This window comes from Tenrec ecaudatus, chromosome 4 (assembly GCF_050624435.1).
Source record: "Tenrec ecaudatus isolate mTenEca1 chromosome 4, mTenEca1.hap1, whole genome shotgun sequence".
In the NCBI taxonomy this organism is placed as follows: Eukaryota; Metazoa; Chordata; class Mammalia; order Afrosoricida; family Tenrecidae; genus Tenrec; species Tenrec ecaudatus.
The window spans coordinates 5,388,594-5,504,271 of NC_134533.1; the positions used below are offsets into that span (position 1 = coordinate 5,388,594).

The 115,678-nt window shown below is 53.5% G+C and overlaps 1 protein-coding gene across 7 annotated transcripts; it reads right to left on the reverse strand.

Moving 5' to 3' along the window:
- Window positions 1-11,987: 11,987 nt before the first annotated feature.
- On the reverse strand, window positions 11,988-107,341 carry PPP6R3 (protein phosphatase 6 regulatory subunit 3). Of its 7 annotated transcripts, XM_075545248.1 has the most exons (26): window positions 107,231-107,341; window positions 87,242-87,375; window positions 68,768-68,908; window positions 64,273-64,378; window positions 54,465-54,697; window positions 50,175-50,361; window positions 47,241-47,378; window positions 45,459-45,524; window positions 44,300-44,412; window positions 41,240-41,353; window positions 39,176-39,305; window positions 37,208-37,360; window positions 34,641-34,790; window positions 34,103-34,167; window positions 33,403-33,518; window positions 32,432-32,517; window positions 27,920-28,006; window positions 25,365-25,462; window positions 23,579-23,633; window positions 22,819-22,949; window positions 21,318-21,439; window positions 19,450-19,603; window positions 18,615-18,721; window positions 17,758-17,908; window positions 15,507-15,626; window positions 11,988-13,424 (listed from the first exon to the last, which is right to left on the reverse strand). In XM_075545248.1, exons 5-26 carry the CDS (start codon window positions 54,689-54,691, stop codon window positions 13,373-13,375), a joined length of 2,622 nt encoding a protein of 873 aa, XP_075401363.1. In that variant the 5' UTR covers window positions 54,692-54,697; window positions 64,273-64,378; window positions 68,768-68,908; window positions 87,242-87,375; window positions 107,231-107,341; the 3' UTR covers window positions 11,988-13,372. The 7 variants fall into 7 exon arrangements, with proteins under 7 accessions (XP_075401363.1, XP_075401366.1, XP_075401365.1 ...); XM_075545251.1 differs by lacking the exon at window positions 64,273-64,378 and having other exon boundaries at window positions 25,365-25,411; XM_075545250.1 differs by lacking the exon at window positions 64,273-64,378 and having other exon boundaries at window positions 25,365-25,444.
- Between the last annotated feature and the right edge of the window lie 8,337 nt (window positions 107,342-115,678).

Genomic DNA, 115,678 nt, shown 5'->3' on the forward strand with positions numbered 1-115,678 from the left:
CAAGAGTGTCCTCCCCCCAAACACAGCCCCTGAACAATGCAGTTTCACACCGGAGAGGCTCTCTCACACTGGTCTCGAAGGCTGGGTGCCCAACCCGAGGTGTGGGCAGAGCCAGCTCCCTCCTCCTGCCCTGCTTCTGGGGGCCCAGGCATTCCTGGGCTGTGGCCCCATCGTGCCCCCAGCTCTGCTTGCTGGGGTCACATTGGTTTCCAGAGCCAGGACCCCCGATGCTGTTCCAGGAGAGTTGGGGAAGGACCGGCAGGCTGCGGCGATTCTTGGTGACGCGGTGGTCAGATGCCGGTGTGACCTCAGGCTCCTGTGCCAGTCACAACTGCCAAGGCCATTGCTTCAAATAGGGTCTCATGCACAGGGAGAAAGACTAGGGGGGAGTGGGGACACAAGTCACCCCCAACAGGGTCTCATGTGCTGCCTGCCTGCAGTCTGTCTCGGGGTTGGTCACCTTTGGGAGGGGGCTGGGCTGGGGGCTCCCTCGCTGAAGGGGTGAGAATGGCGGGGTCTCTCCATGGGTGCAGGCTGGGTTTCAGGTGCACCCTCTAGTCTGAAACCCTGGGCTGCAGCCCTGGGGTCTGAAGGTGGTGGTGCTGGCAGGGGTAGGTGGGGCTCAGACGTCTGCTCCAGGGAAGCAGGGGCCCCAGAAACACCAGGTGGGAGCCAAGAGGAGTCGTGGTTGAGGCCCCAGCAGGAAAGAACTTGTGGCAGACGTGGGCATCGGTGTGGCCTGGGGAGCAGGCCATGGAGTGGCTCTGACCCCAGGGAGTCGGAGGGTGAGCAGCAGCCGGCGTCCTCAGGGGGAGAGTGGGGGAGGAGGGCTGGGTCCTAGCTCTGGGTCCCATCTCCTTGCCCCAGGGCCCCACCTCCTGTGTTGTTGCCAGCTCCTCCCATCTCAGGCCCCAGTCCCAGTCCCTTTCCCAGGAAGAAGGTTTAGCTCCCATCTCCTGCCAGGACCCAGTAGGTCCGACAGGTCCCAGTTCCTGTCCCAGCCTCTCCTTGGCCCCTGACCTCCCAGTGCTGGCCTCTGACCCCCTCCCCCAAGCCTTGGATCCCAGTTTCAGGCTTGGCCCCATCCCCTTTCCCAGGTGCCTCATTCCACGCCAGGCCTCCAGCACTGCAGGTGCCCCACGGGTGGGACAGTGAGTCTCTCTTGCTTAGAGCTGAGGACAGGCCCTGGCTTTCTCCTCAGGGCAGAGCCGCGGCTCCCAGGCCCGGAGCAGTAGCAGGGGGCCGGCGAAGATCCGGGGGTCCTGGTCTGCGAGCCAGGAGCCCTGCTCGTCCTGCCAGCAGCCGGGCACCAGGGAGACTGGCCAGGACACTGTTTCGAGCCTCTCTGTGTCACCTCCCTTAATGGGCTTAATGTCTTGGCTGAACGCTAATGTGGGTAATTTCACCTCCCACTCGCAGATTTCAGGGAAAATAAGGGAAAGAGAAAAGAGGAAGCCGCCGCCGCCACGGGACCAGAAGAACAATGTCCCCGGCCCCGCCAGCAGCGCAGAGAGAAGCAACACAGGAATAATGACTGTCCCTCTCGTCACCTTCATTAAAAAAAAAAAAAATTTTTTTTAAATCTGCGTGGACAGGCTCTTTGGTTCCATCTGCCTGAAATTTGTGACAATAAGCCAGGTCGTGGTTAATTTCCGGGCACCATAACCTTTTTGGAAATGCTCCCCCTGCCCCCCCCCCACCGGCGGGGCACAAGCTGCTTGCGATAATTAAAGTAATACCATCCGGGGCCCAAATTGCTCCTGCTAATAGGCTAATTGACAACAGCCAGCATTAGCCGTGATTAGTCATTCGGGCCTAATAGCATCGCCCGGCCTGTAATTTTCTAACGTAGATGGAATTTTACATCTGTCTTCCGTCGCTGTGTGCTTTCAGGATTTGGACCCTGGAGGTGGTGTTTGCAGCGGGGTCTGCCTTCTGCCCGGCTCCCTGTGCCCCCCAGGGCTTGTCGGACGGGCCTGCCTCCTCAAACCCACAGCTGTGTGGGCTCCGGTGTCGGCAGACCATTCTGGCATCTGTCAACCGAGACGGACAGAAAACGGACGAGGTCACACGCTGCGAGGGAACTGGATGCTGGGACTCAGCGGTGGGGGTCCACCCAAGCAGTGTCCTATTGGGGAAGGAGACACAAGAACCCGGGACCAGACCCCCCAAATCACCAAACCCACTTGCCAACAAGTTATGCCAAGTCTCAAACAGCCTTCTTGGACGGGGTGGACCAGCCCCTGTGAGTCCCCAAGACCACAGATCTTTACGGGAGCAGACAGCCCCATCTTTCTCCCGGAGCCACCAAAGGCGTCACGTTTTGACCACCGGCAAGCTTCTGGAAATAGGCGATTTTGAGAATGGCCATCAGAAGCCCAGCTGACTCTGGGTTGGGTCGCCCAGTGCTCCGGATCCGGGCGTCCCAGCGCCCCCTGCAGGCCAGCCGAGGTCTGACTGGAGCAGGTGAAACCACAGATTGGGCCCCTCCAAAAGGATGGTTTCAGAACGGATGCCGGTGGCCTCTCCGTGGTGGTCCCTGGAGCTGAGACTCACGGACCAGGGTCTTGAGGGGAACATGGCTTCCCATGGGTTTAGGGAGGAGGAAGCAGGGGGGACACGGGGGACGGACAGCTCAAATCCTTGGGTGGCAGTGCGGGGGGGGGTTGCCACTGAGTTTTCTCCAACGTTGGCAACTGGCCCTGCGCCCTCCTCAGTGGCTCTGAAGCCCGTGGTTGCAGCCACCGCGTGGCCCCCTCGTGTCCAGGGTCTTCCTCTTCATCGCGTTACCAGACCTGGTCTCTCCCGACAGCATGTCCAAAGTATGTGAGGCCAAGTCTAGCCATCCATGCCTCCAAGGAGCATCCTGGCTGTCCCCCCTCCGAGACACGTCTCTCTGTGCTCTGGCTCTCGTGGAAATTCTTCCCCGAGCCAGAGTTGAAGGGCGGAAGGGCATCCCGTCTCGCTGATTCATTCCACATGCCCGTGCCTGAGTTGTGCCCAGCCGTGCAGAGTGGAACGGCCCATGCGTGCCTGGGATGATCACGCCTCACAGGAACAGAAAGCCCTGTCGTTCTCCCGAGGAGCGGTTGGAGGTTTGAACCCTCGCCTTCCCGTGAGCAGCCCACCGGGACTTCTCGAGGGTAACTGAACAGCCGGGCTCGGGCCCAGCGCGCCCTCGCATCAGTGCTGTGTGCGGTTGTAAGGTCTTGGGAGGCCGGTTTGCCTTTGGGTTCTGGACTGCTGCTCTCCCGGGTGCTGACTGTGGGGCCCCGTATGTAAGATGAGCTCTCTGGCCGTGTCCAGGCCTTGCTCTGTTCATCACCGTGACCCACTTAGACAGATCCAGTGCCCAGGACAACTGGCCCCAGCCAACGTCCAAGCCAGACTAAGATTGGGCCTTCCCTGCTCTTAGCCCCTCAGCTGCCATGAACATTGGCTTCCAACCTCTCCCCGCTCTCCTTTGGCTCAAGAAGCGTCCTCAGCTGATGGGAACCCATGTGCTCTCACTCTGTCCAGCGGTCTCTGGCCGATTCGGGTGTACGTGCCAGCCCTCGCTTCTGTCACCCTTCCAACCCTGCAAGTTACAAGCTACCCAGCTCAAGGTGGCAGAAAACAGAGTTTAAAAGTGGTGGGTCGGGGGGGCTGTCTAGAGAAACAAATCCAGTGGCACTCGTGTGTATCTAAGAGCTTCCTACCAAGGACTTCTATACCAAGCAGGCGCCCCAGCTCCGTCCAGCTCAAGTCCTAACATCGGATGCCAGTCCCCAGGTCCCTCGTCCGACTCCCGCAGCTGTAAGCTGGTGACCCAGAAAAGCGAGGCGGGAAGCAGTGATCTTGCTCGCTGGTGGGTGCTGTCTCACATGGATCCAACGTTGGTGACAACCTGGCAGGGTGCTGACAGCTCTAAGAGGCAGGAAGGCACAAGGGGAGAGGGAGAGAGCCTCTTTCCGAAAGGCTTATGGCATCAGGGAGGGGTCGTCAGGCTATGACTTGATTGACAGGTTTGACCCCACCCCAGAGCCAGGGGCGTCCAGTTGACATCCTAACTACCAGAGGTGGGGGGCATCAGAGCACCTTGGGGGACAACCCCTGGAAGCAAGAGAGCTGCAGAAAGGGAGACACCAAAACCTGAGTATAAACTCTGCCCAAATCCTAGCATGACTCCACCCCATCCCCAACTCCGAACCTCACTGTTTGAAAAAATGTTTCTAAGAACGGAATCGCAGATTTGGCATGGAAAGGCTTTAAAAAGGGCAACTGGGGGGGGGGGGCTGGTTAAAAAACAAACAAACATAACATTGAAAAATATCTTCCATTTCTTTGGGGGTAACCCCCTCATATCCTCTCCATCTCTGCTTGCTCCTCTCTCCCTAATCAAGTTGCTTTTTTACCTTTTATATTTCATAGCTTTAAGGCATGTTGTTGGTTTGGACCCAAAGCAACCTGCTGCTCCACAGAACAAGGTTCTGCCCAGTCCTGCCGGGTCCTCACCATGGTCTCTGTGCCCGAGCCCACTAACGCAGCAGCTGTGTCAATCCATCTCATTCAGGGGTTTCCTCTTTCAAAATACTTAAGGTTTTTTGGATTCCCCCTCGTATTTACTAATTGGAACCACATTCTCTAGGGCAGTGGTTCTCAACCATCCTCATGCTGCGACCCTTTCATATAGTTCCTCACGTGGTGGCGACCCCCAACCATAAAACTATTTTGTTGCTACCTCACCACTGTATTTTTGCTGTTATGAATCGGACGACCCCTGTGAAAGGGTCGCTTGACCCCTAACAGGGTCGCGACCCACAAGGTGAGAACCGCTGCTCTAGGCTGGGGTTTCTGCATTCGGGAGAATTCCCACCCCACCCTTTTTCAAGCTGAACTGTGTTAAGATCGAAGGCAGGCTAATTTACAACCTTCCGTGGCACTCCTCACGCCCCCACGGCCGCCTTCCCCCGCTGGCCGACGGGGCAGAGGGCTGGAAAGCCTGGTTGGGAAGATCAGGGCTCAGTCTTGGGGGTGCATGACACAGCAACGTGAAGGAGATTGCTCTCAGAGGATCCAATAAGCAAACTCATGGCCTTTGAAGAAAATATTAAAGCTGCCAGAGTTTCATATCCCTCGGCTCCACAATCCATCCCTGCCCGGGCAGCAGCAGTCGAGAAATCCAGTGACATACTGCGGTGACACCACTGCAGGAGGCCCTCATGGCCTCGCTCGGGCCCTGGAGCAGGGCGGAGGAGTAGCGGGAAAGAGGAAGGCGCTCGGCAAGATGGGACGCCCAGTGGCTGCGACCATGGGCTCAGTGCAGGGCCGGGCGGTGTTTCCTGTTGCACACCGGGTCATTGTGGGTCAGCACCCACCACCACCGTCCACCTTCCTGCACCGCACCGCACTCTTCCACTGTGAGCCATCAAGTTTTCTCTTTTAAAGTTCTAATACATCACATGAGGGGCTTATAGCTGTATCACAATCCACCCATCCCTTGTGCCAAGCACATTTGTTGCCATCATGCTTCTCAGAACATTTTCTCTCTACTTGAGCCCTTGGTATCAGCTCATTTTTCCCCCATCCCTCCCTCGAACTGATAGCTTATAAGTTATCTTCATATCTTGCAGTCAGTCTGTGGTTTCCCTTCACTCGTGTTTCTGTTGTCCGTCACCTCGCAGAGGGTGTGTGTGTGTGTGTGTGTGTTATACACCAATGTGTGTGTGTTATACATCGATCACTGCGATCAGTTGCCCCCCCGATCCATAAAGTGTTCATTGGCTGATTTGCAGACAAAGGTCACCAGAACTTTCTTCCGAGCCGCTCTTACTCCAGAAATGTGCTGGAACCTGCTTGCTGGTAGAGCAGCGTTCGGCATCGTAGTGATAACAAGCTACCACCGCCGGCCAGTCCCGACCCATAACAACCTTACACACCACAGGACACACTGCCCGGTCCTGTGCCGTCCTCATTGCTCCCATGTGCGCGTCCATCGAAGCTGCCGTTGTCTACCCATCTTGCCGAAGGCCTTCCTCTTCTTTGTACGGTGGGGGGCGACCCATCCCTGGAGAAGGGCATGCTGCTTGGTGGACGGGCAGTGAGAGCGAGACCCTCAAGTAGTTGGATTGGCACAGCAGCTCCAGCCTAACCATTGTGATGGTGGCATGGGGCACAGTGGCATGTTCTGCTGGGTCGCAACCAACTCGACAGCACCGAGCAACCGGCACCGGCGGCCCCACCAGGCTCATTACCTGCATTCCCCGGACGGACTCAGACCGAGCACTCCGAGAGGGGTTGCGGCCTTACCTCTCCCTCCATCTAACCTCCGGCTCAGACTCAGCTCTTTCTGTCCGTTTCTTTCCACGACCGTGTTGTGAGATTTTCAAACAGATTGCCTTCCAGCTTGTTGTTACCCACCTGCCTGTTGCGTCCATAGTCCCAGGTTTCTTGGGCGGGAAGGGTGCTGTCTAGGAGCAAGCCCTTCAACTGCCGGTGCTGGAGACGCAGCCTGGATGGCGGGCACCCCGAAGCACGAACACGTGTCTTGGCAGCGGCACAGCCAGCGCGCTCCAGGGAGGTTGAGGATGAGACCTGTGTTCCACGCTTCCGTCCCTGGAGGAGGGCATCGTGCTTGGTAAAGCGGAGGGGCAGCGAGAGAGGGGCAGGTCCAGAAGGGCCATCGGCTGTCCCACAGGCTCAAACATGACAATGGTGCACATGGTTTGGGGCCAGGCAGGTTGTGCACGGCTGTCTGGCAGGGGTAACAAGCCGGTATCTCAGTCTTGGTCAGACAACTCTAGATCAGGGGTCCTCAAACTTTTTAAACAAGGGCCCAGTTCACTGTCCCTCAGACCCGTTGGAGGGCCGCACTATAGTAAAAAAACAAAACTATGAACAAATTCCTATGCACACTGCACATAACTTATTTTGAAGTAAAAAAAAAACAGGGCAAAAACACCCAGCGGGCCAGATAAATCTCCTCGGTGGGCCACATGTGGCCTGCAGGTCGTTGTTTGAGGGCGCCTGCTCTAGATGACAAATCCAATCTGCAGTAGATGGCGTCTGAATTGTGGACGAGCTGGGGACGCCTGGGCTTGTTCGGCACCTGGTCAGAGGCATGGTGCTGTGTCCCCGCCCTCAGACCCTGGAGGTGGAGTTTCTCCTGTGTACTTCCCGGTGGAACTGTGTCCCATCACGGCTGGTCCCCACCCATTGGGGACAGGAAGGGTGTTCTGGGGAGTCATCAGGCCTGGGGGCAGACTGGCCTAGCTTCCGATGGTGTGTGTGGGGGTAGGGGGTGTCTTCCAGACCCAGCCAGTGGCCTTGTCCCCTTCCCACCCGCTGAGGCTGTCCCCAGGTGCTACCGCCTGTTTGGGTCCCGGTGCTCCAGTCCTGTTCCTATCTCCGGGAGTCCAGCTCGTTCCTCTGCTTCTCGCCCCAGGGCCCATCGCTACCCACCGTTACCTAATGGGCTGTTTATCTTGTCCGCTGGCATGACAGGTCCTGGACCTGCACGTCCTGGACCAGCTGCTCTTCTGATGCGTTTTAAAAGCCCCACGAGATCCCACAGTTCCAGACACTTCCCGCGGCCGGCTGGCTGCTTTGTTTGGAATGTCTGCCCCAGGCAGCAAGGCTGCAGATCACGCTTGAAACGCGGCCCCTCCCCCAAGTCCGCTTCCATGAGGGCTTCACGGTTTCATCTAGTGGGTTGGTTTGAGCCTTCAGTTGTGGCTGGGGGAGGGCCCACTCGGTTCCATGTGACAGGTGTTTTCATTTGTGACATGCAGACCCCACCATGTCCCAACACTGCTCCCCTCCTCAGGGCCCCCCCTTTCCCTTCCAGGGCTGCTGAGCAATGCAGCCCTTTGGGTCTGATGGGGCTGGTTGTTCTACGGGCTGGGCCCCTCCCTCCCAGGCGTGATGGACTGGTCACCTTCCTGTCAAGCCACGGGAGTGAGTTCACTTGCAGACCCAGAGGGTGACTGAGGGCCAGTCCCGGAGTTTCACCTCACTGCCACAGGGGCGATTATGACTTCTTGTGAGCTACAGGACAGGGTGGGGCTGCCCCTGTGGGTCTCTGTGGGGGGAGGGCGACGATGGGAAGGAGTCCAGGAAGAAAGGTTTGGAAACAGACTGCGACAGTAATTGCACAATTCTGCTTGGCGAGACTGGACTATGGAATGACGCATTAACTCCCGATTACAAAAAATAAAGTCTTGTCTCTCTCCCAGACAGTAGGTAGTCTCACACCACTGACCAACACGTGCAAACTCAGACCCACCAGGGCCCCCAACAGATCCGTAAAGGCAGACATTTCCCCTCAAGTCCTCCATGGCCCTGGGTGCTGTGGGTCAAGGGTCAGTGATTGAACCCCCAGCAGCTCCAGGACAAGAGGCTGTGGCGGCCGGCTTCGGGAAATGATCTACACCCTCGGAACCCCTGCCTACGGCTTTTCTCTGTCCTGCAGGGTCCCCCAAGTCGGAAGCGACCTGGGAGCAGTGGGGTGATCGCTGTCTTGGTGTGTGCAGGCTCTATGCACACACAGCCTAGGGAGACACCGCCCTCCTCACGGCTGTTCCGTCTGAGCCCCTGCTGCAGCCAGAGTCCATCCCTCTCATGGAGGGCCTTCCTCTTACCCGGCACGGGGTCCCTCTCCAGGGACTGGTCTCTGCTGGCGACATGTCTAAAGCACGGGAGATGAAGTCTCGCCAAGCTACCAAGCAGCATTCTGGCTGTCCACGGTACGTTCAGTGCGCTTCCCCAGTGCCACCCTCCAAACACATCGGTTCGTTCTTATGACGCGTGGACACGCGCGGGCAGGGGTGTGGTGAAGGAAGCACCGTAGCTGGGGGGCCGGGAACACCCCGTTGTTCCTCTGGGTCCCGTCTGCCCAGCCCAGAGGTCTGCCCAGCCCAGAGATGGAGCTCCTGGCACTTCTCAGCAGCAGCTCCAGGAGAGAAGGATGGAGCTGCCCACAGGCTTAGCCCACACCACCGTGTCCGCCTGGCACCTTGTTCCAGGCAGCACCAGCAGCATACTGCCTTTAAAGAGCCATTATTGGATGTTGTCCCTTCCTGGGTGCAGGTCCCCAGGAATTCCCTCCAGTAACCGCTCTGGGTGGGTTAGAACCACCAACCTGTCAGTTAGTCCTTCACCACACCAGCAGGGGTACCTGTTAACAGTTCTCTCAGAAACCAGACTCTGCCCAGTTAATGCTCTTACTGGCCTAAGGACTGTTTCTCACTGCCACTGGGCCGACTCAAAAACTCACAGGTGACCATACAGGACAGAACCGCCCTGTGGGCTTAGAAGCAGAAAGCCTCATCTTTCTCTTCCAAAGCGGCTGTTGGTTCCCAACCACTGGCCTTGTGGTCAGCAGACCAAGGCTTGTCCACGATGCCACCAGGGCGGCTCGCTCTACCTGCTGTTTGCAGAGACCATTCTCCCATGCCCAGTGCTGCCGTGGCCTTCCCTCTCGAGGCCTTTAAGGACAGCCACCCTTCTCTTGGTCTGCGTGTCCCCTCCATCTGCTGCACATCGGGTTGTGGCCCTCCGCACATTTCAGGCAAATCTCACTGGGTTTTAGTTTCAGGCATGGCCACATCCTGGAGAAACAGGATCCAGACGGAACGTACCAACACTGTACTTTTGTTCTGGTCTCTCCCCCGGGCGGGCAGCCGCAGAAACCACCGGTCCTCTTGTCCGACTTTCTTCGTTGCCCTGGCGAGCTTACAGCAGGCCCAGGGAGACCCGATGTCCTTGAAGCCGAATAAACCACGGTGTGTGCAAGCAGAGGACTGGCTCCGCTGACGACCACAAGCCCGTGTCTGACGAGGCCCAGCCAGACTGCTCCTCAGAAGCAAGACTGGTGAGACTGTCTCTCGCTGGACAGATGCCAGTGGGCAGGGCCGGTCCCCGGAGGGCATGCTCGGTAGGGGCATCTAACAGGAGCTCTCCTTCAACGAGGACTGGCACCGTGTCTGTCCCGCGTGGGCACCGCTCAAGGGGTGCCATCTATCTGCGACCACACGGACACGACAGGGACCCATGGGAGCAGAGGGTTTCCGTTCAGGAGGGTGGGTGGGTGAGGCTCTGTCACTTGACAAAGAGCGCGTCCACGTCCCCACTGGTGTTTTTGGGGCCTGTGTTGGTATGTGGTCTCTGGACATGTTTTTTGCATCGGTTTTTAAAATCATCTCCAAAAGTTATCAGCCAAACCACCTGTGGTACGTGGTAGTTACGTGATGTGTTGTCAAGTGGCAGCTTGCTGACCTCATTTGGAGGCCCTAAGGAGAGGGGAGACACACGGGGGAGACACTGCAGCTGACAAGACACATGGAGCTATGCTAGCGCCCTGAGCTGGAGAAGCCACGTGGAGACCCTGCCAGTGCTGAGAAGTTTACGCCACTGGATACACAAGACTTCCCACCCACTGGCCCGTGATCTTCGTGCATTACATGTGTCTCGTGAGTCTGAAAAGGACTTTATAGATTGGCATTGGACATACAGACTAATAATATCAGACTTAAGGACTTGATCTGGACTGCACTGCTTTTTCAACATTCAATTGCTTTGTCATATACACGAGTGTGCCTATGAATTTGTTTCTCTAGTCCACCCGGACTCCCACAGCACCCATATTGTGGGAGTGACTGGGAAGAGAGCTGAGCACAGATCCACCATCGGAGCCCCAGGAAGCAGGGCAGTTATCCTGAGCAGCACTCAGTTGATGGTCGCTAGATGGGAGCTGGCTGGCGGCCAAGGGGTCGGCTGCCTGAGCCCTGGGTACGCAGCCCGGCTGGGGCTGCTGGGTAAGCACAGGACTTACCTGCTCTACTCAAGGTTGTGGGGTGCAAACCACCAAGCACTCTCCAGGACCTCTGACAGGGACCCTCGGAGGGTGGCAGCGTTTGCAATCAACCTGGTGGCCGAGGGATGGTTTTGGTAGTTTGTCCTCAGTGGAGAGAGACGGCTGCTTTTCCTAATGCAGTTGCAGGGCATGACTTCATTACCCAACACCTGACTCCTGAAGACCCCCCCCCCCACCCCAACCCCAGCAGCCTGGGACAAGCTGCCCCTCCCTGCCCATGAAGCACGACCCTTGATGCTCCAGGTCTGACGGCCTGAAACCACACATGCTCCGTGCCGGTGCTGCCGCCCGGGGGGCAATACCGGCCACTTGGGAGTTCGTACCCTCCGCAGGGACCTAGTTTTGTCCTGCCTTGTGTCTTTTCCACACAAGTGTATGTGACGAGTTGTGACAATGACTGTCTGGGCCTGACTGCCTTGAGCCCCCTCCCTTCTGGAGGAAAGCACACCCCGCTCCCAGCCACCACAGGGCCCTTGGCAAGCTCTAGCGTGTCCCCCACAGTGTGTGGTGTGTCGCCTGGGCCATTTCTGACTCCTGATGTTCTTACTGGTCACCCACATCCTGGCCCGTGGCTGAGCGGACATCACCACAGCCCACCGCCTTTGTGGATATGCCCCGCTGAAGTGGCAGCAAATCCTGAGTAGACGTGGGTTCTGCAGTCTTCCCGAATAAATGCTCGGGAGCACACCTGCTTGAGGCACGGGGGAGGGGAGCGTCCCCTTAAAGTCAACCTGGATGGGTCGTGTTTTAAGAAGCACCTTTCTGTCCCCCACCCAGTGACTTAGGGCTTCCTGTTCAGTGTGGCTGACACACTGTGGGAAGCCACCGCTCAGCCTGAAGGACCCCACTCCTGGCAGAGCCCAGCAGACAAAGAACCACCACGTGGCGCGCTGCCCATTCGCCAGCAGCAGACTGGGAGGACTGGGGACGCAGCCACGGTACCCCTGCGAGTCCAGGCCTGCCTGGGGTCACTTGTGGGCAGTCCAAGAGGTCCCAGTTGGGTACTGGGTACACAGTGCCTTCCAAGGGCAGCAGCCGCAGAATTCCCCCACGCCCAACCCAGGGTTGCCCCCGGGCTCCTGGGCCACGGGCTGGCCACTGAGCAGAGAGAGAGGCAGGCAGGCGGGTGGGCGGCGTCGACATGTGACTTTTTATTTCCGCACGCAGTGTGATGCTTAGGCACACTGCTCGGGACGCTGCTCTAAACACATCGTTGGCCATGTTTCAGAATACCCTTTTGGTTTTAAATACTGGTCAGGACAGACCGAGGGCTGTAAAAAGGCGCAGGTCGTTTTTGATCACAGAAACGAGAACTGAGCTGCATCTAAAGGTGCAAGAGGTGAAGTCAGTTAACCCTTTCAGCAGACGTGTGGCAACACACGGTATATTGCTTCAGCCGTTTGAGAAGGTGATTCTTTTTACACTGACATAGAAAATTATAAATTACATTGAATTAGTATCCATAATCATTACATATATGTACACAAACCAGTTCTTTAAAAAACAAAGCCACGCTGGTTTAGAATTGACGAGTGGGAACCTAGCGTGGGACACAGGCTGCCCAGGCTGCAGTGTGCACGAGCGGGGCGGGCCCTGCGCAGGCCTGTCCTGCACATGTGGGCGGCATCCGCATGCCGGGGGCAGGAGGTGGCCGACAGCCATCTGTGTGTCGCCTGCGCAGATGGCTCGGGGACTTCCGAACTCAAGGGTGATGGTCAGCAAGGTAACTTGGTGAATGGGTTAAAGCGGCATATGAACAACCCCAAACAGAACAGAACAGAAAACCAATGAGAACCCAAACCACGAGCCATCCCCACTCCAAAGACTCTAGTGTTTCACCTGCAGGAGAGTCATTTCAAACAAACAAGACTGTAACAGAGCGTACGGCTTCACAAGAATGTCAATTATCAACTAGGCTGTAGCAATAAATACTGAATCTCTACCGATAGACTTAACATTGTTGATCCGTTCAAAACAATACAGAAAACAGTTACCAAAACTGCTTATAAAAAGAACACCAGAGAGTCTGTGTTCCACATCACCTTCGTGGCGTCAGAGCAACCAAAGCAACACGCAGGCCTCTCACACCTGCAGCTCCTTTTGTCAGCCTGGAGGAGAAAGGAACCCAGCATCTTGTACAAGGTGGAAAATGTAGGAAAACTGCCTAGTACTTTGGTCACACTAACAATTGTCAAATAGTTATGTTTCAAATACAATAGATCTGTGTATTCACTTTATAAAACTATTCTTCCAGCCATTTTAACTATAGAATTACGACAATCATCCCATGGCTGGCAGGCCGTATTTCACAGGCCCCCATTATTTAGAACATACAATATAAACATACGGGGGAATCCTTGGCATCGGTCAGTGTGCAGTCTTTGTACACGTCGGGTGCTCTGTACAATGTCTCAGCGTCGAGTGGAGAGGGTGCTGGTCCTGAGCCTGCACGCCGAGTGCAGCGGTGACTGGAAGCCCCGGTGACGGTGGTCTGTGGTCCGCAGCAGCAGCAGTCACGCATCATACTGGGCCATTGACTGTGGGGTCGCCGGGTGCACTTGGCTGGTCAGTCCTGAGGGGCGAGACAGACAGGTGAGACACATGCTACTGCCAGGGGGAGGGGCAGTGGCTCAGGCTCCTGGGTGGTGGGGAGCACACGTTTGATTGTCACTTAGCTAAGCCCAGCCCATGGTTGGCACCAAATGGAACACCCCATCCATGAATTTAACGCCAGAAAACCCAGTGAGTCACACCTGAACTTTCCCTAGCAGCTGGTGGGTACTTGGCCCAGGCTGAGCTGAGGTGGGTGTTCCCCATGGGGGGATGAGACCAGCGGTCAGTCCTAGAACCGACCCCAGTGCTGCCCATTGCAGGGAACGGAGAGAGGTGCACCCACACGGCGAGTGCCAGGTAACAGAGTGGTGCCGGGACAGGGCCCACCCCATCTCTGGAGAGGCCAGAAACCAGAAAGGCTCTGGTGAGGACCTGGAGATGGGGGGTGGGGGTGGGTGGGTGGTGCTTGCCAACACCTTCTGAGCCAGCCTCCAAGACCAGCACACAAGCATAGACACCTCGCACACCATGACCTCTGCTCCCCAGAGTACCCGAGCCTGCCTGCACCACACCTATGGGCTGGTCCTCAGAAAACACCTCAGCCTCGCTCGGGGGTTCTTGGTGCCCCAAGGACAAGGATGCCCTGCTTATCCAGGACTACAGCTGGTCTGCAGTCCTCACTGACAGACGTCAGGAGGGAGCACTGATGGCCAGTCTAAGGGATGGATCCTGCCTGTGATGGGGGACAGGGGGCTGATCTTGAACCTCTCACACTGCCAGTGCCTGAGCCTGATATGACACAACACGAGGGCCTTGCTCACCAAGGCCGCTCACCACACTCTGTGTACCTACTGGGGGCTCCTGGGCTTGCTCACCAACCTTGTGCCCCTTCTTCCAGGGGCCCAGTTCCCTGCCTGCTACATAGCTGCTCCCACACTTCCCGGGGTTTCTCCCACCAGCGCCCCCCGCTCAGTGTGGGTCTGCGAGGCCGTGAGCCAGGAGTGAGCGAGCAGGTCCTCCTGCACCCAGACTCAGGCAGACGTTAAGGAGATGAGACCACTGACTGGGAATGACCAGGACCACCTAAGACTCCCTCAGGCAAGTCCTGGAATTTGTGTGTGGAGGGTTTTCCGATCAGAGTAAACTCTCCGTCCTGCAACAGGCCTGAGAGACAGAGACCAATGGCAGCCAGGTGTGTTTGACTGGTGGAGAGATGGTGCCCTCTGCTGGTCTCCCCCCCGCACACTACCAACAAATTACCTGGAGAAATGGCTGGGAAAGGAGCCCTGGTAGCTGGGGGGTGAACACCAGACAGCGCCCCACCCAGCCAGTGATCCAAACCCACTGCTGCTTCTCCGAATGAGGCTGGCTACTCCTGTGAAGATGTACTGTTTCCACCACCCCCAGTCACCGTGAGCTGGGTGACTCCAGCGGGGGTCTCTATTCTGTATTTGTGGTGTGTGTTGGGGGGTGGGGGGGGGTGTAAGCCTCTCTAACATGGCTTACAAGCCACCTGGTCCTGGGGAACAGAGCCACCATCGGGGAGATGGGACAGAATGCTTCCAGAGAGACTGGAGGCCAAGGACAACCCACGGGGCAGCAGTTCCACAGTGGCCTGCAGGGTCCACACCCTGCCAGGGAACATACAACTCCCAAGCAAGGCTGACCAGGGCCCCTTGGGCCAAGGACGCGCCTCAGTCCCAGCTGCGCTCAGGGGCCTCCTGAAGATGCCCCAGATGAGGGGCTCACCTCCCGCCTCAAGGCCCAGTGCCTGGGCCTCCCTGAGCACTCAGAGGGCCACGGGGCCCCCCAACCATCATTGTGGAAGACTCTCCTCCAGCTGAGGGGGAGGGGCCACATGCGAGAGCTGGGGGCATTGACAGGGTTTCTGGTGACAATGAGGACTGGCTGCCAATCCTGGATGAAGCCCAGTACTGTCTCAACTCAAGAACTCACCCAATAGCAGTGGTCTGAGATCCTGCCTCCTCAGGACAAGGGCTGCTGATGCCCCCCACCCCAAGGCCTGAGAATGGCCTCTGGGCACTGCTAGGTTCCTCGATGCCCCTGGGATGGAGGACCCTGGTATCCATGGGGGCGTTACCTCTGCTCCGGGCTGCTGGGGACCTGGGGGGCCGTGGTCTTGGCCTCCGCCACCTCGGGGCTCTCCTCCAACACGTATTTACAAGCAGCATCCTGAGAGGTAGGCAGTTTCCCGTCCTCACTGCAGGAGAGAGAGCGGCAGAGTCACGGGGGGGCCGGGGCGGGGCAGGACGCGGACGCATGCAGATGGCGTGGCCGTGGAGTCGGCGCCCTCGGGTGGAGCATGCTTGGGGACAAGCACGGGGACACAGAGGTGGGATGCAGGGTGTCAGGAGAGGGACGCGCACCGCACATACCGGTAGGACTTCAACACTCTGAAGCCAAGTGTGCAAAACAGAAAGAGAAATGTACAAGAGTTTCAGAACACTCCCACACTGCCGGTGGGACCCTAGCCCACGCCTGCATACCAGCAGAGCTGCAGGCTCAAGCCAACCTGTTTGAAGGAATGAGTCTTCCGTTAAAGGGGCTGAGCCCGCAGGGAGGGCGGCTCCTTGAGCCAGCCAAGGGGTGACCCTAGCCCATACAGGTATAAGCCGCACCAAAGGGAAAACTGTCTGGGAGCAGGAGCGGCAGCATGCTCATGGTGGACAGGTGAGCGCCAAGGCACTTAGCTTCCCCCTCCTCCCGCTGCACCCTGTGGCTGAGTACTGCATGGTGACCTGACGCGCCTCTCTGCCCACTGGGTTTGCTCACAAAAACCCTTGTTTGTGGACAGCTAGTTGCACGACCTCCCAGAGATTCAGTGAGGTCTGTGACGCTCGGATGAGTCCTAAGCAAGAGTCTTCTCCACTTGGCTCTTCTTCCCTGTTCATGGTCCCTGCCCCACCCTCCAGCCAAAGCAGCTACAGGGTCTGGGAAGTGCACCTGGCTTCTGCAGCTCAGACTCGGTGTGTTTCTGGTCTTGGCGGCAGCACTGGGCTGCTGGGAGGACGGCCAGGGTGCACTGATCACTCCCATGTAGCTGCTTCCAACTCTGAGCCTCCAGCCCACAGTCCCTGGCAGGCTCCTGGCCATCCTTGAGAAGGTGTCCCCTCCAAATGCCCCAGTGTCCACTGGCCACCTTCTGCAGTCTCCGGAGATGGAGAGCGGCAGCTACCGGCACTGTGCCACGCTGCTCAGTCGCTGAGTCTGCAGCCTGTTTTCTGACTCAGGCAACCTCCCTTCCCGTGGTGGTGTGCAGAATTCCTTGAACAAAGGAGTGACCGTGTTCTAATGTTCTATCTTCTCCACCTGGCCTTGCAGGGCCGGACACCCGCCCCCTCCAGGAGGTACTCCCCCGGAGGCCGCCCAGCCAGTTCTCAGCTTTGCACTTAAATTTCCGCACACTGGGTGGAAAAGCTCCTTTCTGCCCTCAGGCAGTGGAGACCATACCAGATGGGCCAGCGCTTCCTCTTCTCCAGGAGCGAGGTGCTGACCAGCCGCCTAGCTGGAGAGCAGCAGGGAGGATGTGAGCTCGGCGAGGAGCCCTAGGGCAGCACTGTGGTGAGGAGCGGGCAAGCTTGGGGCCTCTTGCCTCCAGCCCAGCACTCTGACCCACACAACATCCACCCCGAGACCTGCAGAGGTCCGGACACTGGACAGGCAAGTCTCCCTCTGAGCTCCCTAAGGAGTCTGTAACATGTTACTGCCCATGATTCCAGAGCAGGTTTCCAAGAGCTGGATGAAATTTTTTAGGGGACAGTCTTAAGTTTAAGGACGACTTTGTGCACCTGTGTTTGCACGCATCGGTCAGGTCTTCCCTCGGCAGTCTTGGCTCGCTGTCATTGTGACCACGGCTCCCGTGTCACCTCTCTGGCAGAGAGCCCGGCTGAGGCGGCCCCCCAGCGGGCCCAGCTGAGCTTCTTTCTTTACTGGTCAGCTGTCCCGCTTGGCTCCCACTGTGACCCACCTTCGGACCCACGACTTTTAGCAGTGCGCTTCTGTGGAGGCCTTCAGTCCGCCACTGCCCCAGAGAGGCACGAGAGTGACAGTGGGGGCCCACAGATCCACTTCTCACCGAGGTTTGCCTGGTCCGTCAGGCCGGTCGGTACTGGCATGCACTTCAAGCCACCCGGCTCTTTGATTCCATGCACAAGGGGCTCCCCATACATAGCTCACGGGAAACAGAATGACAGATCCCAGATTGCCCTACAAAGGGTGTGACGCTCCCAGCAGGAGCAAAGGAGAGGACGAGACAAGAGGCGAAGCAGCACCCAGCCTCTCTTGCCCCATGAAGGCTCATCTTTGGTGGAACGGCCGCCAGCCCACGTTACCTTTTGAAGACGGCCGTCTCGGTCTTGGCGTCCACCGTGAGACTGAGTGTCTCCTTCATACCGCCGTTCATCACTGTCTCGGTGATCTTGTCTGTCCTCTCGGCATCCTCCTCCCCATCAGAGCTGGCCTCCATGACCACATTGCCTGGCACTGGAAAGAGCCCGAGGCACAGGTCACGCCCCACTCCCAGGTGGAAACACACACACACACACACACACCCCACCCTAAGGCAGGCTTCAGTCCGTGTCTGAGCCCATAGCTGGGGCGCAGCAGGTGTGTCCCTGCACTCTGACTCCCAGGCTCCCTGCTCTAATGTGGCCCCCCAATTGGGACCCCTTTTTTGACGAGAGACTATGGGACCCTGGATTATGCCCTCAAGTCACTGCCTGGATGCCAGTCCCAAATCGCCCCCTTCCAGAACTGCTAAGGAACACAAGGAAATCACCCAACCCAACACCAACAAGAACAACTGGCCTCCCCCCAGGGCGCTTCATCCGTGCCCACCTTCCCAGTCCTTGTCCCTCCTGGGTCTGTGCACTGTCGGCCTGGGACAGCCGCCTGCTCTGAGGACCAGAAAGAATCCAGAACCCAACAAGCTCCCGTGGAGACCACCGGTCAGTTACTGCTGGGAACCACGTGAAGCAGACTAATGGGGGGTGGGGGGATAGGGCACGACACAACGACACCCAGGAGCTGGGTGATGACTGGGGGAGAGACCAGGAGACAGCATTGCACCTCAGCCCCAGAGCTAGGAGTCAGGGTTGGGTCGACACACTGCCTTGCGGACGGAGCAGACAGTGTGGCCAACAAAGCTTGAGTGGCACCACAGGCTGCTCCAAGCCCCCTGTACTCCTACCTTCTGGCTGCGCCGTCAGGGCTGCTGCACTGGTGGTCAGGGGGTCCAGGGGCTCGGTGCTGGTCTCCATCTCCACGGGTGAGTTGCTCCTCACCGAGTCTTTTGCACTGCGGGGAGGTCGGAGACTGGGTGTAAGCGGTTAGCAGTGGGCCTCCCTGGTCGTCACAAACCTCAGAGATGACTCCCGACTCCCGAGGGGGACAGACAGCTGGGTCACTATCTCAGCAACAAGCCCAGCCAGAGCAGATGACTGCCTCAAATAGACCAGGTGGGCTGGGAGTGACCTCAACAGAGCAGCAGGGACTTCCCAGAGGCCCCCTTGGCCCCCACGCCCAGGCAGCACAGCGCTGCAGTGGAACCAGGCCCTGCGACCACCTTCACAGCAAGTGTGGCTCCTGGCTCTCTCTCCACAGAGCCATCCCCAATGGCTCACAGCAACCCTACGGGGACAGGGTGGAACCATCCCTGTGGGTTTCCCAGACCCGTTCATTCTCTTTCCAGGACATTCCTCAGGTCCAGACTGCTACCTCTGGGTTAGCAGTGCAACTCTAACCATTGCGACACCAGGCCGCCCGACATTGCTCACAAGCACACTCCATCCCAGCTAACGACGCGGGGTGTGTGTGTGTGTGTGTGTGTGTGTGTGTATTTCGACTGCCTTTCTTGTCCAATTCCTCCACTTCCCTCATCCTGAGTTTCTAACAGTCCCACCCCTAGGAGGGATAAAGGTGACCCTTCTCCCCCTCGGGCTGGTCCATCTGCATGGTCCCCGCCTGGTCCTGCATGTCCCACCCCCGGGCCTCCCCGACTCAAGCTCCCTCCAGGGAACACTCACCTCAGCGAAGACGTGAACTCCGAGAAAGAAGCCCAGCCCGTCTCCTTCACCGGCATCGGCTCCTCTGTGCTCCACACGTCAGACCCCACCGAGTCTAAGGGGGCACCGTGGGTGGTCTCCATGGGGACGTCAAAGTTGGCTGACCAGCTGGGAGCTAGAGGGAGGAGAGCAGTCAGGTTGCACGGACGCCAAGCGGTTGTCTAGAGCAGAATACCCACCACACACAGGGTGGCGACAGCCTGTGCTCGTCCAGCTGCTGGGAGGCGGGCAAGCTGGGAGGGCAGCTGAGACTCAGGTGTGGCCCGACTTGGAGCCAGGCAGAAGTCTCCTGCAGTAGCCTGCCCCACGTAACTCCTCCGTGGGTTTCCTGGCTGCAGATTCCACGGCCACTGACAGAGGACCCGAGAGTCGTCCCGAGAGCTTCAGTTGCCTCACTGCTCATTGACGCTGTGAGCACCTGTCTGATGCCGAGGTGTGATCCACACACCGAAGGCCAGTCTCTGGTCTGCCTCAGCAAGCGCTTCAAGTCCTTGCAGCTTGCAGCACGCCAGGTGGCGCCGCTTCTTGTGCGCCCCGTCCAGCTCCTGGGGTCGTCTGCTCAGCATGCAGACTGAATAAGGGCAGTGGAAGGATATGGCCCCAACACACACCTGCCCCTATGTGGTACCATGCAGTGTGCCCTTCCTCTACTTGAACCTGCAGATTTACGTGTCCTGGAGCTTCCATTCTGTACAGTGCTATCCATCATTCATTAGGATCCACACAATTAGTCAATAGCACACAGGTGACCACCTTGCTGGTGAAGATCCACGTGACGTTAGCAACAGTCTCATCCTCCTCAGAACCCAGCCTTCCTGGCAGCTCCCTACGGATTGTCCGTGCAGCGAAACTGACAACATTGTTATCATCAGCAAAGCAAACCCACTGCCTCTGTGAGGCCACGAGCGGTCTCTTGGGAGCCTGCAGGACAGGGGGCTGCGCCCGTCTGAGAAGCAAATGGCCTCTTACGTCCCCCTCGGAGCACCGGGTGGTCACAATGCCAACGTGCCAGCTCACAGCCCAGCACTCCAGCCACTGTGCCACCAGGGTTTCATTTGGACAGAGGGCCGTGGCACAGCATTTTGCTGGGGTGGGGAGCGGGGCGAGGGCTCTAGAAGTGCACTCTTGTCCTATCTTTAAACAAAAGGTGCATTGTATGCTAAGGACAGCTGGGCACTCAGCACAGGCCACAGGAAGCTGGCTGGTCGGGACAAGCCTGGCACTTCCTGGAGGACAAGAAGCACAGCAGTCCTTGGGGAGGGCTCTTTCCTTTGTCTGTAGACCTACACAGCTCACAGCTCTGGTTGCACGCTGCGGGAACCCATGAGCATCTTCCTGGTACACGCTTGACAGGACTGGCTTTCCATTCATGAGTCTTGTGTCGTCTTTCCACACCAGCAGTCTCTCCCAGCACTGAAGCCAGTGCACTGCGCCCCCGCACGCTCACCCAGCATGTCCAGGAGGAGCAGCCCCGCTTGGGCGGCCTCACCCTGCTGGGTGGAGGAGCCCTCTTGCAGCCAGGGTGTGTCGGCCCATCCTGATGGGAGGCCATAGCTCTGTTTTGTTGCCCTCTAGTTAATTCAAGCAAAACGCCCTTCTCCCGGGATGGACCCCTCCAGGTGAACACACTACGAGGAGAAGCCTCGCCTCCCTCCTCTCTCCGGACGTCTTGCAATCATCAGGTCTGGCAGTCCAGCATCCTTCAGTCGTTCTTGATCACGGTTCAGCGTTCCCAGGCCAGAACCCAAGCCACAGCGTGTTTCAGCCCCTCTCCCTTCACGTCTCCTAGCGCCCGCGCCCAGCCCACAGCGCACCAGGAAGACCCTTACGTTCATTCAAGTCCACTTCCATCTTGTCCTCTGCGCCGGCGCTACTGGGCTCAAACAGGTCTTGCTTGGCTCCGTCCTCCTCTTCCGAATCGGTACTCTCCTCGCTGTCCGTGCTCCCCGAGCTACGAGAAGAGGGGCAGGGGGACACGTTACATGGTGCTCCCTGGCCGGCAAAAGCCGGACACCAGAACACGGCCCCTCCCCTGGCTCCCAGCTCAGCCCCACTCCTCTGCCAGCCCATCTGACTTAGGGCACCTGACCCTTAACCTTGTACAATCCAGCACGTCTCCCAAGCCCTCCTGCAGATAGCCGGTCAAGAGCCCCCCTTCCCTTCTAACCCGCCATGACACTGACAAGTCGTGAGAGCAGGCCCAGCGTCTGAGAAACACCCTTCCGCCACTGGGTTGACTTCTCCCTGCCTTGCAGCCAATTCAGACAAGCGGCGGCCCCACGAGGTAGTGCAGGGCTGCGCCCGGGCTTTCCAGGGCGATGGCCTGCAGACATGCCATTTCTTCCCAGGCGGCGGGGGCTGTTTGCATAGCCCAACTCAGCTCGCCAACCCCTTACTTCTATGCTAACTCAGGAGGCGTCCCCTGTTTATAGACACCCATAATCCCTGTCTCTCTCCTGCGATGTGTTTTAATGCCAGGGATAAATGGGGGGCTTGTGGGGCGACTGAACATCCAGGCCACACTGTATCCTCCCTAAGGAGAAGCCTGGTCATGGTGTTCCACTGATGAATTGGATAGCTAGCCTCCTGAAATGTACTTCCTGTCTATGGTCCCCAGAGCAGCTGGCTGCTCCCACAATCTGTTGGCCAGGTTTGGTATTGGGTGATGCTGATGCCCCCCCCCACCCCCTCTCTGGAGGAGACACAAAACAGCCTCTTTTCTGGAAGCTGCTGTGTACAATCAGTGGAATTTTTTCCCTGTGATGTTTGGCAGATTCATCTATGAATCTGTGTGTGTGTGAGAGAGAGAGAGAGAGAGACAGAGACAGACAGACACACGTCTATGTGGGCCATGGGCGATGAAGAAGTCTTGCAAATGCTCTATCACGTGACCCCCCTTTGTTCCTATCACCAAGGCCAGTTTCTAGCTGCTGTTCTTTCCTATTTGTTTCCAACTTTTGCCCTCCAATCATCAATGATTATCAATGCATCTAGACTTGCCTACTCCATCAATTCAGACAGAAAAGCTTGTTAAATCCCGTTCCTTCATTATTGGCTTTCAGGGTTGACGTGCAAATTTGCATAGCTGCATTAACTCTACCTTCCCTGTATGCATATAGATGTTATCCCATCACAGACGGCACCGTCTTTCAAGGACCATCTATGTTGTCAAATTCACAAGATGGCTTCACAATGTCCGTGAAAAAAAAAAAATGGAATGAAAAGAGAATGGAATTTTTCCACCAACTTTTTGAGTCCCCCGGCAGACACCCGCTCCTGGGTGCCATGCCGCAGACATCACCACCATCACCAGCAGCAGCACCCCCTCACCTGGACCGTCTCTGGGACTCCGGTGCGAACGCAATGTGCTTTTCCTCCCAGATGTCCTCCTCGTCGGAGCCCCCGTCATCAAACTGCTGTATCCGCTCCTTACAGCAGGCTTCAAACAGGGCGATATTGCCCTGTGCCGTCAGGAGAGAGACAGAGACACACGTCACATCTCCTGCCTCTTCTCCCCAGAGGGACCTATAAACTCGATTTGGATTCCATCGGGAGATGGCTGGACTTAAAAAGTTACCAAGTGTTTGTTCTGTACTATCGCTCCTCTGTGCCCACTGCTCTATTTCCTTTACGAGACAGAGTGTGCCACTGACACCTGTGCACAGCGTTGGAGAACAGTCTCTCCAGAAGCGGGACAGCACGGCCCGTGTCCTCCTGCTGTCTTCCTCTGCCCAGTAAGAGCACTGTGTTACTGTGGACTCCCCCCGCCCCTGCCCGAGGGGTCCTGCTGCCACCCGAGCAACCCCACAGTGGTCTCTCATGCTGACCCCACATCCACGCAGGCCGTCTGCAATGCTGGCCCCACACACAGCTGAGGGGGACTGGAGTCTTCTCCTCTTTGAAGGAACGTCTGCACACAGTGCAATCGCTGTGATCCTGGTGGGCCAGGGCCCAAGCACGGTTTACACTGGCTGCCGCTCACATGGTCACAGGGGCCCGGCCAGCAGGTGAGCAGTGGACAGACCAGAGAGACCTCCCTGGAGAGGCCGCTTGCCCTTCTCCAGGGGGCTAGGGCTGTCCTCATACTTACACTTTCATTTGTGTTCAGAGTGAAGTTGATGTCTGACACCCGATCAAAAGACACACTGTGAAGAGAGGGCAAGGCAGGGGTGTTGTTAGCACCAGCACACAGGGCAGCTCCCCCCACAGAGCAGTTCACGGTCACATGCAGGCGCAACCATCAAGGGCAGGAGGCGTGCTCCTGGGTCAGACTGGGAAGGGATCTGGCCACCTTTGAGACAAGATAAAGAGTCTCACATCCACAGGAGACACAGGGGAACTATGCTGAACTTTGTTCAAATGTGGCAGGAAGCTCTGGGGCAATTAACACAACGTTTTCAAGTCGACGCTGGCCCACTACCGCACTGAGACAGAGTCACTCTGAGAGTCCAAGCAGGCCGAGGAGGGAAAGCCCAGCCCTGCCCATGCAGGGCACCCCCGGGAGGGGGAGGGGCACTGTAGTGATGAGCCTACTGCAGAACCTGGCTGGAGTAGGAACCACTAGTCCTGTTACCACCTGCATCCGATGTCACACAGCTGCCACCACGGACTGGGGCTCAGCCTGCCACGGAGCATCTACTGCCAGCAAGAGCGCCTGCGCAGAAGCAGGGAGGCTGCTGGGAACATGCCCGGCCAAGAGTCAGTCCAGCTGTGTGTACACTGCTGAGATTTTCTCACGGAGCTTCAGAAAGGAAGGGCTGCTTTCAGGGGCCCTATTCCTTGTGGTCAGGAGCTGGAACCTGCCTTCCGCTCACCAATGCGGCGGCTTGCTGGCCGCCAGGGCTGGTGGTGCACCAAAGCCAACTCTGTCTTGGAGAGAAGCTGCTACTGGTGTGTGACAAAGCAGTGCTGGTGGCCTAGTAATTATGAAGAGGTACCCCCCCCCCCAAAAAAAAAACGAAATTTTTTTTTCAAAGCTATGTATTTAAATTTACTACTAAGTCCAAAACACGAGCGACGTTTTGTCTGTTCGGGAAGTTGACAACTGTCCAGAACAACGTTTGTCAACAACTGAATTTCACCTTTTGTTAAACGAGAAAACCACTCGTACTTGAGTTTCCCTATAGCACTGTCCTTGTAAGCTGTTCTCAACGTCACGAGTTTCTGCAGCATTTTTCCAGGGCAGGAAACAAAGTTTCACAGCTGCACGCTGCTCTCTTAATTGGACATCACAAAAAATGAGGTTGGAGCCAAACTTCTCTTACAAAAAAAAAGAAAAAAAATGTCACTATGATCAAAGGGAACCTTCCCAGGAGATGCCACTGGGTGCAGTAACTCAGAGCGAGTGGCTGGATGCTCACCTAGCGGGGAAAACGCATTCCACGAGAGCTCTGTCCAAAGGAGCTTTGGGCCACTTTTGGAGGAAGGGGTGTGTGTCTGTGTGTGAGTGTGTTTAGGAGTACACCCCCCTTTACATACTTGGTTGCTGATAGGCTGCTCCCGGAGAGCCCAGTGATCTCAGAAACCCAATGGGGTTTGGTCCTACAGGGGTCCCATAAGGCTGGCTTGACCCAGGGCAGAAGGCCTGGTTTGGGTTGGAGTGCTACAGAGATCCAGCTGAAGCTCAGACCTCGCTCATCACCATGGTGACCTGGGGCCCGGGCCCAGAGATGCCTTGCCTAACAAAGTCAGCCACTGAAGGAAGGAAGTCCAGTGCCCAAGTGGGGCGGCCTTCCCTGCAGAGGGTCCTCGGTGCTTCTGGGCTGGGCCCCATGAGGACAGAGGCAAACCCCAGCCTCTCCCTCCAACCCACCCAGGAAAGCTGAACCCGCAGACTCAAGGTGTCTCTGGAAAGGGACACAGAAACAGGTACTCACTTGCCAATGTCATCCTGATCCGCGAACTTCTCATCGTTGAAGCCGAACTGGTCAATAAAATTGGACGTCATTTGTTGCATCTGATAATCAGAAAAGGCCTGGCAACCCCAGGACCAGTGACAGTGACATAATGATTCTAATGACATTCTACATACTACTTGCCCATTTCTGTCCTAGAAATCATTTTACTTAGGTAGCCATAATGTTCAAAGAGTTGGGGTGTTTTTCTAAAAAGAAAAAAGTAACTTGAGATATCATTTGCCCCCCCCCAAAAAAAGCAGGGGAGTTTTAAAATGTGACCCCTCAGGTGTGCTGTGCATGACACCATAAGTGTAGGTGACACACTACGAGGGTCAATGAGATGTGACAATCTGAAATTACCTATCCCCTCCAGGCACCACCAACCTTACCCTTACAGCTAACCAGGGGGCCCGCCCCACCCCACTCCCCACCCCCCACCGTCAGCCCAGGACAGTGACCGATGCAGTCCCAGTCCTGCACACAGGGCACCAGGTAAAAATCGGACGTGGTCTTGGAGGGCAGGTGGGCAGACTGTAGCCCGGGGCCACTTTCTGAGCCCTCTGTGAGGAGAGGTGGGAGGGAAGAGGTCACTCTGGAGTCCAGGCCCCGTGCACTCTTGTCTGGGAGGCCGAAAGAGAGGCAAGAAGCTGCTGAGCGCTCAACAGAAGCACCACCACCAGGCCCAGCAAGCAAGCTCCCACATCACCCGGGGCGAAGGGAGTGCAGACCAGCCACAGTTGTGCACCAACTCTGTCCCGAGAATGAGTGGAGACCTCCCGGCAAGCCATGGGGGTCCCAGTATGTTCCTAAGGCCACTGCTACACTGAGCTAGGCGGACCCTCTGGACCTGATCCTGCACCCGGCCCCAGGCTTCACTGTGGGGCACAGCCTAGACACTACTACTGCTAACACAGGGCTGCTTGCTGCAGTGGAAGGGAATTATGGCATGGATAATCTACATTACAGATAATTATCAAATAAATATTATATTTGGCTTTGGAAGGCATCTTTTCCCTGTGTTGCAAAAAATAAAAATGCACTTTGTAGACTAAATCCTGGCTGTTCTCCAATCCAAGATAGTAGAACTCACCTCCCATCCACACTGCTCTGTGCCCTCAGAGAGGGTGAATATGTCTGGGCTCACGGGACAAGTTTAGGGAGGTGTGGACATGTCACAGAAAAAGACCGGGGCTTCATGAGAAACGGTCAGCTGCTGTGGCCTGTGGTCGGAAGGGCCTCTGAAGTCAGTCTGATCCAGAGGACAGACACTATGAAATAAGGGCAGCAGCTAGAAGCATACTGGTGGCCCTGGCTAGAGAGCAGTAGGGCTGCTTGTGACCGGATGCTTGGGCAGTCAGTCGTCTTCTCAAAGCCACTTGGTGGCAGGCAGCATAAGCCTGGGCCTGGGGCAGGAGAGTAGACTCGTCACTGAGAAGCCCCCTGGGACAATGCCCTAGAGCTCGGGCCACAGGGATTTACAAGCTGGAAGGCGGTCCCGAGGTGCAGGGCGTCACCGCGGTGGCTGCTCTCTGACCCTGCTGCAGGGACATGGCTTCCAAAGGGCAGCTGCCTCAAAAATGCATCTCCAGAGAAAGAACCCAGCGAGGTGCCAGCATGACTCAGAGCCATCTGCGAACGTGACGTCTCAGCGCCCACACCAAGAACCTGCTCAGGCCAACCTCCACCAGACAGGGACAGTGCAGTCACCAGGCTTTGTCCTGGCCCTGGGATGAGATTAGGCTTAGAGGCGGGGGGACACAAACAGCAGCTGGGGCCCAACAGGGAGGAGAGGTGTCTGTTCGCCCTGGCCACACCAGTGGACGCCGGGCCTACATGCCCAGAGTGGACAGGCCCAGCAGACACAGATGCAAACTCTCAATAGGGGCTCCTGAACCTGACGGCCAGGAGAGAGTGCCACATCATGTGATTCAGTCTCAACTTTCCCCAGCCAAGAGAGGGAGGTGAATTTGGGGGCAAGAGGCTGAGCAGAAAGGTGTGCGGGGGAGTGGGGGGGTCAGTGAACATCAAAGAACAGGATTCTAACATCATGCTAACAGGGACTGGGGGGAGGGGGTTACCTTTTACCGTAACGTGCACTTAGAGCAGTGGTTCTCAAACTTCCTAATGCCTCCACCCCTTCTCCATACAGTTTATCATGTTGTGGTAACCCCCTACCCCTGCAAAACCATAACATTACTTATGTTGCTACTTAATCACTGTCATTTTGCTACTGTTATAAATCGGGCGACCCCTATGAAAAGGTCGTTCAACCCCCAAAGGGGTTGTGACCCACAGGGTGAGAACCGCTGACTTGGACCCTCTAGTACACCCATCAGGTCACAGCTCAGCTGGTTTAAAGCCTGCCCTCCACACTAGGTCCATTCAAACCTCCTGCGAAGTGAGCTGCCTTATGGCCTCACAGGCCTGTGGCTCCCGAGAGCAGTCCCGGGTGCGGCGTAAGGCAAGGTGGACATCGGTAACTAGACCAAGCATTTGAAATACAAACAAAAAGCAAAGCTTTAGGCGTGACTCACTTGCTGTAAAGAAGAGTCCTGTGAGAAACCCGTTTCTTTAAAGTCAATTTCATCATCACTGGATGAATGAATGTGGCAGGCTGTGACCTACGTGCATAAAGACGTAAAGACTGTGACCGAGAGGTTGTGGACATGGGAATCCGCATTTTATGGAAAACAACAACAACAATGCACAGTTTTCTTCTCACTGTATGCAACAGAAAACAAAACACAATCAGTCATATGAAGGTGCACAACCCACCCAACACTCCCGGCTCATGTCCTGGCACTCGACTGCAGTTGGCTCAGCTGTCCCATAGTGCTCACTGGGGTGGGAGGGTAAAGGTCTGGGGATTCCCGTGTGAGTTCAGACTCTTCTCTCAAGTGTGGGGGTGGGGGTGGGGCATAGGTACTCAGAGGAAATGCTCCCCCATTGCACCTGTGCCAGGTCTGGGCTTTCTGATCACGACACAGGGAGCTTGGCACCTAGAGGCAACTCCCCAGCTTACCAGCAAGGTCCTGCTAAACCTGCACCTCTACTGCCCACACAAAAGGGAGGCTTTGTCAGGATGCAGCCCTGGGCCCTCCAGGCACTGACACGAGCATGGACGTCCCTGCTGGCTGATCATGATAGAGACACACATTGGCCAGGGGTGGGTGGGGTGGGGGAGGTGTTCCAATAGAAACAAGCACTTCCGGGTAAATTAATACAGAGCCAATCATAGTAATTACTACACAGCAACTCCGTGGAATTCCTGGAACCAGCTCGCAGCTTCTGATGGTTACTTGCTGTGATTTCCCAGCACGATGCTGGCCGAAAGCAGTGTTACCCAAGCTAGCACCTGGCCCTGCCTGCCTAGTGAGGGGATTCTAGCTCTGGCTCAAAGTCAAATTCAAATACAGTGGCACCTGGCCCAGAGTCATCTTGATCTCCTCTCTCTCCTCTCCCCTGGCCTTAGAGAGCTCTGAGCATCTTGAACACAGAGTTCAAATAGAGTTGATTTCCTGTAAATCCATGCTCCCTGCCCCCCAGCCCCTCCTTTTCTAATCAAGCAAGTGTGTTCAACTGCTAACTCCAGACCATAAGCGGGCAAACACCAGCTGGCATCAGGAGCGGTTTGAGGGGAGTCCTTGGGAATACCCTTTGGTCTCAGCTGCCTGCAGGTGACCAGACTGGTGGTTTTAGGAAGCTACTGACCAGCTGGCAGAAAGACACTGCACACCCATCACCACGAGTAGACCCAGAAGAGAACTCAAAGAACATATCAGGAGGTTGGCTGAGTTAAATGGGAGCACCCTCACTTGCTTGCTACTCCTGACCCCATCCAGAGAGCCAAGCTCCAATCAGTAAGGGAATGACCCTGCAGAGTAGCTGCAGTGTGCCAGACACCTCAGCCCCGCACAGGCTCCACTTAAACTCCATCATCAGAACAAGTCTCAGCGGTATGGAGAAAGCATTTCCCCAAGGAAAGACTACTATGTCCAATCTACTTCTGTAACCAGCCCCAGCCCCTACCCACCATACCCCCTCTCTCCCTCGGATTAACGCCACCTAGGTTTCCAGCTGTGCCGTCAGAACACTGTACACAGTTAAAAGCAGGTCTTCTGTGATGGTCTGGTTGTGTGCCGACTTCACTGGGTCAGAATCCCCAGTGGTGAACAACTGGGACAGGAGCATTAGGGAGGTGTGTGCAGCACCTTACTCGTATCACAGGGAAGCAGCAATTGAAGCAAAATGTCCCCGGGCTGTTCTCCTCTTACTTAAGCAGACTATGGATGTGAGTCAGTGGTCTGCCATATTGCTTGCTGACCCTGGGAGCTATCAGCAGCCTGCCCATTGCCTGCCAACCTTGGGTCCATTCACCTCTGCCTCCACCAGTCTGGTTTTCCTACTTCTGGGTTCATCTTCCCTTGTAGCTACATGGGTTAGAGAAAGTTTCCAGCTTAACATCTGGTCCCCAGACTTGAACAAAACGGGATCTACTCACTGCTACATCTGTGTGAGCCCCTTTCCTGACCTGGGCTTCCTTCTAGACACACCCACAGGAAGACAGTGCTGACTTTGCCTCCTCACAGTCCAGCCCCACAATTCACAACAAGCGACTGGAGCTAAACAACGAGTGCTCACAAGCCCTGTTCCTTCACTGCCTCACATGCTTGACCACAGGTGCCCTGGACAGCACTAGGAATGACCCCCTATTTCAGGGTCTGAATGAGTCTCCCACAGAGACCTTCCTGGACTCTCTGACCCTAAGCATTGTCTACCCCCAAATAACAGTGGCTTCTTCCTTTCCTGCTATCATGTAATGCACCAAAGGGGGTAGGGCTGTGCATGGGAAAACAAGATGACAGAGAGAGCATTTACAAACCTCTGGAAGCTCCTTTATGTGGAGTGCATATGGACACACACACACACACACACACACACACACACACACACACACACACCCCACCCCCGCCTTCCTCTCCTGTCGATGGAAGCCCCATGGAGGCAGAATGTTTGTCGATCTAGTTTAGGTCTACATTCAAAGTGTTGGGCACATAGCAGGCTTGCAGATATTTTCTAAAGCAACACCACTCTCATTTTTCCCGTTGGTAAAACAATGGAATGGAATTTGGAAACAGCTATAGGTATGACCTTCCTTCTTACAAAACTGTTGATTTTATGAACAATTTCATAGTTCATGAGCCAGGTAAGTTCCTAAGCGCCTTATCCTCTAGCAGGTGAAGCCTCCTAGTGAGCTGTAGATACGGATCCTTCCTCCTAGGTCTGGGAGTGACCTGCATGCCCACCTGGGAGAGCAGCAGCTGTACTTGACATTTCCCCCTGGACACCGAGAAAGAAGGCATCAGACTCCATTCCCTAAGCATGGCTTCCACTAGCCACCAACCCCCTCACTCAAATGTAGTCAGCACAAAGCACATTTTCTTCATGATAAACTCCCAAGTATGGGCAGCCTGTGAACCCACTGTGCACAGCCTTGGGTCTCGTGGGCTCGGAGGTACTGGACGCACACAGCTCAGCCCACAACTGGATAGGTTCCCCTCAGAGGGCCACCTAAGAGGCAAGAGCACACAGACCGACCCCAGCTCTACAGGTATTTGAGCTGGTTTCCACTGATGCATGCCTGCCTACTGAAGAGGGACAGGGTCTCCCAGAAGGAGGGGTATGCTTCTCTTCCTGGTCTCCAAACCAAGCGGGCGATGCCAAGAGATGTGGTTTGGTCTCTTAGTTGCAGGGGATGGATGCAGAGGCCTCCTTAGAAATGTGGGTAATCCCTGAATGACTGCCCAGCAGAAGAGCCTGCGGGATCAGGGAGGGCCACTGCTTTGAGGAGACAAGCCCCGCTCTGCCTGACTGACAGCAGACCTTTCCAGGTCCATCCACCAAACCTCCCTGCTCCCCTCCCCTTCCTGGAGACTGCTGCAGAGCTCTGGAATGGTGGTGGACAACACACCAGTGCCAGGCTCAGGAGGGATCGAGCCCCTCCTCATGCTGTCAGGCCACCTTACAGAGGCACACAGAAGACTGGCTCATGGCTACAGGGTGGACACCCCCCAGTGCTCCTACAGACTCCCTTTTACATGAGAAACCTGGAAAAAATGCACCCAAAGGACTCTCCGCTGCCTGCATTCCAAGGACTCCTTAAGGGCTCGTGACAGAAAGGGCTTGCCTTTACACGGAGAGAGAGGTGCTGAGCACTCGGAATGCTCAGGCTCTTGGCTACAAAGCCCAGCTTTCCCGTGAGGCCGTCCATAAGACACACATGAGCAGAACTGCCCCTTACAGTTACCACTTAGCTACTGATCCTTCCAGTTGAACCACCTTCCTGAGAGCCCACTGCCCTATCCATCGGTCAGGTGGCTGAAGAAGCTGCTGGGTGGGGGACGCAGGCCTTCAGGGACTGACCAGCAAGGCCCAGTGGACCTTCCCACTTCCCTGTGGACAAGTGAGACTGCAGGCTCCAAGGGGATGCCCTGACAAGCGCACCTCGATGTGGAGCAGAGCAGGGCACGGGGGCCTAGGCTGAGGAAAGAAGGCACCTCGCCTCATCTCTAAAGACACAATCCACACAATGGACTGTGAGAAAACAAACAGAACTACATTCCAAAGTCCAATGTAATGCAAAAGCAATTATCAATGCCATTATTCCCTGTCGGAAAGCACCCACAAGATCACTGTATGGGGTTTGTGCCCCACTAGGCATCCTCTATGCAGAGGGCAGGCTATGCTTGGTGACGGTTGGTACAGCAAAGGACACCGAGGGTCCCAGAGGCTGGTGTCTAGGTGGAGGGGTGATGAAGGAGTGGGGCACTGTGCTAAGTGGCCCTTACTCAGCCCACTGTGGGGAAGAACTGCAGGCTCCGTGAACCTACTGCCACCCCAGTCCCTTAATGAGGAGCTGACCAGACACACCGGCCTCTCCTAGCAGTCCTTGAGCCACAGTGTCAGGGAAGAATAGAAGAGTGCTCACATCTAACTGAGCACACGGGCAAAGACTGAGAACACACTCGAACCCTGGAGAAACCTACTAGATCAACGGTGTTCCTCTTGTTGGTTTCTCCTAAGGAGCTGGTGCAGAACGTCTCCCAGCGCTCCCTGACGTCGTCGGGAAGGTCTGAGAAAAAGAGGAAGCAGCATCACTTTGGTGACTCAGACCAGCAGAGCTAACAAGGACTGGGGCAGGCCTCCCTCCCTGCTCTGGAAACATGTCCGGGCAGCCCAGCTACAGCCAGCCTCCGCCTCCCCCACCCCCCACCGCTGTCGGGGCCACGCTGGGCACTTGACTGGCTTCCCCCTTGGCTGCAAGTACCCGTCTCCTCCAGCCCGCACCACAGGCTGACCTGGGGGTCCAGGGGAAATGGTCAACTATGGCCACAGAAACATGTGCCTGCCTATGGTTTGGAAGCTATCCACAAACAAGCTCGTCATCTAGCAGTTCTGGTTTATACATGCCCACACGTGACCAAGCAACTCCCACTCCAGAAAGGCTGCTTTTAAACCGGCAGTCACGGCATAGTCCTCTCCCGTAAAGACACAAAGGCCCCCAATGAGGCCCCGCTCTCCTGGGAGGAGGCCTCCAGCTAGCCAGCTGGTAGTGACTGCACACTGAAGGAGGGGACTGGCTCTCAAAGGGCCCCAAGGACAGGTGCTCTGAGAGGGAACCAGGTCTTCTAGGAAGCCTTTGGCCAGTCCCACCCAAGTCATACTGGAGCCCGGCACTAGAGGAACATCATCCATCTTCTGCGGGAAAAGCTGAACTCATCACAACTCATCACAGCCCAATGAACAGAACCAACCCTTCCAGCTCCAACTGCTCAATGGAGGGAGAGGTCCTGAGAATGAGTGTGGCCAGCCCGCCACTTATACCGGAGTCAGAAGAGCAGAACTACATGAGGCGGACAAACCCTCATAACTCCCGTGGAAGCTTTAGGTCATTTGCATAATGAAAGAAACCCCAGAGGTGGCTAGTGAGCTGACTGGGCCAGCCCCGCACACGCACCTTTGAGGAGCTGCTGCACAACCGCGCTGCTGGGGCCCTTGTCAGTGCTGTGCACAATGCAGTTGGCTATCCTGGTCAGGTGGCCCATATACCCGTGCCGCCGTCCTCCCTCTGCCCTGAAGGAGACAAGGACAAATGGTCAGGCTCCATCCCAGGTGGCGTGTCGATTTTGTGTGGTCGGTGACGGCAGGGACACAATCATTCTCAATTGGGAAACTGGATAGGTAGAGATAGAGGTGACCAGGATATTCCCAGGGAGCACCTGGGGAAAAACGCTGCCAAAAGGCCCGATTATCCTGTAGAGCCGAGCAGTGTCAGAGATTCACTGGCATCCCGGAGTGGTCACGCTGCATGACAAAGACTGCTTGGTACTGGACCTACATCAATGAATCCAACAACATGCACGTGTGCGTGCTCCCCAGGGGCAGGGCAAGATTTCAGTCGCATCCTGCCACGCCTGTTTCCTGAAGAGCGGCTGGGGCCAAGGGCCTGCCCACTGTGCCACCAGGGCCCCTTCTGGACTTGGGGTTGGGGAGTTCAAAAAGTTCACAGGAAAACAGACTGAATCGGTGCTGAGCTTCCTGAAGCCGCCTTGAGCTGTTCTCCCCCTGGATCCAAACCCACCAACCCCTTGCCACCGGTTTACAGAAGCAGCCCCAAGCCTAAGTCAGACGCAACTCAATGAAAAGCACACACTTACTGTTTCTTCTCGTTCATCTCCCATGCGTCGAGGATCCGTTCTATTAACTGACATTTCTGGAAAAGCTGAACAACAAAAGCATTCTCATTAACATGGGTCTACATGTGCAAGTGTGGAGACGTTCAGTGAACGGGAACTCTGGTGGAACAGGGTGTGGCCAGGTCAGAGAAGCGGCTCAGCCTGAGCCAGGTGGGAGGCAGCTCACTCAAGGCCTAGGACGCTGCTGGGCCCGTGTGTTCCACCCTCCAACCCAGAGTTCCCATATCCGTGGCCAGTCGCCGGCCCACAGCAAAGCCTGGCTTGATACTCCATAAAAATTAGTCTCACAGGGACAGTGTCCAACTAGAATGACAACGGAACCAAGAGACGTGACCAGCAGTACCCTGACTCCAGAGGACCACGTGCATGTCTTCTACGGGAGCAGCCACCCTTCCAGAAGCACATCCCTGACCCAGCCCTCCCCACCCACTCTGCTCTTCAGCCTCAGCTCCCACACACTAACGCTAACCCAGAGAAGGCGAGCGGTGGGCGCACATACATGTTTCAGTAACAAGTTGTCGCTGGCGGCTTCCTGCTCGGAGATGGTGCCATTCTCTGCGTTTTCAAAAGGGCTTGCGAGAATCAGTGCCACGCAGATCTCGACCTGTGTGTGTAGGAAGTTGTTCCACGTGTACTTGAAGAACATGTCCTACAGAGAGAAACAACGCATTACTAGCATCCGCTCCACACACACAGCAGCGATTCAGGAATGTCAGAACTGCAGAGGCCCCGGGGAACAGCGGGACACACAGGGAGCAGCATTTAAAAGCTCACAAACGCCATTTCATAATTTGACAACAGGAAGCTTGCTCATTCACCACGCAGGCAGGCAGGAAGGCAGGCACACAGGCAGGCAGGACCTGGGTGACCCAAGCAAAGGCTGGAAAGAGGAGCCCCTCACAGAGGGGCCATCTTTGCATGTTTGTGAAGCAACAAGCAGACAATGAGAGCAGCAACCTTCTGAGAAACCTACAGTTCCACTCTGGTTCAACCAATACTTTCTGAAGGCATCTGGGCTGGGCACAACATGGAGGAAGAGAGAAAACTGGGATCCCCACAGGCATGGCCACTCTGGCCTTCAAAACAGACAGGAGGGAGCTGGCAGGGCTGGGGGAGCAGGGGAGGAAGTGGACTGAGTGTCGTGCCCCTATGGCGATTGAGGCCAAAGATAGGCGTGAACTGCTGAATGGGAAACTGACCTATCTACTCAGTAAACCTTCACCCAACTTCATATAACAAATGTGAAAAACTAAGCAAACCCAAAACACACAGAACTGTTTGCTTAATGATGTAGACCAGCCAAGTCTCCTGGGAGCTCCAGCCCCCTTGTGAGAAATGAGTCACCCAGTTAGTCCACTTTCAGCCACCAGGGACTGAAGTGGTGATTAAGTAGCCGGGCACCAGTTGCCAGCCGGTATGACAATCACTGGAGCCCAGGCACCTGGGGTATGGACTGCGGGAGAGGGGGGGGGAGAGGAAGGGGAGGGGATCTGCTCCAGAGGAAGGAACTTTAAAGAATAAAGTAGGTGACGTTCTGGAAAGATGGTTCATCCCATAGCACTCAGCCAATGAGGAACTGGGGGCGGGGGTGCCATGAACTGCGGGCTGTCGTGCTTGGGATAGAGTGTGTGGCACACCGCCTCTGCCCGAATTGTCTTTGGGCTTGGGCACCCGATTTTGCAAAATCAACCAATAAAAGCCTCGCTGTGGCTACAGTGAGCACAGACTGGATTTCTTGAGGGTTGGGTGGTCCTGCTCCTGTGATAGCTCCCGTATGGGAGAAGGGGATCCGCCCCAGTTCTCTCTCTAGAGACCCATAGGGTATGGTTCTGAGTTACCTGCCAGTCACCAAGAGGAACCATAACCATCGTGTCTGCGATCTCCAGTGTCTCACCCCCTCAGGCACACAAGAACCAAAAGCCCACTGCCACTGAGTCAATTCTGACCCAGGGCAGACAGCTTTGTCTTTCTGCCATGCAACGGCTGATGGGTTTGAGTCTCCTAATGCTTAGCCCAGAGTGCCACCAGGGTTCACAAGGCTCGTGGTCCCCTCGACCAGGAAGCAGCCTCACAGGAGGGCAGCTCCCGAAGGCACAGTATGTACTTGGGGTCACCGGGTCAGGCCGGCAGACTCAACAGGAATCAAGTGCCTCGGGCCCTGCCAGGCTACAGGGTAGGTAAGAATCAACGAGCCACGGTGCGTACACCTGCTGCCAGAAGACTGCAGACTAGCAAGTGGGCAGCAGGTCAGGGGCAGGGGACGAGTACGCTGCCAGTCTTAGAGTTCCGTACACCAGTTGGCAGCCAGGCTAGCTGTGGTGTCCCCAGAGAGCCATGGAGATGTTAGCTGGGAATCCTTACACATTTCTCTCTCTCTCTCCACAATGGTCCCACTCTCTCTGTAACCTTCAGTGATGTCAGGGAGGCCCCTGAACCCAAAGGTGAGGAGACTTAAGGACTAAAAAGTCCCGTGACCCAAGAAAACCTGCCCAAGTGTGAACCTGGGTGGGAGAGGTCCCTAACTAGCCGTGGAGCTCACCCCTCCTGCTGCTCCTCGTGCTTCCACACCAGGGTCACAGGGAACTACACACGGTACTCCTTAAGCGGTCTGCTAGGGAGTGAGCAACACTAAGCCCTCTCCTCCCCGCCAAAAAAACACCCCTATCCAGAGGTCAGGACATCTGAGTAAACATTGGTAAGCATGCAAACTGGGCGCTACACCCAAGGGGACATTCCCAACTTAAATCAAATATGAGTTGTCGGAAGCACACTCAGGAGCAGAGACTGCCAGGAGGAAGAGGCGCTGGCTATCCCCATACCCATGTCTGTAAATCCTGCTGTCCGCAGCCCTTACTACGGACAGGGAAGGCTGCAGCAGGGTCCCACTGGCTGGTGTCATAGCTCAGGTGCAGGGTTTTCCAGCCCCCAAAGACAAATGCAGAGCCTGAAAAGCTTAAAGTGAAAAACAAAGAGGAGATATTTGACTTCCGGCAGCATCGACTTAGGACTGAGTCCAGTGAGGGGTCACTGGCACATGCTGCCAGTGTGTGTGGGTGAGGGTCTTACCAGGATGACCCCGATGCTACCCAGCTCCATCAGGTCCCCGTGGACGCCGCTGGAGCTGGTCTGCAGGAGGCTGGAGATCAGCCTAATCACGCTCAGCCGAGTGTTCCCCACAGGAGGGTCCAGCACGCCCCACGTGGTCTTCATCACACTCTTCTGTGGGAGAACAAGCTTTCCCATTAGACTCGACAAACAGGCAAGGCTGCCCCTGTGTCCACCTGCAGGGACCTGAGGCCGTTCATACCGAAGGAAGCAAGCAAGTCAAAGCCCTGTCCTCCAGGTTCTACAGGAAGTGGCACTTGCCCTCACACCCCCCCCCACCAGGGACCGCACGGGAAGCAGGCAGACACACACACGAGCCACACACCCATGGCAGAACTGCACACACGTCCTATGCTGACCAGGTGTTCAAGCAGTCCTCATCCTTGCCGAAGCTTCCATGAGAAACCCACTAGAGGTGTCTCAGGTCCACCACCTTACAATGTGCTCTGCCTCAAGCTCGCCCTGGCCCAGGTGGGGGATGACAGTGAGCTCCCCCAAAACCGAATACAAGGTGTCAGCGTGAGGGATGCTGATGGGAACAGCGACAAACATAGCTGCCCTTGCTGCTCGCCCGGCCCCACTGGTACTCTCCTCCTTGCCCTCTCCTGAGACCCCTCCACCCTCCTTAAGGCTCCGTTTCACTCCAGGGAGACAGCTCCCATGAACAGGCCTTCCAACAGCTGCGTGGAGCTGCTCTGGCAGAAAGATGATCAGCAGTGGCCAGAGCTCCTTCCGTCCGCCTTAGTCCTCAAAGTCCATGTAGACCTGCCGCATCGCCAAGGCACAGCAGGAAGGGTAGAGGTGAAAGACCACGTGAGCGAAGTAGGCAGCTTTCCCTGTCTCAGAGGTTTCTTGGCCCGTCCTTCCCCCGCCCCCCAACCTACTTCCCTCAAGTCTTCCTCACGCTCTAGTCTCCTTGTAACTTAGCTCCCTGCCCCAGAGGCACTTCCCCAGGACAGCACTGCACAGTGCCCAGAGTGGAGGCATGGCAGGCCAGGAGCCCGGCAGGAGGGGCCACCCTCTACCTAGTGTTTGCAAGAACAGATGGTACACTGAAATCAAGGGGAACATTTTTAAACGGATTGGAGTATAATTGGGGAGGGCGCGGTGGCACACATGTATACGTCCCACTTGGACTCCATGGTAAGACTGGGAATTCCAGCAGCTATGCAGGCCCCCCACCAGGTGGCAGCATGGACAACAACTGGGGCACAAGCTCCCTGGGTTATGAATCTTTTCAAGGCATTCTGTCCTCCCTCTCCCCAGAAGGGCTCAAGGAGCAGAATGTGCCCATTCCAGAGCCTGGGGAGAATGGCCTCGCACAGCAGCCAGTTGGGGAGAACCACACTACACCCCTAGAGGACCCAGAGACAGGGCAGAGAGGCAAGCGTGGAGATTGCAGCTAGGGACAGAATCCTCCTCCATCCGGGCCGTTCACCAAAGCACCGCCATCCAAAGGCCTGCGCTGCCCCAGGCTGTGAGAGGCTACAGAGCCGAGTCTCCCGAAGTGTGTCTGGTGCCACCCTTCTGCCCCACAACAAGCCATATGTCCACGGGCTGCAGGCTGTCCCTGCTCTGCAGCTCCCGAGTGCAATGCCCTCACAGGTGAGAAAGAACATGCTAGAAGAAAAAGGTCTCCACCCAAGAACTCATAAACAAAAAGAGCAAAACTGGAGCTTCCCACACAAAAACTGGTGCTTCCTCCCTGCCTCAGCAATATTTTGCTGAATTTTAATTCTATCTCATCCATGAATTCGGGGGACAGAGAAAATCACCATTACAACCGGCCCTGCTGGGCAAAATCTACAGCCATGCACACAACTGGCAGCGTGTCCTCGGGGGCCACTGCTCGGTGGGGTTGCATGCTTCCCACACCTGTCTATGTCAACTGACAAAGCTGGCTGGTCATGCTTAGGACAACAGACTTACCTTGGGGGGCTCAAGCAGAAGCTCATGGAAAGATCCCAGTCTTCCCCTGATGGCTTCTAGCACACTCTTGTTGACCAAACACGCTGAATGGCTCATGCCTGGTGGGCAGATTTCTATGTGGCCTTCGAATCTTGAAACAAAACAAGTGGCATTTACTTACTGGAAGTTGACCGCATGTCACTCAGTGTGTGTCTGGCTATCCCTTGTCGGGCACACAGGCACCCAAACAAAAACCACCTCAGCAGAGCAGAACGGAGCTGCCCTGTCGGTTTCCTAGAGCGAGAAACTTCTCCAGGAGCAGCTAACAGTCCAACACGGAGCCTATGCAACAACTCTGCGCGCACTGCCATGGAGCGGGTGCTGACTCACAGCGGCACTCCCCAGAGGACAGGCGGAACTGCCCATGGGTCGCCCAGATGAGAGCAGGAAGCCCCATCATTCTCCCGTGGAGCTCGATGGTGGTTTGAACTGCTGTTCCACCAGGGCTCCCTAAGATGAGCATCTCCGGCTCTGAGGAGGAGACGTAGGAAGAGGGTGAGATAAAAGCCAGGAGAGACTATGAAGTGTCCATCAGCCTCTGTGACTTCAACAGAGGAGGCCACACCGTCAGATGAGAAATTCTGTGTGCTTCCTTTGCCTTTGCCTATGTCTCCCAACTCCGTCTGAGACCACACTCATAGCAAGCAAAGCTCTAACTTATCAGGAAACAAGCGAAGTCACAAGAGATCCAGAACTGTACGGCACATCTTAGTAGCTGCCAACTGGGAGGTTAAGAACAAGGCCTGCCCTTCCTCCACACTTGGTTTTACTCCGTCACCCAGTTTCCCATCCAAAGCCTTCAATTCTTCTTCTACACAGAGCTGTACGCTCAACACAGTCCACCCTTTACAGGAAAGCAAGTGCATGTCCACCGAGCCTCGCAGTGGTGGCAGGTGAGAGGAACAGCTAGGTTGCAGCGGCTCTCCAGCCACCTCGGCCTGGATGCCTGGTCTTTCTCCTGCCTCCCAGGACGAGGGCACACAGGAGCGGGAATATGGACGACCCTTACCATGCTCTCGAATTTGAAGAGGAAAGCACTTCAGTCTTTCAACACGAGGAAGGATTAGGCAGAAGTGGCTGACCCATTTTTAGTTTGCTGAGTTCTAACAGAAATGAATCCAGTAGCCTCTGAAACCCAGCTGTAATCTGACTGCTGAGCTTTGCTCTCTTTCTTTCATCCACAAGGACCTCATGGGACCACTTCCGTGGCTTAATGCCATTTCACGAGGCGGTGCCATCGTCACCTACCTCGGTCACAGCACCAGAGAAACAGGCCCCAGCCACTGCCTCCACCATACCCACTAGGTTAGCATCAGAAACCGAGGTCAGAGAGGGATTCTGCCGGCAGAGCTGCTCAGGCTAGGCTACCTGCTGTGCTCGAGAGGAAAGGGACGGACGGGACTGAGCGGGAACAGAAATCCTGACCAGCAAGGCTCTGCGCGTGTTGAGAGCAGCACCCCTCTCCTGCCTCCTCTTCAGGCCCTGGTCTCCCTGATCACAGACACATGTGTGTCTTTAACTCTAGTCCTAGACATGCATGCGCTGCAGGCGGGCCTCCCTCTCTGGGCCTCGTGCTCCAGGCGCAGAGAGAGGCCTTGACTGTCAGCTCCTTGGCACCCAGCACCCCATGAAGAGGGCCTGACAGACATCACTATTTGTGCCTGTGAGACCCCCGCCAGCGACGGCCTCAACTGAAGTGCCCTTCCGGGCAGAACCAGAAAAAGACCACCGGAAGGCCTGTCGGCATCCCTGAGACCCACAGATGCAGAGTCCGGACCCTGAGCCAGCACTTGGAGGAGAGCAGCCCTCCGACCAGGAATGCCAGGAGCCAGCTTCCCTTGGCTATGAGTCAAGGGTCACGCTTCCCTCGAGTGCAGTCAGCCGGCAGACACGGGCTGGATCCCCCGCCCCTCCCTGTCTCATGCCCCGGAGCTCACGCTACAGCAACAAACACTCTCGGCTCCTGCGTGCAGCACTGGTGGAAAACCACGAAGCCAAACACAGCAGGAGGAAGAGCGGGCTTACGTGGGCCGCCGCGTCTCGAGGAGTGTCAGCAGGATCTGGATGGCGCTGACGATGGCCGGCTCGCTCTTCTCCTTGTGGAAGATGTTGGAGAGCAGCTGCTCTATGATTTCCTGCCTAGGAAACAAAGCCACAGTCAAGGCCCAAGTGCAACAGTGAGTGACACTGAGGAAAGGGGCCTGCCATGTGAGCACACACGCTGGCTGCGCAGGCATCCACACCTGCTCCTGCCTGCTTCCCTCAACAAAATGACCTGGGCTCTGCTTGCCTTTGCCAGCCTTGCTCAGCGCCAAGAACTATTTTCAGACTCAAAGGCACCTCTCACCCAGGTCGCAATAAGCATGAGACAGACTGGAAACCTTCAAAAGCCCAGTTACAGCCCTCCCAGGTTCCCCTCGTAGCTCTGATGACAACAGACAGGTAAAATGGGAACATCAACTGCTGCCAGTTAAAATGCAGCAAACCCAGCAGAGTGCCAGAAGGGAACCCAGCCATCCTCTGCTGGCTTCTCCACCAACCCGTGCCCTTCTTCGGCGCTCGGTGACTCTCAGAAGTCATGTTGTGCCTTACTTAGGACGGGACCTCCCTGAGGGTGCCTAGCCACCCTCCATTACTCTGACCACATCTTGGCACTGGGCTGACTGATGAGAACACTGGGAAAACCAGTCCAGCCAGAGGGACAAACACGGCCAAACCAAGTCCCACCAAGTGCCCAAGAAACCGGGAGCTCGAGTGCTGAGGCAAGCAACAGGCCACAGGAAAGTGGCCAGGCCCGATCACAGTCCATGAGGTCCCTTGAGAGGCCAGAGCAGAGCTTCCCCCCTCGAAGAGCATTCGAGTCAGGAACGGCGAGGCGCACAACCCTCTCCAACCCAGATGATGCTGGTCAAGGGCTGGGCATTGACACATTCCTCAGAGCCACTCAGTCACACACAGAGGTGAGGCCCTGGCTCCTTCCTGAACTAACGAGACACTTAGCGTCCTCTTCGACACTTCAGTCCCCTGTGGCCCTGGTGCCACCAGAACTCTCCACTGCGTGTCGTTTGTAGTCTCGTCAAGTGCAACCAGGCTTTCTGCTCGCGTCCGTCAAAGGTTACAGTCTGAGAAACCCACAGGGTTGGTGACTTCCCTATCCTACAGGGTCACTATGAGTTCGCATCCACCGTTAACAGTGGGTTTGGTTTGGGTGTTTTTCTTTTGGTCAAATATGAGGTCCACCTGTCCACTAGGGGGTGGCATTTGGAAGGGCGCCAGGGAAGTGGTGCTGCAGACCAAGTCGCCGCCCTCCCTGCTGAGCACCTTGGAGGTGCTGCATGGTGACATCACAGGACCCGACTCTGACTCAGTCTAACAGCCTAAGTGCCGGGCCTTCACTCCAACAGGAACATGAGCAAGGCAGAGGGTGCAGACAGCAGGCGGGCAGGACACGGTGGGGAGGTCACAGAGGCACTGAGAACTTGTACTGCCCACTCACCCAAACAATCTCGCTGCACACTCAGTAAAAGGCACCCACACATGGCTGGTCCAAAGCAATGTGCTCCAAATTTAAGGTGCCCTGGGTTCTACGCTGCATTGCTAACTACAAGGTCTAGCTGTTTGAATACACTGACTGTTCTTGGGAGAAATACAAGACTTTCTGCTCCCTTAAAGATCTACAGTCTTGAAGATCCACAGGGGCAGCTGTACTCTGCCCAACGTGGGCCACCCTGAGTCAAGATCAATTCAATGGCAGTGGGTTTGGTTCTGAGCGTAAAATTCACACTGCATTTCCAAGATTTTGTATGCCATGGGGGTGGGTGGAGGACAGGCCAGGAACCATTGTCTAGTGATCATACAATCATAAAATAAAACGGCAAGACCCATCCACGGGCTCTTCTGCTGCCTGTAGGACAGCACTGCAAAGGACCATGTGAGGCCACCAGTGGCATAGTACTCTGGCTGGACTCACTCACAGTGCAGTGATTACTGCCCCAGTGGGGCAGCTCCTCTGTGACCCAGCGGCCAGACACCCAGCAGGATGAATGCCCACAGCACTGAAGTGGCCAGGGGAAATGGCGCTCAACTCCAAAGCTAGCCATCACTCTGAACTGCCCGCTGCCGCAGTTGAACGAGCCTCACGCCCGCCAGTCTACAAACTGAGTAGAGGCTTCCCCTCTGCTTACAGCAGGCTGGCATACCCCCCACTGCTGCCCAGCCACCTCCTACCTGCCAAGGGAATCCCTCTTGCCCAAATTTCTGAAAGAACGGGCTTTCCTGGGAGCTGAGCCAGAGTGAGGAACTGCCTCGACATACAGGCTGACCGAGTGCCTGCTACCATTTCACAGTGGAGGCCGGCAGAAGCACGCCTTCTACCACGGCGGCGGCTCTGAAGGAAAGCCCCGCCCCTGCTCTCAGGCGCTCTCCTTGCTGCTGGCACCTCCAGAGATGAGAACTCAAGTCCCAGCCCACAAGCACCCAGACTCCATCACATCCCTCAGAGCAAAGGCAGCCTGGTCCCAAATGGGCAGGGCTTAGTTTTTATCGCACACAGCCTGCTTTTACACACTGCTCCCTCTCCTTAGGTTGGTACATCATTATGTAGAAAACATTGGGTGGAGGAGGGCGGAGTGGCACGGAGGTCAATAATTCCTCACATAGGTCAGCTTGTTATTTTCATTTCACAATGAAGCACCAGCAAGCCCAGGCTTCAAGTACGGTATCCTTCCAAAACCTCAGCGTCTCTCGCTCACAAACTGCCAGACAGCACCATCTCTCAGTGGTCTCCCTGCCACTGACCCCAAGAAAAGGGCAGAAGTCCCTCCCATCAGACGGCCCCAAGGTCTCCGCCAGGAGAGGGTCAGGCCACTCCCCTCAGTCCTGCAGGGCCGGCAACATTTACCTTCTGGCCCGGAAACCTCCAGGTGGCAGCACCCAAGCCTGTTTAAGACAATCAGGTTTCCACACCTCCCCACCCATTCCAGGTGACTCTCCAGGGGAGTGATCCCAGCACTCTTGCCAACCCCTCACAGTGGAGGTCCCCCAGGGGCAACAAGACCAGGACTGAGACCTCGGCCAAGCACATACTTCTCCAGAGTGGCGAGCAGGGGGTCTGGCTCCGTGCTGCTCTGAACCTGCAGCATCTGGTCTCTGCTCAGGCGAATAATCTCACAGAGGGACTGGGATGCGTTCGAGTGCCGCTACACAGGGGAAAAGGTCAGCTTTAACAATAAAACATGTTACAGGTTAAACTTATCACAGAAAGTGGAGCGTTTTACCTCGAATGAAAGAACCCAGTAATGCTGGCGATAAGCTCCAAAGAGTGAAACCCCAAGAACCCTGAGAAACGCACGCTCACGGGGCTCTCCTGTGGCCAGTGACACGGAGTGGTCCCAGTAGAGGGAGGATGCTGATATCCCAGCAAAGGTGACCACACCCCCCAGGGCTGCTGAGGCTACTGCTTGGGACCAAGAGCCTCCCATATCCACAAACCAGCCTGTATCCCCCTAACCTGCCACTGCCCACAACCCTAACTGCAGCAGGGCCAACAACCCAGCCTCCTCTTTGGTGCTCAAAGTTACCACTAGGTTTGAGCCCCCATGGCACTGTGCCACCAGGCTCCTTCTATAACCTACAGGCTGTCCCGGGGGCATCGATCTCCCTGGTGGCAGAGCCATCCTAGAGGCTCTGCCTTATCACAGGCCTTGCTAAGAAGCTTCCCCTTCAATGTGCGCTGAGCTGACCCACAGCTACCCCACCCTGTGGGGCCATCCAGCGCCTCCTCGAGCACGTGACCCCAGTGCTGAGGAGCCTCATTCCCAATCCTTCCGGCACAGGCCCCATCCTTGCCTCTCACAGGGCTCCACACGTGGACAAGTGGAAAGGCCTTACCAGCTCCACTGGACAGCTGGCCTGTACCAGGGGCTCTCTTGCCATGACCCCCACCCCAAGCTGGGCAACGGTTCCTGAGCAAGAGTGGAGCACATACCAGGAACCCTCACCAGGCAGCACAGAGATCAGCTCGGCCTCCAGGGCCCTCAGAGGCCACGTGGTGCATGTGTACCCCTGTGGTACGGACGTGCTCCTAGGTTCTGTATTAGCCTCGAAAAGGTTAGCAAATTGCCGACTTCCAGGACACAGACCCCAGCTGTCCTCCTGCCCTGCCTCTGGAAGGAGGCTCCCGATCAGGCTGGGCCAAGGACACCAGCCCCCTGGAATGCTCCAGCGTTCCATGAGCAGGACTTACGTCTTCTTCTTGCGATGGGTGGACGGTCTCCACTAGCCGCTGGATGATCTTCTCCTCGTTTAACCACTGCAAAACACGCGTGGGTAACCATAACAACAGGGCTTCTGCCCACACCACGCCCCACAAACACTGCTGTCGTCTTTTAAGTAGAGTCCAAGTCCCCCAAGGAAAACGCCGCGCCCCCCCCCCAGTGGTGCTGCAGCGACTTTAACAGTGAACAACATCCCACCCCCTCAGTAGCACGGCCACACTAAAAATCTACACACTGGCGGCTCAGTGTGGGGAAACACCCAAACTCAGCACAAACGGGCGACCGTGTGGGAAGAGAGGACTAAGAAGAGCAGAAAGAACTGATACAGCTCTGCAGGTGTACACCCTGAATTAGGAAACACTGAGAAAAGCAACGTTGCGATCGAGACAACAAGCATGTGTCACTTTCTGACTCGAGCACAGAGCTCCGGGGTCTGGGCGCTGAAAACAAGTCTCAGGGCTGTGCTGTCTCCTTGGAGTCAGTGTGCAACACTATGCCTTAAAATGATAGCATTTTCAGAAATAGTGGTCTCGGAGATTTGCAGAACTTCAAACTGAACAAAGGAAAACTGGGAAATCTGTTTTTCCAAATCAAAAATTTTTGGAATGTAAGCCAAGGGCCCCTGGTGCTGAAACTGAGGCAGCAGTGGGACTGGTTTGGAACAAGAAGCAAGAGGCCACAGAAGGTCTGCTGGCTGACTGCTGATCCCCCAGCTGACACGCCTCAGGAAACGGGCTTCACACATGGAAAGGTGGCCCTAACCCCAAAAGTTAAAGGAACTGGGGCAGAGTCAGGGCAAAGGCTCCAACCAAGAAAGCCCAACTGTAGGGTCTCCACTCTGAGTCAGGAGGACTCACCAGAGAAGAGGTCCAGCTCATCGTCCCAGCCCCGCTCCAGATTCACACAGGGACACAAGGCTGGGTCTCTGGGTCTCTACCAGATGCTGCCCAGGACTCTCAGGGATCACACTCTGAGCAGCCAAGCCCCAAAACTGAGGGCAGTAAACACCTTGCTGGACAGCAAGCAAGTCAGTCCAACAAGCCCTTCTGCCACAAGACCACTCCTGGACTCGTCCAATGTGTCTGCCTTCAAATCAGAGTGAGCCAGTCACCCTCCTCCATCACCACTTGTCACAGAGCCCTCTCCCTTTAGGGATACATCTATTCCCTTGGCAACAGGAATTCCCAAAATTTAACCTGAAAGTGACCGAAGGGAATCTCCACCCCAGCACACACTCCAGCAAGAGCCTAGTCCCTGAAATGGCTACTTCCCCCAACAACCCAAACTCCCTGGTCCTTAGGGATCAAGTATCTCCCTCTCCCCTGGTTAATGACTCGAATTCTCAGGAGAGCCTCTAGGCCTGTGTCACCCGACAAACCCCCGCCTTATGGTGCCAGCACTGCCACGCACTCCACAGTGAGCCTCTCCTCTCCTCTTCAGGCCCTTCTTAGTAAAATTGCGATTTACTAAGAAATGAAAATGCTCGAAGGTTCCTGGCTGGGTATTAAAGATGGGATGGACTGAGGACTGGCTCTGAAGGTGGGGCTGAGGGACAGAAAAGAGAGGGAGAGGGAGAGGGAGAGGGAGAGGGAGAGGGAGAGGGAGAGGGAGAGGGGAGAGGGAGAGATCCCCACCCACCTGTTCTTGCCTGCACAGCCCCAAGAACCACTGACCAGAGTCAGCTTGCCTTCCTGTCCCAAAGCTTGTGAGAACTGCCACCCTCCCTGGGAGCAAGCGCCAGGCCTACTCACATGAAGCACGTCTTGCCGGGGTTGGGGCGGCTCAATGCACGTCAGGAGCCGGAGCAGCAAGTCCATGATGGCCGATGTCCCTATGTGTTTGATGATGAGGTCAACAAAGTCACGCTTCTTCTTCAAGAAATCCACAATCTAGAGGAGAACAACCAGAAACTAAGAGAGCTGGACCACAGGGACTGCCACCTCTTCAGTGCCCCAACCCTGCCCACTCCCAGATCCCAGCAACAGCAAGCACCCTCCGAAGAGGTAGAATTGAAAACTGGCTGATGAGCTCCGTGTTCAAAAGCTCCCTTAGAATATAAGACCTCCTGATCATCACCAGCCCCACCCTCCCCATTACAGACACCACATAACGTTGCGGGAGTCAAAGCGGCAATGCTCCCAGAAAGAGCAAAAGAAAGCGCCCATTTGAAACAGCTTGTGGACGTGAAACAAGTTCACGAGATGGCCCACGGACACACAGGAGACAGCTCCAAATTCTGTATTACATTCTAGCAGTAGGGGAACACAGACTCAGAAAGTTAAGACTCGGCTCTGGTCAGCGAGGATTTCACCCGGGGGTGGGGGCAGTGAAGTGTGGTGCTGCGTCCTCAGTCAGGGCCTCTTCTCTCTGCTACTCTCCGTCCTGGCCCCCTGCTTTCTGTGGGCTCTCTCTTCTCTCTACTTAGAAGCAGCCCCAGTCCCAGGAGCAGCAGCACGGGGCAAGACACTGGAGCTAAACAGGGGCCACTCTGAGAATGACAGTGCAATGTGTATAAACCCCGACCAAGTACCCTGACCTTGCTGTCCCATGAAGAGACCTAACCACCAGGGGTGACACTGGGCTCACCGTCACAGACGGCCTCTCCAGACAACAGGGTTTATGTAGTCCTACATGTCTGGGACATGTGTTTTGTCATGATAAAATCACAAGTGGTCTCACAGGTGACCAAGAGGAGGAGGAAAAAAGTGCAAGTGACCTCAACCTGCCATGGCCACAGTGGCAGATGCATGGGACATGGAGTCCAAAGGCATATATGCCAGCTGACACTGCGGTGGGTCGGTAGGGGCAGAAGTACCTGGATGGTGGATGACCATGTCTGAGGAGCTGCTCAGCTGGCCCTGCAGCTGAACATTGCTACACTCGGGCAGGTCCTTAATGGTGAAGCCAGAAGGCACCAGTCATGGTGACAGCAATAGCCGTCTCTGAGGGAGGGGCTGGCCAGGCCTGGCTCTCGGCGAGCAGAGGGAAAAGCATGGTGGACTCTCTCAAGGTCGGCTGTCGTGACTGGGTACTATCACAGCACGCTTTCAGGAAGGTGGTCCTGGACCAGCTGAGCGGACAAAAACCCTCCTAGACAAACCCTGGATCCACTTGGCCTTGGCACAGGACAGAGCATGCCCAGGGGCCTGCAAGACCGAGGTGAACCAGCCCGTAGGGTTTCCAGGCTCCCACCTTTCTGCTGGGGCATGCCACGCAGGGACCTGGCCCATGACAAGCACAGACACAACCAGGCACTCTCAACTCTGCCACTGGCGTTCCTCAGACAAGACCCCAGGGAGTCGGTTCTGACTTGTGCACAGCAGAATGAACACTGCCCTGTGCTGGGCCACCCTCACCATCGGTGCTGTGAATGAGCCCACAGTTGTGGCCACTGTGTCGGTCTATCTCAGTGGTTCTCAACCTTCCTAACGCCTCGACCCTTTCATACAGTGCCTCATGTTGTGGTGACCCTCACCCCCATCCCCCCCGCAACCATAAAATTATTTTCATTGCTACTTCATCACTGTCATTTTGCTACTGTTATGAATTGGGTAACCCCTGTGAAGAAGTTGTTTGACCTCCAAAGGGGTCGCGACCCACAGGTTGAGAACCCCTGGTCTTATCTAGTCAAGTCTTCCTCTTTCTTCTATGTCCCTCTACAGAACATGAACTCAAAAACACACGAGCCATTGCGGAGCCGATTCTGACTCAGCAATGCTATAGAGGCCGGCCCAGAGCCCCCGGGGCTCTAGCTCTCTAAGGGGCAGCAAGCTTCATCTGCTGTCCAAGGGGAAGCTGGTGCCTTGTGGGGAACAGCCAGCCCCATGTGTAGAAAGATCCGTTCCCAGAGGCTGCTGAGGGCTCATCCCCACGCTGTTGCAGCTGTCGCAGCTGGTCACCGTGCACTTGAGCGTCTGAGGCTGGGGTGTCCCTTGGGTGCCTGATCCCCTAAGTGGATTTCGTTTCCTGCCAAGCAGACCCCTTGTCACACCAACAGCCTCTAGAGTGGTGGCTCTCCTGCGTGGACACACACTGCTTCATCAAAACCCAGAGTGCAGGCTCTACCTGAACCCTGCTGGTTCTTGATCCAGTGGGTCTGTCTGTAGGGGGAATACAAGAACCTACACGTCTGACAAATGCCCATGTGCCACTGCTGCTGGGGCAGGGACCACATTCTGGGAGCCGATGAACAAACAAGAGACACTTGGTCAATCCGAGTCCCGAGCACATGAGTTAAGACCAAAAGAGGCTCAGGGACAGGTGTGGCTACAGGAAGTGATGAACCCTTCAGCTAAGCATCTCAGTTTGGGGGCAGGACCAAAAGAGAAACCATCACCATGTGTAGAAGTTACACTCAGGGAAAGCTTCACACATGGTCCACCTTAGCACACAAGATGAGTGAGAGCAAGAAACAGTCTCTACACCAAAGAACCACAGCTGAGCGAGGGAGGGCCAGGAGCTACTGTCCCCACAGGGCTCCCCACACTTTCTGACGGATCCGAGTGTGAGGTGTGAGGGCCCAGAGCTTCCCCGCTCACGATACACATGGGAGCCTGCGGACCAATGTCCAGGCTGACAACACACCTTCTCTTAGAACCTGAACTTCAACTCAGAACCAAGCTGTAGGGCATCTGTCACCTCAGAGGATGTTGGGCCCTAACACTTACCCGGAAAACAGTGTTTACCTGCTCGGGCTTTCTGCTGATGAGAATGCTTAGCACCTTGCTGAAGAAACTGGCAAGTAGTGGGTTCAGGGGAGAATCGTTGAGGAGGAAGCTGTACAATTTCACGAGCAAGGCTTCGTCTTCCCCGAGCCGGTCATTCATCTGGGAAACATCGGAAGTGAGCAGCTCACAGGATATGTTTGGATACCTGGAAGAACAGGACAGACACATGCATCATCTGGCAGAACGACTCCCCGTATAAGCTCAACCCCTGGCAGGAAGATGCGGAGACAGACCTTGTAGAAACAGTACAATTCTCCCCATGAAGTCACCACAGGGCCTCTGGCCAGACAGAGGTGGGCTCTCTGGCGTGGCAGGAGGAGTCTGAAGCCGAGCTGCCATGACAGAACCAGAGTGTGCCTGGAGCCTCTGGTGGGCAGTCAGCCAGGGGCAGGGGGGAGAGCCAGACAGGAGCAGCGGGCAGCAACACTTCAGGGAAATGCAGGGTGCTGCTCTTAGAACACTGAACTTGCACACTGCACCTTATTAGCACCTCACGGTCAACTGGCCAGCCCAACAGCCGCCTCTACTGTTAGTTGGGCTACAAATGGTTTTGTGTGTGGGCATGAGGATGATGCTGGCAAGCCACGGGCTTCTGGGGGCTCATGTCCCGCTTGATGGCAGGACAAAGACATTCAAAGATGCACAATTACCCCAGGAGCAAAGTGATGCAGTTGGCAGAGGTACTGCTTCAGGAGTCACCTCTCCTGGTTCAAATCCCACTCCCACCCCTCTATCTCGCTTCACATAGTGTACGCCGAGGTACTTGGCACACACGGAGATGGGTGGAAACCAACTACAAGGGACCAGTCTGTATGTGCTCTCATACAGACTGCGTGCTGCAGGACCTTGGGCAGGGGTCTCAGGTCCCTCATGGACAGCACACTCAGTCCACCTCTGGGAAGAAGGCCTGGCCTATGGTCCCCGCGATGTCTACCATTAAATGCCATCAATGCTGCTTCTGCAGGCAAGGCTCTCAATGGGCCTCGCCAGGAAACTGCAGGCAAATAAAAGCGGAGTAAAGGTGACACCGGACTTGGCAGCCAGTCTGATTCTGACGGGGGAGGTCTAGGAGGGTCTGGGGGACTGGGAGGCAAGCTCGTGGGGCCTGAGCAGGAAGTAGCACCAGACTCTGAGTTCTGGGCTGGCTGGGTTCCTCTGTCCCAAACAGGAAATAAGCTTCACAAACCCGCCTCATCCCATCCCCCATTCTCAGATGCAGGGTCGTGGAACCTGCCCCCCCCCGCCCCCACGGGAACCTAAGGCAGCTGTCCTTGCTCCTAAAGCTACTGCTCGCTGTCTTCTGCATGCCAACTGTCCACCAGCCCCAGCCCACCCCACCACCACCAGCATGCCAGTGTTCTCTAGCATGTTTCTAGTGGGGAGACAATCCCTCACCCCTCAGTGCCCTCACGAGGGATGAACCCCTTGACAGAGCCATTTCTGCTATGCCAACCCAGACTCCCCGTCCCTGCTCCACAGACAGGACCCAATGGGGCCCTAAGTTGCTGGTCTTCACACCAGCACAGACCCCACCCCCTCCCAGGCCTCCTGAAATAGGCTTCCCTGGGCTCTCAGGACTCCATCCCTGCCCCCCAGGTTCTCCTCACCCTTCCAGGCAATGCCTTCTGGGCCCCTCTGTGGGAACCACGACCCCCATGAAGATCTCAGAGCTCAGTCTATAAGGCTCACCTCGACCTCCAGCGGCTCCACAGGTAGGCTCACCACCCAGTCTCAGAGCCATGCATGCCCTCTACCCTACTTTCCAGATTCCCGTGGCCACCACCTCACCATCTCCAGCGGAGGGCCATCTAACTGACCGCTGCAGCTCAAGCTCCCAGGTGCCCCTCCAGAACCTCGTCCCGCTCTAATCTTCCAAAAGCCCCCACCCTTCAAAGTCCTGGGCAAACCCTTGACCGTCATCTCTGGTCTCACTCCGTCCCTCCCCTCTTCCACCAAGAACCATCTTTGGTTCCAAGGGCATTTAAAAAAGCCCCTCCCCACCACCCACCCACAGCCTTAAAAGGAAAACAAAAACTCGCTGCCCCTGGGGGGGTTCTGAGATCCTAACTCTTTTTCATTTGTACATATGTTGCCATCATTACGTTCTAAACTTTACTTTCTATCTGAGCCCTTGATAAGCTCCTCTTTTTTCCCCCCCTTCCCTCTCCCACATTTGTGACCCCTCAATAAATTATTTCCCTATCTTACACCGACGGCTGTCTCCCTTCCCCTACAGTTTCTGTTGTTCGTCCCCCTGGGGATGGGGGTGGTTATGTGTGGAGATCATTGCTTTCGGTTCAGACAGTAACTCTTTACGAAAGCAGAAAGCACGTCTTTTAACTCTTCCAAATAAGGCCCAGGCCAGGCCATTTCTCACTAACCAGTCCCACTACCACCTTCTTCCTTTACGCTTGTTACTGCTACGTCCAAAATGACACCTAGAGGAGCAGTCAGTCCTCCGTGGGCCGCTGTCAGCATTCATGTCACCCACTGCTCAAAAACCCCCAATGGCTCCCGCTCTCACCTGAGAACAGCCCCAGTCCTGGCCAGAGCCTGTAGGCACTGCACCACCCACCCTACACTTCTGGCCCTGGCGCGGGCTGCTCTGCTGGCCAAGCTCCACTCCCAAACACACATGGAATGATGCCCCCCCCCGCCCTCCTGACACCTCGGAACAGACAGCGCCGTCCAGTGTCCCCGCCCCCACTGCCCTCCCTCCTCTACACTGCTGTGAGCTGCAGCAAGGCTCACTCCCTGGTCCAGTTCGCCCCACTGGACAGTGCCCGCGACACCAGACACTCAACAAGCATGTGCTCCAGCAATAGGTCTTACATATCAACTACATGCTGCAACAATCACCAACCCTGAACCCATCAGACCATGGCACCTTAAGGCTAAGCCCCAGGATGTCGATGGCTAATTAATGACCTCCTGGTTTAAAGTCCATGTCAATTATTTAAAGTACTAAAATATGCTGCTTGTCACTGTTTTTAAAAAGACAATTCCCTAAAGTGGTCAGGGAGAATTAAGTAAAGCCACAATGGGCTCCCCATCCATCAACTGGACATCTAACTATGGGGTTTGCATCACTCACCAGTCCTCCAGAAACGGCCGTGTCCACACTCCCTGACCTGACTACAGCCCAGCCTCACCCTAGAAAGCCTCAAGGCCCATGGGAACAGAGCCTGCTGTGCTGGCTGACCTCAGCCCCAAGCGACAGGAGCACACCATCAGTAGCACTGCCCAGGTCAGAGGCCGTGCAACCAGTGAAGCACTTCATGCCTTGTCAAGGGTGGCACAAGGCAATGCTGCTCCAACAGTTGGTGCCAGCGACTGCGGGGGCTGGGGCACTTCTCTCTAGTGCAGTGAGCCCATGGGCTAGGGTGAATCTGCCCTCTACTTCACCCGCATGGGAGGAAGCGGGATCCAGAGGCACTGGCCCTGCCTGCCCGGGGTCTTCACCATGTGCTGAGGGGATCCCGGCACAGACACTTGTTTTGTACACACTGGGCCTTCTGCTGACAAACCTTTCTCCTCCTCCTGAGTCAGAGCTGCCACTGATGCTAGTTGTCAATTTTAAAGGCTGGCAGAGAAGATGACATCCTGAAGATAAAGGTGCCAGCAACTTGAAAGCCTTGACAAGCACGACTTCCCAGCCAGCAGCATGCTGCCCCGAAATGAGGTGTCTGAAAAGTGGGGAGGATGGCAGAAAGTGCAAAGGGGACTCTCCTTGAAGAAGCCACAGCTCTTCCTGTTGGTCACTCTAAGTGCACTCAGCAAACGTCACCAGGGCTTCCTGATTCAGGTTTGGGTGGGGCATGCAGGGCAGATGAGCTGTGCTGGGAGGGGCTCACACTGGGTGTTGTCTTGAAAGCAACAGACCATCAGTCATCAAAAGGCAGGGGTTTTATTCTACTGCCACGATGCTCCTTGGCACTCCGAGGTGCACTGAAAGCCTCGCCTGCAGAAGCAGTACTGACCGAGACTGGCTTCGGGGCCTCGTGAGCATCACTGCCCTCATGCCAGTCGTCCCTGGTTATAAAAGCCCTTTGTCCTTGGGGACTGGCGCTCGCACTGGGCTGAAGTCTAGTAACTAGGCGCACGACCCCACCAAGACTGTCACTTGGCCCGTGCCAATTCCCAGGAAGAGGTCCAACGCAGGCCTGGTGCGCAGGGAAGAGCACTGGCAACCTGCCCCCACTCCACCTAAATCGCCACCCAGAGAGAAGGCGGGATGAGGGTTCCTACTTGTATCGGATCTTGTCGTCCATGTCTTGAGGTGGCTCTTCTATAATGAAGGAGACTAAATCTTCAAGACATTCTGCTTTTAACAGGAACTCTATAAGCTTGCGGTTCTGGGCTTTACATTCCTGTAAAACGTCTTCCTCATCCATTAACTCCTTCAGCGTTACATCTTCTCGTTCTAGAAGTGTGTCTATGTGGGATGATGAGTGAAGATCAAACTTCCAAAACATGCTGGTCTAGACAAGAGAGAGGGAGAGTTCATAAAATGTCAACTTCCCACGGTACTCTCATCACCCACATTTCAGTTCAGGGTTACAGTTTAAAATGACGATTCAGCCCATGAGGAAAACAGGTTTACACTGGTTCTATAAAATACTTCTTTAATAAGCAAAATCGATAGGAATTCTTTTACCTTCTCAGGAAGGGACCAAATATTTTCATTGTTAACAAAAAATGGTTTGGGGCATGAAAATACGCAGAGCTAAACTATAGGAGGATTGTGCCCTGAGAAAGTAACTTGATGGCCATACTCTGCTGGGCAAACAATGTTGGGGGAGGGAGGAGGTAGCCCCTCCTTGGCAACAAAGCACACAGAGGTGCAGGAACTGCTGTCTCTCTGAAATGCTCGGGCAGCCCACTGCAGGCTAGCACCTCACGCTTTCAGCAGGAAGTGGAAAAGGCCCTGCCAATCCTGGCACCAAATTCTTGAGTTGCTGAGAGACCACCAGGCAAAGCCCCTGACAGTCACTCCACGGGGCTGCAGAGACCTGTCCAGCACGTCTCCTTGAGCACACAGGGTGTTTTCTTCAGTGCCTGTTCCAGCCAGGAGGAAGAACCAAGGCTCGATCCCATCTGAAGGCTCTCCTGATGAAACCAGTCCAAAAGCCACTTATGACCAATGACAGGATGAGGGCAAATTACAACCCCCTCTCGTCAACAACGCTCCTCACTGCCGACTCCCCGAACAAGGGGCTGGGGATCACATGCACTGGCTCCATATCACCCCAGAATGAAAACCCACAGACTGGGGGCGGGGCGGGGCCCAAGGGCCCACCCTCTGCCTACTGATGTGCCGCCGGGCACCACCACCACCAAAAGCATGATAGGGTCTGTGTGTCTCACTGAGAAGCCTGGGCCAGGAACTCCACCTGAGCTGGAGTCCAGGAAGGGACTTCAAAGAGTTTGTGGGGAGATTCCAGGGTCTTTTCATTCAAGTTCTCCTTCAACTTTGTGAGGATCCCTCATGTATCACAGACACGGTTAAGTGGGGTTCCCTCATGAACGTGTTTCAAGAGCACTGTTAGAAACTAAGATCGGTGCAGGGGAGGTTTGGATCCTGGGAATCACACCCACTGACCCGGTAACAAATAAGGAACACACACGTGGGCCACGGCAGGCTGCTCGGGGTTCTACACGGGTACGGACACCCATGCCACACAGGTGTCGGAGCCTGGGCTTTCTTTTTTCCTGTATGCGATCACGCAGCACGAAACACAAACAGAGCTTTAAGGAAGCTAACAGAGCGTCTTAGGAACAAGTTTGGATTAGAGTATCATCAAATGCGAAGGGGGCAGAAGCTGCCCTTGTTTAAAGAACCCTGAATGCTCCAAAGGAGGTATGTGGCAGTACAGTCATGTCAGCGGAGAGCAACAGGAGGACTGAGACGTACGTAGGGGTGAAAAGTCACTCGGACAGCTCACTGTGCCTTGTGGGAGGGATTCAGTGTGACAACCTCCCTCAGACTCACGGCACCTTGTGGACCAAGACCTGTGTGTGGCACTCACTTCCAGCACAAGCTCAGTGTGAGGGCCACGAGTAAAGCATGCGGTGAGAGATCTCAGGGAGCAGCTGCTGCCCAAAGCAGGACCCCAAAACCAAATCAACCTCACTGGTGAAGACCCTCTAGGGCGGGGCAGCACTGTCCCTGTGGGTTTCTGAGACTAACTCTTGAAGGCAGTAGAGGCCCCGTGTGTGTCTCCTGTCGGCATGATTAGGCTTCTAATATCGTGTGGAAGACATGGCAGAACATGCTAGAGATGCCGCTCCCACCACATTCAGCACCACCCCTGCCCTGAGGCTCTCTTCCAAGGCGGGGAGTGGGAGAGGACCAGCGGGAACGAAAGACAGACGTGTGTAGGCTTCTAACCAACCTGCTCCTGCTTCTCATGCACCCGATGAGCTAGCGTGAGGGCAGAGATGATGTAGGCCATGGGTTCCTAACTCACTGGGCCTAGCACTCAGCACTCCACTGGCAATTAAAACCTTCTGTACTATAGCCTATCACCCAGGGTACAGTGTAGGCAGGCGGCTGCCTTTGCCGCCCGCTGTAGTGGGGGCGGGGGACGGACAGACATAATCTACCTTAGGAAACGAAAACAGCAACAAAGGGAAAAACTACTTTGGGGAAAACATTCAGTAGGGATAATAAACCTTAGAACTCTCTTCTTGGGTTTCAGATTTGTGTGCAATACAAGCCAAAAGTAACTCATATTTTATCAGGTTTTTTTTAAAGGATAAAATGATATTAAAAAGGTAGGAAATGGATGTGAGGGCTACCTGTCAACCCATGCATCGCCAGGATCAATTTGGCAGATGTCCCCTTCCACCCTCAGCGATTCACTGGTCTCTCCTGAAGCTGGCCGCTCAGCTGACAAGGATGACCTTTCTGGGTAGAAGGACCATCCTTTGGTTAAGTGCATATGAGAAGCTAAGTTCCCTTGCTAGAACCTCCAAACAAAAGGTAGGAAATGGAGGGCGGAGAAGTGGACTTCCCTCCCTCCCAATGTGATGAAGGCTCGGCCTGGCTCAGCAGCCCTCCTCAAAGGACAGCCTGAAAAGGTAATATCCACACAGCCCATCTCAAAGGAGGCCGGCTGGGGGACAAAAGGCCTCCATGCACCTTCTTTGAACAAAGGGGCCGACTAAACACTTCTCGGAGCACACAGACTCAAGAACCTTGCCCTGTGCCCCCGCAGGCGCACTAAGGGTAGGGCTGTGAGGCCAGCCGACATCTTCTAGTGGTTTCTCCAGCTGAGTAGGAAACTGGACTCGCTACAAATCCAGCTTGGGCCCATTTAAATTAGCCTCGTTTGAAGTAACAAGCTTTTAAAAATTTTTGTGTCCTCCTCTCTAATGGAAAAGTACAGCGGGAAGTCCTTTCTCTCCCAAGAAAGAAATCACAGAAGAGTCTGCGATCAAGCAAAAAGCACTTCCTGTCAGCCGACTAGGAACCGGATGCAGTCACCCCTATCAGTAGTCAGGCACACCGTCAACGCTCCCAAACTTCGCCATGTCTTACGTCTGAACCCAGTACAAAACAACTTCCCAAGTTCCAGCCTCAGAGCGTCTACTCTCCAGCCCCGAAGCCGCTGTCACACCAGAAGCCTCCACCCAGGGCCACCTTCCAGAACTGTGGCCCACAGGCAGCCCCAAGAGCAGCTGCCTATATTTAAAGAGGTTTTTTCTAACAGTCTCATCCTTGAGAACAGAAACTGAAGGTGACTAGGTATCCTGTCATCTAAAATGCTGGCTGGAGGGGAAAGAGCTGATCCCAAGGGCTCAATGCAAAGTTAACTGTCTAGAAAAGAACAAGCCCCGACTAAACTGATTAAATTTTAAAAGACCAATGCTTGCTGTCCCTGCTAAAGGAGACAGAGGGTCCCCACTGCTGCGTCCCTTTCCACCTCCTCCCTGCCACACAGGCAGCCAACTGGCTGGGGACAGTCTGGGCGGCGCTAAGCAGCACACAGCTAGCTGCCCTTCCAACCCACTCCCACCCCACCTCTTTGGCCACTCAGCTAGACCACGATTCTAAACTCTGGCTGGGAGGAAAGAGGGCCATGTGACAATGTTGCCCCGATGGAACATGGACCCTAAAGGCCTTCATGCTTATCCGCGGCACTGCACAGACGCTGTAGGAAAAGGCTCTGGGTGCTGGAAAGCCCCAGTCACCGCTGGAAGAAAGTCATCCACAGCTCCAGCCCTGGGCATGTGACAGTGAGCATGACATCATTCTTCAGTGCCACCGCATGGAGCCATCGTGCATATGCCCGATGTCCTCTACTGCCCCAGAAAAACACAAAAAGGACTTCTTTAGCAACAATTAGTTATAAAAAACCCAAAGCCTTTCACTTTCCACTATCCTGAATTAAGAATCCCATTTTGAAAAACCGTAACGTCTGAAGCAGAGATTCCTAGAGTGAACTTTCTTTCTAGGAGGTAGGCGCAAATATAAACGGAACTACAGCCGACCTCAACAGTGCGCAGTGCAAACAGACACCGCACCAGCCATGTCAAAGGGTGGCACGTGACCAAGGACTAAATGGGACTGAAGGAACACCAACCAAAATGTTTCCACAAGTTGAGGAGCTGGGAGCACCCACTTGTCGAAGCCAGGAAATCTGGTGAACCAAGTGGAAGAGATCCTTATTTGTGCCCATTCCACAGCAAGGGGGATTTCCACAGAATGTGGGAATTATAAAACCATACCATTCATATCATACGCAAATCAAATGTTGTTGTGAATCACTTAACAATATTGTAGCAGGACACTGACAGGGACCTTGTCAGAAATACGAACTGGATTCAGAAGAGGACGGATGTCAAACAGGCACTGACTGAAAGCAGAGAATAGCAGAGATGTTCACTTGGGTTTTATTGACTCTGTGGGTCATCACAAACAATGGATTACATGGAGGAGAATGAGGATTCCAGAACATTCACTGTGATCGTACAAAACCTATACATGGACCAAGAAGCAGTTGTGCAAACACAACAAGGAAGTACTGCCTGGTTTAAAGCCAGGGAAAGTGTGTGTCAGGGCGGTACCCTTTCACTATACTTCTACAATAGCTGTATGCTGAGAAACTAGTACGAGAATTGGACGAGATGAAAAAGAACGTGGCATCAGGACTGGAGGAAGATTTATTAACAACCTGCTCTATATATGCAGAGTAACACACCTGTTTGCTGAAGGTGAGGAGGACTTGAAGCACTTGCAGATGAAGTTCAAGGATTGCCGCTTCTGGTGTGGATGACAACTCGACATAAAGAAAACCGAGATGGGGGAGGAGGGGAAAATAAAGATTTTTTTGAAGTATATATATATATATAAAAAAGAAAACCAAGAGCCTTACGACTGGGCCAACAGACAACATCCTGATCAATGAAGACTGACGTCAAGGACCTTATCTTGCTTGAACCCACAATCAATGTTCATGGAAGCAACAGCCAAGAGATCCAGCACTGCATTGCAATCTGTGGCACATGCCTCTTTAAGGCAGAAACAAAGCTCTTACTCCGAGGGCTCAGTGCACCTGACCAGAGCCACAGGGTTTTCAATCTCCTCCTGTCGGTGAGAAAGTCGGGCCCTGGTAAGAAAGATTAGGGAAGAATGGATGCATCTCAACTGCAGTGTTGGAGAAGAACACTGACAGTACCACAGGTTGCCGCCACCCACCCAAATCTATATTTTGGGGGTTCAACCACCAGAATACTCCTTAGCAGTGAAGAGACATCCTCGTGCATACTTTAGACATGGTATCAGGAATGATCAGTCTTTGGAAGAAAGAGATGGTAAAGTTGAAGGTCAGTGAAAAGAGGAAGACCATCAAGGAGCCCTAACAGAATGATTGTGAGCGTGGCACAGTGCTTCTTCCACACACGCGGGGTTGCAGTGAGGCAGAGGCAACTCAACAGCACTGACAACAACTCCCACGGCGGCCTGGAAACCAGCAGTATGGGTTTTACCTTTTGGCCAAACAGCCATCTGGTTAGACACAAAAGGCACTGTTAAATGAGTCACCAAGCAGCAGGATCTGAAAGAACAATGTTCCATCGCTCGGGGCCCTAAAGTGACACTCAGGGGAAAAGGAGAAAGACGGAAAGGACAGAACTTCAACATACACAGGCTGTAAATCTATCCCCCAGGCTGGTCTGAGTAGATGTCCTTGTAGTGAGTTAACAAACCAAAACATGGGCTTTTAAATCAGAGACCAAACCATCTTTCTCCTGGCCCCAGAGCTAGGTAACCAAAATGCAAACCACTCCCACATGACACAAGGTTTTCTCCAAGAGGGTGAAGAGCAGGTGAGTCGGCGATGCCCTCACCTTCACCACTAGTGGAGACACAGGCCGAAGGAGGCCAACACTGCCCATCCAGAGATGAGCAGCGAGCACTGAGACTGCTGGTGCCAACCTCACCCACTTTAAAGTCCACAACCTTCTATTCACATAGAGCTGCTTGAATTCAGCAACTTTCCACCCAGGTGGGTAAATTCTACTCTGCACAACCCCAAGGGGTTACACTGCATGGACTCAGAGGCAGGGTGAGAATGGGAGGTGCTTGAACAACCTCAAGAGGGAAGAAGTGGAGCATGTGTGAGCCTCTGGGGTGGTCCCTTGTGACTGTGCAGACACAATCCTATTCCCACAGTTCGTACCTGGCTCACCCCCTGGGCTTCTCCACAGGCAGACCCAGGGGTACATCAGGTATCCTCCAGATCTGTACGCTATGTGTGCACAGGCAGCTTGGACGTGCCTTAGGACTCAGGGGATGGTGCAGATTACACACAGGAGAGACTTCCAAACGGCAAGGTATGGTACAGACAGACACATCCCATTACCTTTCCAAGCTGTGCTTTGAAGACAGTGAGCATGTGCAGTGACAAAAGCACACAAACAATCACACACTGGCCAAGTCAAATTCGTGCCCAAGTCTCCCTGCAGCTGCTGGGCAGGCTGGGAACTAGCCAGCTGTGGGCAGCTGACCTCCCCAGCCCTGCTCTAGGGACTGGAAGCTGGGTGCTGTCTGACAAGACCCAGGTGGGGAGCTTGTGGCTGGAGAAGGGTGTGGGTGGCTGCTTCCTTGGCCAGCTCCAAAGGGCACAGGAGAAAGGAACTATAAATAGAGAATGCAGAGTCACTCTGCAGGGGGATGACCCCGCAGTGCCGGGAGCCACTCTCTCCTAGCAGTACAGCTCGATGAGGGGTTGGGGAGGTGTCAGAGGCAGAAGGCCCCGGAAGAGGAGCCTGGGCTTTGAGTAACTGCTTTGGTATTAGCTTTGCTAACTGCTTCTTTCTTCGAAGTTGTCAGAAGCAATCGTTCACTAAGCTCTTTATACATCTCTCCCTTGGTTAATGCGTGATGCTGTCTTCACTATTTCCACTTCTCTGGGACAGAAAGAAGCCAGGCCTGCCTCACCTGCACACTATCAAACCATGTTGTCAGAGCATGACACCCTGGTGGGACCCTAGACAGGTAACAAAACTGAAAGGAACCAGTGAAAGGAACCAGCAGGCAAGAGGAACAGGACTGTTGGCAGCACTACATAAATAGGAAGGGGGGCTGCACCACTGTTTACGGGGGTTGGGAGAGGGGATGTAGTTTTCCCAAGTCAAGGCCAAGTGAAAGCAAGCCATGCCCAATCAGACTCAAGCACCTGACTGATGAGGTCACACTGGCTCTCAGACGTATTACAGACAAAGGCTCCCATGTACTGAGAAGTAGGGGGACTGAACCCACACCAAGGAAGAGAAGCCCAGCTGTCTGCTTGCGTGGCGCTCACAGCCAGGAAAGCCCTCCAGACAGAGGCTCTGGTTGCCACTCTGCTCAGTGGGTGTGGGGCTCAGATTTCATTCCTGACAGCCTGTCCAAATCCAGCAGAAACGGCAAGGCAGGCACAATTCCTTCAGAAAGTCTAAAGGAGGATCCACCCCTCTGAGCACACGCTGAAAACACTCAAAAGCTACACCTTCAATCGTCTCCGCTTCCCCCTGTGGAGCTTTCCAGTTAGGAGTGAAGGGCTTAAACACTGAGCCGATAGGCTTCCTAAGTCCTAAGGTTCTTGGAAGAAAACCGTGTTGGGGGGTGGGTCTTCAGGAACCAACCCTCTAGGAAAGGTTAATATCTAAAACACATAGACAGCATCCACCAGCACCTGTGAAATAACCCCATCAATTGGGGCTATGAATGGACACTGCACCAGGGAACTCAGGAGACATGGCCAGGTTCTGGACCAGGAAAGGCAAGATATGAACTGCAGACACTGAAAGAAGAGGGAGTGTGGACTCTGGGGGCCAGAAAAACTCCTTAAAAGCACAGGGTTCTACCCCATCTGCCTAGCCCACCATGCCAACGATCTAGTGAAAAAAGTTGTAACTGCCAACTATCCAGAGACTGCCCCACAGATGCTGGGCTGGACCCATCTAAGACATACCACACCCACACCCAACTTCAAAGACAGTTCACTTTCGTGTCCCCATTTTACAGGTGGGAAAGTGAGGCTTCAGGGAGGTCTGATGAGCTAATGAACAAACTTTGGAAACTGGAAACCAAGTCCAGGTGTGTCTGGGTCGAGTTTGCCCATCTTCTGGGAGACCTGTGGGGCAGCCCAAGACCAAGGGGCTCTCAGGAATCTTCTGCCTTTGTACCGGGGCAGTTGTTTTACAGTTGAGTCAGTGGGCTGCTCGGTCTGAAGCGTGCACATGAGGAGCCCAGCTGTGCGGGCAGCAGCCCCACCAGTGCTGACTCACCAGGGCACACACACAGCTGCTGATGTCACAGACAGGCAGCATTCAAACTGAGCCTGCCACCAAGACCACACAGAGAAATGTATTATGTGTGAATAAATGGAACGTTCTTTTGAATAAACACTGAAACACATGTTGGGGGAAAACCGGCCCTAAGAAACCTAAAGCGAAGATAAAGCAAAAAAGTCCCAAAATTGGAGTTGATTAGAAGGTCAATAAAATCTCCCACCACACTACAGCACAAAGTCACCTCAGGATGCGGAAGCCACAGACCTGCCTGGAAAAGGACGGGCGATGTTAACCTGCACCTCGCACCACCCAGACTGCCAAGCACACTGAACCCATAAGAGATGGCCAGGGTGGCGGGGGGAGTAGTGACCTCTGTGACCAGGGAAGCCTTGGAGGTAAACAAGGACGTAGAGCTGCCAGCAGGGAATCCCTGCCATCAGGAGAAGTAGACCGTGCTGAGGCTTAGTGCTGGGCTCAGGCACAAGGCCAAGTGAGATCTATCAGGGCCACAGTAGAAGTTTCCACCTGGAAAAGCAAGTTACACTAAGTCATCACGCTGCTGTTACTCTCTCATAAAGGGGCAGCACGTGAACCTCACCCAGAAACCCTGTGGCCACCTGGTCAATGGAAATACCCCCCACACTGCACTGCTCTGGAAAGACCAGGGAATCACACTGAAGGAGAGAAGAGAAATAAGGGCCAGAAGAATGTCAATGCACTGGTGAGAAGGGAAGATTGGTCACAAGCCCAACCCCTAACGGCACGAGTCCCACAAACCCAACAAGAAACAAAACAACCCAACTAGGCCTCCCAGAACTGAAAGTTGGCCCTGATGCCCAGCAGAGGGAAATGCTGCGCGGCCCGTGGCATTGCCAACACCTTTCATACAGCCCCACCGATGCTCAACCCTCGCCAGCGACACCGCCTTGAGTAGGTGCAAGCTTAGCATTGAGGTGTTCCTCCTTTTCTGTCCCCCGCCCCACTGTACCCCCTTATGCACCTGCCGTCACCTGAGTGTAAAAACCCAGGCGTGTGAGGTCCACAGAGCACAGCACGCCCACCTTCCCTAGAGAGAGGACACCTTCCTTCAAAGTGGAGACCAGAGTGCAATCACTTTTCTTGGCAGCGATTCTAGAAAGCAGCGTGTTCGTTCGTTCGGTCACTGAGGCTGAAAGACTTGTTCACACCCGCTCTCTCACACGGAGATGAGCATCACCCACACAGGGGTGACCTGACCGAGTCACGTGAAGAACCTGGGGGGTAGCACAGTCACCTCTAAGGCTCGCAGCCACTGCAGGTCCACGGATGGCAACGTGCGTCCAAGCAGAGGATGCTGCCAGGCTGCCCGATGTATCTATCCAACCACACTGGGAAGAACTCTGCAAGGCAGTCAAATATGTGGAGAAAAATTAATAGAAAGACGCCAAAAAAAGGCAATTATTAATTCTTGGAAAGTTAAAATGATCTACAAGCAGTTTAAATGGCTGCGCTGACGCCTGACAGCACAACCTTTCCCTAGGCGCTGCCTGTAGCTAGAGTGGGAGGTGGGAGGGAGGACGGAAATACTGCGTGTGCACGACCTACCCCCGCATCGCCACACCATCGTCTGGAACTATGGCAGCCAGTGAGGAAGCAGTGAAGACGGTGGAGGTAGCAGGGATGGGGAGGGAAAAGACAGATGATAACCCTGAGATGCCTTGTGACTTTTGTCTCTGTCCCCAACAGGATGGCCAAGTAGAAAACTGTGAAAGAGAACATGCGGCGGCTCGTAGTACACACTCAGGATGCTATGAGCGATCAGTAAGCAGCCCGCCAAGTCACAGAACCAGATGCTGCCGGTGGCCGCAAACTCTGAAATGTATTCCGTGCCCGTGTGCGCGTGCAGGCACGCAATGCATCCAACCAACCAAACCACCTCACAACAAAAACCCTCACAGGGCTGTTCCGTGTTCCAATGAAGAATAGCCCTGTCTCCCTGCCACCTGGGAATCACCAGCTTGAGGCTGGGGGGATGGGGTGGAGCAGGGGCACCACGGGGGGCAGACAGGGCATTACTGAGACAGGGGTGGCACTGGCAGAAAAATCTCAGAATCCACTCACACTAAACAGGTGGACATCCTGAAGTAAGGTGTAAACATTTCAAAAGAAATGAGAAAAAAAGCAACGTTGTCTTTTTTTCAAAGACAATGACAGGCAGCCTCCCCAGTTAGAGCCTCTGACTCACCAACCACCCCTACATGACCCTGTCTTCTTGTGGAAACATCTGAGCGAGCCCTTCCTGCCAGAAGGAGCCCCAATAAAGGCCACATAAGCAGTGGCTCTGTGCATTAGCATATGGTTCACCCCCCGCTGACCCATGGGAGGAAGATGAAGCTTTCTGCTTCTACAGAGATTTATAGCCGCAGACACCCTCAGGAGCAGCCCAATTCGGCCCTAAAGGGTTCCTGTGAGTTTTGAATCAATTCAAGGGCAGTGGATTGGGTGTTTATTTCGACTGGCAACAAAGTCATCAAAATCACTTTGACTTGTTGCACACGTGTAGCTTTTAAATCACTAAACAGATCTTTTCTTGCACCAAAGTCAGACTAATTAAGAGTTGTGTGTATGGGTTCCAACTTAGTACACACTCAGATCCACTGACAGACGTCCTCAGGCCTCACCCACACCGAGGAACTGAGCTCAGCAGAGCAGCCTAGGAATGTAGCTCACAGGTCAGGAGACCACAGCCCACAAGCAAGGTTGGTCTGCTGCCTACTCCTCCCAGCCCACAGCCAAGAGTGGTTTTGAAAAGGTTGACTGGGTGGGTGGGTGTGTGAGGAGTAAAAAGAACACAATCCGATGGCCCCAGAAAGAGTCTGTGAGGTTCAAATTCGAGTGTCCACACAAATTTCAACAGAACGCCTATGGGAGCGAGCGTGCCTATACTACCTGGTCTGGCTGGTCCCGCCCCGCCGCAGGGCGAGGGGCTGTAACTGCTCTGCGGGCTGGCGGGGAGCTACAAGCACAGCTCGAATGCCTGGGTACCACCCGTCAGACAGCGGCACGGTTTCACCATCTCTGCACGCACACCCATCACATCACAGCCCAGACAGATCTGCCCCACCCGACACTGCTTTCAGGGCGCGGAGGGTGAGTGGTCTGTGAGGCAGTCAGACGGCAAAGAGCCACACTTGCTATGCAATGTCACAGCGCCTGAACTGCAGGAGCCGCCCGGGACCGGGCAACCTGACCAAGCAAAGCACTCCTCCCAACCGCCACTCACCAAAGCACGGAGTGCTTCCCCATGTGAAGACTCGGCTGTACCTCTAGTTAGCTGCTGGGGGCCATCAAAGCAGGCGTGACTGCCACTCATAGAGAAGGAGCTGCGGAAAACTAGCCTGTGGAACAACTGCGAGCCTCGTTTTCATAGAGCACGAATGCTGAAGGTGCTCGAGGCTGCCAAAAAGGGCAGAAGCTGGCTGCCTAGGCTTGGGCGGGTCTCTGAGGGCAGCACTGCCGCCCCCTGTGGTCTAGCTGGGGTGGGGCTCAGGTGCTGTCCTCACCAGCCTCTGAAACATCTGCAAAAATTAAACTGACACCGGGTAGAACATCTGCAAAGTTGAGAGACCACTAATTCAGCCCAAGCCCAAATGGAACTGGCTCTGATGCTCAACCAGCAAAAGGGACAGGCCAATGGGAGCCCCCACTACAGTGATACCATGTCGACAACAGACCTGATTCAAATCCCACACCATCTCAGTCGTTTTATACACTTCCTACTGCCAAGCGTTAACATTAGGGAGTGCACTCTCCGCTCCCCTGCCAATCTGCTGCAGCAGTCTCTGAACTCAAACCACGGTTAATCAGCATCTCTCAGGCCTCCTGGAATTTCAGAACCTCCTAACTGTGCTATCGGAGGCGATGAGTGTGCAATGTCCGGACAAGCTGAAAGGCAAACTCAGAGACGTGGAAGAGAATCCTCCATCACTGTGCCCGCATGGCTAGTTAAAGCCGCATGCTTCTGGATAGGAGCGGCGCCTAGCCAGGGCTGAAAGCACTCTCCCGCCAGGCGAGGATCCAGAGCCGGACGTGCAGGAGGGCTGTACTCGAGGGTGATGAGAAGAGAGCTCACACTCTGAGCCCCACACACCCGGGGAAAATGCCATTTTCCTCATTACAGACCTGCAGGACAAAAAAGTTCATCTCAACTGTTATTATTCGGCAATTCATCAATTAAAAAAAATCTATGAAAAGCATTTGTTACTTAAGTCCCTTAACAGTATCCTCTATCTACTTATGTATTTTGGTCTCTTGCCCACAATACCTAAAATATCGACCATCTGGGTCTGTGCAGGTCCAGTGTGGGGTGCCCGAGTCTAAGGCACAATCTGCCAGGAAGTGGGCGCCCCTCTGAGCACCTGTCCCAAGCAGCTGCAGGAAATCTAGGATTCCTGGGGATGACGGACTACTTGTGGACACAGCCGAGGGGACAGGTTGGGGCTGGCATGCCACTGCCGCCTGGTGTCCTGGTCGGTAGCACAGGAGTCTGTTTGAGGAAAGCAGGCGAGGCAGTGCACCTATATAGTGTGGGGCAGCTGACGGACCACACTGAGGGGAAACAGGAACTAGTCTAAGGTAGTCAAAGCTTGCGGTCTGGCCCCTGCAGATAAAACAAAAACAAGATGGAACTCAACAGAGAGGGGGAAAGCCTGAACCATCACTCTGAGAAACGTTCACTATGTGACACAGTAGGTTCAGCTGCTAACCACAAGGTCGGCAGTTCAAAGCTACTAGCTACTCTCAGGAAGACAGACGTGGCTGCCTGCTCCTGTTAAGATGTACTCTCTCAGAAACCCTATATAAGGTCTCTACAAGACAAAAATCCACTCAAAGGCAGCAGGTTGGTTTGTTTGGTTGGCTGTTATTTATGCAACAACTCTAGGCATATCAAGGAGATGCCAAAAGTCCTAGTCCAAGCGCTTCCAGTGTAGTTCCCAGAGCACAGCCACTGCCAGAGTCGATGTGCCACCAGGGCTCTTGCACAATGCGGCCAGAGAGGGAAAGTCCTAAGGTCATCTAACTTCTAAGCACTCACAGAGGAGCTGGAATCATCCAGAAACTCAGAACCAAATCCACTACCATCAAGTCGATCCTGACTCACAACATAAAACATGGTAGGACGCCTGTGGGCTTCTAAGGCCATTCCTCTTTACAGCAGTAGAAAATTTCCTCTTTCTCTCCAGGAGTGGCTGGTAGTTTCAAACTGCTGTGTGGTTGGCAGCCCGTGTGTAGCCGCTACATCAAAGCAGCCAAAAGAGCTGAGCCCTGGCAGGAATCCAATCAGCCGCAGAGGAACAGGAGTTCACCCAGGAGAGTAGTGTGGAGCAAGAGTGGAAGGACCAGAGGGCTGTGTTAGAACCGGAATGTCAGAGGAGGAAAACAATACAAGCAGGACCAAAGGGTCTGCAATGCAACCAGCAGGGCAAGGTGATGGCCTGGCCTGGCTCACCATGAAATCCAGTTAAGCAGGTGTGCATGTCCCCACCAAGGCCTTGCAGGTCCACCTCCTCCTCAGTGCCAATTGAGCCGAAAGCGAACTATAAGTCAGCCTCTCGTCCTCAATAAAAAGTTCCAGTCCACAGTCCCAGAGCAATAGCAATTAGGACTTAAAAGCAGCAGGTGGCTGGCTAGGCAACACAAACAAAACTAGCCCTCCTCTCCCTCTCTGAGCTTCAGGGCCTGGCCCCACAGGTGGCTCTGCTCCCCTGGGTGAGGCGTCCCATACCTACCTTGCAAACCAAAGGTTAAAAATTAAAAGAAATGTCTTCTGTGTGGCTCCTTGCCCATCACAGGTTATCCAAGCAGCAGCTGTCTCCCAAGTTACTGCATGAGCAGAGTAACAGGAAGGGCGCCGGGTGGGGACAGGTCTCCTGTAGGGAAAACAGATACCATCAGACGTCAGAGCCTGCTCTGCCTGCTGGAGGGGGGTGGGGAGTGGGGGTAGGCTCATTCAAATGGTGCACTAGAGCACTGAGGATTTGTCTACAGAGTAACAGACATTTTTTTATCCCTCTGCTAAATGACAACCCAGAAATAACATACAACACCATCACAGTACCATCAGTGAGGGGAAACAAACACACGCTTTTGTCCTGTGAGGACAGCAATGCCCTTTTTATCCGACAGAGGGCCAGCTTCGAAGGGCCCAAGCTTCAGAACACCAAACATAATTGAAAAGGGCTTTCCTACACACATCCCCAAGTAACCCAAGGGGATACTTTCAAACACACATAGCTCTGCCCAGGATTCGTGCAAGAACGTTAAGGCCACTGAAGACTTAGCTGCAGCCTAGGTGGTCTCCCACGTTAAACTGTGGTGCGCGCAGAGGGGAGAAGCTGTCTTCCCAGGCCCTCCCCTGCTCACTTGGTTCGACAGCAAAGTCTCACTCTGCCAACAGGGTGTGGCCCAGAGTCAGAAATCACCTCTGTGGCTGCCTCCTTGGCACCCACACTGGGCACTCAATGCACTGCTTCCACAGTGCTCATACCACTTTGTGACCCAACTCTCCACCTTCCCTCTGAGAAAAGAATAGAGCCACAATGCTAACTGCCTGTAAAACACACCAAATGAGTCACCCACAAAAATAGCAATCCCGGGTGGAAAGGAAGAGAAGGTTATTTCCTTCTGAAAACAGCGTTTTACCACCTCCGCGTTTTTGGAACCTACAGATGAAAACGAAGTTGCTTAAACCACCACACCAGTTCCAGATAGCAGCAGTCACTGCCCTCACAGGAAGAGAGCGACTTCAGCCTGGCTGTGCCCTGTGTCTCAGGTGTGCCAGACACAGACAGACAGACACACACACACACACACACACACACTCTCTCTCTCTTTCCTCCTCCCCCACCCCTCCCTCTGCCATTGAGCCTGCAATGTTCCCAGTCCCCGTGTTGGTCCCATACCACCTCTGCAGTGTGTCTCTCTCCCAGAACACAGGTGCGCTGGGAAACCCCAGCTCTCACATCTGGCATCGGGTGTGTAGGTAAGGCATGGGAAGTAAGCTCAGACACAACCCGTTTTTCTGTTTTTAAAGGGGCTTTCTGTCACTGCTCAGCCTGGGTCTACATTGTGGACACTGAGGAGGACAACTTCCCCGTATGGGACCAGGAGAGAGGTGGCAAGCATAGGAGGAGGGTCAGCAGCAAAGATACCTAAGAAAATGCCAATCAAGGTCCAGCTTCATTCATACCCAGTCAACCCCGAGACAAGGTATCCTGGCCACCCATCTATATGAGAGGACCTCTGTGCTCGTGAGGGCCCTCTGTGGCTGACTTCTCGCTGTGGGGCTTCTCTGCTGAGGCACCTGTGAGTGAGCTCCAGTCCCCATTGTCTAGCTTGAAGCCACCCACCCCTGGGAATGGGGACTCCACTAGGGCAACTTAAACCAATCTCCTGGTCCAGTGCCACTCCTTGTGTGGCCACCCAGACCCAGTGTGGCATATCCTCTGCTGGGTGCTCTTCCAGACGGTGCCAGGGACCCCTCGTTTCTGCTTCTGAGATGGCTTTCTCACACACTGGGAATGGCAACTCGACTGAAAAGCCCACAGCCCCAGTTCCACCAAGCCACTTCCAGTCGGCTGCTTCCTCTCCGAAGCCTCACGGCCAAAACCCTGCTTTCCAGTCGTTTCAATCTTGTGGATGGCATGGGAAACCTCCCTGCCCGCTCTTTCCACATGGCGTGCACAGCCAGTAAATGAGGGCCCTGCAACGTCCTTTTGCCCACACACCTTAGTGTGTGTGTGTTTGCTACAAGAGCATCCGTGCCCACATGGGCCATCAGGCTGGGCCCTCCTGATGGCACACAGTCCACGATTCCCGGGCAAGACAGAGAGCTCTGGCCTCACATCTCTGGGGCTGCGAATCCAAACAGGTGAAAACGAGCAGGAAGGCTGGAAGCTAAGGTAGAGAAGCATCCAATACCCAAGTAACCAGGGATCAGATGGAGGAGGAATCAAAAAGAATCCTCCCCAAATTCCTGAAGTGAGCTTCCGGCTGAGGCCCTGCCAGTCGCCAGCTGGGGGATAACAGGCACCCAGAGCCTCGATGTGGGCCTCAAGGACCATGGATGAAGAGCCTGCCCGTTCGCAGAAGAGAAGCCCCATCCTGTACAAAGGTGCAGAAACCAGGCAGGCTTCAGATCTCTCCAGTGTAAACTAGAAAGCAGAAAGCTAAGCAACCTCTGCCTAAAAGGGCACAGACGACGAGCTGCGCCCTGCCTCCCACAGGGACGTCAACGAGCAGTGCTGGCAAGGGCTGCTGGCTCACAAGGGCACAGGTTACCCCAAACCAAATATGCTCACACAGGCCTCGGCGAGCAGCCAGCGGAGGCCTGCAGGAAAGTTCTCTTCGTCTCATTAAGATGTCTGCTGGGCCAGTTCCATTCAGGACAGGGAGGTCAGGTCGGGAACTCCAAAGAGGTGACCCAAATAGATTTTCTCAAAGGCCAAAGGATGATCACCAGGGTCTTCTTTGGAAGAAGATGGAAAACTCCAAGGTTAAAAAACTAGCCAGCAAGTTGCACCAAGGGATTATTTTTCCATCTTAACCACCCGCCTGTTCCTTCTCTGAGGGGAACAGTGACAGTCCTGAGAGCATTTCACTCGTGTGGCAGTCACCCAATCTGGGGTCAATCTGAGAATTCAGAGTGTAGGGGTAGTCTAGCCTGCCCATCCGGAAACAGTCAATGAGACCTCTGTGTGGGCATGGCTTTCTCCTGAGAATTCTGGGAAATCTGGTTTTTCCTCCTTGGAGGCGGCAATCTCCGTACTCCCTGGGAGACATTGCAGCTGACAAGACACATGGAACTACGCTAGTATCCTGAGCTGGAGAAGCCACATGGACCTGTCTTGATGCACTCAGCCCTCTTAAGCTGGAGAAGCCACGCTGAGACCCCTGCCAGCACAGAGATGCTTACAACGCCACTGGATCCAAAGATTTTCTACCCACTGGCCTATGATCATCCTGCATTCAGTGTCATTGCATGTGTTTTGGGAGTCTGAAGAGGACTTTATAGATTGGTATCGGACATATGGGCTAATAACGGACTTATGGGCTTGAGCTGGACTGGGTTGGGATGCTTTAATGTACAATTACCCTTATATAAAACTCTCTCATACACATGTGTCTATGAATTTGTTTCTCTAGTCTACCCAGACTCATAGAACTAGACCATTGTACTCACCCTCCCCTCCGCCCGCTCTTGCCCCTTCAGACCTCCTTTTATTCACCAAACTCCATAGCATGGAAAAGAAACAACTCAGTGCCAAGCTGCCGTCTGGTGTGGTGCAAATCCAAGACTGCGGAATCCTTCAGGGAAGGGGCCGAGATGGAAACAGTACCTGCAGAAACGTGGAGACCCGAGTGGAGGAGATGTGAGAAACAACAGCATCGTGTCTGGAGAACTCGGCTGAGGGCAGGTGCCTGGGATCTTGTTGCAGTGCTCTCTGACCTGCCCTCAGAGGCAGGAGTCTCACGATGCACCCTCTGCACCCTTCTCCCAGAAAGCAGCTAGACTGTGTGTCACTACGACAGGGGAGAGCAGCAAGAAGGACAAGAACACCTGGGGTCCAAGGAAAGGGCACACGGCAGCCCAGCCAAGAGCCAGGCATCAATTCAAAAGGGTGGGACTGAGGAGACACCTGGATGGGGGCAGTCTGGAAAGGTTGAGGGTGAATTAGTGATCAGCATATGCATTAATTACCCTCCCCAACCCACTCCCCCCAAAATAAAGAAGCCGTTCCATGAATGCCAAAGTTGCGCTGGACACCTGCTTGCACTTTCCCACTAGTCAGCTGGACTGTGATGAAAGCACTAGAAAGTGATGAAACAGAAGTGCCGTCACTCTCCCCTGGACAGAGAGGAAGTACAGTCAGTGGAGAAGAGACAGAGCAGGAAGTCACAGTGGCAACTAAGAGGGCATTTAAAAATCAACAATAACATCAGGAGTATCAAAAGTATGCTGCTGGTAACTAGGGCTTTTGAGTCAGAATGGCCCTTTCTTTGGCTAAACAATAAAGGACTGGCACAAATTAACCTGACCTGTCTTCTTGCTTTAGTGACTTTTTGGTTTCCTCTGAGGTCCAGCACAGGGGGAAGCCCAGCAGGAAGTGGGTGGGTGTGGGGGAAGAAGAGCTGGAAGGAAGAAGGGAAGAAAGAAAGGCAAGGGAAGCACAGTCCCTGCACATGTGCAGCCAGGGAAGCCTGAGAGGAGGCTGGCCCAGGGAGCGCAGCGTAGGAAAGGAAATCCCGGCTCCTGATTCTACACAGGACCCAAAATGGAAGAGGAAGCGCCCCAACCAACGACAGGCACCCACCAGGCAGGAGCTAACTAAGCCAGAAAGCCGTGGTTGGTGGACAGTCACACACACACACACACACACACACACACACACACACACACACACACAGACACACACACGCTGGTGGGGAGGGCAGGGAGACACAGAAAGGCGTCACCGTGGGCAGACTGCTGGAGGATGCCGAGAGCTGAGAGAGAGAAACTTCCACAATAGTCAGAACTAAACCATACTTTTATGGAAATAACAGACATGATAGTCATGGGAAGTCTTAATAGTTGATATCACTTGATTATTCTCTCAGAAGAAATGGGGGGACAAGATATTCTTTTATTTCTGTTTTCAATAGCCATATGGCTTAACCACATCACACAAGGCCACTCCTCTTTTCAATACAAGGGGGGGCTTCGAAAGTCGGGGGAGCTTTTCATTCCAGGTTTCCAGACACCCCCACCCCTCCCCATGTTGCATACTACTGGGCGATTAGGGCAATGAAGAAAATGGGAGGGCGGCACAGGAGGCACTATGAGGACCAGTCTGACTTGCAAGGGCAAAGCTGGGGGAATTCCTAATTAAACCACCTCTAGCCGTCACGGTGGCCGGCTGAGCACTCTGTGCAATTCCCCACTCACTCCAGTCTCCTCAACTGCAGGAAAGCCCTTTCTTTCTCCAGTCTCATCACACAAAGCCACCTAAAATGCTCTTTGGCGCACTCCCCGCCCCAGCATTTCACCCTCATGTCTAGCGTACTGCAAATACGTGAATAAAGTCATCCAGCAAAAGAATGCACCTGCACTGGTCACGGGGAAGAGCCACCCAGATTAAGCAATGTGGGCACCTCTACCAGCTAATTTCAGAAACCCGTCACTTCAGAACAAGTCAAGGTGAGAATACCATGGTTTACAAGCCCCTCATCAAAAAGCACTCTATCAGGAACAACAACAAAACCCCCAAACTTCTTAAACACAGAGAAACCAGGCAAATGGGTGGAATCAGGAGGGTGAGTATGGAGCGCTCAGAGCAGGCAGGGCCACCTGCAGGGGTGACATCAGCGTCTGGCTATGCACCCCTGCAGACCTGCCAGTCAGTGCAGTCATGCGTGAAGTGGCCTGCTCGAAAGCAGAGTCCAGCCATAAATTGGCAAACGGGCATCCAAGGGGCAGCCCAGGACCACCTCTGCCTGTCATGACAGCAGAACACACAAGACCCCCCTGTGGCAGCTACCAAGCTACACTGGGCAGCTCAGTTGACATTCACAATCAGGTGGACTTCCTAGAAGATAGAACTTGTCAAATTCACAGCGGAATGGCAAGACAGACCCCTGAGCTTCTGGGTAACCTCAGTGACTGGAGACTGGACAACCAAGCCAAATGACCCTGGGTCACTGCAAACTCAAGGTCAAGGGAAGCGTTGGCTGGGTAGCTAAGAGGTGGCAAATCAATATCATGGAGGTTCTTGACAAGTGCCCTAAGAAAGGGACCAATAAACAAGAACCCCAAACCCTAAGTCCTGTATCACAGCCCAACTTCCCTCTAGAGCAGCGGTTCTCAACCTGTGGGTTGCAACCCCTTTGGGGGTCGAGCGACCTTTTCACAGGGGTTGCCCGATTCATAACAAGAGCAAAATTAAAGCTATGAAGTAACAACAAAAATTTTATGGTTGGAGGGTCACAACATGAAGAACTGTATTAAAGGGCTGAGGCATGAGGAAGGTTGAGAACCACTGAACTAGAGTGTGCATGAACCTTGCTGTTTCTGGTTGGCAGCTCTAACTATAGGCAACACCTCAGTGAACCCATCAATAAGCTGTTCGTGCAAGAGTGCCCAGGGGCCAAGCCAGTGTAAATGCTCTAAAAACACACTCGCCCCACCTGGGCCCGGAGAGCTCTGAGGGGGTACCCAGTGTGGCCAGGCAGGCCCTGGAACCAAACCGCTTCTCTGTCACTGCCCTCAAGAGTCAGCCAGGGCAGACAGTGTGTCCCGGGACACCCAGGGACTGCGCACAGAATGGGTGCTTGTGATCTGTGAGCTCCAGTGAATAAACTCACACCTCTAGGCCTCTGTCTCCCTCCGGAGGAAAGACTGATGGAGCCAACCAAGACACCCAGCCTACCGCCAACTGAGCTGATACCAACTCTCATACCAACACTACACAGGGCTCCCAAGGCTGTCAATCTTTACGAGAAGACAGCCTCGTCCTTCGCCCTCAGAGCTGCTGGTATGTTTGAACGACTAACCCAGCTGTTAGCAAGCAGTCTAAGTTTCCCGGGGTGTCGATGACACCTCGCCTCACAAGACATGGGACTAGGAACAGAGAATTCGCACTCAGCTGGGTCAGCCTCAGGCTTTCTCTGGGCAAGTCACTCCGTGTCTGTTCTTCTCGAGACTGCTCTGAGGACTCTGAAACGCATCTCCTTAGAGCAGCAGTTCTCCACCCTCCTCATGCCACCACCCTTCCATACAGCTCCTCATGCCATGGTGACACCCCCCCCCAACCATAACATCATTTTCATTGCTACTTCATCACTGTAATTTTGCCACTATTATGAATCGGGTAACCCCTGTGAAAGGACCGTTCGACCCCTAAAGGGGTCGAGACCCACAGGTTGAGAACCGCTGCCTTAGAGTCAGGCAAGCTACTGAGAGCAATGAAGATGAAGATGAGACGCAGTGATACCCACCGCCATGCACGCCACAAGCCCACCGCCACGTTGAGGCACCCCCCACACCGGACCTGCTCTGTCATCTACAGAAGGCCAGGAGGGCCAGGTTATCCTGACGGTGAAGCCCACTGCATCCCAACTTCTCCACTGTCACCGCCTAAGGACACACCCTCAGATAAACCTCAAGGATCCTGTGGCTGTTTTTAGGTGCAGAAAGGTAAACCAGTTTGAATTCATAAAGGGGGCTTGAAGCGTGCACGCACACACACGCACTCTCTCACACACACACACACACACACACACACACACGTGGCAGGGCAGGGCCCATTGGAAGCAGGGACTACAGGTGAAGACCAGGGAGAAGTAAAGGCAGAGTGAGGCATGAACAACGCTCTTCAAGGCACCAGTGTCCGGCGGCCAATCACAGGCCCACAGATGTGATCCTCGGTCATTCCATCTTCCCAGAGAGCAGGGGAGACATAAACCTGAACCCAGCCCCCCGGGAACCTAACCAGGCCATCCGCCACAATGCCCACTCCACTTCCAGGTGTCCTACCACTCCTCCCCCACAGGCAAAGGTCAAGACATAAGCAGAGGTGCTGCACCTCAGAAGCAACCCTGCTCACCTTGGAGGGCGCCTGCTTCTGGGTCAGCCTCCCCTTTCTGCCCACTGCAAGCACCTCTCCTGGCCCTCTGTCTGACAGCCTCCCGCTCCAGCCACTCCACAGGCACTAGCCCTTCAGCCTCCAGTGACCTCCAGATGCCCATCCTCATGAAGGTTGTCCCATCTGCTGTCCCTCCACTTCTGTACGCGGTCAGAGCCAGGCTCAGGCTGGCTACGTCTGCGGGGATGTGAACTCACGTTTGCTTTTCCAGTCACTGACACCAAGTAAGAGGAGAATGAAAGTCCGGCTGACCGAATGAATCCCTGGGCAGCGGCGGCGCCAGAATACCTCTGGTATCACAGTGTTAGCCCCGCTGTCAACCCCCCAGAGCTACCTCAGCCTCAGACAGAGCACCAAGCCAGAAAATGCCCCCGAGTGGCTCACAGCTCACCTCGATACTGCCACACGCACGGGGCCCCTCGGCTCTGTCCACTGGCCAGCACTGCTTCCCTCCACACGTTGTGGAAGACAGCCTGAAATCAGGCCCACTTCCAGTCCCATCTACCCCAATTCTACCCACACCACCTTCCCAAACCCAGAAACCCACCGCACCAACCACTAGCTCCCATGCCCACAAGCTGGCCAGCTCTCTGGGGCTGAGAAGTGGTGACCGCCATATCTGCTGCAGCCTTCTGAAGACATCCAGCCAGAAACCACAGCCCGCCGAGCTGACAGCCTGTGTCTGGCTGTCTGCTCCCCTTAAAGATTAGCAAACCCCCAGGCGCTCCGACTCCGTCCCATGGAAGGTCTCCGAGCCCTGACCTCCTCTCAAGAGGCCACCTCTATCTTAATCTGCTTCCAGAACTAGGGGAGAGGCGTGGACACGAAGGATCAAGGACTTGGGGCTCAGGAGGAGCACTATCTCATGCCAACACGGGGATCTTTACCTAGCTTAAGGTGTCCAAGCAGCTGAAAGTGTGAAATGTGAAATAATGAGATAAGTCAACAAGTGAGGAAATGGTCATGTGCGCTGAAAGACTCAAACCCTACAACCATACTGTTCTACCTACACAAGTGAGGGCAGAGGCCAAGGGTCCATGTGGCTGAGGTCAAAGATCAGAGGTACCTGGGGGCATAATTGAAGAGGCTGCAGACAAAAGAAGTGTATCCTTAACATTTCTGATCCTGACTGGTAACCTGTTCACTTCCCTAGTAAGTCCCACAATCATGAGAATAAAGTAGCCTCAAATTCCTTGTCCCTCCTCCTCCCAAAGGGTGGAGATCAGTCCCCTGCCCTTGAATATATGCTGGGACTTTAGTGACTCTCTTCTATCAAGTGGCGCATGCCACATGGATGCAGCATGACTTCTGAGGCTTCTTCTCTTGACTCTCTCTCCCTGGGGGACACCTCAGCAGCTCTGGCAACGCCTCAAACAAGAACTGAGGCCTCCCGCCAGCATCCAGGACTAACTTGCCTGGCAAGTGAACGAGCCACCTTGGAGAAGGCATCTCCACTCCAGTCAAGCTTTCAGAGGGCACACCCAAGCCAGAAGCACCCAGCTGTGCCACTCCCAAATTCCTGGCCCAGGGAAAGGTGAGATAACAAATGTTGGCTGTTATTTTAAGCCACCCCGTTCTCGGACCAACAGCCCCCTATGACACAGTTTTATGCCAAGCTGGCAACCAGGACTACAGTTCAAACCCCCCCAGACACTCTGTAGGGAACCCCCCACGGTCAGCTTTGGTGAACAGGAAAGCCCACTGCCGTGAAGCGGATTCCAACCCATGGAGGCCTGAGAGGGCAGGGCAGAGTGCCCTGTGGATAGCTAGTGGCCCAAAGTGTAACCCACCACACCACCAGGGATCCCTGGAGTAACAGGATAGCTAAGAAACCCCAGGCAATGCTATTCTAACACGAGCCCAAGATGGACTTGGTAACACCTGACAATAAGAGGGTGTTATGCAGCAAAAGTTCCATTTGTAAGGAAAACAAGTAAGGCAATAAGAAATGAACAAAAGACTTGTACACACTCCAAGAAAGAGGGGAATTCAAAATGACCGAGCAAAGACAAGTGCATGGACTAAAGCCACCATATCATCACTCCCCGCTGCCAGTGTTGCCAAATGGAAATGGAAACATGCAATACTGAAGAGTACCTGGAACTGCCTCCACAGCCGGTAGAAGACCCCAAATACACCCATACCACAATGACCTAGCAAGGGTGGCATGGTGAGTCAGGTGTTAAGTTGTGAACCCCAGGGTCAGTGGCTTGAACCTATCTGACACAATGAGAGAAAGATGAAGCAGACTGCTCTGAAACAGAGTTACAGCCACTGCTGAGTCAGAACGGACTCACTGGCAGTGAGTGAGTGAGTGAGTGAGTGAGTGAGTGAGTGAGTGAGTGAGTGAATCAGACTGACATATTCCAATCCACTCACATGTTCATCTGTGTCCACCGTGCAGCTCAGCTATCCCCACACCATGTGGAACTGAGCCTGCCCAATCAAGCTACACCCTGGCTGCATCTCACCAGAAACGCCAGGACGATGCCGTCACAAACAAGGACACTAATGTACGGCTCTATGCGCACAACACTGTACAACACGGGTGTAAAAAAGCTACTCTCTCGTCTTCTTTTCAGCAACTTTTTGTTCCCCATTTCTTTCTTTGTTTCCCCCCATCAACTTTTGGAAGGGTCCTTCAAATATAAAGGATAAAAGCTGGGCAAACTGATTTGTGCTGCTCAAAGTCTGGGCTCTGGGTGTTGGTGGGGACGAGGGGGCACTGAGGGTTGTGGCTGGTGGCAGACACGGGAGGGGTAATCCAGGTGGGTTTCAGTTTGTAAAAATTCACTTCAGTGTTCACTTTGTGTTTCTCTGTATTGCAAACACATTGAAATACAACAGTACTACAGGAGAAATTGGGTGGGGGGGAGACACCTGGGACAGGATTGGCCTCAGATAGGTATGTGGTCCTGTGTCTGGGTAATGAGGGCTCAATAAACAATTCTTCCTCATGTTGTGCATGTTTAAAACGTCCCTGATCAATCAAAATCAAAAGGAACACTGGCTAAAACTTCTGTCAAAGCATCAAAAACTCACTACCATCAATTCCATGCCAACTCAGAGCAGCCCTACAGGACAGAGTTAGAACTGCCCCTGAGTTTCCAAGATTAACCCTTCGTGGGAGTAACAAGCCTGTCTTTCCACACGGAACAACTAGTGATCTCCAGCTTTAGACCTTACAGTTACAGCAGTCCAAACCGCCACTAGGGCTCCTCCTGTGGTCATTTCTCTGGCCACATAGAGGTATCGGAAAGCCTTCAAGTTTTCCACACCCTTGGACCCATGACTCTCCTGCTATGAGGGTATCCTGGGACCAGGGGTTTAAGACAGGTGACTAGGGACGGGGGAAGGGAGCATTAGGACTGATTGTGATGATGTACAATGGGGTACCCTCCCAAAACCGGAATTGCGCTGAGTGGAGCAGAGCTTTCATAGGACGCATTTTTTTCCTGCTAGGTGAACATCGAGCAACTTGCTCTGACACCCAGTGGCGTCACCTGGGAAGGTTCTTCTGGTCACAGTGCATTTTTCCCTAAAAGCGGTTTTGCTCAAACCTCGTTTTTCATGATAACCAATTTAAGAGAACAGCATGTGGCTGTGAAATTTTATCTCCAGCTGGGGGAAATGCTGCAGAAACTGTTGTGATGTTAACACTGCTTACAAGGTAGTGCTCTGGGAAAAACTCAAGCTTTTCTCACTTCAAAGAGGGTAAAATGTCGACTGATGACAAACCTCCTTCTGGACGTTCACCAACTTCCAAACGGATGAAAATGTTGACTACTAGCGCATTTGAAGTTAGTTCCACCAGGTCAGACTGTTAATCAAGCTTTCTATTTAGAGGTTCTGAAAAGACTGCATAACATTCGACAAAAAAGGTCTGATTTGTGGCAGAGGGGGACTGGTTTGCCACCACAATGCACCTGCTCTCGCAGTCATCTCAGTGCAACAATTTGGGGCAAAAAACAGCATGCCTCTCTTGCCCCCACGCGACTTACTCACCTGACTTCTTTTTGTTTCCATGGAAGCAGAGGGACATAAAAGGGCAGCGATTTGATGACTTAGAAAAGGTGAGGAACAAAAGGAGGGAGGTGCTATCAGCCATCCAAACAGATGAGTTTGAAAGACGTTTCCAAGAATGGAATCGCAGATTTGACAAATGTATTAAGTGTCATAGAGAGTACTGCTTCTTGGTCTTTTGCCTAAGATCAAGTGAAGTATAATGGAGAGTACTTTGAAGGTGATAAAGTTGTTTTGTGAAAGAAAATTAAATACAGAACTTTGAAGAAAAAGAAAATGTCTAGCTGTTTCTGGGTACACCCTCCTATATACAACTCCTATTTAGAGCAATTTAACGATGAAGTATAGGGTATATAAAGTGTATCAAGAAAACTACTTTCAAAAAAGAAACCAAACTTGACCTAACTATGTAATATAATATGGGTGAACGAGGAAGGGTTTTTGCTTAGGGGGCTGAGTGTATGTTAATGGTGGTGGAACGTTTGGAGAGGGGCATCAATGAAGGTCATGTAACACAAAGAGAACAACCAGACGCACTGAATTATACATGCTGAATTGGGGCTGGGGGGAGGGGGTGACTGTGAGAATGCCCAACAGGACAGGACAAAGGGGAAACAAGCACCTATGGGTAAGAGCTAGAGGGTCTTGTGGGAACATCACAGAGCAGCACCCAGGAAGTTAGTCCACCAGCACACAGCCTCAGGCCACCCAACTGGACCTGTGCCACCATTCCTTCTCCATCCAGTGAAGCAGCCATGAGAAATAAAGTGGCCAACAAGCTCAGAAAACCACCGAGACGAAGCCCTTCCTGCCTCCGAGAAAGCAGAGCTTCCCCAGGCCCACCTCCGAGCACAGCTCTGTGGCCTGAGTTCCAGTGAGTGTTTGAGTGTTGGTAGGTGTGCTGGTGGTGGCGAGGAAAGGGGCTCAGACAAGGAGGGTGGGACAGCTGAGGATGGAGCGTTGGTGTCACGGATTGCTCATGTAGGAAATGGTCAACTGGTGTTCATGCTGCAGTGTTTACAGTCACAACAAAATGAATCCAGTTTTCATTTCTATTTTGTGCTTTAAGGGACGCCATCAAGAAAGCGAAGAGCGCACACAGACTGAGAGAAAACACGTAAATCACCTATCTGATAGAGAATACAGAAAAATTCCTATAACTCAGTAATAAAAGGCATAAATAACCCAACTTAAAAATGGCCAAAGAGCCAAACAGACATGTTTCACATATATAGACTGCCAAGAAACACATGAAAAAGCAAAAACAAAAAAACAAAAAAACCCCAGAAAACTCAGTGATCAGCTATCAGGGAATGCAAGTCAAAGCACAATGAAAGGCCATTTCACACCAACAAGGAGAGGAGGACACCCACACGGAGGAGGGCAGCCATGGGGATAGCCCCTCGCCCCACCGCTGGTGAGAAGAACAATGGTGTAGCCAAGTGACAGCTAGTCAGGTGTCAAACCCCAGAGCTAACCAGTGACCTCATGTGTTAGTCTGGGTACTTCAGAGAACAAATCCACAGAAACTCATGTAAAAGAGTTTTATATAAAGGGTAAGTGCACACCAAGAAAACCCAGTGCTGCCCAAGTCCACAAGTCCAACATTAACCCAAATGTCTGACACCAATCCACAAAGTCCTCCTCCATCTCACAAAACACATGCAATGATGGCAATTACAGGAGGAAAGCCGTGAGTGTGTAAGCATCTCAGCACTGGCAGGGGTCTCCACACAGGTGCTCCAGCACCCAGGGCTGCATCAGGGTAAGTTCATGTGGCTTCTCCTCAGGGATGTCTTGTAGGAAGTGAGCCTTGCCAGCTGAAGCAGGGAACTGGCTCAGGCAGTTGCACCCTAGTCTGACCATCAGAAAGCAAAATACCCAAGAACTAGAAAGGTGAGACTCACTGAGCCATTTATCCCTCCACCCTTCAATTAACCCCACATGTTTATCGGCCAGGTTGGCACTATTAACTACCTCAGCTAGCAACACCACCCCAGAACTGACCCAAGACCAGAAATCCCATGTCTACAGGCAGGCACATAGGCACAGGATGCCCAACTGCGGAGACCACCTAAGTGTCCCTAACATGATGAACAGTTAACCAGCGACACGAAAGGAGGAGGATATACTTGGGTGAGGCAGACCAAGACCCTCCACTGATGGGCAACGCCTGGAACAGGAAGCTGAAACAGAGAGGGGAGACCAGCAGTTTCCTGAGGCTGGGCGTTCAGGAGGAAATGGAGACGTTTCTTTCCGGGTGATGACGTTGTTCTAAAAGTGACTGTTGGAGTGGCTGCACAACTCTGTAAGTACATTACAAACTGAAATCCTACAAATCTAAAAGGGTGAATTGTATGGTGCAAGAAGTTGTTGCTAACAGACCACACGGTCGTCTACATTTACAGAGCAGGTGCTGAGCAGAAGCAACTTTGGCAAAAGGAATCACAAACCTTTTCCACTGGCAACTCACACAAATTCTCTAAATCAGAGCTGTAAGGACGGTGCCTGAGTGACACAGGTCACTGGAGGTGTGAGGCTGGTGCATCTACACCGCTCGTCGTCAGCATTCATTTCAGACACATGTGGGGGAGATCTCATTTTGCCAAAGACATGATTCAAAGACATGAAGTACCTCTCTCATCCTACACGGCAGTAACCTTGTCTGGTGTCCTCCCCGCTCAGACCGGGGGTGGGGTGGGGTGGGGGTAGAAGGAAGCAAGAAGACAGAGAAGCAATGGCCCACAGTACAAGAATTAAAACAAAACAGGAAGTCTTTTCAAAAAATAGAAGGGGATAAATGTCATTCACCAGAGGGTAATTTTACAATGCCCAATAAGAAACCAAAGAAATGAACATGTAAGCTGAGAGATCTGAGTAGAACATTTATTTAAGAAGAAACCAAAACAGAAACCAATGCCTGAGAAGCACAAAGCACAGCTCCTTTTTAAAACGTGACCGGGAAGGTTCTGGAGACCCGGAAACATTTATCTACTGCTGATGGCCTGGAACGTGTGCCAGGTCTTTAAAGGCGCCCTGGTGGCATAGTAGTGAGCTGTAATCTGCAGCAGTTCAATACCATCAGCTGCTCCGCAGGAACAACACAGGGCTTGCTGCTTCCAGAAAGTACTACAGTGTTGGACACTAACGGGGACCATTCTACCCTGTCCTACAGGGCTGGTAAAAGCACGCATCAACTCATTGGCAGTGAGCTGGTTGGGGTTGGTAGCGTACTACAATGCACATTGGGTTGCTAGCCACAAGATCAGAAGTTCAAGCACACAGCTGAAAAACATGAGGCTGCCTGCTCCCGTAGAGCCCACCTGGCTTTGTAGGTTTTACACACTGGTCTGCTAACCAACACAAGGAAAGAGGCAGGTTTGGAGTCTCAGAAGCCCACAGGAGCAGTTCTCTACGTCCTATCAGACTGGTACAGGCCAAAAATGTCTTAATGGTAGTTGAGCCTGGTCCCCTCACGTGGAGACTTACAGCCTCAGAAACCCAAAGGAGCAGTCAGAATGGACTCAATGGGAACTAGATGGCTCTTTTTAAAGAGCACCCAGTGACACCTGGGGGGCCGGGCATGCCACCTGCCACCTGTTTGACCCCATCGGATCAAGTTTCCTACATCTGACAGTCTACCACGTATCCATCACTTGTGTTCCGTGGGAAATATGGGCATTTCCATTTTCCCTCTACCAGGTTCCAGCCTCCCACAGGTTCTGTACAGCACAACAGCCAAGTCCTTAGTGGTGCAAATGGGACTGTCCCGTGTCCAGTCACATGGTCCAACCGAGTCGGAGGCCAAGGTCAGGCATGAACTGTTTTTACCAGTCCTGACACCAGCAGACCCTCGCAAAGCAGTTTCTACTTTGAGATTGCTTCCATAATTCCTTGCAATGGCTACACAGAATTCACCACTACAGTGCTTATTAGGGAAGTAATAGATTACAATTCTTCAGTTAGGACTACTCTTGGCCCTGCTCACAGGCAAAGCCCTCTCTGGCTCTCAGTCTGGCCTCTGGCCTTACAGAGCTCAAGATCACAGAGCCAGTCCAGTCCTTTGCACCAGACAGTCTCCTGTCCTCCATATATGTAAACTGCAACACCCACTGCTCCTTCCTGCCAGTCTCCTGGTTCTGCCATTTCTCAACCACTGATTCTCACCCCCTCCTCCTGGCTCCAGTGTTACAGCTTCTTTGGTCTCAGAGGGTGGTCTAGGTCCAAAGAATGTGCTCCCCTCCCATCTCATGTCTTCATGGGAGTGTCCCCTCCTCCTGTGCTCACTTTGTTCCTCTGGCAGGTCACCTTTAATCTCTTCTGGGAAGATATGGGTAGAAGAGGTGGTGATAACAGTGGTGACTGGGTATGACTGGAAGTTCAAGTCCACCCAGACGTAATATGAGTTTTCCTATGACCACTCATTCAATCCTCGTAACCGCTCTATCGTCTGCTGGGAGCTATGGAAGCAGAACCTGCCAGAGAAGGAAAGCCCTGGTCTATACACTAGTGGGGAGCAGTGGGGAAAATGCTGAGACTGCGCCCCACCAAAGCCAAAATTCGTGTGAGGCTGAGACAAGGAAAACATGTCACCCCTGCCACACAGGGTTCACTGTAAAGAGAAAGAGAGAGGGGGGAGGGAGGTATAGGGGGTGTGTGTGTGTGTGTGTGTGTGTGTGTGTGTGTGTGTGTGTGTGTAGTTCAAAGGTCAGACACAGGCCTTTTGCACAGATCACACATACACATTATGTGTTTTTAGCAACGTGGCAGCCTTGGCAGTAACTGGTTCTCAAGCCTACAGACATCAGGGCAGCAGGCGCTGACTGGGGCTGAACAAGAGTGGGTGGGACTGCTCCACTGCAAGAGAGCTGGGACGCGAGGGCACAGCAGGGCTGCAGCCGGGCCTGGCACCATTCCCGTCACGGAAGGAGAGCCCGCCGCCCAGGGGAGAGAGCAGAGACTGGAAGGGCTGCTGGGATGGAGTAAAACTGAAAGGGAAAGGCCAAGCCGAGGAGGGGACAAAATTCCTGGAACTTGTCAACTCACTCGGGCCCCTCCCTAGGCTGGTAGCCGGCAGTGTTGTACATCTCTGTACTCGTGTGCAGCTATTCCACAGTATCTGCTAAGCAACTGCTTGTTGACACGGCTTAAAAGTAATTTCAATCAATCATTTAATCAATAAAAGCCATTTTGGATCTCATCTGAGAGGAAGATACACAGAAAGATTTCCAAGAAAAGGCTACTTCCCTTTGCTCCAGTTGTACATTCTGTGCAGGGAAAAAAAAAAAAGGGTGGGGTGGGGTAGGGGGTGCTAAAAGACAAAACAAATCCAGCCCCAGCTTATAACATGGCAGTAATCTCACCTACTTCTGCCCTAAAAACTCTATTTTATTGAGGGCTGAGTGCAGGTTTACCGAGGGGGCCAGTTTTCTACTTAACAACCCATGCACCTCCTCCTTAATGTCCCTAACTGCAGCCCCACAAGGGAAGGTCACCCATCCTGGGCTGGGTCTCCACTCCACCTCCTTCCCGAGCCCTTCTGAACTCTGGTCTGGAACAAGCGCTGTCCTCCCAGTCCCCAAGGGGGGTTTGAACTACAGAAAGGGTTCCTGAAAGCAGAGTCTGTAAGCACTGCATTTCCAAAGACTTCTAAGAAACAAGGCTGTTTATTTTAAATCAACAGTGAGCTTAATGGTTTGTGATAACAAAATAAGAGGCGAAAAAAGATGAAGAAAAACAAGCCCATGCAGGAAAAGGACTAAATAAAACACCACAGGCAATGAGCGAAGGCGGGTGGGGAGAGGCCTTCGGACCAGCCAAAGAGCCAGCTGAGGACACGGTCGACTCGTTTCTCTTCTACCACACCGCACATATGCAACACCATGTATTTCTCTCCCACACATGCGCGAACTCACGCGCCCCCAAACACCCAGGGAAAACCCACAAGGGAAAGGTGACCGACCAGGAGGGGATTTGCATCTGATCTAAGTTTAGTTTTCTGCTAAAAACGTAATCACATGCAACTTTTTAAAGAAATCTACTAAAAAAGCAACGACTTTCTGTGAAACCAGAAAATGGTCACAGATTGAGAAAGGGAAGACCTCCCTCCTGCCGAGATGTCACCTCAGCGCGCGGGCAGAGAGCTCAGAGCAGACCATTCAATGTGAACTCAGCGGCCAGGCCTCAGCTGTTGCTCTCCTGTAACCTCTCAGGACTTCAGTACTGGAACACCTGCAGAATCGCCAGAAATCCACAACACCTAGGCCACCTCTTCTGCACAGGAAGGAGGTTGGCTGTGACAACTATCATCTTAGGAGTGCAAAATCATGGTCAAAGGTCAGATAGCTAGACAGTGACCCCACCAAGGCTCCATTCTGGACCAACTTACTGAACCTTAGTCCTATGGCTCTACGGCCCCCACCCTCCACGGCTTCTCCAACATCTGAAGAAAAAGACCCCCACACCAAGAGTTAGAAATAAGCTGTTAAGAACTGAGCAGAAAGCCCACAAGACAGTGAATCTCAGCAAAGGAAGCAGGGAGGCCTCCGGGGCACCTACCCAGCTTGGGGAGAGAACAGAGCTGCTGACGGTCGTCCCGGGCAGTGTGGCGGCACCTGTTGCAAGGACTGGGAAGCTGGGCTTGGCTGGACAGCTCAGGACGGTGCTCGAGTGGTCCAAGTGCCTACTGGTTTCTGGGAAGAGACACAACACAAACATACAGGAACATTATTTTAATCCACCGGTGCTTTCCTCTACCCCTGACCCCCTTTGTCTTACCCTCCTTGTCTCATCACCCTGGAAGATGATCATTGCTGTTGCAAGTTTGATGACAACAGCCTGGCCTCACAGGAAATTGCTGGGATTTCTGGTCATGTGAATCCTGCTTCCAGGAGGAGCAATGCTAGCCTGAGTCAAGGATGGGGGGAGCAAGGTACAGAGGCCTGTGCCAGCAGGTGGGTCTCAAGCCCGCTACCCTGTGTCACAGAAGGAGTCCTTGGCACCCTTCTCTCCACGAGACCTCCTTTCCACCCAGCAGTGGCAGGAGGAGCAGCCCCGCTTCGCCTGTGGGAGGCTCCGGGTGAGAAGGGAAGGGTCTGCCCTCTCCCCAGAGCAGACGTGGCTCACACCACTTGACCCACAGCTCCTTTTCAGACGGTTCCAAGTGTGCTGTACTTGCCCAGAGGGCCGTGGCAGGTGTGCATCAGTTTCCTAGCCATCCACTGACTACTCCACTTTAAAGTGCAGGGGGAGGTGCTAATGCACCTTTTTTAAAAAAATAAAGTTTCTCTAGAGAACCTTGCCTAACACACCCTTCATATGATGGCAGGATTGATGAGGAAACGGACTGAATGGCAAGAACATGGAATTTATGACTTGATCTCATCAACATGGAACTGTCAGCAAGTCACAAAAAAGGGGAACTGATCAGGATTTAACTAGTTTTGAAGAAAAAAAAGAGGACAAAGGAGAGAAGTTGTCTAAAAGGTTTACGGTGAAAGGATTAACTGAAGTTCTAAACTCAATCAGGGCTTAAGCTGCAGGAACACACGAACCCAAAAGGGCTGTTGTGAAATACAGGGAGAGAACTAAGGGCCACGCAGACACCGCTCAATAACTTCTAACTTGTAACACTATCTCTATTCCCAATCCAGATGTTCTAGAACCTCCACACAGGGCGTTACTCCCCGAAATGACAAGATGCCAACCGTGTCCAACTCTTCCTCATCAGAGCTTATGTGAAGACATGGCTAATCTGGTTCGTCTGAGCTGGCAAGATGCCAAAGGAGTAATTCAAAGAGACAGAAGAGAGCAAAAAGTCACGGGCTATGTCTGTCTGGTTCTTTGAAAAATACCATGTGTCTAGAACAGCGTCTGCTACACAGCTGGAGCTCAATAAATACTCGTTAGGCATTAATTATGAGTGTCCTGAGGGCACCTGGCCATCCTGAATGAACTAGAAATGTGGTGGATAGAAACTGTGACCACATAACCCAAAATAACAAAACACAAGAGGAAAGAAGCTATCAGATAATAGCTCAGCTCTGGAAATCAAGTAAATACCATATTAACAACGGAATACTTGGTCAATCTAGTTGAAGAAATACACAAAGTATAGTACAGAATACACAAGGTGATTTAAAGACAAGAAACTACCCATGGAAAACAAGCAGACTTGGTAAAGAAATAAGAACTTATTAAAATTTAAAAATATGGTGATGAATGAAAAGGAATCGATGGATAAATAGACTAGACAAAGCTAAACAGAGAATTGCTAAACTCGAAAACCAAGTTAGAGATACACTGGAGACAGCAGAGAAGCTAGAAAACATAAAAGAGCATGGAGTCTGTACTGAGAAACTCTGAGTCTCACCAGATCACTTCCAAAGAGAGACCACTGAACCAGCAGGTAAAAAAAAAAAAATCATAAAATCAATTGGTAAATTTGAAGAACTGAAGAAACACACAAATCTTCAGATAGAGCGAGCACGAGAAGTCTTTGCATAAATACTCTGTAAAGAATTGAAAAGGGGGAGATGTTTTAAAGCTAGACATGGCCTATTAATATCAATAACCAACAGGCAGAGGGCTCACTGTCAAAGTGCTCGGAGAAAATCAGCAGCAGCAGAGCACAGATAGCAGCAAGCCTGCCAGGGAAGGACAGTACAAAGCCCAGTTTGTGGAGTTGCAGACAAGGAAAACTCAGCAACTCAGCACATCGGTGAGTCTGAACATAGTGCTACAAGTCACTGAAGCCACCATGAAACAAAACTGCCAGAACGAGAAGCTGTTTCTTGACATGCTGTCCACCTGTGTCTACACACTTCTGAAGGCAGCGCTTCCACCTCGCTAGCCCTCCCCTCCACACACAACCTGACCAGCCAGGCCGGAATCTTTGCTGAAGCAGAGTGCCACAGCTTCCTCTGGGAGCTGCTGGTGGGTTCAAACTGCTTAACCACTGTGCCATCAACACCGAAAACCAAGCAGTCATCGTGCCGATTCCAGCTCATGGCCACCCTAAAGAAAGCTGTCCCTGGGTTGCCAAGACTCTAATTCTTTATGGCAGTAGAAAACTTGCCAACTGCAGCTCAACCCATAACCACACCACCACCAAGGCTCCTTAAAATAAAGAAACAAACAGGCATATCCAATGCCTATGTTACTCGGTACGGTGAGGGTGTAGAGAGTGAGCAGGAATGAAGAGTAAAATTCTATGGTACAAATGTTAGGGCAAGGGGGAGGCAAGTTATAAAGTATAAAATAAGATAGAAGAAATAAGCCAAACATTTCAATCACAACATAAATGGACCTTGTCAATATGGAGTCAGACTACAAACACACGATCCTGCTGCGTGCCTCCAACACGACGGCGCCAGAAAAGAGTTCGAAAGTAAAATGGACAGAAAGAAAGAAAACCCATCTCAGGTGAGCACTCACCACAAAGCCACGAGGTCTAACACTACCATGATCTGGTATAGAGACTGGCATGCCAACAGCTGTTCCTCATGCTCCAAAAGGCTGTACAGGTGTAAAGCAGACACACCTGACATGCTCCACATTCACAGGGGATTTCACCAACACTCCTCAGTCTCAGAAGCCAGTTCTGTTCCTTAGAAGCAAGGGTGGGAGACTGTCTCACACACTGTGGACATGCTTCACTCTGACCTCCGTGAGGTCACCTAACACCACCTTCTCTGTAACTGACAGCACAAGTGAGCAAAATCAGGACAGAAGTTGGGAATCCCATGAATGAGGTCAGCTAGAGACAGCATATGCTAATAAGAATGTGTCACAGCTAGTGGTGGGTACCGTCCATCTGGTTCCCACTCACAGGAACCTCTGTCCAATCCTCCGCCAGCCTACTATTGCTGCCACGGCTCAATCCATCTCCTGGACGGTCTTCCTCTTTTGACCAAGCATGTCCTTTTCCAGGGCCTAGTACAAACCAGACATCATTTAAAACCAGCCTCAGGAGCCCAACCCAGGACCACCTTTCAACCCAACAGGTAGTCCTAGTCCCACAGCATGAGCAGTAATACCCAAAAGGGACGTAGTCCCAGAGATCGGAGGGCAGGGCTCACCCCACCAAAGCACAGAAGGCGGGCAGAAAAGGGCAAACAGGAAGTGGCAGCCCAGGGAGGCGGCAGTGGGAAGAGCGCTATTACTCGGAAGAAATTACAACTAATGATATGAAACAAAATGCGCATAAACTGTCAAATGAAACACTGATTTGCTCTATAAACTTTCACTCAAACTGCAATTTTTTTTTTAATCACAAGCCTCAACAATTTCAAACAACCAAATTTATACTAAACCCACCGCCATCCAGTAGATTACGACTCATAGAGACCCTGGGGTATGAGTGGGCCAGAGGAAAATCTGTACTTTCTGGTTTCTGAGACTGTAAATCTTGATAGTTTTCCCCAGGGGTGGCTTGAACCACCAACCGTGTGGTTAGCAATTCAATGCTTAGCCTGCTGGACTTCAATTTAAGAGCAATGCAGTTAAAAATCAACAGCAATAAAAATGTTAAGCTACATAGAGATTTTTGAATATGCCTTCTAAACTTAAAAAGCAAAAAGTAAGAAAACCTGAAAAATTAAGAAGTCCACAGAAAACATTCTACATAGCAGAACATATATGGGCATGAACCCCACCACCATCACTACCACGACTAGGGAGGTGGGTCCCTAGTTACCCTTCAGGAGGAGAACTGACCTCTCACCAGTGGCTCAATTGTCAGCCACGCAATCACACAGGGGTCAGTGCACAATCACACAGGGGTCTGCCCAGTCTTTAGCATCTGTCCCCAGGACAAAGTCCAAAAGGCAACAAAGGGCAAGGCCGAGAACTGGAAACAAAAACTGGAGTCAATGCCAAAAATGACAGTGAATTGTTGAATGAAAAAAAAAATTGATTTATTCTGTAAACCATTACCCAATTCACAGTGTAAAATTTTTTAAAGAAATAAAATAAATGACAACTGGGAAGCACTAAAAAAATTAATTAACTTATGGAATGCAGCTGAAGTGGCCACAGACAAAGTCAGGTACGTCTAAAGTTTTATTTAGACGTACGTACAGTTGAGATTATTTGAAAAGTCTTAAAAGCAATGAGCGAAGCATCTAATGTAAGCTAAATTTTAGTGTGAATTACAAATATAGCAAAGATTCAAAAAGAAATAATTTTTTATCAATGTATTTTTAGCAATCTAGACATCAAATATATACATATACAGTTTTAGAAAAATGTCCATTTCTAAGTGTGACTAAGAAAAAAAAGGCTCTCATGACTTTATAAACATTAAAATAATTTTTAAATCTCGAAAAAAAACAACAGTAGGCCCTGGAGGCTTTACTGGTTAAATTCCACTAAACCTTGTCCTAGGGGAAATTTATCACAAGATTACAACAGGGAGGAGAAAGCAACATTTGACTCAGCACAAGTGTAAAACAGAAAAGAGGGGTGGGAACCAGACTGCCACACCCTCAAGCATAGCCTGAATCTGAAAAGTCACACCAGAGCGGCTCTTTTGAGTGAGTTCCTAGTGATTTGATTCTTCCAACAGCTGTAACAGTAAATTCTGCAAAATCTTTGTCAATGGCTTAAAGATAAGACTGAAAGGAGGGGTCTTTTGTGGATCCAGCAAGTCAGGACTAGCAGATATCTTACTTGTATATCTTGGTCTTAAGAGGGAACGACCCTTGTGTGTAGTAGGTTCCTTTACCAAGGAGATTGCTCAGGACTAGCGGCCTCTCCAGTCTCCTTGGTCTTCACTTAGGCAGCAAGCCAGTCAAAGTGAATGTGCGGCACTTGAGGTGGGGTTTGGACTAATTTTAAGGTTTAGGATGAAACCAGGGATGTCAGAAGTGCCTTTGCTTTTAGGTACTAACTCATTTTTAAAGAAGATACTTTAAACTCTCTCAGGAAATAGAAAATGAAGAAATTCTACAGCTTTATTTCATTAAACTCATCAAATTTGATATAAAAAAGAAAATCACAGACCAACCCTGGATACTCAATATACTAACTAATCAAAAATTTAAGTAAATGTAATTTTAAAATAGAAAGAATGCATCACTTTCAAGCCGGCTTACTCCAAAAATGCAAGACTAATTTCAATATTACCATTTTCAAAGTTTTGTTAGCATATAATTCACATCTCATACTGAGTTCAATCATATTTAAGACAAGTTGTGCAAACATCACTACAATCCATTTTAGAACATGTTCTTCTTTCTTGTAGTCATTGTTGTTAGCTCCTCAACATTGCCTTTTAAAGTAATTGTTAATAAAGGGGGAAAAATTCATATTGTCATCATCTCAAGGCACAAATCTCTTCAAGTCTATGGGTAGTAGCTATCTTCCCAATTTCTTAGCATTGTGTTAGTGCCTAAAACCAAAGGGATCCAGCCAGCGCCCTGGTCTCAGGGCTGTCACCCTGAGCAGCCTTCCTGAAGGTCCTAGAAGGCAGGCGGGAGCAGGATGTGTAGACAGAAGCAGCAGAAGTCCCCACAGGACTAAGAGCGCTACCTCCAGGACACAGTGGCATCAACAATTCGCCCGAGCACGGCAACTGGGATAGGAAGAGTTGGAACCCACTCAGAGGCACCTTACAAGAATCTTCTTTGTTGTCCCAAGTCTGTCTTGACAGATCAACCAAAGGCCCCTTTGGGCCGTGGTAGCATAGTGGAATACGCGTGAAGCTGCTGTAAACAGTCACAGACCAGGAAGCCTCCAGGGCAGTTCTTCTCTGGCCTGAGTTGGCATCCTGAGAGGAATGCCTAGGGTCTTTCTGAGTGCTAAGTTCCCTTTCCCTTCTTGTGACTCACTCTCAGTGTCCAGAGTCACACAATGTACATTCCACATCCTACCCGTGTGCTATGAGCAGGGAATAGTGCCTGTTGTGTTTAAGCCAGTACACCTCATGGAGTGTTTATTTAATACATTATTATCTTGATTAAAAACACGTAAACAAAAAGGGATACCAACTATCTTGAATGTGAAAACTCAATATAGCCCAGTTAACTCTCAAAAGGCAAAATTCAAATCAAAATCCCCACAGAATTTTTCAGGGAATTTAACTAGCGGATTCTAAAATTTGTCTGGAAGGACAATAAGCCGAGGTTGAGCGCAGTTAGCAAACAGCAAGCTGGTGAGCAGGTTGCCTGGACAAATATCAAAAGTGGCTCAACACAACGGCCATGAATACAGTGGCCATACCGGCACGAGGCCAAGCCAACTAACGGAAGGAACTGCAGAGCCCAAGCAAACCCCACAAACGCGTGGAAGGAAACTTGGTTAAGCCCGAGTTGGCTCCATAGCCAGGGGACTTGCCTGGCAGCTAGCCAGAACCAGCTCACAAGAAAGCCCTGCCTGCCCACTGGTGGAATGTCAGACACTGAAAACCCGAGGAAGCTCCCTTCTACTGAACATGCACGGGCTCGCCGCAAACCACAAGACGAGATGGCGACCAGTTGGCCACACAAGCTTCCTGGGAGACGTGGAAAGCACAAGACTGGTTTCTATTTCACACCACACCCAAAATCACATCCAGGTACACTTTTAAAAAGTCAAACATGCCAGTCAAACTTTGAAATTCTGAGAAGCAAATGCAGGAAACCTTTCTAAGTATGGTGTAGAAACAACTTTTAACTGAAACACAATTCAGTGAGCAGGCATAAACACAGGACAAGACCAGCCACTGCTGAGCCCACAGGAAGGATAAGCACCGGTAAGTGCTCATTGGGCTAGCCTTGCCACCTTTCCACAGAATGAAAACTTTTTAGGCAAAAAGTTAGCAAGAAAAAAATAATGGGAAAAAGTTTATCACATATACATACATACACACACACACACACACACACCAGGGCCCACGGGAACCTGAGTGCTACGCAGTTAGTGCTACTCAGCTGCTCCTCTCTAGCACCCTGTTGATCAGTCATCTGTAGCCCAAGGGCTAATACAATTTATCCAGAATACACAAGGGAATTCCTATAAATGAAAAAATCTAAACAGCTCAGTTCAATGTAGTGTGTGTGTGTGTGTGTGTGTGTGTGTGTAAGACAGACTATGAATGAGAGATATAAACAGACATTTCACAAAACAAATCCAAATGGCCAAGAAATATAAAAGCTATTCAACTTCATCATTAAAGATAAGATGGAAAAAACTATAACTGGGCAAAAATAAATTAATAAAACTGTACAAAGAAATTGAATAGAATTTCTAAAATACATCTATATCGTACACAAACAGCCAGGAGGCACATAAAAAGATGCTCGACACCATTAGGGCTCTGGGAGATCTTGCCATAGTAGGCCATCACATCAGAGCAAATAGGGTGACTTCAATGTAAAAGGACAGACCCTAGGGAGCGCTGACAAAGATGAGAAAACACTGTGGCAATGTCAAATGGTGCAGCCACACAGAAAACGGCTCAAAATGTGGACTCTTGTTACAGCGACCCACAATGCCACCCATAAACACGCATGCGGGAGAAAAGGAAACACATACCACACAAAGGCAAGGCCACAAAAGCTCACAGCAGTGGTCAGCTGTTTAGAGGGAAGGGAGAGTAACTTACTGTCCCCAGCTGAGGCATGAATGACTGAAATGTGGTAACTCCACACAGTGCCACAGTGATGCTGACACAGCATGCTACAACACAGACGGCCTCTGCAAACGCGTCCTGAAAGAAAACAGTCAGATACAAAGGACTCTACTGATTCCATCGTATGAAATGTCCATGACAGGCAAATCTACAGTGGAGAAAGTAGATTAAAAGCCAAAAACTCACTGCCATTGAGTGACTTCTGACTCATAATGACCCCTGTAAAACAAGGCAGAACTGTCTCTATGGGTTTCCGAAACTGTAAACCCTTAAGGGAGTAGAAAGCCTCATCTTTCTCCCTCAGAGCACTTGGTGGTTTGAACTGCTGACCATGTGGTGGTTGGTCCTATGCTGAAGCACACCACCACCTTGGCTCCTAGAAAGTGGATTAGCGATTAGCTGAGTGTGGAGTGGCGGACGGGGAAGTGGAGAGGAGAGGACAAGGGGCTGAGTTTCTTTCTGAGAGGATGAAACCGTTCCAAAATTAAACTACGGTGATGGTTACACAATTCTGTGAATATACTAAAAGCCACCACACTGCACTCCCTATTTGGGCAAATTATATGTTATGTGAATAACAACTCCACAAAACTGCTACTTCATAGCACATGCGCACACACACACAAGGACCCAAGTTCCTATACACCAACCTGCCCCACAATGCCAAATGAAGGCCGGCAGTGTGAGGGGTGATATGGTGATATTAGGCTGCTACAAACACACCTTGCGGGCTACACCTGACCTTCTCAGGCTCCCCAGACTGACTCCACCATCCAGGTACCAGTATCCCTCCTCCCATAGCATACTCTACATCTCCACAGTGTTTGATCCATCAATGCAATGACTACACAGAACTCGGTGAGGGGGGTTTATTTGGAAAAGCAACAGGTTATAATTCTGAGGAAACAGTTGTTTGGTCAGAAAAATTGTGTCCCTAGGCAGGCCTCTCTCTGGCCCTCAGCCTTAGCATAGCCGCTGCCCTGCTCAGGCAATGCTACAAAGCTCTTAGGGCTGCCCATCAATGCCCTAAAGAGCTTTGTCCTGTGAAAGGACATTGTGCTTGGTACAGCAGAAGTGCAGCAAAAAAGGAAGACCCTGGTAAGAAAATACTGTGAGGCTGGCACAGCACCAGGAGGTGATTCGTGCTGTTGCACAGAGGGTCGCTGTGAGTCAGCACTGAAGTGACTGCCCCTACGACAACACACATGTCAGGGGCACACCTACCGCTCTACTGTAAGCCCCAAGACACTCAGCTCCACCCCCTGGGTCTGAAAACCCAGCTCCTCTCATGAAGCACCCAGGCACCACACCCACCCACAGCCTCCTGCCCGAAGCACTCAGCTTGACCGGGTCTATAGGCTGGGAAGTCCGCTGCTGCGTCTCCTGGTTCTGCTGCAGCACCTGTCTCTCCTCTGGGGCCACTGCCATCTCTGGGATTGAGGCAATTCCATTAACAGGGACCTCGGGGTCCAAAGGACATGCTGCATGACTAGCTGAGCACGCCCTCCCCCACTTCTTCATACCCAGCAGGACAGTCACTCCCAGCTGAATTGTATAACACCATCAGTGTCTCCCCGACCTCCCTCAAGGAAGTCATTTGAAGGGAGGAACAAAATCCATCCATGGCTAGAAAGGCCATAAAGGACTCCCAGCAGCGCAGCTGCCAACCATAAGGGGGAGGTTCGAACTCACCCACACGTCAAGAGAAAGAGGTGGCTTCTGTAAAGACTCACTCTCAGAAACCAGCGAGGGCACAGTTGGACCCTCTCCTGTAGGGTCGTCTGTGTCAGAATGAACTTGATGGTCGGGAGGTTTTGGCTTTTGGTACCCTCCCATCCAAACTCTGAAGAAAGGGCTTCAGTGTTGGTCAACACTGTAAAAACAATCTTCTCCTCCAAGCACAGGACAGAGCACCAACCTCTACAGACAGCTGTAGTCTGAAGCCTCACTGTCCTCCTGGCCTTCCTTCCGGACTCTGCCAGTCTGGCTTCAAGGGGCAGCCCCAACCAGGCCCACCCCATGCTGGCTGTTAAACCAAAAGGAATCCACCAGAGCCCTGTCACTCTGTATGCAGGAAGAGCTGCCCCCTACCCAGCCTCCCGTTCTCCCCTCTCCATGTGCTACTGCCCTACCTTTACCTCCTTCCCACCTCACTGAGAAGACAGGAAGGTGGCATCCACAGCTTCCTGCATCCAGGCACTGACCCCACTCACTGCTGTCCAGTCCCTGCTCCAGCACAGCTCCCCGCTGAGTCATACCTCTGCACCCCAACCCTCCCCTCAGGCTCTGCCTTGATGCCTGATGCCCCTCCTCCCCAGGGCACTGGTCAGTGGCCTCACAGCAGGACAGCACACTGCACCTCCCCACCTCCGCCTGAAGCTACTCCTCAATCTTGATACCATCTATTCACTGAAGACTCACCATGTCCCATCGTCAGCCCAAGCCTCCGCGCTGAACTCCAAATACCTGTCCTTTCCTACCTCCTTCCACAGAGTAAACCTTCCAAACTGTCCATCCTGAGTCTTCTCCCTGAGCAACCCTTGGCACCGTCCTTCCGCTTCTCCAACCGCACCCACATGTTGTCTGTCAGCAAGCCCTGCTGGCTCTGCCTTCACCCCTCACTCCTACCCCTCCCTGCCTCACTCGGCCTCCTCCTTCAGCAGCCCAGGGCAGGTAGTCGTGAAAACATCACCCAGCTCAAATAAGACTGGAATCTCCTCAAATGTGGTTTCCTATGCTGGCTATGCTCCTTATATGAGCATGTGCATTGTTTGTGTGAGCTACGTATACGGGGAAGATACAATATAGCCTCTCTCTGCTCAAACCACTCCTATGGCTTACCTCCTGGACGGTGGCCTGTGTGACCTGCCTGACCCTCAACCTCCAACCCCCCAGGACTCCCAAGGTACACTGACCTCACCACCTTCTTCCTGCCTACAATGCTACTACCCTCCACCTCCTCCTGCTAAAAGGTCTCCCACATAATCTCTATCATGACCACCACCACCCCCTTTGTTCCCTGCGTCACCTCCTCTCCCTGTCCTAGGTCTAAGTAGGACGGGACCTTATGTTGCCCTGCTCATGGCCGTGCCCCCACTGAAAGGTAAGCGTAACATAGGCAGCAGGCCGTGCCTGCCACGCAGCCACGACAGATATTGAACCAGGATGCACCCTCAGTGGCAGCCAGGCAGTGCTTGCCTTGGGGGCAGCCACATTCTAGTTCTCAGCTGGACAGTGAGTACACGGTGTTGGGTCTCAGGCTTCACAACATCTGTACACATGTAGATGCACCTACGATATGTGAGCTCATTAAAAAGTATGACAATAACAACCGGAGACAGTGTTGGCCAACTGTGCCCAGAGCCTAAATCCCGTCCTGCGCCTTTCTGAAAGGGCTGCTGCAGTGGAAGGTGGTCTTCGTTTCTGGGCATTTGGCAGACAGAGAGTAGCTGCAGAGACTAGTTTCCCAAAGGAGGACCCACTCCAAACAAACAAATTCACGGCCATGGAGCCAATGCCAACTCACAGCAACGCTACAGGACAGACTAACTGCTGTCAGGAGCACAAAGATGGCCTTGCTCTCCAGGGGCGGCTGGTGCTTTCCAACTGCTAACCTCCTTGGAGTGAACAGTCCCACTTGTTAACCACGCCCTGGGCTCCTGAAACTAGGGGGGGGGGGGGGGGCTGCAAAAGCAGATCACTGTACATCACCCTGGGTTACGGGCTACAGTATAAAAAGGTCCTAATTGCCATGTGGGTGCTGAGTAATTTTTTTCTGGAAAGGGGGTGGTAGGCCAAGTCTCTTTGAGAACCTGGGCTGGAAAGCCCACAAAGACAAAAATACCTACTAACTAACTGGTCCTTGACAGAAAAAAGTTTGCAGACACTCAAAGAGTTGGAAATTAAGAGCAAGTGCACACCCACTTCTCACTTGTTGGCCGTTAGGTTCCAGGTCACCAGGTAGAAATCACCCACAGCTGGAGATGACCACATTATCACTACCCTACCACTTAACCCAGCCCAGAGAGCCAGGGCCCAGCCAGATGACAGGTCACCGGGCAGCATAAATCACTTGCATCTCACGGTTTAATGGTGAACCTGAAGTTCACCACTGCCAGACGGGTGTCATTCATACACAGAAACGTCCAAACAAGACACTCGATAAGCGAGTAGGCTTATAACACATTAGCATTTCAAGGCACATGTGATTATCTTCAATACTTCAAAAAGTGAGATTCCCCTGGGAGATTCCAGGGCAAAGGGAGCCACCCTTGCCGGGTCCCATGTGGCAACAGAAAGGCGGTTTCAAGAGGAATGTTGCAGAGCACAGGCTGGAGACCGGTGGTTGTGTTGGCAGTTCGAAACCACCACTTGCTCGCTACTCGGGAGAAAGAGGAAGCCATCTCCTCTGTGCAGGGTTACAGTCCGACCCTGTTCCAAAGGGTCCCTAGGGATCAGAATCAACTCGATGGCAGTGAGTTTGGTTTAGTTTTGTGAACACAAAGTGGAAAACCTGACAGTGACGACCTCTACTCCAGCCAAAGGAAGACCTTATTACACAGACAAATAAAATGCAGGGGAGCAAGCCAACTTGGGGGGAGGGAGGCACAACTAAAGAAAACACTTACTTGCATAACCACTCCTGCCCATGTCGCCACCCCACTCTAGGCCAGCCCAGCAGTCAGACCTCAAAGCTCCTCTGTGACCCTCTCCCTCAAGGGCCCCAGCAGTTGCATAATTTCTGTGCCTCGTTCGATCATTGTCGGGGAATACAAACGGTGGCGTTAGTAATAGTAATGCAAAGCCGCTCTGGGCTGGGCCCCGTGCCCTCAGGTCACACGAACAGTTGCTTCACAGATGCGGCAGAAATGTCGCGCAGCATCAGGGTCGCGCGGCTGCAGGCGGTGCTCACGCCCAGCTTTTCAGACCTGTCCAGGCTTCCCCTGCACAACATGCCTGAAGGGCAGCGGGCAGAGACCAAACACTACCTGGGAACACACACACCCTGGGCAGCAAAATGCCGTGCCCATGGTAGATGCCAAACCTGAACTGCTGACTCTACCCAGGGTGTGACAAATCAAGGAGGAGAACCCTGCAAAGAGAAGGGGAGTTACTGGAAGAGTGTAGCTTAATCCAGAAGGGGGCAGAGTCTCACCTCAGAGAAGCAGGTGAGACCTGCCCAAGTCTAGAAGCAACACCCCACTTTTCTACTTCCTCAACGACAAGCAGGAGGCTAACATGAACTACCACCAAGAGGAGACACACTGGAAGAGGTTCAAACCCTTCCCCACAAGTAACACACACATGCACACAGGACCCCAAGCACAGGAACAAGTTAATGTGTCAATTTGCATAAAATATGCTATTTATACTTCATGTTCAGTGAGATCCAACTGTGATGTCACTCTTAAATGACACTTGAAATAGTGACCTAGTGGGAGCACCACAACCAGAGGAACTAAGATGTTCCCACTGCCCCTGGATCCATTCTCCAGCATGCCCTAAAATTTCCTCCAGGACGCAATCAATTCTACGGCTGTCCCCAGCTCCAAAATGCTGTTAATCATGAGAAGCCCTCAAGAGCCGATCAAGTGAATACTCCCAAGTCACTGCCATCGAGTCCATGCTGACAACGTCATGCAGAACTTGCCCCTGGAGGTTTCCGAGATGGTCACTCTTTGTCCCTCAGAGCAGCTGGTGGTTTCAAGCTGCGGCCTCCTAGTCTGCAGCCCGGCACATAACCAGTCTGCTTCTCCCACCACTGTCCCTGTCGGAGGCCTGAAAGCCCTACAGATGTGACCAAAGTCTAGCAAATAGCCACTACTTGTCCTCTCTGTGGAACCTGGGGCTAACTTCCTTGATCAAGGGCATGTTTTTTCCTTCCTCCCCTTCCCAGAGAGGGGCACCAGTGTTCTACTCCAGGTCTCCATCCAAGTGTTAGAAATACAACCTGACAGCTCCTTAGAAGTGAAGAGGGCAAGACTTCATCAGTTCGCTGACTTCAGGCCAATCTCGGGGAAGGACACCACATGGGGCAAAACAGCAGGTCTGTGAAAATGAGAAGCTGGACTGATGGCACAGCCACAAGGGAGGCAACCATACCAATGATCAGAAGATGGCCCAGGGCAGGCAACATTCACCATGAGTCAGCACCGACTAACAAGAATGGGAACCCAAGGTTCTAACTCGCAGTGCCCACAGCTTGCTCCAAGTCTGACTCAGCATCCAGATGCCACCTCCCATCTCGACAGCCTTTTCAGTTCTACTCAATATTCTTAATCATCTCGCACTGATCTCCCCCTAGGTCCCCAGAGGCCATGGAAGCCAAGCCCCGAGGCACACAAAGTCAATGTGGCATTCCTGCTGCAAGTCTACTCATGACACAGGATGGCGTCAGAAGCTGTCATCTTTAGGAGTAGCTGATGGGTTTGTACCACCAACCTTGCAGTTAGCCATGCAATGCTTACTCCACACCACACCTTTCAGTAATAGCAGTTTCCTCCAAAGTGGTGAGGTCCAAAGCCAGCATCTCCTTTGTCATCAACAACAGACGGTGAGAACCTACCACACTGTAAAGGACAAGCTCACAGGCAACCACGTGGTCTTCAACACTGGCTAAACCAGTCAATATTCGCCAACTGTAAATAAATGACAAGCAGTGTCTCAAGGGTGAGGCCTGTGCTCACTAAGCCCCAGACAGAATGCCCAACTGGGGCAAAAAAGGCTCTTTCTCTCTCCCTTTTGTTTGTTTCTCTGCTACCTAGTCACCCCGTCCAAGACCAGACATCCATCAAGGTAACCTTCCAACACCCCCCCCCCCCAGATAAACTGATAGCAGTCATTCTTCTAGGGAAGAAAAGCAGGGAGGGGCTTCCACAGCAACGAAGCGTCCACCAATGTCAGTCAAACAGCCAAAGACACAAATCTCCAGCCACCAGGACCCAGGCTGCAGCAGGAAAACCTGGCTCTACGTGCCCTCTACTTCCCGATGTCAAGGGGCTTCCAGAAGCTGCCTCAGTGTGGGAGGATCTGGGATCCACAAGTCAGTGCTAAAGTCTGATCAACTGACAACCATGGTGCATGGAGCACAACCTGGCACGAATCGATCCTGTCTGTCACTACACAAAAGCCGGTCTCCCGTGCCAGCCTACAGCTCTCTAGCAACTGCTTACTACTCCCCAGACCAGAAGTCCCTAAGGGCCTGTTCATGATGGAATACCGACTACAGTTCCTGGCAGGCTCAGGGCTCAATTAATATGTTTGCTGATCAAATAAATGAAGATTAGAAGACTTCTACCGGGAAGGGCAGGTGCCCTTCTTAACACAGGCAGAGACAGTCTCACTCGAACAGAAGTGTTTCCATGGCCTCCTGCCTTTTCTAGGTCCAAATACTGACAGCCACCTGTGGAGACACATCCAGTGTTTGTACTTTTGTCCTTGCAGTCGCCCAGACGACCTGGGTGTCAGGTGTGTGCAAAGTGGAGGCATGCCCCCACTCACCTGAGGAAGAGCACCCACCCATTGCACTGAGTCTGTGGAATCACACGTCCCTGGCACAAAGCACCCAGACCCGGAGGACAAGGCAGTGGTGCCCACGGACGGCATGCTTGGCTGCTAACTGACCAGCTGGCCGTCGGACCCACCCAGAGGCATCAGGGGAAACAGTGGGGGAACTACTTTTGGGAAAAACCAACCGTCAAGAAACACAGCCAGCCAAAAAAAATTTTTTTAATTAAATTTAAAAAGAAACACAACCCTGCTGCCACCCAGCCAGGTGCCAAGGAGCTGGAATCGAGAGATTACCTGTTTGTGTTTGTGAGCATCTTAAACTCTCTCTCTAAAAAAATATTTTTATAAACCTCTCTCTAAATATGCCTTTATTAAAATCAAATTAAAAGGAGGAAAGTGGCAGTTGAGACCAGCGCTACCAGACAGCATGAGGAGATACACGCCCAGGAGCCCCAGCAGCGTAAGGCACCATACATACTTATTTTTAAGCTGACTCGAGTATCAGCCGAGGCGCCTAATTTTACCACAAAAACGGCAGTAAAAATGCACTGAAAAACTTGGCTTATACACGAGTATATGTGGTAATTTATTGCACAGAAGGGTCCCTACCATCAGAGAAGGTCCCTAAGTTTCTGCACAACATGGTAACTTATTTTCAGGAGCTAAGTGGGAAAAAGTTCCTAAGCTATTGCTTCTTTTACAGTTCCATCTCCAGGCACCTGGGAAATCAGGGGTGCCCACCATCTCCTGTCCCCACCACTACACAGTCACCAGAGACACCAGAAGGAGTCCCTAAATCTGTGATCTGTAGCAGGGGGGAGGGGCAGGGGGTATGATCCAAACCTTAGCAGGGCTTTGGAAAACCGCCTTCTCAGGCCGTCCCACAATGAGTTTCCAGAGATGGGGCCCTGCGCTCAACATGCCCAAGCCAGCCAGCCTAGCAGCGACAGAGGCGGGTGGTGGGGTGATGTTCTGGGCAGAGGAAGACAGATGGCAAGCAGGGCCCCTGCACAGACACCGTCCAGCGTCACCAGTGCTAGACAAGCAAAATGCCAAGTTTGGGGGCCATCTCCCCAGTTCAAGACCACCTATCTGGAGAACACAGGGCTCAAATCTAACAGCAACTGCGAGGACAGCACCAGACCAGACATCTATTGGACATGATGCTGAGTCGGAACTCGCCCCACTACCCCCAAGCACCTAACACCATCCAGAGTAAGTTAAAGACAGGCTATGTGATACTCGCTTAAGAAGAAAAACAGGGTGGTTGTTGAAAGCCAAAAGATGGATTTCTCAGGATACCTCACCTAAACACAGGGCTAGGAGCCTGACAGTGCTGCAAGTGAGGCACCAGGGTGCTCACCACAAGGTCAGTGGGTGAAGACCACCAGAGGGCTGGCTCCTCCAGAGAAAGATGAGCTTCCCATTCCCCAAAATAGCTACCATCTCAGAACCCACATGGGGCAGCTCTGCTGTCCGAGAGAGCTACTATGAGGCAGAATTAAGTGGTCAGTCTTGAGTTTGGTTTTTGTTTGGTTTTGTTTTTTTGTTGTTTTTTTGGTTTTTTTTTAGTTTTAACCCTACTTACTCAGCCCACATTGGGCACTCAGAACTGGACTCATGAGGGGTACCCTGCAGGTGCGTGGGCTTCTTATGTGGCAAAGTCAATGCTGCGTGTTAGAGGAGCTGCCCAGTCACCATCATGAAACTCTGCAAGTGCAAGAGGAGACTGATGTTTCAAAATGTATGCTGCCTCTCAGACAGCCAAGAGATTAAGATGGAAGATGCATATTACTCACAAACACCAACTAGATCCCGATCCTGGTAAATACCCTTTCACACACAGACACACACAGACACACACACTACTCACAAACACCAACTAGATCCCGATCCTGGTAAATACCCTTTCACACACAGACACACACAGACACACACACTACTCACAAACACCAACTAGATCCCGATCCTGGTAAATACCCTTTCACACACAGACACACACACTACTCACAAACACCAACTAGATCCCGATCCTGGTAAATACCCTTTCACACACAGACACACACACTACTCACAAACACCAACTAGATCCCGATCCTGGTAAATACTCTTTTCACACACACACACATTACTCACAAACACTAACTAGATACCAATCCTGGTAAATACCCTTTCACACACAGTTGTTTTGCTTGCAGTAAGATAAAAACTTACCTTAATGAAACCTTACTCTATATCAAGTCTTAATTCTATTACTATTCATTTTCTGCTCAAATTCTCTATTAGTGGAATGGAACTAACAAAGCTGGGGAGAAGGAGGGGGTTGCTGTAATTTACAGAAAAGTAGCTTTACAGAACCCCAAAAATAGTCTTCTTCCCGTCTCACATAACGTAAAGAGTCGCCTACGTCTTCTCAGTCCATGGGGAGTGACAGTCACACAGACACACACACCCCTCAATCAGCCCCCAGAGGGGTACCAGCAGGGTCCTCAGTGCCACATGTGGGGCAGACGCAGGCAGGATGTGAGACTGCGAGGAGGAGACGGGGCAAATAGCTTTTAGGGCAGCCATGAGCAAGGACAAGAGTTATTTCCTGATCTGCCTTCACTAACCTACATATCTACATGGATGCTAAGCAGGTAACCTTTCAACATCTCAGCTGTGTTCCTCCGAACCTCAGCCCAGGTGGGTCCACCTTGCTTACTTGGAGCCTAAACAATTACCTGCCGGCCCTCTCAGGATGCAGGACGCCGCAGTCTAAGGATCAGCATTCGTCTAAAACTCCCAAAGCAGGGGTCCTCAAACTTTTTAAACAGGGGGCCAGTTCACTGTCCCTCAGTTGGAAGGCCCGGACTATAGTTTAAAAAAAAACTATGAACGAATTCCTATGCACACTGCACATATTTTGGAGTAACAAAACAAAACAAACGGGGCAAAAACACCCAGCAGGCCGGATAATGTCCTCGGCCGGGTGCATGTGGCCCGGGGGCCATAGTTTCAGGACGCCTGTCCCAAAGGCTCCCCTGCGCCCAACTGCATGAGATACAAAACATCCTGAGGAGCACTGAAAGAAATGTCCAACTCCCCCCCCAGGAGGGCCACTACTTCTAGTGCACGACCTCTACAGAGCTTTCCACAGGGACCAGGGCTCTGGCGCTCACCTGACTCCCGGACCTGCTGCTGGTCCAGTCCACTGCAACTCAAGAGCAGCGCCACAGGCCAGAGAACTGGCCCCATTGGATCCCCAAGGCTGTCATCTTTGCCAAAGCAGGCGACCACTGCTGTCTCGGGCAGGGCAGCTGGTGGGTTTGAACCAACCATCTTCAGGTTAGTGGCCACGTGCTTAAACACTATGCCACCAGGACTCTGCCCTAACAGTGCCTACACATTTTAAAAGCAGCCTGAAATTAATAGCTGCTGATTACAGAGCTGAGTCTGCTAGGCGGCTTCAAGTAGTAGCGATGCACGCAATTAATTGATTGACTGGCGACAACTTTGGGGGAGGCAGACCCTATCATTATTTCCGTATCACAGAGAGGTTCGGTAACTTGCCCAAGGTCACAGAGCGATGGTGGGAAGGCCCAGCAGTGGGCACTCCAAAGGAAAGGACGCCCGGCCACAGGCACTTGTGACCAGGGGTGCAGATCCCGGGGTCCCGCTCGTACTTGCTGCCCGTCTGCCACATGACCTTGAGGGCAGGATCTCAGTTAACGTCCCAGGAGTTAAAGGGGGCACTGCCAGCGCTGCCGAGGGCCGCGAGATTAAAGGACACAGCGGCCAAGTGGCCCCCTCGGGAGCGCAGCGACTCTAGGACGCGCACCCGGGTCGCGGTGGTGGGTGGCGGGGCGAAGGGCAAAGTTTGGGGCTGACACGGGCCCCCGCGGGCTCGCCCGGTCCTCTCCGCGAAAGAGTCCGACTTGAGCCGAAGCCCGGGGGCTGGGAAGGCGGACAGCTCCGAGCGCGGGGACGCGCAGGGCCACCCTCAGTGCCAAGCGCGGGGTCGGGGCTCGCTCGGCCGGGCTCCCGAGCCTGCGGCGAACGCACGGAGCCGCCGGGGCGGCTGCTGAGGAACAGAGTCCAACAATAGCCCGCGCCGCCACTTGCTGCCGGTCCCCCCGACGCCGGGCCCACGCCGAAGAGCCCCGGAGCGGCCACCCGGCCCGAGCTGCGGGACCCGGCGCCCGGACGCCCCGGGCTCCGGAGGCGGCCAGCCGGCGCGGCCTCGACGGGCGAGCGCGCGGCCTGACAGGACGGGCGGGGACGGCCGGGACTCGCCGCCTCCGGGCCGCGGGGCGAGCGAGCGGATTCCGGGGGGGAGGGGAGGAGGGACCGGACGCCGCGGCCCGTGGCCGGAGACCTGACGGGGAGCCCCCGCCGCGCGCCCCCCGCCCGCCGCCGGCGCCGCCGCCTCCTCCCCCCGCGGTTACCTGGAGGAGCTCGCGACCCGCCGCCCGTCGCGCTCAGGCGGGAAACGCGCTCACCGACACCATCAGCGAAGCGCCTAAAATGGCGGACGTATCAAGTAGGCCTTGAGCTTCCCCCCGCCCTCCCTCGGCCGCCTCGCCCCCAATCGCCGCTCTGCCCCGCCCTCAGAGCGTCCCGCATTGGCCGCCGTCTCCCGCCCCCTACAGCCTATTGGCTGGCCCGCGAGCTCCGCGACCTCCACTCTGATTGGCTCGCGGGTGCCGTCAGTCAAGTGCGAGAGGCGGCTTCTTTTCCCATGGACCTGGCGGATCCGGAACCTCTAGGACCCCGGGAGTCTGAGAGCGGGAGGAGCCTGGCGGGGTTCCCCCGCGCCGTAGCAACAGCATCCTCCGCCTGACGGACGCTGCTATCCACCAATCGGAGGAGCCGGTGCTTTTTAAAACAGCCGGCCGCAGGGCAGCCAATGAGTGAGCGCGACTCCCGGGGGCGGGGCCGCGACGGGGGACGCCCGTGATGACGTGGACGCTATGTGCTTCCCGGTGACGGAAGAAACCTCGAGCTGGGGAATTAGCTCAAATGGTAGAGCGCTCGCTTAGCATGTGAGAGGTAGCGGGATCGATGCCCGCATTCTCCACGCAGAGTTTTGTCAAAGGACATCGCTTCATTCGCGCCCTGTGTTACTACCGGGATGGAGCGACCCGAAGTCTCTCTCTACCTCTGCGGAAGAAAACCGAACTGAACTGCCCCTATGGGACGTGTGTCCTTTTTGTCTTCTGGAAGAAGTTATTATAATGCGAGCAGCTTGCAGAGCCGCCCAGGCCTCCTCCTGAGAGGCCCCACTTTCTGGCGAAGCGCCCTGGAACACCCCAGAGTCCCCACCACCAGCAAGAAAGAGTTTGAGGCGCTGTTTGGAATGACGGGGAAACCAAGAGAGGGCACGTTAGTTAGAAATGGGCGGTGCTCGGGCCAAGGAGCTTGCAAACGAGGGGCACCGCTGGGCAGGAAAGGCTGGTCAGTCGTTTGGGCAGGGCACAAGGATCGTGGGGTCCAGGAGCGCGCAAGTCTCCGTCCTCGGTTACGACCCTCAGTGCGCAGCCAAGGAAGCCCGACAGGCTGGTGACTGATGGACGGGCACCCTTTCTAGGCAGCGGTATTTCCGCCAATGCGCACAGGACAGGAGAGACTAGCAGTGGGGCCGGTGGCCCAGAGAGACTGGTGCAAAGAGCCCACGGAGCCACCACGGAGCAGGCGAGGCAGGAGAGGTGGTAGGGTGGGGTCCAGAAAGTCCCCTAGGACAGGGCCACCTGCCCAGGAGGATCAGACCTAGAATCCTGGCAGGAGCTCCCTCCTGTGGTGCTGGCGTGGTGGTTCCAGGTGAAATAGGGACCCCTGGGTGACTGTGAGGATGCCCTAGGCTGCCTCCAAGGGCAGAACTTGGCCACTGAGGCGGGGGCGGGACTGGCTGAGTGGGTGCCAAGCTGCACCCCACCATTCCCGCGCCCAATCTCCAGTATCTCTGCACGCCTACCCTAAGCCCCTGCACCGACCCCAGCTGGCCTGCGCACCCCCACCCACCCCACCCCCCATCTCACTGTCCCTCAGAGTCTCTGCAGCAAGGAGAGTGGGCCAAGATTAGATGTTGAGGCCTGGGGGGCTGGGACTGGTGCCAACATGTCCCCACCTCCACCCCAGCGCATCTCTCCACGGAGCCGGAGTGGGGCTCACTGCTGATGGGGCCAGCACCGCGCTGTATTGTCACCCCCACTTTACAGGTGAGCTCAGAGGTCCAGAGAACATGCAGGTGTCCCTGGGTGGCTCACTGGGCCATGGACAGTAAGGTTCTAGGTTTGGACCCACCCAAAGGTCCCGCCAAAGAAAGACCCAGTCATCTTCCAAAAGGTCACAACCTTGACCCCTCAGCTCACAGTGTGCTCCACACACACGGGATGATCATTAGTCAGAATTGACAGGACAGCAACTGACAACGCATCCATTCATCCTCAGAGTCTGCCAGCCCCTGTGCTGGACTCCAGAGCCCTCTGCACAATAACTGGGAGGATGCGGTACCTGGCCAAGTCAGGGAGGGCTTCCTGGAGGAGGAAGCATCTGCACTCAGCAGGCGTCCTGAAAGGGAATGACTCAGATGCCCTGCGTTTCACCCAGATGGGCCTCGCCATCCCAGCACCAGCTCCCCAGCTCCCCAGGCTTCCTGATGGCACAGGTGACCACTGTGGGGGCCCGTGTCCCTGAATCTGCCAACGGGAACTTGTTTGGAGAAAGGGGCTTTGCAGATGTCACTAAGTTAAGGATTTCAAGATGAGGCGTCCCGGGTTCCCAGCTGGGCTCCAAAGTCAGGCAAATGTTTCAAGGCAGAGAGGTTATCCCTGTTTTCCTCTAGTTCTTTAAGGCCCCCCCCCCACCCCCTATCATGACCCAATTCCAGCTAGACCAGAGCATGTACACTGGTACAGAGCTCACAGCACAGGGAATCCAGGACAGATAAACCCCTCAGGACCAAAACTGAGAGTAGCGGTACCAGGAGGGGAAGGGGAAGGTGGGGGAAGAAAGTGGCTACCAATCACAATGATCGACATGTAATTCCCACCCCCAGAGGGACCAACAACAGAAAAGTGGGTGGAGGGAGACAGCAGTTGGTGTAAGACATGGAAAAAATAATAATTTATAAATTATCTCACACTAATAATGGGAAAAGAAAAAAAATTATAAATGATCAAGGGTTCATGGGGGAGGATAAATGAGCTGATACAAATGGCTGGCTCGCTGATGATAAGAGCTGTAAGAGCCCCCAATATATATATATATATATATATATATATATATATATATATATATATATATATACACAGAGATGAGAATGATGCAGCCACGAGCCAAGGACTGCTGGAGCACCAGAATCTCAGGGAAGTGAGGAAGGCTCGCCCTCAGAAACTGGAGCGCCCGGAACCACAGCTCCAGAACTGTGTCAGAAGAGACTTCTGTTGATAGAAGCCACCCAGCACTCCAGGAGAGGCGGTGGTCATTACACACACACACCCAGCCCTTTCCATTTTGCGTTTCAATTAAAGGTCCTTTGGGATGATGAGGTTTTCTGTCTTCATGATGAACACAGCAGGCTGAGACCAAAGACTGCCCTTGACGTGGATCCACAATCAGAGCTCACCGAAGCAGCAGACCAGCAATCAGACCATGAGTGACATGGGGGCAGATCTGCTGCACACGACCTGGGAGACGTCACTCTGAGGACTGGAGGATGGCTCACCCGAGCCCAAGTGGGGTGTCTGCAATGGCCTCCCATGCGGGGGGAGGGGGGGACAGGACAAAGGAAGGCCAGAGACAAGCCGGTGCCTTTGAAGGATGTTGCTGATGGTGAAGAATGTTGGAAGCACCACGGCCTCCCACCTCCCACGATCAGCCTTAGACAAAGTGCAGCCAGAACGCTCCTTAAAATGGGGGGTGGGGACACTTTGTCGCGAGGGACAACTTCCTGGAGAAGGACACCGTGCTTGCTGACGTGGAGGACCAGCACACACAAAAAGAAGAAACGAGGAAGACCCTTAGCAAGATCCATGGACAGAGGGGCTGCCACAACACGCGCACACATGGCAAAGGTCCTCTTTGCAGAGGATGGCGGAGGGTAGGGCAGTGTTTTGGTTCTGTTTAGAACAGTGTCTCCCAGAGTGGGAGGTGCCACCCCCTGGGGGGCACTGACGTTGCTGTGAGGGGCCCTTGGCTGTAACCCGATGCACAACAGAACTAAACACTGCCCCCAAAGAAATGAGTAAGTAAAATAAAAGCAGCACTGCCTGGTCCTGCACCAGCCTCCCAATCCTTCCTGTGCCCAAGCCCATTGGGGCAGCCTGGGTGCCAATCTACCTCCTTGATGGCCTGCCTCCCCTTCGCTGCCCGTGTGAGTCTGGGTAAACTAGGGAAACAAATCCACAGAAACTCATGTGTATAAGAGAAAGTTTTATATATAAAGGGGAAGTGTACATTAAGAAAGCATCCCAACCCAGTGCTGTCCAAGCCCTTAAGTCCAACAAAGTCCTCCTCAATCTCACAGAACACACACTATGACACTGACTGCAGGAGGAAAGCCAAATCTTTGAGCATGTAAGCATCTCAGCACTGGCAAGGGTCTCCACGTGGCTGCTCCAGCACCCAGGGCTGCATCGGGGTAGGAGGTAGGTCCATGTGGCTTCTCCTCAGGGATGTCAAGCAGGAAGTGAGCCTTGCCAGCTGAAGCAGGGAACTGGCTAAGGCAGCTGCACCTTGGTCCAACCATCAGAGAGCAAGAGACCCTAGAACTAGAAAGGGGAGGCTCACCGAGCCATTTATCTCTCTGCCCTTCAATTAACCCCACATTGGGTTTATCGGCCAGGTTGGCACAATAAACCTTAACCTTCTCACTGCCACTCTGCTTTAACTAACAGGAGGTCCTTCTCCAGGGACTTGTCTCTCCTGACAACACGGCCAATATCTGTAAGCTGACATCTCCCCAAAGATCCTTCAGTCCATTCCAACTCAGTGACCCTACAGGACAGGGAAGAACTGCCCCTTCTTGAGTTTCAGAGATCATAAAACTTCTTAAGAGGGTAGAAAGCCCTGTCTTTCTCCTGCGGCGCAGCTGGTGGTTTTGAACAGCTAACCTTCCGGTTAGTAGCCCAACTCATTACCACTGCGAAAGCAAGTGATCTGCACCTTATCCTGGATTTGGGGCTATAGTATAAAAATTTTAATTTCGTGGGACAGTGGGGGTGGGGGAGTTGAAGATTTTTTTTTTTCCCGAAAAAGGGACTCAAACCTCACTCACTGCCACCGAGGTGCAAGGGACCCATAGTGACCCTACAGGACAGGGGAGGTCTGCCCCTGTGCATTTCTGAGACTGGAACTTTGCAGGAGTAGAAAGCCCTGCCTTTCACCCTCAGAGCCTCCGCTGACCGGAGAGATCAGAGCCAGCCGTCTCAGGAACCCGGTAGAGCGCTGCTAGGAGTCAGAATCAACGTGGGATTCTGGGAGGTTGGGAAGATTTGGCCCCGTTCATGTGGAGCTGTGTGACCCTCTCTGCCCTCAGTGCGTTCAGAGCTGGTCGGAGGGGTGGGGGGCGCGGGGGCTGTTTCCCCTCCGTCCAGGAGGGTTGAAGGAAGGGCACTGCCAGTGCCGCGAAGGGTTGCCCTTCTGTTTCCTTCTCATGATGACCCGCGTGCGGAGTGAAGAAGCAGATCAGCCAAGTTGCCTACCCATTTTCAGCACCCAGGGCCTCCCTGCTAAGGATCAGGGCTCAGGTTTTTAATAGGCTGCCCTCCAATTGATGCAGAAAGAAGGGAGAAAAGGACGCCTAAGTGGGGACCAGGTAGAGTGTGGCATTCTGGGAGAGGAGGGCTCAGTGATGGGGGGGGGGGTTTCCATGTTGAAAGACCCCCCTCCCCACTGAGCTCAGAGTATGGTCCCAAAGCGGGGATCCCAAAGCAGCACTCACACCTGCCCCCCCAGCTGTCTGCCTGGCCACCAAAATGCACGTTTCCACTGCACCTGATCGGTGTCTGACGCCCCATTACACCCATGCATGTGTGTGCACACAGGGACCCACCAGCTAGAAGCCCAGGAGCAGCGAACAGCTTGACTCCTCAGTGGTTCTCAACCTTCCTCGTGCAGAGACCCTTTCACACAGTTCCTCCTGTGGCGGTGACCCCCCAATCATACAATGATTTTTCGTTGCTACTTCATCACTGTCACTCTGCTACTGTGATGAATCATCATGTAACTATCTGATCTGCAGGATGTATTTCCATCGTTACAAATGAAACATCATTAAAGCATCGTGATTCATTACAGAAACAATGTATCATTCTATATTGTGAACTATTTATTTCTAATGACAAATAAATGAAATTTTGTCTTGAGGCATGGTGTAGCATGGTCACAGTCTTCATAGGTTCTCACAGGGGGGTACATATCTGCGTGTGGGCGGACCCTCCTGGAGACGGATAGAGGAGTGGTGTCTCAGTTCCTAAGACCATTGGAAATACGTGTTTTCCGATGGTCTTAGGTGACCCCTGTGAAAGCGTCATTCAAATCCCAAAGGGGCAGCAACTCGCAGGTTGAGAATCACTGTTCTAGACCGAGGGGGCGACCAGCCCCTCTCTGATGACGCTTTGGGGTCACGTTGAGTAGCTTCCGGAAGCTGACTGGCAAAAGTGTATTGGATAAAAAGCAACTGAGCAAACCAGCGGGGAGGGTGGGCATTCTGGTTTGATCCTCTGCAGCGGAGCCCAGCTTGCCCATCTGCAGAGAGGGCCGTCCTTGGGCCGTGTAAATGAAATGAAGTTTCCCTCCTCGTGGACAGCCCCACTCAGGCAACTGGTTGTAAGCCGGTCTGAACTCCGCTTCACAGGGCTAATTGTGCCCGGGCAGGCCTCCTTTCCCAGTAAGGGCACTGCCCCCTGAAGTTCAGCGAGGACAGAGATGGGGGAAGGGGTGGGCTATTCCATCTGCTCAGAGGCTCCATTCGGTTAAGAAGGTTCAGCCCATGTCTTAGTAAGTAACCCAAGGCTACTGTGACGGAGAAACCGCACATGCACTTTCATCACGAAATGTATTCTGGCATCACACTTCCGTGGGTCTAGGGGTTCTCAGCACAAGACCCTGGATCCAAGGCTCCGCTCCTGCATCTTTCTTGATGGTGACAGTGGCAGCGTTGCCGTGTTAGGTGCCGTCAAGTTGGCTCTGGCTCAAAGTGACAACACGGCACAGGTCCTCTGCCACCATCACAGTTGTGTCTGAGCCCATCCTGGCAGCCAGGGTGCCAGCCCCTCTCACGGAGGGTCTTCCTCTTTATCGCTGTCCCTCTACTTTACCAAGCACGACATCCATGTCCTTCTCCAGGGCCCAGTCCCTCCTGGTAACTCTGGTCCCCAGTGCAGGAGACAGTCTCGCCATCCTGACTCCTAAGGAGCATCCTGGCTGTACTTCCTCCGAGGGGTCCTGAGGTCCGTCCCTCTTTTTCTCTCTCCTGTGCTAACCGTGGGACCCCAGGTGGCGTAATGGTTACGAATCGGGCAGTTCGAAACTACCAGACAGCTCCGAGGGAGAAAGAAGAGACTTTCTATTTCCATCTACAGTTGCAGTCTCATAAGCCCGATTCCTGCAGGGTTGCTTCGAGTCAGGATTAACTCCATAGCAGGGAGCTTCAGGCTTGGGGATAAAGGTGCTGAAGCCACGCCCAGGGAAGTCCCCCACCCCCAATGTCGGGGGTCAGGGCTGTAGCCCTTCCTTAATCCTCCTGCAATGGAGGGAACAGCACAGCAAATCCCGGCGGGATGGCACGGATCCAATCATCACGTGGCTGCCAAACGACACGGCATCACATAACTGCCAAGCCACGGAGGATCGTGGCCCAGGCACGGTGCCCCATGCTTTGGGGAGGGGGACACGACTCCACGTCTGGCTCCTGTTTAAACCTGGATACATAATCCCACGTCCCTCGCTGGGGGTCTCTGCATGAAACGCTCTCTGCCTCCGGCTGGGACCAGCCCCTGGAGGAGGACGTCATGCTGGATAAAGTGGAGGGGCAGTGACGAGGGGGACAAGATGGGTGGACCCAGGGGCTCAAACCTAAGAACCGCAGTGAGGCTGGCGCTGGGCTGGGCGGTGTTTCGTTCGGGGTTTCACCCAGCCACTGTCAGAATCGACTCTGAGGGCACCTCACAGCAACAACCTCCCTCTGGGCTCCTGGATCTCGAGACCCCCGCACCGGGCCCACTGTTTTGGGATCTCCAAGGGAGGGGCCACAGTCACTGTGTAATCCTGGACTCCACACAGTAGGTGCTTGTTCAAGGCTCGCAGGAGACCGAGGAGGAGGTTGGTGGGCTGCAGACTGAGAGGTGGGCAGCTCGAACCCACCCGACTCTGGAAGGGGCAGACGAGGCTGTCTGCTTCCATGAAGGTGCCAGCCTTGGCAGCGGGTGTGGTAGGTGGCGGGGGGAGGGGGTTATGCCCGCTCCTGGTCATTGCCTGGCAGGCCGGGACAAACCTCTGATAGGGGATGCAGAGGCGGCTGCTAGCCACCGGGTGGGAGGGGGAACCACGAGCCACGCAAGGACTCTGGGGGGGGGGCTACGCACAGGGTGCATTAGCGCGTCCCCTGAGGACCTCCAGGAGGGGCTGCTGCCTCTGAGATTACCAAGACCTCCCCCTGGGCTGAGGGGTGGTTTTCCTCAATGACCCCCCCCCAGAGGCCAGTCTGAGAACAGGACTTGTGAGCACTTGGGGCGGCCCTGAGCCCCCATAAGAGCACCCTTGGTGAAGAGTCCACCAGGGGTTAGTGGGGTGCCCAGGGGCTGCTCACAGGCCTCCCTGAGCCATACCAAGGTCACAGCTGCACTAAACAGGGCGTTGCCAGGTGTTCCACTCTGCCGACTCACCTGCGTGCA

Bases quoted from the DNA above. Each gene is read 5' to 3' on its own strand.
- PPP6R3 (XM_075545247.1), bottom strand. From the start codon at position 54,691: ATGTTTTGGAAGTTTGATCTTCACTCATCATCCCACATAGACACACTT. The intron at 22,950-23,578 runs GTAAGTATGAGG...CTGACGGCACAG, and splicing joins CTCTGAACACAAATGAAAGT to GGCAATATCGCCCTGTTTGA. The intron at 19,604-21,317 runs GTAAGGGTCTTC...TCCTCCCTCTAG, and splicing joins GGAAGTGGACTTGAATGAAC to CTCCCAGCTGGTCAGCCAAC.